General features: G+C 47.9%; 1 protein-coding gene across 1 annotated transcript; it reads right to left on the reverse strand.

The window, feature by feature from the left end:
• Positions 1-3,536: 3,536 nt before the first annotated feature.
• On the reverse strand, positions 3,537-66,895 carry LOC146863520 (uncharacterized). Its single transcript, XM_085642962.1, has 4 exons — positions 66,744-66,895; positions 62,650-62,794; positions 43,049-43,129; positions 3,537-5,314 (listed from the first exon to the last, which is right to left on the reverse strand). The coding sequence occupies exons 2-4, from the start codon at positions 62,675-62,677 to the stop codon at positions 3,762-3,764; spliced, it is 1,662 nt and encodes a 553-aa protein (XP_085499088.1). The 5' UTR covers positions 62,678-62,794; positions 66,744-66,895; the 3' UTR covers positions 3,537-3,761.
• Between the last annotated feature and the right edge of the window lie 77,284 nt (positions 66,896-144,179).

Genomic DNA, 144,179 nt, shown 5'->3' on the forward strand with positions numbered 1-144,179 from the left:
AGTTCCCATAGTCCAATCTGGCGAGAACAGATGATTGGATAATGGACTGCCGCACCGATGGGGGAAAGAACCCAAGCAGTGGTCTGAGGCTCCGCAGGAGACCGAAACATACCCCCGCAACAAACTTGGTTTGTTTTTCGAAGGTCAGACCGCGGACAAACCAAAAGCCAAGGTTCTTTACAGAGTCCTTGGGGACTGGGACAGGCTTCAGACGTTCCGGCCAAAGAAGGTCTGTCCATAACTCCCTATCCTTACCGAAAAGCAGAATTCCGGATTTCCCGGAGTTCAGCTGAAGGCAGTTTGCTGCCATCCAGTCGGAAATAGCCAATAGATCAGCCCTGAAGTTGTTTAGGTTGGCGGAGCTTTTTTTTTTAGAGAAGCTGATCATTAATTGGGTATCATCGGCGTATGAGACCAGTGAAAGCCCCCTTCTCTTGGCAAATGCCGCCAACGGGCTGACATACAGGTTAAATAGAAGTGGGCTTAGTATAGAACCCTGTGGTACTCCCTGGTGCAATGTACACTTTTGTGAGAAAAAGGGGGGAGCCAGGACCTGAAAAGATCTCTCTCACAAGAAAGATGTAATCTAGGCCAAGGCCGAGTCCCTGACCCCAATGTCCTGTAGGCGTCTCAGAAGTATTTTGTGCGATACAGTGTCAAATGCGGCACTTAAGTCCAATAGGATCAAGGCCGCGGAGTCACCTGCATCTAGATGACTTTTAATGGTTTGAGATACCACCAGGAGCGCGGATTCAGTGCTATGCCGAGGGCAGAAGCCATGTTGAGTGGGGTCAAATAAAGCGTGTTGCTCGACAAAGCCTGCCAGGATAGAGTTCACGTGTGCCTCCATCACTTTGGCCAAAAAAGACAGTTGCGAGATCGGACGGTAATTACTTGGGTCAGATGCGGCTAAGGAGGGTTTTTTCAAAAGGGGGATAACTTTGGCATGCTTCCAAGCTCGAGGGACTGATGCCGTGAGTAGTGACCGATTGACCACTTCAAGGCATAGTTCGGAGATAGAGGGATACAAAAGACGAAAACAGGTGGGAGTCACTGGGTCCGCCGGAGAGCCTGACTTGATTTTGGAGCTAAAAGCCGCAAACACCAGAGCCGTGATGGGAGGAAATACCCCCAAGCTATGGTCATTCAAAATCTCACCCTCAGAGGGGGCCAACTCTTCAGACAGGGAAAAAGTTTGTGGAAGTCCCTGGTAGATCAGTTCCACTTTATTAATAAAATATGTGGCTAACGCACTACACTGGTTATTAGAGATGATTGGAGAACCCTCATTACCACCGGAATTCTTCATATTGCCCAATAAGGAAAAGATTGTCTTAGTAGGGTTGGAGCTCACCATAATTTTATTGGCCACAAAGTCAGCCCGCGCTCTGCGGATCTCTTTATGGTAAGACTTAAGGGCTGCTTGATATTCAAGTTTAGCAGTCATATCATATGAGCGCCTCCAAGCGCGCTCCAACGTTTTACAGCCCTTTTTGGCCAAAGAAAGGGCATCATTGAACCATGGGTTAGATGGCCCACGCCCGATCTTACCCCATTTTGCAGGGATATGAGTGTCCAGGCCCGCCGTCAGCCAGTCCTGATAACACTGGTTTGCTTCGTCAGCGCATGCGGGTAGTTGCGGTTGGTGGCTAGATAGCCAGGCAGACAGAATCTCAGGATTGAGCTTATGCCAGGCGCGCTTTAAGATCTTCATGGGGCAACTAGAGTCAACTTTGATCGGAAATTGTAGGGAGAAGGTGACCAAGAAATGGTCTGTCCAGACCTGAGGGACGGGGGAGTGGATAATGATTTGGGGGAGGTTAGAAATGACTGGGTCCAAAACATGACCGGCTACGTGGGTAGCTTCAAGCACACACTGCTTTAATTGAAAGGCTTCCAGATCAGCCAAGAAACTGCCACTCTCCACCTGTTCAGTGCTTTCAAGGTGGAGGTTGAGATCACCCAGAATGGTGAAATTGGCAGTCTTGCTAGCAAGATGCCCCACTTTATCAAGAAGATCCTTTTTAAAACTGGCCGCTGACCCGGGGGGCCTGTAAATCAAAAGACCGGCTAAAGAGATATTATGGGTTAGCCCAATTTTAAACGACGCGCACTCGCAACCTACTATGGGTTCACACCCTAAATTGGCTTTATATAATTCTTTAACTATCATTGCCACCCCACCACCTCTTCCCAATTCTCTGTTGACAGATTTCAGTGTGTAGCCAGGCGGGAGAGCCAGCCATGGTATTACAATAGTGTCCTGGTGAAGCCAGGTTTCCGTGAGAAAGAGAGCGTCAGGAGATTCATCAGTTAGAAGGTCAAGGATCTCAGCGTGATGTTTTATCAGCGAGTGGCAGTTGAGGCTAAGAAATTTAAATTGCTTAAACCCAGAAGGGCATGGAGTCTGTTGTGCTGGAGATAATTCAAACGGGCAGGACTTGCAGTGAAAGGATAGCTCAAGGGGGGACCATGGGGATGATGGGCAGGAAGTGCGCGCCAGGGCCAAGAGATCTTCTCGTGACTACATGATAGGGTCAGACCTACCACCACCTATAACCCCTGCGCCCCGCGCCGTCCCAGCGCAGACGGGCTTGCCTTTGGCACGCCAGCGGCACGCCCGCTGCGCGCGTCCGCTGCGCGGTCGCGGCTGTGAGTTCATTTATGTGCGAATGGGAGGGTCCGGCCAGGCAGCTGTACCGCCGACTTCCCCCCTATCCAAGATGGCGGAACTATTCCAGCCGTCTCGGGGAAGTCAGCACAGGAGCCCGGTCTCTCCCACCACCAAGAACCAACCAGACAGACAACAGGTAAAATTACACAGAGGGGATTGCTAAGGACCCTGTATTTTGTTTAAAACCAATAACACAGTAAAAGAGGGGTTAACCCTGGCAAATTAAAACATGTGCAAAATGTGCAAGATCGCAAATAGTAAAAATAGTAAAATGACACGCAATCGCCAATACCGGATTAGCGCTTCGCTTCGCTTGCTCCCGGCTCAAGTTCGATAATAGAGCAGGGACCCATAGCTCAGAGATGTGTGACACCGACTTAAAATGACAGGCTTTAGGACCTTTTAGTGGTCTACCCCAGGCTATGGAAAATCCTCCCTGATTTATTTATTAACAATTTCCCTTTCCAGAGTTTAGTAAGAAATTGAAGACCATTACTTTTCAGCCGCAACCTTTACCTCTACTGCTGTGTGAATTATGTTATGTAGATAACCAACATCTTAAAGACCACCCTTTTTAGTATTTGGAGACACAAACTATATTTGCTCACTTTAACCCCTTCAGCGCAGAGCGGATTACCGCGCTGTGCTGAAGGGTTCTTGCGCAGGCGGGGCCGTGACGGAGTGGTTCCGTCACCCGCACAGCGCGACCGACGCGCGTGACGGAACCACTCCGTCACGCGCATCGAAGGGGTTAAAAGTGGCAGTAGCGGTCACTGTGCTTGGCAGGTGAACAGAACGGAATGTGATCATAACATCTGTAAGCAATTTAGAGAGTGTTATCGCATAGTGAATATAAGGCAGTAGAGAAGGAAATATGTATATTGAAATGCATGGTTAGGAGTAGCATGGGAGTAAAAATGAACTAGTTACTCAAGAATGACAACAGGTAATGGCATTAGAAAGAGAGGCAAGTGTGCGAGACAATCTGCAATGTACATATAGTTGCGTGACAAATTAAGAAAGGGGTGATTTATGAGGCAGAGACTGGAAGGATATGTTCTTCACCCTGTGCCCTTTTATCCAAACTTTAGTGATGCCCATGTAGGGTTTTCTGATGCCTCAAAAGCTGCTGCTTTGCAGAAAAGCTTTCCTCACAAAAAGGACATGTAAAACAAGTCTCTTTGGTATGTATTCTCTGATGTATCACAACACGAGAGTTGGTAGCAAATGTTTTCCCACACACAGAACACAGAAAGGGTCTCTCTCCTCGGTGTCTTTTCAGATGAAGAACAAGATGCTGCTTTTCAGTAAAACGCTTATCACACTCGGTACAATTAAACCTTTTTTCTCCAGTGTGGATTATTTGGTGCACCACAAGTGTTTTCTTCTCAGCAAATCTTTTCCCACACTCAGTGCAAATAAAAGGCTTCTCTCCTGTGTGCACCTTCTGATGACTTAGAAGATTTGCTTTTAAAACAAAGCTTTTTTCACACTGCAAACAAGAGAAGCGTCTTTCTCCTGTGTGAATTCTCTGGTGATACATGAGATTTCCCTTAATGGTGAAGCTTTTATCACATTCAGTGCATGGAAATGGCCTGTCTCCTGTATGGCTTCTCTGGTGGACTTCAAGTCTTGACTTACTAACAAAACTCTTACCACACTCCGAACATGTCAGAAGACCCTCTCCTGTGTGGAATTTCTGGTGCTGTAAGAAGCCTGCCTGAGAGGTGAAGTTTTTTCCACAGTCAGTGCATGAAAAGAGCTCCTCTCCTGTGTGGACTTTCTCATGGTATCGAAGACTTATCTTTTTACGAAAGTTCTTCCCACACTGGGAGCAGCTAAATGATTTTTCACCTCTATGGCATGTCAGATGATATTCAAGATTTCCTTTTTGGATAAAAGTCTTGGCACAAACAGTGCATGCAAAGGGTCTCTCTCCTGTGTGGATTTTCTGATGAGTTAAAAGATTTCCCTTAAGACTAAAGGTTTTGCCACACTCGCTGCAGGCAAAGGATGGCACTGCAGTATGGGTTTTCTGATGCTGTGAAAATTGCTTTCTCAGAGTAAAACTCTTTCCACATTCGGCACATGTAAAAAGTGACCCACTGCGGTGTATCTTCTGATGCTGTTGAACTCTTGTTTGAGATGTAAAGTTCTCACCACACTCACTGCATGCAAACGTTTGCTCTTTTGAATGTTTTTCCATGTGGCTCTGAAGATGTATTTTTTTAGTAAAGGTTTTTCCACACTCAGTGCAGGTAAATCGCTTCTCTCCTGTGTGAACTTTCTGGTGTGTCAAAAGATTTCCCTTCTGAGTAAAGCTCTTACCACACTGATTGCAGGTGAAAGGTTTCTCTCCTGTGTGGATTTTCTGATGAGTTAAAAGATTTCCTCTAAGCTTAAAACTCTTGCCACACTGCGTGCATGTAAAGGAGGGTTCAGGTGTGTGGCTCTTCTTATGTTGTATCAGATGTGCTCGAAGCATAAAACTCTCTCCGCACTCGCTACATGTTAAAGGAACTGGACCTGTGTGAATTTTCTGGTGACGCTGTAGGCTTGTCTTATAACAGAAGGTTTTTTCACATTCTGTGCATGCATAGGGTTCTTTCTCCTTCATTTTCTCCGTCTCCACTTCGTCACCTGGTGAATTAAAAAATGAATACAATTATGTGATAATATGCTGAAGAAATAAAAAGATTTAAGAAGAGATCCAAAAGAGAGAATGGCAAAAATGTTCATGTTAACCATAAATATGACTAAAAAATTACTCTGCAATAAATTCAGTTATATTTGCATCTTTAATATAGATTTGAAACATTCATGAACAGAGGTAGGTTAAGAAGCATTTCTCTTGACTTACTATCACCCGTCACAAACTGGGTCTAGTTGATCCAAGGACTAATGTATCCATTGCAGAGCTCTGCGTTTTACTCAATGGACTAAGCGGATCCACTCAAAGTGAGCCAGATGCAATGGTCGGGGGCAGGCAACATATTTAAGCAGGATAGGGAGTTATGTTATAAATGAGTTAATATTTGGTCTTTAATGGCAAATTCTATAAGGAAAGTAAGTATGGCATCATTCACTGTAACCTCATCTGCGGTGGTTAATTTGAACATTTTATACAAAAAACGCATGTTGTGGTCAGCGCAGAGATGATCTTTTGCAAGGCACTTCATTTCGGCTGTGTCAGATGTCTGCTTCTTAAATTAGTATTCTGGAACAACCAAGATAATCAGCTATAATTGTCTTATCAATACAAACATTGCTTTCTCAGCTGCACTAGCTGACTGGAGGTAGAGGAGGAGTGTAACTGTGTATATTTCTAAGGGCACGCGGTTCCATTAGTTTAATTCTTGCAGCTGCCGTCTGTTGGCAATGAGTCTAAATCCCAAGAAGCCATTCTAAGCTTTCCATTCTTCTGAGTGTATACATTAAGGACCATTAAAGAGGGTGACACTAACACTTACTTTTTACAGTGTTTGAAACACAAAAGTTCAGAATGATGGGCTACATAATAATGTCATTTTTATTGTTAATATTTTCTGAGTCCCCTGGCCTCCAATGAAAACTCAGTTGTGGGGCACATTAGTACCTGCATATATATGGCTTTTTTATTAGACACATGGAGTTTTACTCACAACTTCTAAGTGATTAAAACAAGATTTGCAAAAAGCCACATAATGCTGCAACTGGTTTGTGTTGATTCTGGAGCTGTCCTTTAAAGAGGAGCATCAGATGCATGCGCCATGTAGGCTGCAGCGCACATAAAAGCCTGTAAAATATGTTTGGGTTAACCAAAGATTTGAAAGCCTTTTGGTGATGTTTCGACAATGCTTGTGTACAGGTTTTGGAAAAGTGCACAGAAATGATCTGCGTTTCACAGGTTTCTGTGTACGTAAATCAAGTAAACGTTAAGGCTGTAAGTGATTGCAGCAATTTGTTTATTGAAAATACAACATACACTATTTGATAAATGCCATTAAAAAAAACCAATATATTATGGGGGTTGGAATATGCTCAGGAATATCCTACACCTGCTGCTAGATACTGAAACAATTATGATCTAAATAAATTACCTCATGTCCTGGAGTGACCACTTTCTCATACCGGTCAGATGACATCACCTCAAAAACCACCCTCTACTATATGACGACTATGGAAAAACAAAAAATAAAAGAACTGTTGACAGACTCTGAAATAATGTAAAAATAACTGATCTCCCTCATAACTTCGTATCAACCAAAAGGAAAATGGAAGATGCTGCTGATCAAAGATGAAATTAACAAAAATAAAACACTTCTGTTTATTCTTATTGAAAACGGAAGATATTGAGAAACCCACTGGACAAATCATGCATCCAAAAACTCAGCAAGAGTGACATATCCACCATAAGAAAAAAAAACAGAAAGGGTAGCTACTCAGCCAAGATCTCGAGGGCCAGAAATCTTACCAAAGACCTCCACAAAATATTCAGATTTCTGCAATTCTTAAACGTGAGAACTTCTAAATTACAAGGCATTGTGGAACTTCATGTCTGACCGCATTACTGCCGATGCTAAAACACTGCAATCCTGTCCCTGCAAACCATCAAGCTCTCAGTCTGAACCCAAGGCAAGAGAAAATCTAAAACAAAACCACCCCAAAAACAAATACCTCTACACTTTTCAAGTAGTTGTCACTTTCAGCACACCGTAAGGCTCACCATCAGATCGAGGCAAGCAACAAAATCTCAAACAAAATTGTATTGTAATCAGTTGCAATATTTGCAATGAACATTATTCTCAATTCCTTAACTATAGGGACGTTTACAACAAAGCTCAAGTTCTCTCACGTATGTACAGTAATAAAGAACAAGCACTGGCAAATACAACAGGTCTTGCATTTCACGCCTAATGGCTTTGCCAGTTGCTTATAGCCACACCGCACAGCGTCTCTAAAGCGTCCGCATCATTTTGTAGGCGAATGTAGCACACACGCATACACCTACAAAAGGACTTGTTTTTGTTTGTTTTGAATTACTGATCAGAGTTGGATCGGTAACTAAAATAGAAAATGACATCGCAAAAGCGTTTTATTTTTTAAGTGAGTGGAGGAGCAGAAGCATTGCCTGGCAGGGAAGCAACACAGGGGAGTTAGGAGGAGCATGGAAGCAACACTGGGGAGTTAGGAGGAGCAGGGAAGCAACACAGGTGAGTTAGGAGGAGCAGGGAAGCAAAACAGGTGAGTTAGGAGGAGCATGGAAGCAACACAGGGGAGTTAGGAGGAGCAGGGAAACAACACAGGGGAGTTAGGAGGAGCAGGGAAGCAACACAGGGGAGTTAGGAGGAGCAGGGAAACAACACAGGGGAGTTAGGAGGAGCATGGAAACAACACAGGGGAGTTAGGAGGAGCAGGGAAACAACACAGGGGAGTTAGGAGGAGCATGGAAACACAGGGAGTTAGGAGGAGCATGGAAACAACACAGGGAGTTAGGAGGAACAGGGAAACAACACAGGGGAGTTAGGAGGAGCAGGGAAGCAACACAGGGGAGTTAGGAGGAGCAGGGAAGCAACACTGGGGAGTTAGGAGGAGCAGGGAAGCAACACAGGGGAGTTAGGAGGAGCAGGGAAGCAACACTGGGGAGTTAGGAGGAGCAGGGAAGCAACACAGGGGAGTTAGGAGGAGCAGGGAAGCAACACAGGGGAGTTAGGAGGAGCAGGGAAACAACACAGGGGAGTTAGGAGGAGCATGGAAACAACACAGGGGAGTTAGGAGGAGCAGGGAAACAACACAGGGGAGTTAGGAGGAGCATGGAAACACAGGGAGTTAGGAGGAGCATGGAAACAACACAGGGAGTTAGGAGGAACAGGGAAGCAACACAGGGGAGTTAGGAGGAGCAGGGAAGCAACACAGGGGAGTTAGGAGGAGCAGGGAAGCAACACAGGGGAGTTAGGAGGAGCAGGGAAGCAACACAGGGGAGTTAGGAGGAGCAGGGAAGCAAAACAGGTGAGTTAGGAGGAGCATGGAAGCAACACAGGGGAGTTAGGAGGAGCAGGGAAACAACACAGGGGAGTTAGGAGGAGCAGGGAAGCAACACAGGGGAGTTAGGAGGAGCAGGGAAGCAACACAGGGGAGTTAGGAGGAGCAGGGAAACAACACAGGGGAGTTAGGAGGAGCAGGGAAGCAACACAGGGGAGTTAGGAGGAGCATGGAAGCAACACAGGGGAGTTAGGAGGAGCAGGGAAACAACACAGGGGAGTTAGGAGGAGCATGGAAACAACACAGGGGAGTTAGGAGGAGCATGGAAACAACACAGGGGAGTTAGGAGGAGCATGGAAACAACACAGGGGAGTTAGGAGGAGCATGGAAACAACACAGGGAGTTAGGAGGAGCATGGAAACAACACAGGGAGTTAGGAGGAGCATGGAAACAACACAGGGAGTTAGGAGGAACAGGGAAACAACACAGGGGAGTTAGGAGGAGCAGGGAAGCAACACAGGGGAGTTAGGAGGAGCAGGGAAGCAACACTGGGGAGTTAGGAGGAGCAGGGAAGCAACACAGGGGAGTTAGGAGGAGCATGGAAACAACACAGGGGAGTTAGGAGGAGCAGGGAAGCAACACAGGGGAGTTAGGAGGAGCAGGGAAACAACACAGGGGAGTTAGGAGGAGCAGGGAAACAACACAGGGGAGTTAGGAGGAGCAGGGAAGCAACACAGGGGAGTTAGGAGGAGCATGGAAACACAGGGAGTTAGGAGGAACAGGGAAACAACACAGGGGAGTTAGGAGGAGCAGGGAAGCAACACAGGGGAGTTAGGAGGAGCATGGAAACAACACAGGGGAGTTAGGAGGAGCAGGGAAGCAACACAGGGGAGTTAGGAGGAGCAGGGAAGCAACACAGGGGAGTTAGGAGGAGCATGGAAACACAGGGAGTTAGGAGGAGCATGGAAACAACACAGGGAGTTAGGAGGAACAGGGAAACACAGGGAGTTAGGAGGAACAGGGAAACAACACAGGGGAGTTAGGAGGAGCAGGGAAGCAACACAGGGGAGTTAGGAGGAGCATGGAAACAACACAGGGGAGTTAGGAGGAGCAGGGAAGCAACACAGGGGAGTTAGGAGGAGCAGGGAAGCAACACAGGGGAGTTAGGAGGAGCATGGAAACACAGGGAGTTAGGAGGAGCATGGAAACAACACAGGGAGTTAGGAGGAACAGGGAAACAACACAGGGGAGTTAGGAGGAGCAGGGAAGCAACACAGGGGAGTTAGGAGGAGCAGGCACAAGCAGACCCAAATTACTAAAGTCCAATATCAAATACCTCTTTCCTTCGAAACCTGCTAGAAAGAGGAGCCTTCATCAACATCCTCCTCAAAAACAATAAACTACCATGCCAACAAACAGGCTTAAGCTTAGAGAAAAACACAAAATATGCCCTGATCTCTATTTGTGACCATCTAAAAACCACTGTGAATGGGGCGCCGGCATAACTGTTACTGGACCTGCCTGCTGCATTTGACAGAGTATCACCACTCTCTACTGAACAAAGTAAGAGGCATCAAGATCAAAGGAAGCATCTCGGACTACACAGACTCCCACTGTACTGACTGGTGAAGCATAATCTCTGTACCGCCATTCACTTCACACAGCATGAAGGCAGGTGTGCCTCGAGGCCTGATACTACAAGCTATTTTGATAGCTCAAGACAAGGTGATTGGCCTCCAGTACCTACATTGAATGCTAGCAAACCACTTTAAGAACAATGCAGCCAATACAGAGATTCTCAAATGTGGAACCTGTCAAATCTGGGATCCTTTAAGAAACTGGCCCCATGGCCCTGGGATCCTTCCAACAACTTTAAGAGAAGTGTAACATTTAGGAGTTGTCAGACTCCGTCCTCTCCAAAGGCCCTCGAGTTAAGCAAGTGACAAAGAGTGCATTTCACACTATGTGTAAGATACGAGGTATCAGCCCACATTTGTAAAGCAGCTCAGAGATCAAGCAACTACGTCCCTCCTTATATTACGACTGCATTAAGCAAAATAACTAAATTAAGGACCCTCTCCTTCAGTTATGATATAGCTACAAAGAATACGAATGTAGCAGCAAGAGAACTTCTTCACCCCATCAATGGGATCACACCCCCCTTGCCTTTAAAGCCCTTCTATGGCTCCCTGTCACCAGAACACCTATGCTGAAGAACCTCTGGATTCAGATCAGGCCAAAATGTCAAGGCTACAGTATTCCTAGGAGGAAAACTCAAAAGATACTTGCTGAAAAGGACACTGCAGCCAAGAGTGGCACCACAGCTAATCGTACTGCCTTCCAAAGAAGGCTTTAAGTGGCATCATTTTATCAGTGCAATCGTCAAAACTTGAAACACGTTTTGGGCAAGGATAAAAGCCACTGACAACCACCTGAAATTCAGGATGATGGTGAAGGCCTGACTCTTTGCAGAAATGGAAAGACCAAACCTATTCATACTACTAAATACAGCTCTGCACGATCGCTGCAATACTGCCCTACATCAGTACTGGCGAACATTATGCAACACATGCTTCGACCCCACTAAGATCATCTAACCCACGAGGCCACTAAGAATGATCCAGCTGAAATTCCAGCCAAGAGTCACTTGATGAGCAGCACCAGAGATGAATGAAATAGTCAAGATGAGATGGGGTTGGCAGCTACCAAACAAAATGAGTAATGGATACTTCATTACGAGAATACAATTTTATTACCATCGTGTAGTTCCTAGGAATCCCTCAGGACCTGTGCGTTTTGGATGACCTAAACTGAGGGCTTGGTGTCCCAACAGTTTCCGGACACCCCCACAGGATATGTCAACCGTTAGACCAGCTAGCTCTACAGTGCCACTACCACTCCCCTGTATTCTACAGTGGTGAAGGTAGTCTCTGGCAACCACTGAACATGACAACCCCGATTACTCAGGAATCGTGGAAAACAGTACAGTATATTTCGCTCAGACACTCGTGCTTGCTTACTCGAAAATACACAGGATGGCGATTAGGACGTTTCAATAAGTATTTATGGGTCCAGCGACAGCCTTGTGTAAAACATATTTGTTGCGACAATCAGGAGACAGAAGCATACGAAAAAGATTGCAAGTAGCAATATAGTGAATAGTAGATACATGTCTACAATAGTGCTAATAAGATGCACATAAGCAGTTCAGATAAAAACAGTAGCACTTGCATTCTCCCAAAATGCACGCTCTAAGTAATTTGCCTAAATGTTGAAGCAAGCAGGGGTGCGCCAGTTAATGAAGTCCAAAACACTGCTGTAGTTTCAAAACCTTTATTATGGTATGTATGCTGCCTCCACCGTTCTTTGTGCTACATCCAGTACAGGGGGTGGTTGTCCATCGCCGACAATGAAGGTACGCTTACTGTGCCCCTTCAGATCACAAGACAAGTCTAGGACCTCCAATGATCAGGCCTAGGCCTCTGCACACATATTTACATCAGTGTGACGCCACAGCTCAGATGAAAGCCTGTTAAGAGAACGGAGGTTAAAGTGAGTGTTTGGGCGCTGATCAATAAGCAGTAAAGGAAGGGGGTGCAGGAATATCAAAACCCTGAGAGTTGTCAAGCTTTTTACCAACCCAATCAAGAGAGAGGACAGGTTAGGCGTGAACCTGACAACTGTGACCCGACTGACAAGCATAACACACCCACCTCTGTCAGGAGATCCAACAAGAAAATTGAGCCCCAGCTTATTTAAGAGGTTTTATAAAGTATCAGTATTCTGTAACATTTTGTGGGTTTTTAAGCTGTAAATATTGTCTATTTGTGAATGTTTTATCTTTCTTTGAAATGTCTGTGGATTGCAACTTATAACGTTGACATTTGGAGGGGGGTGTGATATCCATGTCTACTCTGTTAAAGACTGTCCCATCAAGGTGTGAGAAGGCATTGCACTCCCTGTGGAATGTGATGAAGTCCTCTGGAATGTGGGGCGTGGACTTGACAGGGAGACGCTTAGCAGCGGCTGACGAGAGTGGGTGGGACCTTCTCTACCCAATAAACTGACTTCTACATTCAACCTCCTGCTCTTGGAATAACTGAAGTGACCCCTTGCCACAGTTTCACAATTAGAGATTTCCCAAACTAGACATGACCTCACATGTAGCAAGCAAGGCAGATGCCAATCACTGGCTTAGTCCCAAAAAAACCCAATAAGATAAATAGTTGACATCCAGATGAAGTCAACTGCCTATTTATGGAGACCAAACAAAATAAGCAATGGATTGCACAAAAACTTATCACTTAACTTAACATAAACATGCTCTGACCCTCACACCAGAAAAATCTGAATTGTTCTAAAAGCATGTTTAACAAACGCACATCCCCAAAAAGAAACACCCCCAGAGCTATTTACATTGCAAAACAGAGTCACTGAAATGTGGTTATTTTATGTACTGTGAGTAAACACATGACAAGCAAATTACAGTACCAATGAAAATTCAAAGGATCACACCAGCCACAGGAGCATCAGGCCCATAAACAAAAACACATTCAACACCACATTCCTTACTTATGGAGCCATGTGTACATGTACACCAAAAGACACACACACACAAACCACCACTATCACTCACCACAAGCCCATGGTCAAGAACAACACCATGAAGGCCACAGATGATGAGATGCGGCGAGTGGAGCACATGGGGAAAAAAGGCTCAAGCAAACACTCCTGGGTTACACCAAGCACACATTCAAGGGAGACCTCAAGACAAAGAGGAAAGCACATGGGGAAAAAAGGTTCAAGCAAACACTCCTGGGTTACACCAAGCACACATTCAAGGGAGACCTCAGGACAAACAGGAAAGCACCTGGCAAAAGAAGGTTCAAGCAAACACTCCTGGGTTACACCAATCACACATTCAAGGGAAACCGCAGGACAAAGAGGAAAGCACATAGGAAAAGAAGGTTCAAGCAAACAAACACTCCTGGGTTATACATACCACACATCCAAGGGAGACCGCAGCACAAACAGGAAAGCACCTGGCAAAAGAAGGTTCAAGCAAACACTCCTGGGTTACACCAAGCACACATTCAAGGGAGACCTCAGGACAAACAGGAAAGCACCTGGCAAAAGAAGGTTCAAGCAAACACTCCTGGGTTACACCAATCACACATTCAAGGGAAACCGCAGGACAAAGAGGAAAGCACATAGGAAAAGAAGGTTCAAGCAAACAAACACTCCTGGGTTATACATACCACACATCCAAGGGAGACCGCAGCACAAACAGGAAAGCACCTGGCAAAAGAAGGTTCAAGCAAACACTCCTGGGTTACACCAATCACACATTCAAGGGAGACCTCAGGACAAAGAGGAAAGCACCTGGGAAAAGAAGGTGCAAGCAAACATACACTCCTGGGTTACACCACCCGCACATTCAAGGGAGACCGCAGGACAAACAGGAAAGCACCTGGCAAAAGAAGGTTCAAGCAAACACTCATGGGTTACACCAATCACACATTCAAGGGAGATCGAAGGACAAACAAGAAAGCACCTGGCAAAAGAAGGTTCAACAAACACTCCTAGTTACACCAAGCACACATCCAAGGGAGACCGCTGAACAAAGAGGAAAGCACCTGGAAAAGAAGGTTCAAGCAAACACACACTCCTGGGTTACACCAAGCACACATTCAAGGGAGACCCAAGGACAAAGAGGATAGCACCTGGGAAAAGAAGGTTCAAGCAAACACTCCTAGTTACACCAAGCACACATCCAAGGGAGACCGCTGGACAAAGAGGAAAGCACCTGGGAAAAGAAGGTTCAAGCAAACAAACACTCCTGGGTTACACGACCACACATTCAAGGGAGCAAACAAGGGGGGGTATTATTTTACACTGCCAGGTTATTGATGAGCGCTCTCTTATGAACGTACTTATCTCAAGCTGCAAATGAATCAGACACGGTGCAACAGAAGAGGGAAAAACAACCCCTAAACCCTCTACAAGTGGGCCTGAGCCCGCTATACAAACGTAAAACAAGACTGTGCACACGTTAAGTAGATTCAGTTCAGGACGAACAAGTAGATTCAGTTTCCGTTTTTATGGTAAAATTCAGAACAATCCAGCCAGCCAACACGTAATTGGCTGGCTGGATTGTTCTGAATTTTACCATAAAAACGGAATCTACTTGTTCGTCCTGCGATCCCTCATTATCCGAGAAATTATATTGCATGAATAGTGTTTGATACATATTGGTAACACACCTAAATACTGTGAAATTAACGTGTGCACAGTCTTGTTTTACACATTCAAGGGAGACCTCAGGACAAACAGGAAAGCACCTGGCAAAAGAAGGTTCAAGCAAACACTCATGGGTTACACCAATCACACATTCAAGGGAGATCGAAGGACAAACAAGAAAGCACCTGGCAAAAGAAGGTTCAAGAAAACACTCCTGGGTTACACCAATCACACATTCAAGGGAGACCGCGGGACAAAGAGGAAAGCACCTGGCAAACACTCCTGGGTTATACCAACCACACATTCAAGGGAGACCGCAGGACAAAGAGGAAAGCACATGGGAACAGAAGGCTCAAGCAAACAAACACTCCTGGATTACACCAACCACACATCCAAGAGAGACTGCAAGACAAAGAGGAAAGCACCTGGGAAAAGAAGGTTCAAGCAAACACTCCTGGGTTACACCAAGCACACATCCAATGGAGACCGCAGGACAGAGAGGAAGGCACCTGGGAAAAGAAGGTTCAAGCAAACAAACACTCCTGGGTTACACCAACCACACAGCCAAGGGAGACCTCAGGACAGAGAGGAAAGCACCTGGAAAAAGAAGGTTCAAGCAAACACTCCTGGGTTACACCAACCACACATTCAAAGGAGACCGCAGGACAAAGAGGAAAGCACCTGGGAAAAGAAGGTTCAAGCAACCAACTAAAGATCATGCTGGCTCGACCGCTCAGCGTCCGCGCGCCAAAGGCAAGCCTGTCTGCGCCCGTCAGCGCGCGGAGCGTGCCCAGCGCCAGAACCCCTGGTCAATTTTTTGCTCATAGTTATAGTCAATTACAACTTTACGATATTCGGAATAGAGAGTGCCTTGCATGTAATCGTTGGCAGGGGAGGACAATACCTGAAACCTATATATGTTTGAGCTGTAGCTTCTGTTTTATCCTATCAATGGGGATTGAGGGGAAGAATCCTTACACACTATACATGGGGAGTAAGGGCCTGTTAAAATGCAATAAAGGCCAAGACTTCAGACAAGCTCCTCTATATAAAACAGATGAAAATAGTGGTCAGAAAAACAAAACCAAGATACAAGTCCAGACTTTAACATGTATAAAAATATAAACATGCGATCACTTGTAAAACACAAATATGAATTTGAATGCCTCCTACAACTGGACAAACCAGAAATTGTCTTTCTAACCGAGACCTGGACTGATGCCAGCTCTGACCCTGATTGGAATGTGGCCCTTCCTCTAGGATATGCAGTGGTGCAACAGGACAGAGGGTATAGGTGGGTGTATAGCTTTGCTCTACCGAGATGATTTAAAATTGCAACATGAGGTTTCGACGTTGCTCCCACCAGAGGCACTATGGTTCCCATTTAGAATAAATAATCACTTCACGTTTCAAGGTCTACTTGTCTATAGGCCCCCCGGGCCTAGAACCGCTTTTTCGGGGGCCCTATTGAATTTTTTAGAACTAAGCTAGGAGTCAGATTTCTTTACCATTTTAGGGGATTTCAACTACCACCTCGAACTAGAGAATAATCGAGATACAATAAGACTTGCAGATAATTTAGCAGCATATGTGCTCTCCCAGATGGTTCGGGAACCCACTCATCTAGCAGGTCACACCTTGGACATATTTTTACAAATCAACCGGACATAATTGTAACAAAGACCTTACCATTACCCTGGACTGACCACAGAGCTATTTATTTTGAAGCGACTAATAAAACGCCTAGCTTACCACGTCCTACTCTCATTATAAAGGAGAGCGTCCAAAAAATAGAATAAGATAAAAAAGGAAGACCTTGAACAGGCCCTAAATCTTGGGCCGCCCCTTTTAGACAGTGACAATGATACAGCAGCAAACCAGTTTGACGACTGGGTGAGAGCAGCTGTGCATGGCATTGACCCGGAAACAATTAAAGTAGTTAAAAGAGCATCAACAACCGCACCTTGGTATAGCCCGGATTTACAAATCATAAAAATGGAATGCAGAAGGAGGGAACGGACCTGGAGGACAGACTATAGCACTAAGCGTAAATTAGCCTATAACTGTAGCCTCGATGCTTACAAAAAAGCAATCATTGAAGCCAAACATGCCTATTTCACGGCTAAAATAGGAGAGGCGGAACATTCCTCTAAGGAACTTCTTAAAACAGTGTATACACTAGTCAAACCCCAGCATACGGCCCAGTTCAGACCAGATCAAGTTCTACGTAACGAAATGGCCAAATCTTTCCAGAGTAAAGTACAGTTGATCTATAATGATCTTTTAAATCTGGCTACTACTACACCAGTAAATATCCCCTCAAATATAAAAGTGTGGACAACAACTGGGAGGTTTTCACATTTTAGGGTACCGACTATGGAGGAGGTTCTTGATCTCCTGACATCAACAAAATCTGGCTCCCCAATTGACCCATGGCCACCAGCCACGTTCCAACTAGTAGCAAAGACTATTAGCACATATCTCACCCCTCTTTTGAAACAAGTCATAGGAACAGGTAAATATCCCAGCGCAAGGAAAAAGGCCTGCATAAGGTCCACCCTTAAAGAGCCAACCCTGGACCCCCTAGAGCCTAAAAACTATTGGCCAATTTCCAGGCTACCTCTGGCAACAAAAATACTGGAAAAAGCCATGAATAAAGAGCTGATACATTATGTAGAAGAGAATCTCTTGCTGGGCCACACTCAACATGGGTTCAGGCCCTGTCATTCTACGGAGACAGCTCTGGTGCTAGGCACGGAGGGGATTCGGAGGATAGTTGATGGGGGAGGGGGGGGCAGAACGATCCCGATTCCACTAGATCTCTCGGCAGCATTCGATACCGTGAATCATACGGTATTGGTACAGCGGCTGAGAGATGTGGGGGTGGAGGACACCGCTCTGACCCTCCTCCCCTCCTTCCTAGAAAACAGAGAACAAAGTATACACAGAGAATTTACAGTCCGGAACCTTTCAGCTCCCCTGTGGTGTCCTGCAAGGATCTGCCTTGTCACCAACTCTCTTCAACATTTACGTGTCTTCATTGGCCACCCTAGTCAGGAAGCATGGTTTTTCCCTGATTATGTATGCCGATGATTCGCAGCTCACAATCTCGGTTTCCAAACCATCAGAAGTAGTGGCTAACAGTTTTCATGCATGTCTGAAGGACATCATGAACTGGATGAGCCTGAATTTCCTGAAAATAAACACGGACAAAACTGAGGTCCTTGAATTTGGTAAGGGACCTCTGCTATGGAACAACAACTGGTGGCTATGGAGGCGGGAGTCTGTCCTAGTCCAGGTACTAAGGTTAAGAACCTGGGGGTGATTCTGGATGAGCAGCTTAATCTGTCAACCCAAGTTAACCAGCTAACTTCCTACCGGTATCTTTCTCCTAAAAACATTGAGGAAAACGTTCCCGTTCATTGCATATAAACTTCAAAAGACCGTTGTAGTGTCACTTTTTCTATCCAAACTGGACTACTGCAACGCGCTCTTTGTGGGAATTGACAAGCCACATGAGAGGAAGTTGCAATCACTGCAAAACGCTGCTGCCAGACTGCTCATGAACATCCCTAAGGGACGCCCCACATCAGAGGCTATCAGAGCTTTACACTGGCTTCCCGTTCAGCAAAGAGCTAACTTTAAGGCTCTTTGTATAGTACACAAGGCCCTCTATGGAGGAATATCTGGGGTGGTGTGGAAACTTTTTACAATGTGCTCTCCAAACAGAACTCTCAGATCCTCTACAAAGGGCCTCGGGGGCATTCCAAAAATACGCAAGGCAAGATGGGGTGGCCGCATGCTGTCATTCTGTGCGGCCAAACTCTGGAATCAGATGCCATCCACATTGCGACTTCAACCGAACCGGATGACGTTTAGGAAGGGGCTGAAAACCTGGTTGTTCTCTCAAACCTAAAGCTTTAGAGTCTCATGCTAGTTATCCATGTGTCACAGTCAGCGCCAAGACGCCACAGCATTCGCGCGCTTAATAAGTAATATTTCAAATCAAAATCAAATCAGACCAAAGACTCCTGGGTTACACCAAGCACACATCCAAGGGAGACCTCAGGACAAAGAGGAAAGCACCTGGGAAAAGAAGGTTCAAGCAAACAAACACTCCTGGGTTACACCAAGCACACATCCAAGGGAGACCCCAGGACAAAGAGGAAGAGAAAAGCACCTGGGAAAAGAAGGTTCAAGCAAACAAACACCCCTGGGTTACATCAACCACACATTCAAGGGAAACCTCAAGACAAAGAGGAAAGCACCTGGGAAAAGAAGGTTCAAGCAAACTGTAGGAGAGTAGGATCTGCTTCTTATGGTTACTGTGAGAAGTTGGCCTGGCATATGCTGGTCACTAGCTATAGTGGCCACCTTGCACCAGTCCAATTCGACTCTTATGGTAGATAGGTTTAAGACAGCCTTTTAAAGAAAGCTATCCTAGTGGTAGCTGTGGAGAGCAGCCTTAAGGCTAAGTCTCTGAGGAATGTAAAGTAGCTTGTTTTACCTTATAATCTCTTGAATTAAGGACACCACACAGGTATATATATCAAATATATATGTATTTATTTCTAGATACACTCTACTAATCTCTTTATGAGATTAGAACCCAGATACACATTCAAATGTCAACAGTTCTCAATAAATTAAGCACAAATATGGCTGTAGCCCTAGGGGCGTACCAGACCATATACTAAGAAAAGGGTTTAACAAACTCGACTTGCAAAATGACAAAGCCTAGGGCCTTGAGAATTGCTGGGGCTTCACTACTGCAGTGTTAGCAGGTAAGTAACAAGCCCACGGGAGACGCGTGCAGTGTCTAAACACAGCCGCGGGTTTCCTATAGGTTACAATGGAGCAAGTCGCGGTTTGTATTTTAAAGTTTTAGGGCACTTCGAAGAAGTCAACAAGCAAGCCACTTACAGGGTAAGTATTTCGAGGGCCAACACACACTTGGGCACCGGAGTGCACGAGTTACCTCACCCACGGAAGCCGGGTGCATAGGTGTCTTTTGGTGTCGGGTCGCGCTGCTGTTTTCAATGGAGACCAATGAAGACTTGCTGCTTGAGACGACTGAAGAGGTGTCCGCTGGAATCCGAAGGTGGATTGAAGATGAAGAGGACCTGAAAATTGAGGGGACAGTGTTCAAAGTCACTTGCCAGTGACCGGTGGCCAGCAGGATGGATGACCACTGATGTTGCGTCGTTTCAGGTCGTCGATGGTGATTTGTCTCTTCGCTCACGAGGTCTAGGAGGGATCGACGATGACCAGCAGCTGGATTCGGAGTGTCCCACGACGTCTGCAGCTGATGGCGGTGTCGGCAACCGGATTGGCGCCAACAAGCCTTGGCAACTGCAAGTCTCGTGTGGACTGAAGATTGACGATGATGCAGACCAGCAAGGTCTGATGGACTTACCCAGCGAGGGTAAGTGAGGGCAGGCCCGGAGCAACCAGGAGAGCCCTTGAAGTCGATGAGAAAGTCTTCCAACGGGCAAGTAACCGCGAAGACGCCTTTGCAGGAAAAGTTCCACAGGAGCCCACGGTCACTCGGGACGGGTTAGGCCGCTGATTATTGATACCAGACCTGCTAGGGACTTGGACTACAGATGGTCCAAAGCACAAGTTCGTAGAACGTTGTTTAGGGTTTGCACTCGAAATTGAATATGCTACTTACCAGTATGCATCTGTTCTTGGCATGTAGGGCTGCTGACATTCATATCTGTGCATAGATCGCCGCCTAGTGGAGACTCAAAATGGCCGTCGAGAGGTCAGGAAGTCTTCCAGAGATAGTGGAACGTCGAAGGGCCAGGATTCTTCTTTGTAGAGCGTCGTCCAGGGTAATCTGAATTGCATTGGCAATGCTTGGTATCTTATAGTGAAGATAGGGGAGGGACTAGCTCTATGACCACTCCTCTAGGAGGGTCAGGGGAGTGGGTGGTTACACCCACTTCCCTTTGTCCAGTTCCGCGCCAGAGCAGGGGCAGGTAGCTCCTGAACCAGTTTGAGCTGGCATATGCACAGAGGAGCCTACTGCTCCCTCAGTGCAGGACTTCAAAGCACTCTAAGAGTGCACCCACCCAGCTCCAATACACTAAATCCTGTCTGGGAGGTGGTGACACCTCCCTGTGACAGGATACCTTTTGTTGGGCTTCCTCCACTGCGAGTTTCGGTCAGCAGCAGGAGGGCAGCCCAGTGTCTGGGCTGGTGGCATCCATTTTGTGATGCCAGGGCTCTATGAGATTTCTTCCGTTTAGTACAGTGGGTACATGTCATCCCCTCTAGAAGGGTGGGATTATACTCCCACACCATTTACTGGTGTGGGGTTATGATTCCAAGTTGTTTGACACCAAACACGACATGTTTTGATGCAGTCATTCCAAAGTTAGCATTTACCGCAAGGTTATAATGCACTTAAGAGTATATGGTTTAACCGCATCCACAAACAGCAGCAGAGAATATTCTCTGCCAGCTGCAGAGGTCCTGCTCATGCAGAAGCACCCCCTCACATAGTAAACCAAGCACCCTGCCCTCAGGACCTGCAAGAGGGGTGACTGATAGGTTTATATGTGTGTGTATGGTGAGATATAGGAACCTATACCTCAGTGAGGAGTGCTAACACTACCTCACACAGGCTGCAGTAGCAGGCCTGTGGTGTCAGATTGTGAATGGTTCCCAGGGGTGGCATAATACATGCTGCAGCCCCTGGTAGGCCTGTGAAGTACCAATGCCCTAGGTACCTAAGGTACCATATACTAGGGGCTCATAAGGTACCACAGTATCCAATCACTAGTGCATCTAATATGCACACCAATCATTTAAGGGAGTAAGCAGATAGGCTGGGGTCCTGGATAGCAGGATACCAGTCAGACTAGTCAAAAACCATTCAAACACCAGGAAAAAAGTGGGGGCAACCATATAGTCAGATTCCACCTTCCTACAGTTACCCCCACTTTTTGCTGATGTAATAAAGTTTTTCGACTTTAGTCTGGCTGGGGCCCTGCTATTAAGGACCCCAGCCTAGCTCCTTCCTCTCTAAATGGATTACTTGTACCTTAGGTACACCACAGATTGGATTCTGGGTGCCCTTATAAGTCCCTAGTATATGGTATACTATGTACCCGCGGCATTGGTACCCCAAAGGCCTACCAGGGGCTGCAGCATATATTATGCCACCCCTGGGAAGCACTCCAAAATGACACCACAGGTCTGCTACTGTAGCCTGGGTAAGGTGGTTGATGCACCCCTTACTGAGATATAGGTACACTATATCTCTATACCCTCACCGCCTAGCAGCAGAGCTAATCGCTGCAGCGGGAAACGCCCAAGTAATTGTCGCCAGCAGCGAGTGAGCCGGTCCTGTGGCCACGCCCACTCGCTCGAGGCCACGCCCACTCCACCTACAAAACCGAGCCGATTGAGAGCTCTGGTTGGATTGTACTCCTGAGGCACAGCCGGGAGCATTGTTTTTAAAAAGTTAGCGCTGTAATTTTATCTTGTGTGTAAAAACTTTCACTGGGAAACCTACCTTTTTCACCCAATTGCACGTAGACTGGGGGCTTCATTTCACACCCTCACCGCCTAGCAGCAGAGCTAATCGCTGCAGCGGGAAACGCCCAAGTAATTGTCGCCAGCAACGAGTGAGCCGGTCCTGTGGCCATGCCCACTCGGTCGAGGCCACGCCCACTCCACCTACAAAAACATGTGCACCTCACGTACGCGCAGCGGACGGGCGCAGCGGGCGCGCCTAAGGCAAGCCCGTCTGGGCCCGTCCGGGCCCAGCCGGACCCAGGCCCAGGAACTCTGCCGGATTTGGCGCCTGGGCGTCTGGTGTACACAAGTGACATGCTTCGGGCTCTCCACCTGGAAAAAAATCAGGAATGTCGTTACATCCATGATGAAGGCAAACCATATATCAACTGTGCACGCTGTAACCCAGTCGCCCAGACTCCGGTAAAGCCTGGACTACAGATGGGCCTTCTTAACTGCTGTTCCCTCCCCAAGCATGCGCACGAAACCAACTTGCTGATACAAGATCATGGACTGGACGTATTGTTGCTCACAGAAACCTGGCTTTCTGCCAGCTCAGATTTTGATATTGTCAATACCCTTCCCCCAGGTTATCTTATCCAAACCCTGCATAGACCTAAAGGGAGAGGAGGGGGACTGGCAATAATCCACATAGAACACCTAGTTTGCAGAACCAGCAATGCTAACATTGAAGACTGCGAAAGTTGCCATTTCGCTCTCCAAACCTCCCCGGCACACTCCATAACAGGACTGTTGATCTATCGACCTCCGGGTACACCAGGGAAATTCATTAACGCTTTCACCGAAACGGTGGCACAACTAGCTTCTTCCGCCTCTAACTTCCTCTTAGTGGGCGACCTCAATCTCCACCTCACAGACCCCACAGATTCCATAGCACTTGACCTCTTGTATGACCTGAGGTCATTTAACATTCGGCTGGTCAATAATGGACCCACCCACGACAAGGGACATCTCCTGGACCCCGTCCTGACTAATATCGCGGACATTACTACTGGTTCCCCCCTTCCTCTTCCATGGACAGATCATTTCCTAATCCCTATCTCCTGTCATCTATTCATAGCCCCCTCCCAACCCTCCAAAACTCGGGTCACCGATCGTCGCTGGCACAAGCTTGTTCCAGAGGAATGGGCCACTACCCTTTCAAATTCCAGTCCCACTCTCTCCGCCGATCCTGTCATTGCCGATGAACAGTTTAATTTCTGGGTCACATCTTCATTGGATCAACTTCTCCCCAAAACTACTACTCTTAAACATACCAAACGGGTGACCCCCGCTCCCTGGTATACTACGGAGCTTAAGTCCCTACGACAGGAATGTAAGAAAACGGAACGTTCCTGGAGGAAGGATAAGTCTAAGGAAAAAAAGGACACGTACCACACCGCACTACAAACTTATAAAATTACCCTTCGAAAGACCAAAAGTCTATTCTTCCAAGAAAGAATAGAAAATTCTGCGTGCTCAAGCAAGGAATCTTTTACTATTCTAAAAGAACTCCTTAAAGTCCCTGACCCCGGACCCAGAAATCCACCAGACCCCAAGGCAGACGAGGAAAAATGCCATAAACTAGCTAACTTCTTCAAGGATAAGATCCAGAAAATCCTCGACTCAATTCCAACCACTAACTCGAGCGAGGAAAAAGAGATCAATAACACTCCTATTTTACCCTGTCTCACCTCTTGGGGACAAGTGACTGCCGAGGAGGTCGAAAGCACGCTTAATAACATCAAAAGCGGTTCCCCCATGGACCCCGCACCGCTACGTATCCTCAAGAGAGTAGCACCCACGATCATCCCCCCCCTTACCCAGCTTATCAACGCTTCGCTGCAACAGGGAGTCGTCCCCTCTAGCTGGAAGGCGGCAGTTGTGAAGGCGTTATTGAAAAAACCTTCCCTTGACCCTGCGGATTTGGCCAATTACAGACCAATTTCCCTCCTCCCAGGAACTAGTAAGGTCGCCGAAAAGCTGGTGAACAGAAAACTTTCACAATTTCTGGAAACTAATGATCGGCTGAAAAGCTCGCAGACGGGATTCCGCCCAGGGCAGGGCACCGACATCGCCCTCCTTACGGCGGTGGAGGAGGCCAGAGCACTTCTTGACGCTGGAGGATCAGTGGCAGTGATCCTCCTCGACCTCAGTGCGGCCTTCGACACAGTCAATCACCAACTCCTTATCCACCGACTCAGGAGTGTCGGTGTAGAAGGAAAAGCACTACACTGGCTATTTATCGTCCTTTCTGGGTCATCGGTCCTTTCAGATCTGGGAGAACAACACCCGCTCCTCCGAAATTCCCCTCCAATGTGGTGTACCTCAGGGCTCCTCCCTGAGTCCCACATTGTTTAATATCTACATGTCCCCATTGGAGGAGGTTGGCACCCCGTTCGGAGTGAGTATCGTCAGCTACGCCGACGACACTCAACTAGTGGTATCCCTATCTCACCCAAGCCAACAACCTGCGGACCTTTACAACTGTCTTACGCAGATACAAGGATGGATGAACCGGTCCTATCTGAAACTCAACGGTTCAAAGACTGACATTCTCCTCCTGGGTCAGAAGGGACTCTCCCTGTCACAGAACATCTGGCCACCCTGTTTAGGCCCGCCTCCTGACCCGAAACCCGAGGTTAAGAGCCTGGGCGTTTGGCTCGAAAAAGATCTATCGTTTGCAACACAGGCAAAAAAAGTAGCCGGGACTTGCTTCGGGCTCCTCAAATCAATCCGAAAGATCTTGCCCTTACTTCCTCCTACTGCAAAAAAACTGCTGATCCAAGGCCTAATATTATCCAGGATCGACTACAGTAATTCCATCTATCTGGGCGCTCCTGAGGCAACCCTGAACAGGCTTCAGAGGATCCAAAATGCGGCTGCCCGGATCCTCACCAACACTCCTGCCAGAGCCTCGGCCAAACCAGCTCTGAAGCTCCTCCATTGGCTCCCTGTTAGAGAACGAGTGAAGTTCAAAGCCCTCTGCCTGGCTCACAGACTGTTGCAAAACAAAGGTCCCCCGATCCTAGGAAAATGTATCAATCCTTATAAAGCCCCAAGATCCCTTCGATCCGATCAGGAACACCTCATCATCACTCCCAGAGTCAAGAAGGCACGCACTGGTGGAAGACGCTTCTCGGTTCATACCGCATGCCTCTGGAACGCCTTACCCCGCAACCTGAGAACAGAACCTAACTATCTGCGTTTCAGAAAGCGACTGAAAACCCACCTCTTCCCTTAACTCCTAACCTCCCCCCCTTGCCCCCACTACCCCCAGGTGTACTGATCTTAGCGCTGGGATACTCACGGGTGACTACGCGCTCTATAAAATTTAATAATAATAATAATAATAATATCTCACCCTATCTCTGCACATATAAAACTATCAGTCACCTCTATGGCAGGCCTTATCAATCCTGAAGGCGGGGTGCTTGGTTTTGGGGGAGAGGGTGCCCATGCATGAGCAGAGCCCCTCTGCAGCCTTCGGAATCTCTTCTCCGGGGTTGTCTGTGATGCAGCCTGCATAAACAACAGTTGATGGACAGAATGCAGAACAATGTCATACATTCACCCCAGTACAGATTTTGGGCCTAAATCCATCGTTTTTTGCTCACAATGCCACCCCAGTTTAGCCCTGGCCATATGCAAATCAGGCTTGACCCTGTGCCTCATGGGAACAGTCCAGCCTGAACTGCCGAGCCAGCTGTGATGCAGCCTGACCATATACTCTTAAGTGCATTATAACCAAACGGTAAATGCTAACTTTGGACTGGCTGCACGGAAACATGTCGTGTTTGGTGTCAAACACCTTGGAATCAAACCCCCACACCAGTAACTGGTGTGGGGGTATGATCCCATCCTTCTAGAGGGAGACACATGACAGCACCGATATACCCGGTACCAGCTTAAAAGAGCCCTGGCATCACAAAATGGATGCTACAGCCACAGACACAAGTCTGGCCTCCTGCTGCTGACCGAAACTCCGGCAGGGGAGGCCTGGATAATAGGTTTCCTGTCACAGGGAGGCGTTACCACCTCCCACACAGGCTTTAGTGTATTGGGGCTGGGTGGGTGCACTCCAAGTGTGCTTTGAAGTCCTGCACTGGGGGCACATTTGGTGTCCCTGTGCATAGTCCAGTTCAAACCGGTTGCAGGGGCTACCAGCCCCTGCTCTGGTGCAAAACTGGACAAAGGAAATGGGTGTAGCCACCCCTCTTTCCAAACCCTCACATAGGTGGGTGCCCAGAGTTAGTCCAACCCCTTCCTTGGGTATAAAGAAGGAACCCCTGACTACAGAACTTTAGATATTCCTGGACGAAACTCTGCAACTGAATCCTGGACCTTCGACAATCTGTTCAACGCCAGATGACTGAAGAATCTCCCTTGGGGTAAAGGAGTTACTCCCCTGATTGGCAGGCAATAAAGACGCATCTGTCTGGTCTGCATCTCCGAAGCTCCCGCCGGACGCCGAAGACTTTGCAGTGCCAGGGGTGGATTTCCAGACTTCCCAGAGGCCGAACCGAGCCCCCAGCAAAGCTGAGACCTGTAGCCCTCGTGGGTACCGTGGAACCGGAACCCCTGGACACCGAGCACATTTGCAAGTGCATCAGCTTCCCGAAGACTCTCGAGGCTGCGCATTGGGTTACTTGTAGCCCAGACCCTGAGCACCTTTTGCACCGAAGATTGTGGGCCTACACTCCACGAGTGTTCCGTGAGCCCGCTCTTTGCATTCCCGCTCGAGGTACTTTGTGATCCCTGGTCCGTCGACTAGTGGGTCCCTGTGCCGGTAACTTCCACTTCCATTGGGCTTTCCTGGTTGCTTCAGACGTGCCCCGACTTGGAGAGTCCCCAGAACCTTGCTGGTCCGCACCGAAGCATCTTTTTCCTTTCTGCGTGGGTTGCTGTTGTCAAGGCTTGTTGTGTCCAATCCGGGCACCGACGCTGCAGCACTCGACATCCTTCATGGGACAGCGCAAATCCAGCTCCTGGTCATCCTCGACGCCTCCTGGTCCTCTTGGCTGAAGAGTCAAGCTTCACCTCCTTCACCTGAAACACCCGACATTGGTGGGCATTCGTCTATCGTGCCCCTGGTCACTGGCAAGTGACCCAGACTCTGTCCCCTCTGCTTTCAGGTTCCTCACATCTTCGATCCGGGCTTAGATCTCTTCAGACACTTCGCATCTTCCCGGCAGCAGCACTTCTCTGCAAGCTGCCATCGAAAACGATGACGCAACGGGACACCATTTGACACCTATGCACCCGGCTTCCCTGGGTGAGGTAACTCGAGTACTCCGGTGCTTCCGTGGGTGTTGACCCTAGAACTAAGTCCAAGTGGGTTTGGTCCTAGACCATTTCTAAGTGTCCTTTAACTTTAAAAATATAACCACGACTTTCCCCATAGAAGCTAACGGGAGCTCGCGGCTGTGTTCTCACACTGCACACATCCCCCATGTGTCCCACGTGTCACTACCTTGGGTGGTTCCTTGGGGTCCCAGCAATTCTACAGGCTCTAGGCCTTGTGTCTAGTCAAGTTGTGGTTCTTATACCACTTTCTTAGTATATGGTCTGGCTCGCCCCTAGGGCCTAACGTATATTGTGCTTATTTACTGTGTTATTTGAAGTGTAACTGATGTGCTTTTGCCTCTAGCCTCATAAAGAGACTAGAGGGGTGTGTTTAGTAATAAATACATATATTTTATATATATATACCTGGTGTGGTCTCCTTTCATTTAGCCACTCAAGAGATTATAGACTGGTAAAATAAGCTGCTTTACCTTCCTTCAAGACTTAGCCTGAAGGCTGCTCTCTAGGATAGGATAGCTTTCAATAAAGGTTGTCTTTAACCTGTAACCAATAAGGGGTTGTTTGGACTGGTACAGGGTGCCCACTATAACTAGTGGACAGCATATACCAGGCCAACTTCTCACATTGGTGAGCAGCATGTGGGATTCCAGCTTGCTATTGTTTTACCAGATAATCTCAAGTGGTGACTAACTGAAAACCACTAAAGGTACCTTAGGTACATATAAATCAAGCTTAGAATTACAGTAAGTTCTACTGAACTTAGAGTTGTGTGTCAAGGGCTTAGCACACCCTTTCTACAACTCAAGAGAGTTTACACTAGCACACAACAATGAGGTATGAGGCAATTTTATCTGTACCTATTATTTAGTGGGGTCAGGAAGATTCTGTATTGGCTTCTTAGGGTACTAGGGATCTGAGATTCAATACCTCTAAATCTCCAAAGGAGTCACAAACAAAACACTATGATCCAGCACACCACAAATACTATATGTGATACAATGTTGTACATTCAGAAAACATTAGTCCATTCAGCAGGTCTTATTTCGAAATTCTTTATTCAATTTGCTTCTTTTAAAATCTGCGTAGCCACATGGACTACACGATGGAAGGACTGCTCCTGAAACTTTGAACTTATAAACACTGATCTTAGCCTCTACACAGGATTATTTATACTGAGAATATTACATAAGCTCAAGGAAATCAAACACGATCGTAAATAATCTGGTCTATAAAGGAGCAACAAATATTTGACTTCAGCCTTGAGGGAACACATAAAGAGGATTCCTATAAAAAATCTTTTGCCCTGAAGGAGTCCGTAAGGACGAAACGCGTTGGCTACGCAGATTTTAAAAGAAGAAAATTGAATAAAGAATTTCGAAATAAGACCTGCTGAATGGACTAATGTTTTCTGAATGTACAACATTGTATCACATATAGTATTTGTGGTGTGCTGGATCATAGTGTTTTGTTTGTAACTCAAGAGAGTTTAGTAGGCAACACTAGAGTCGGTGGTGCATACACCACACCTCACTAGTGATGTCTTCAAGGCCAGGGACCAGTGGGTGCCTGCCAGAAGCCAGTGGGCTTCTTCCCTGCAAGTATGATAACCTCCCATTCTTGGAATTGAGAGTATTATGTAGTACTAGGAGACTGAAGACAGGCAAACGTGCAAACACCCAACGCTTCATAGAGGTACTTCTGTTGGATGATCTCAGAAGACCTACAGGGTCTGAAGGGGTAGGCAGAGTGGGTGGGACAGCAGATGAGGATGGGCCAAGGGTTGAAGATAACTATGACCTGACCTCTGAAGCTGACCAGGAAGATGACAATGATCTTAACCTGGGAAATCCATCTCCCCTGGAACAATGAGGAGGATGGCCACAATGGCCACAATGGCCCCCTCTTTACTTCACCAGGGAGAGTTGGTGGTGTGCCTAGAAGATCCAGATCTCCTTCTCAGGAGTCTGTCCATTCTGACATATCTGTAGGGACCTCTGTCTCCTCTCATAGGAGGGAAACCTCCCAGGAGAGGAAAGGGAGACTGCTTAAGTATGAAGAAGCTCAACTTAGGGTCAGAAAAAGCAGTTGGCTTTAGATAGGGAATCCCTAGAGCTTCTTAGGGCTAGAATAAAGATGGGACTAGAGTCCCATGGTGGCAGCAACTTCTCTAGTGTTAGGGAAAGGTCTCATGACCATAGAAACCTAAACAAGATTGTCCCTCCCTACCAGAGTGGGGATGACATCCACAAATGGATTACTGCGCTGGAAAGGGCTTGTAAAGTTCAGAGAATCCCCCAGGAGAAGTGGGCAGCAATCTTGTGGCTCTCCTTTGCAGACAAAGGTAGAGATAAGCTCCTCACTGTAAGAGAAGGGGATGCGGATGATTACCAAAGCTTGAAAAGTGCATTGTTTGAAGGGTTTGGCCTAACCACTGAACAATACAGGATAAAGTTCAGAGATACCCAAAAGGCACATCATCAAGATTGGGTGGACTTTGTATATTGTGCTACTAAGGCTATGGAGGGCTGGTTACAGTATGGTGTGTGATTTCAAAGGATTGTACAACTTAATTATGAGGGAGCAGATCTTTAATTATTGTCAAAATCAGCTGTTGCATCACTACCTGGTGGACTCTGATCTGACCTCTCCCCAAGAATTGGGAAAGAAGGCAGACTAATGGGTCAGAACCAGGGTGAGGCAGAAGGTTCAGAACCAAGGTGGTGACCCAAAGAAGCAAGATTCTAAGAACTCTGACAGGGGTGGGGAAAATGGTAAAGACCAGAAGTCTTCTCAAGGTCCCCAAAAAGCTTAATCGGGGGGAGTGGGGGGGGGGGTCCCAATCTGTAAGCAGAAAACCCATTGGACTAGTGACTGTACAAAGTCTTCAAGCCACCATTGCCCCTAAGGCAACTGTTCCCCCTAGTGCAGCTACTATTGGTGGTACTCGGAATAAGGGTGTAGTAGGGTTAACCCTAGGTTCTGAGATGGACTCTGGCCTAGTCAGAGTTCCAACTCGGGCTGTCCTGATCTGTGATGGAGGCATGGACATACCCTCCTTTGTGAGTCCCAGTAACTTGGGCAAATACAGACAGCAGCGTTTGATAAATGGAAAAGAGGCTTTGGCATTCAGGGACACAGGAGCAAGTGTCACAATGGTGACAAAAGATCTTGTGGATCCTGGGCAGATTGTACCTGGTGAAATGTACCAAGTGACCAATGCTAGCAATGTCAGGACAGACCATTCCTTGGCAGTTGTTAACATCTCCTGGGGAGGGGTAACTGGGCTGTAGAAAGATGTGGTAAGTGCAGACCTCCCTCTGGAATGCTTGCTTGGCAATGATCTAGAAACATCAGCTTCGGCAGAAGTGGAGCTCAGGACACATGCAGAAATGCTAGGGATCCCTGCACATGTATTTGCTGTGACTAGGTCACAGGCCAAAAAGACTAACACTGAACAGGCCCTGGATTCTGGAAGAATGGACCAGGTGTCCCCCAAGAGGAGGAGCAGTAGGGTTAAGGCAGTGCCTTCCCCGTGACTCAGAATACAGATTAGCCTCCTGAGGGAGATGATCTTGGACCTGAAGAAGGAACTGTCCCAGAGGAGCTTGGGCCTGATCAGGTTGAGTTTGTGGGTTCAGGGGGCCCTTCCGGGGCAGATCTGAACCAGGAGCAGCAAAGCTGCCCCTCTCTTGAACCCCTCAGACAGCAAGCTGCTACTGAGGCTGCTGGGAATGCTAGTGGCACCCATAAAATGTATTGGGATGAAGGACTCCTATATTCAGAGAGTAGAGACCCCAAGCCTGGTGCTTCCAGGAGGTTGGTAATACCTCTGAAATTTAGGGGCTTTCTATTGACACTAGCCCAAGATATTCCCCTAGCAGGACACCTGGGCCAAAACAAGACTTGGGACAGAATTGTCCCTCACTTTCATTGGCCCCACATGTCTGAAGACACCAAGGAGTTTTGTCGCTCCTGTGTAACCTGCCAAGCCAGTGGGAAGGCAGGTGGAACCACAAAGGCCCCCCTGATACCATTACCTGTGGTGGGGGTACCCTTTGAGAGGGTAGGGATTGATATAGTTGGTCCCATGGATCCTCAGACAGCATCTGGGCACAGATTTATCCTGGTGGTGGTGGACCATGCCACTAGGTACCCAGAAGCCATTCCCCTTTGGACCACCACAGCACCTATGGTGGCAAGGGCCCTCTTGGGAATATTCTCAAGGGTGGGTTTCCCTAAGGAGGTAGTATCAGACAGGGGTGCAAACTTCATGTCTAGTTACTTGACTGCAATGTGGAAGGAGTGTGGAGTGAATTATAAATTGACCACACCCTATCACCCACAATTAAATGGTTTGGTTGAAAGATTTAACAAAACCTTAAAGGGCATGATCAAAGGTCTCCCAGAAAAGCTTAGGCGCAGATGGGATATCCTTTTGCCCTGCCTTTTATTTGCCTACAGGGAGGTGCCTCAAAAGGGGGTTGGTCACAGCCCTTTTGAACTTTTGTTTGGCCATCCTGTTAGGGGTCCTTTGTGTCTGGTGAAGGAGGGGTGGGAGTTACCTCTCAAACCCCCTAAACAGGACATAGTGGACTATGTACTAGGTCTCCGCTCCAGGATGGCTGAGTATATGAAAAAGGCAACTAAAAACCTTGAGGCTAACCAGGAATTACAAAAAGCCTGGCATGACCAAAAGGCTGTGCTGACTGTTTACCAGCCAGGGCAGAAGGTGTGGGTGTTGGAGCCTGTGGTCCGAGTAGCCCTCCAAGACAAGTGGAGTGGCCCCCATACAATTGTTGAACAGAAGAGAGAGGTTACCTATTTGGTAGACCTTGGAACTCCCAGGAGTCCCCATAGGGTACTCCATGTCAGCAGACGGAAACCATATCTCGACAGGGCAGACATGAGCTTGCTCATGGCTACTGATGAGGGACAGGAGGAAGAGAGTGACCCACTCCCTGACCTGCTCTCTCAGAACCCTGATGATGGGTCAGTAGATGGTGTAGCCTTGGCAGGCAACCTCACTGTCCAGCAATAAACTGACTGCAGAAATGTTCTCAGCCAGTTCAGGCATATGTTCTCACTGACTCCAAGTCAGACTACCTGGTGCACTCATGAAGTGGACACTGGGGACAGCCTGCCTGTTAAAAATAAGATTTACAGGCTACCTGATCATGCCAGGGACTGTATCAGGATAGAAGTCCAAAAGATGTTGGATTTGGGAGTTGTTGAACCCTCAGATAGCCCTTGGGCTAGTCCAGTAGTCCTTGTGCCTAAACCTCACACCAAAGATGGCAAGAGAGAGATGAGTTTTTGTGTGGCCTACAGGGGTCTCAATGCAGTCACTAGTACTGATGCCCATCCCATTCCAAGGGCAGATGAGCTTATAGATACTTTGGCCTCAGCTATGTTTCTGAGCACATTTGACTTGACAGCTGGCTACTGGAAGATCAGACTAGCTGATGATGCAAAGCAAAAGACAGCATTTTCTACCCCTAGTGGGCATTATCAATTTGTGGCGATGCCTTTTGGTTTGAAGAATGCACCTGCCATTTTCCAAAGGTTGGTGAATAAAGTCCTTACAGGCCTGGAAGACTATAGTGCAGCATATCTAGATGATATTGCTGTCTTTAGCTCCACCTGGGAGGATCGCCTGGTCCACCTAAGGAATGTTTTGGAGGCCCTGCAAAAAGCAAACCTAACTATCAAGGCCACTAAGTGCCAGATAGGGCAGAGTCAGGTTGTGTACCTGGGCCACCTTGTAGGTGGAGGCCAGGTTCAACCATTGCAGAGCAAAATCCAGACCATAATGGACTATGTTGTTCCAACCACCTAGACTCAGGTCAGAGCTTTCTTGGGCCTGACTGGGTACTACAGAAGATTTGTAAAAGGTTATGGATCCATAGTGATTCCATTGAATGACCTTACTTCTAAGAAAATGCCCAAGAAAGTTCAGTGGACAGTTAGCTGTCGAAAGGCATTTGATGACCTGAAGCAGGCCATGTACACTGCTCCCATTCTGCATAGTCCTGACTACTCCAAAAAGTTCATTGTTCAAGCTGATGCATCTGAATTGGGGGTTGGGGCTCTACTGTCACAATTGAATGAAGAAGGTCAGGATCAGCCAGTAGCTTTCATAAGCAGAAGGCTGACCCCTAGAGAGAAACGTTGGTCAGCTATTGAGAGGGAGGCCTTTGCTGTGGTTTGGGCTCTGAAGAAGTTGAGGCCATACTTGTTTGGTACTCACTTCATTGTTCAGACAGATCATAAGCCCCTCTTATGGCTAAAACAGATGAAAGGTGAAAACCCCAAACGTTTAAGGTGGTCCATTTCCCTACAGGGGATGGACTATACAGTGGAACATAGACCTGGGAGTAACCATGCCAATGCAGATGGACTCTCCAGATATTTCCACTTAGAACATGAATACTCAACTGGTCAAGGTTAGTTTAATGTCCCTGCGTTTGAGGGGGGGTTGTGTAGGAGAGCAGGATCTGCTTCTTATGGTTACCCCCAGTTTTTGCTGATGTTTCACAGTTTTTTTTTCGAATTTAGTCTGGCTGGGGCCCTGCTATTCAGGACCCCAGCCTAACTGCTTCCTCTCTAAATTGATTCCTTGTACCTTAGGTACACCACAGATTGGATTCTGGGGTGCCATTATAAGTCCCTAGTATATGGTATACTATGAACCCAGGGCATAGGTACCCCAGAAGCCTACCAGGGGCTGCATCATATATTATGCCACCCCTCGGAAGCCCTCCAAAATGACACCACAGGTCTGCTACTGCAGCCTGAGTAAGGTAGTGCATGCACCCCATACTGAGATATGGGTTCACTATATCTCACCCTATCACTGCACATATAAACCTCAGTCACCCCTATGGTAGGCCTTATCAATCCTGAAGGCTGGGTGCTTGGTTTTGTGTGAGAGAGTGCCCATGCATGAGCAAAGCCCCTCTGCAGCCTTCAGAAACTATTTTGCGGGGTTTTCTGGGATGCAGCCTGACCATATACTCTTAAGTGCATTATAACCTCGCGGTAAATGCTAACTTTGGGATGGCTGCACGGAAACATGTCGTGTTTGGTGTCAAACACCTTGGAATCATACCCCCACACCAGTAACTGGTGTGGGAGTATGATCCCACCCTTCTAGAGGGAAAGACATGACAGCACCGGTATACCCAGTACCAGCTAACAGAGCCCTGGCATCACAAAATGGATGCTGCGAGCCACAGACACAAGTCTGGCCTCCTGTAAACCTATCAGTCACCCCTATGGCAGGCCTTATCAATCCTGAAGGCAGGGTGCTTGGTTTTGTGTGAGAGGGTGCCCATTCATAAGCGGAGCCCCTCTGCAGCCTTCAGAATCTATTTTCCGGGGTTGTCTTTGATGCAGCCTGACCATATACTCTTAAGTGCATTATAACCTCGCGGTAAATGCTAACTTTGGGATGGCTGCACGGAAACATGTCGTGTTTGGTGTCAAACACCTTGGAATCATACCCCCACACCAGTAACTGGTGTGGGAGTATGATCCCACCCTTCTAGAGGGAGAGACATGACAGCACCGGTATACCCGGTACCAGCTAACAGAGCCCTGGCATCACAAAATGGATGCTGCAAACCACAGACACAAGTCTCGCCTCCTGCTGCTGACCGAAACTCTGGCAGGGGAGGCCTGGACAATAGGTTTCATGTAACAGGGAGGTGTTATCACCTCCCAGACAGACCTTAGTGGATTAGGGTTGGGTGGGAGCACTCCAGGAGTGCTTTGAAGTCTGCACTGGGGGCACATTTGGTGTCCCTGTGCATAGACCAGCTCAAACCAGTTGCAGTGGCTACCAGCCCCTGCTCTGGCGCGAAACTGGACAAAGGAAATGGGTGTAGCCACCCATCTTTCTTGACCCTCCCATAGGTGGGTCCCCAGAGTGTGTACAACCCTTTCCTTGGGTATCAGAAAGGAACCCCTGGCTACAGGACTTTAGATTACACCTGGATGAAACTCTGATACAGAAATCCTGTAACTTCGATGATCTACATGACTAGATGACTGAAGAATCTCCCTTGGAGTAAAGTAGTTACTCCCCTGGTTGGCAGGCACCAAAGACGCATCTGCCCGCTTTGCATCTCCAAAGCTCCAGCCGGACTCTGAAGTATTTGCAACACAGGAGGTGGGTTTCCAGACTTCCCAGAGGCTGACCCGAGTCCCCAGCAAAGCTGAGACCCGTAGCCCTCGTGGGTACCATGGAACTGGAACCCCTGGACACCGTGCACATTTGCAAGTGCATTAGCTTCTCGACGTTCCTTGAGGCTGTGCATTGGGTTACTTGTAGCCCAGACCCCGAGCACCTTTTCCACCGAAGATTGCTGTGTGTTTCCGCTTGAGGCACCTTCGCGATCCCTGGTCCGTTGATTGGTGGGTCCCCGTGAAGGCAACTTTAACTTTAATTGGGCTTCCCGGTTGCTCCAGACGTGCCCTGACTCTCCATTGCTTGGGGAGTCCCCAGGACCTTGCTGGACCGCACCGAAGCATCTTTCCTCTTCCTGCGTAGGTTGCTGTTACCAAGGCTTGTTGTGTCCAATCCGGTCACCGATGCTGCAGTACTCGACATCCTTCGTGGGACAGCTCGAATCCAGCTCCTGGTCGTCCTCGACGCCTCCTGGTCCTCGTGGCTGAAGAGTCAAGCCTCCACTCCTCGCACCTGAAGCACCCAACATCAGTGGGCATTCAAATATCGTGCCACTGGCAAGTGACCCAGAGTCTGTTCCCTCTGCTTTCAGGTTCTTCACATCTTCGATCCAGGCTTGGATCTCTTCGGACACTTCTCATCTTTCCAGCAGCAGCAATTTCAGCCTCCTGCCATTGAAAACGACGACACGACCTAACACCATTTGACACCCATGCACCTGGCTTCCCTGGGTGAGGTAACACGAGTACTCCGGTGCTCCCGTGGGTGTTGGCCCTAGAACCATCTAAGTCCAAAAGAGTTTGTTCCAAGTCCACTCCTAAGTGTCCTTTAACTTTAAAATTCCAACCGCGACTTTCCCCATAGAAGCTAACGGAGCTCGCGTCTGTATTCTCACACTGCACACGTCCCCGTGGGTCCCCTGTGTCACTACCTTGGGTGGTTGCTTGGGGACCCAGCGATTCTAGAGGCTCTAGGCCTTGTGTGTAGTCAAGTCGTGGTTCTTATACCACTTTCTTAATATATGGTTTGGTTTGCCCCTAGGGCCTATCGTATATTGTGCTAATTTACTGTGATATTTGAAGTGTAACATATGTGCTTTGACCCCTAGCCTCATAAAGAGACTAGTGAGGTGTGTTTAGTAATAAATACATATATTTTATATATATACCTGGTGTGGTTCTCTTTCATTTAGCCATTCAGGAGATTATAGACTGGTAAAACAAGCTGCTTTACACTCCTTCGAGAGTTAGCCTGAAGGCTGCTCTCCATAGCTACTGAAGCAGGGTCTATTTTTTATCATAGGGTACCCCAGGCCCGTTCTGCCCACACCTGAAGTATGAACCCCTACGTAGGCCCTGCCAGCCTAATTTGTAGGCCTTTTGTTAAATTGACCGGAGTTCTGCACCCATTTTACTGAACAGAAGGCTGTAAGCCTGTCTGACTAAAAATCACAGCCAGGTTTTCTCTGCGAGGCCTCCTGCTCCAAACTATAGAGCCCCCACCCTACCCGTGCGCAAAGTTCACTGTCTCTCTATTTTGTCGACAATGTTGGCGAGGGGGGCCATGTAGATGTTGAACAGGGTGGGGCTCAGGGAGTAGCCTTGGGGGACTTCGCAGATGATGTCCGTCGGTTCGGAGAGAAAAGGAGGGAGCCTAACTCTCTGAGTCCTGTTGGAGAGGAAAGAGCGGATCCAGTTGAGGGCGGTTTCCTGGACCCCTGCGTTGTGGAGTCTGGTGGTCAGTATGCCGTGCGATACTGTGTCAAAAGCTGCGGAGAGATCCAGGAGAATGAGGGCCGCGGTGTGGCCCTGGTCGAGCAGCATGCCTATGTCGTCGGTGGCGGCGATTAGGGCTGTCTCGGTGCTGTGGTTGCTCCGGAAGCCGGATTGGGAAGTGTCTAGGATGCAGCTGTCTTTGACGAAAGTGGTCAGTTGGGTGTTGACAAGTCTCTCTGCTACTTTGGCCGCGAAGGGAAGGGGGGAGATGGGCCGGTAGTTCTTTAGGTCAGTCGGGTCCGCCGAAGGTTATTTGAGGAGGGGCTTGACTTCTGCACGTTTCCAATCCGGGGGGTAGGTGCCCGTGGACAGGGAGGAGTTGATGGTGCGGGGTAGCTCTGGAGCGATGGCCGAGGAGGCTCTGTGGAAGATATGGGGGCGAAGGGGGGGCAGGGGTTCGTGGGGTCTCCTGAGTGAGTTTTCTTCATGGTGGTGGTGATGAGATCGATGGAGGCGGGGGACCAAGTGGTGATGGTAGGCGTAGTGGAGCTGGTGGTGGTGAGAGTGGACGCATTCGTAGGTTCGTTGAAGTTGACGTAGAGGGTCATGATCTTATGGTGGAAGAAAGTGCTTAGCTTGTTGCAGAGATCTTGGGAGGGGGTGATGTCTGAGGCTTCGCAGGTGGGTTTGTTGAGATGAGTGATGATCTTGAAGAGTTCGCTGCTGTTCGTTGTGTTGGCGTTGATCTTTTTTCGCAGATGAAAGTTCTTTTGGTGTCTCTTATCAGCTGGTGGTAATTCCTCATGGGGCTTCTATAGTCTGCGTGGGCTGCTGGGGTCTTCTAGTTTCTCCACGATTTCTCGAGGCGTCTACAGGTGCGTCTGGACTCGAGGAGTTCCGTCGTGAACCAGGCAGCTTTCGGAGGGCGTATGGTGGTAGCTTGTCTCAGGGGAGCTAGTTTATCTGCGCAGCTGGTGATCCACCTGTGGAGTTCCGCTGAAGGAGGCGGGGGTCCTGAAGGAGGGTGGAGTTGAGGAGTTCCGCTGAGATCTTGCTCCAGGTTCGTCGAGGATGGCGCAGAGCTATTCTGGGTGCAGCACCGGACGAGAAAGTGAAATGGACACAGTGCTGATCGATCCAGGCGTGCTGGGAGGTATGGGTGACCCGGATGTTAGATCCTGTGGCGAAAATGGGGTCAAGAGTGTGACCCGCCGTGTGAGTGGGGGATTTTACCAGTTGCTTGAGTCCCAGGTTGGAGAGGTTCTCCAGTAGAGCGTTTGAGTCGGGGTCCTGGTGGTTGTCGAGGTGGAAGTTTAGATCTCCGTGTAGGATGTAGTCCGTGGAGGTGATGGCGTGGGATGCGGCAAGTTCAGTGATGGCGGTAGTGGGTTGGGTGCGAGGTCCCGGTGGTCTGTAAATGAGCGAGCCTCGGAGTGTGGTCCTGGGGTTGGTGTGAATCTGGAAATGGAGGTGTTCTATGTTGGGAAGAGTGGTGTTGGTGTTGGGAGTGGAGAGTTTGAGGGCAGTTTTGTGCGTGATGGCGATGCCTCCTCCTGGGCGGTTCGGGCGGTTCAATCTCTTGAATTTGTAGCCTTCAGGTATAGCCGTGGCGATGTCCGAACCGGAGCTTGCGTTTGTCTAAATCTCGGTGAAAAAAGCGACATCGGGAGTGAGAGTGTCCAGTAGGTCCCAAATCTCAGTAGCGTGTCGGTGGAGGGACCGGACGTTGAAGAGGATGCAGTGGATGGTGTTGGTTGCTGAGGCGGCTTGAGGGGTAGTGCGTGTGGCTGGGTCCGCGTTGGTCAAGGAGAAAGTGCTACGGCAGTGCGCGCATGAGAAAGCTCCTTGAGTGTTATTAGGAGCAGCTTGTAAGCAGAGCTGGAGGTATCTGGGTTTGAGAGCGAGGAGAGTGGTGCTGGTGTAGCGGTAGGGGCCTGGAGGGCCAGGGGTCGTGGTGCTGGGTGCGGTTCAGGCACGGACGGGCGCAGACAGGCTTGCCTTTGGCACAACAGCGGCACGGCCGCTGCGCGCGTCCGCTGCGCGACCACGCAGCGGTCGCCGTTATCAAGGGGAGGTGGGTGGGATCAAGGAAGAAGCAGGCGGGAGTCTGGAGGGGGGTGGGGCTAATGGCGAGAGGCGGTAAGGCGCTACGGCGCTGAAATTACTGGAGACCGCAGGACAGAGAGGAAAGCACCTGGGAAAAGAAGGTTCAAGCAAACAAACACTCCTGGGTTACACCAAGCACACATTCCTACCAGGTCCATGATAATATCAAAAACCGCTACCACATAACCTAGGTCAGCAAAAACAAGTTGTAATGCACATTAGGGGGACATGGCACTGGGTTCCATTGGAGGTGCCACTGGTCCAGCTTTTATTATTTAATCGGGGGATTTAAAAGCATGAGTACAGTCCCAGATAGCAGCCGAGCGCAGTATAAAGCAACGTGTAAGACAGAGACATGCAAATACGTTTACAATGAAAGCTCAGGACAATAAGTGTGTACAAATAAAGAAACACATCACAATGGGGAGCAGTGGGGGGAGTGACAATATAGGTGATTGGAAGACTGAAAAGCGATGAGACCTTTATCGTAGTGTAATGCCGAATGAGCAAGTCTGAGGTGCAAACGAAGGTCGTTTCAGAGTCTTGGTCAGTATGTTAAGAAGAGCTGTTCTTGAATCCTTCTGAATCCCAGCCTAGTGAGGATCGGCTCCAAGTAGTACACACAACAGCCACATTGAGTTCAAAGGCAAGATATTTGGCTTTACCCAAATGGAATGAATGCCTTATAAGACACACACCATTGCTGGCAGAGGGTGGAGGCAATCTAGGAGGTGATGTGTGGGTGATGAATCCACTCACTGGGTGAAGAATGGATTTGATTGGTGTCTTTGAATACTTTGAGAGACCAGCAAGAACTGCGTTGCTTCTGTCGATGAGTGATAATAATGCACACGGAAAGAATGAAGGGCTTGATTCCGTGCAGTGATCTAGGGTGCACCCATGCTTCTGGTGCATTTATCCTGATATGGTCCACGAAGCGCAGAGAGGAGTCAACACCTCAGAATTAGCAGAGGATGAAAGGCAAGGGAAACAAGCACAGTCTGCGTACATACTCTTCAGGCACTACTGGACGAGGAGCTTAAGGTTTCCATAGCAGGACAAACTCTTCTCCGTAAGAGTTTCAGATACATTGCAGACATCTAGGTCTGAATATCATCCATGCAGGATGGTGTTTTAAGGACGTTGTTAGCTGACTGCACGTTGACATATTTGGATGCTGTCGGCTTATTGGTATCCAGCAAAGGCTTGCTGGCTAAGCAGTACTTCCAGTATAGGGGGAACATCACACAACATAACCATGTGGAACCCAGCAGGAGACAGGCATTGGTGGGAACGTGGAGTTTCTAGCTGTATACACTGTTTTCTTCCAGACCTAAGAGGTGAATCAATTAAACAATGTCTGTGAGGAGCTGGAGTGAATGGGAGTTTCAGTTAAGACCTGGGTAACAACAATATCATAAACTGCTGATATCTCAATCATCACCAAGGAACACACACCACAATCTTCAACGAGTGATAGAAGGTCATGTCCAGGTGCAGGGTGGCAGTCTTTGTACGACATTGTGGGGAAACCCATACTGGAAGGGTAAGAGGGTAGGGTAAGGGGAACAGGTTGTCTTGATCCTAGTTCGGTTTGAAAACTATTTCATAGGAAAGGAAGTCATGTGATGGGCGGTTGTTGCTGTGCCCATCTGGGTTGAGTTTAGGTTTTTTGAGCATGCACTGGATTTGGCCAGTTTCCGGTTACAGGGGAAGATACCAGCGAGAAGAGATGGGTGTGAGGGCCTCTGGAAGCAGGGATTTAACAACAGAATAAAGTCAATATTATAGGAGTTCATCTGTAAGGCCGCACGGCAAATATAGATAACCTCAAACACTATGGAACCGATTTCGATCTCGCTGGGAGAAGGCTCCGTCCGATACGGATCCGGGGGGGCTATTCACTGACTCGTGCTTCGTGGCTCAGAGCCCCCCCCCCCCCGAGTACGATGCGAATAAGCGCTGACGGGCATGGGTCGCTCGGAGCCCCATTGAAGTCAATGGGAGCCTGTTGCACGATGCGTACGTAGGCTCCCATTGTCTAAAAAGGTACATTGCGCACAAGGGCGTCCCCTGTAGTGGGGACGCTCCTGTGCCACCCGCACCGTATATGCATGTGAAAGGGGGACCCTTGGGTCCCCCCCTGTGATCGACTCGTATGACTACAGGTGAAGGGTGGTCCGGTGCAGACCCCCACAGTCCGCTTCCCGGAGCGTTTACGTGTTGGAGGCTCCAACTCGATCCAGCTGTCTGAATCGTGCATCGTACTGGCTCGGTCGGAAATCGCCTTCATTGCACGGCATGGTTTACTTACGGCCGAGACGTACAAAGCGGTTCGGACCCAGAAACAATTCGGTCGGCGATTTTGCATTTCTCGCATCGTACTTGCGTGCTCGTACAGCTGTACGAGTCGGTCAGAAAACATGCGTACTGCTCGTACTTTTTCCAGCCAGGTCGCGTTCGGAGTCTTTCCGAGCGAGATCGGAATCGCCCCCTTTGTGTTACCTTTACGTCAGTGCTGTACAACAAGCACAGAAGGGCCTATACAAAATGTGGGGTTTCCCTCGCTACAAGAGCCATCACTTGCATGCATACTTCTTGCTTCCCTGCAAAGTCAAAAAAATACTTCCATCTTGAATGCCTGTGGGATTTGAAGATGATCCAGCAAACTATCCTCCTTGTAAAGATAAACACAGTTACAATCCTGCAAGAAGGATCTCTAAACTCATGTCTCCCGAATACTCCCTTAATGGGACCGCTGCAACCCCTTGAAGGAGAACAGACTACTACACCAGCCCCAGCATGGAATCTGTTGAAGCCAAGACAGTCTACTGAAGAAAGGTGCGACTCCTGGGACACAATTTTGTTATAAAAATTACCAGTCTCGGATGGCACGGAGAACCTATGCCTGGGCTGATGCCAACACTCCACCACCACGGACAAACAAATAGCCACTGTTTGGAGCAGTGCTGGAGATGGGTATTCCAGACGTGGGCCCTGTGTGCTCTGGCCTCTGGAACGTAGCTATGCATGACTAATGAGCCCAAATAAGGGAGAACCCACTCTCGGCTTCCAGGACAGGGAGGACCTGGCCTGGCAGTTCAGGTTGGATGGACTGTTCCGATTGGAGCAGGATCAAGAATGATTTGCATATAGCTGGGTGCAAACTGAGATGGCATGGTGTGCAGAATATCAATGGATTGGGATGTGGTGGCGCGAGTGAGTACCAGTGGCTGAGATGAATTCAAGCATTCCATCACCTTTCTTTGTATACTTCAGTCACTCAGTGGAACAGTTACAGGTGGTAAAATAAGAATAACCTGAACATACCTTCTTCTCCTGAGGCTCCATGACCTCCAGTTGTAGCCGGGCCTGGTACTGGTCCTCTGTCCACTTCGCTGGAAGATGTCTCTGCAGGAGAGCATTCAAGCATTTATTAGGGCAAAGAGTGCTACACATCAAAGCAGACGACACATCAGAATGTGATCAGTGTATGCATGCCCCGATCACAAGAACTGCTCGTGGGCCGCCGCACCCTCAACGTGTGGGGGGGAAAGAGGGATGTGCTGCTGCGAGTCAGTAAGGATGGTGCTTTACTATGAAGATATTGAAAAAACATAACATCCACCTCTCTAGCGGAATGTTCAATTCCAGAGAGATTTTTGGGGCCCGATTCACAAGGGTAAACTGAGACGGAAGTCTGACTTTAAGACTCTTGGTATTCACAAAGGGCATTTACGAGTAGTAAAGTTAGACTCTTGTGTCAGTTAAACTTAAGTTTTGGTCTTAAGTTTAATTGAGACCAAAACTGAGACAAACGTCTAACTTTACCACTTGTAAATGCCCCGTGTGAAGACCAAAAGTCTTAAAGTTAGACATTTGTCTCAGTTTTGGTCTGAAAGAAATGTAAGACCAAAACTGAAGTTTAACTGAGACAAAAGTCTAACTTTACTACTCGTAAATGGCCTTTGTGAATACCAAAAGTCGTAAAATTAGACTTTCGTCTCAGTTTACCGCTGTGAATTGGGCCCACTGTGCTTAACGTTCCTCACTAACAGCATGGAATGTCTACTGCTTTTAGACTGTACCGTCACCCCCATCGGTCCCAAGCCATTTTCAGCAAAGACCTGTTTTTTCTAGAGCAGAAGTAAGTGTCTGAGCTCGTGTGTGTCCTCTTTCCTTGGGACAATATGGACATCCAAGTAGATTTTGAAATCAATTTGTTAAATGCCTTGGTGTGGGGGAGCTGTGGGGCTGCCGTACCTGAAGGGACTGAGAGGGGCTCTGATGCAGCGAGGGGTCAACAAGAGTCTACCTGCCTGAAAGGATTCTTTGTAAAGATAACCCAATCTTGGACCAACTAACAGAGGAGTAGTAATGATTCTCGACACCAATTAAAGCTCTTTTGTGTACGTCAGGCTACTTCACTAGCGGAGCATGAATGTTTTAACCTGAAATACTGCCCCATTCAAGTGTACCTGCTCTTGTCGCTGCGGGTTACTACTTCTGCCTCAGTACTGGATATGCGTGTTTATTTTATTATTGTATGTAACCTTTTTGTTCCTTTGTGAAGCACTCTGATGGCCATGGGCCATGTTTGCGCTATGGAAACTTCATGAGCAGTTATTCATTTCTGCCTTCTTAGGTTGGACACTTGGATGCAGCTGAATGATCTCTGAAGCCACCTTCACTAGCAACAGTTTATTGATTTATCTGATTTGAAATTTTATCTCGTGCACACCGGGGAATTGGACCCTCAGCACACTTTACAAGAATATATCATTTATAGTTTTAGTTCCTACATCACATTGGTCAGGGTTATCCTCATAGAGCTGTTCACTAAAAAAGGAGTGGTTCTTCAGATCCTAGCCTGCGGGAATGTAGACAGTACAGCGAGCTCGCTCTACATGGTGGCCCGGAGTGAAACTCTCAGGGAGGTGATAATAGTGAGTAACGAAGCGCATCCATCAGAGTAGCGATGAAAGATCTTAGAGGCTCTCCCCAATACGGATGCAACCCAGAATGCTGCTGTATCTAACAAAAGGATTGTGGGTGAGCAGGACACTAAAGAACACTTGTGAGAATTCGAGGACTCCTACGCAAGTATTGTGAAGGGACTTGATTGAAATGTTTTACCAGACTCTAGTATTAAGGGATGTTGGGTGTGGAGGGGGGGTGGGGGTGGACCATGCGCCTCACTTTAGTTTAAATGGGACATTATGGGTGACAGGCGCACTGCAAATTGGGGTGGTGGGTAGTTGTAAACCTACTGTTGAGTGCTGCAGGGAGGGGGTGTTCGAAAGGGACTTTTGTTATAGTCACTATACGATATGCGCTTTTTATGTTCCAGCTAAAGATGCACGACTGCGAGCAAGCATTGGGGGGCAGCCCCGGGGTGCGGTTGGTTCGGATGGGCACAGAATGAGGTTGGGCAATATATGTTACCGAATGTCATCATGACCAATCAACCTGCGACGCGTTGAAAATCCTATCATGGAACATTAAAGGGTTGGGTGACAAGATCAAGCGAACTACGGTCCTTCAATACCTACGCAGACATGCCCTCGACCTCGTTCTACTTCAGGAGACGCACCTGCTTGGCCACCATTACCTGGCACTGAATAGGTTTGGCTGCACGCTTCGGGCACATGCAGGCTTTACATGAGGCTCCAGGGCGGTGGCTATCCTGGCAAAAAACTCAGTACCTAACAAACACACAATTGGTAGTGATGGTATAAAAGGATTGCACATCAATCTTAAAAATAAATAGCTGTTAGATTTTAAGGTGCTAATTGTATTGGTGCCCCTCAAGGTAGCCAGAAAAAGACACCCCACTACCACTGGTGTCTGTCAACGAGAGCTCGCGGGAGTTCGCATATAAAACTTAAATGCAATGTACCTCGGCACTCTAGATATCTTATAAATTATCTGATAATTAGGACAAAGTAACACATCCAGAGTCAATATGTAAGCTCACAGGAAACCAAACTCTAGGATCAGTGGGGTGTGTTTTTCTGGCTACCTTGAGGGGCACCAATACAATTAGCACCTTAAAATCTAACAGCCATTTATTTTTAAGATTGATGTGCAATCCTTTTATACCATCACTACCAATTGTGTGTTTGTTAAGTTTTGTATGGTAGGGTTGCACTCAGTTCTTCAAAACTGTGGGTATAATTAAATGTTGCTGGACTAGCAGATTCACGAAATGGCCACATTTGATGACGATAGAGATAAGTTCCTTTTGGAGCTTCTCACAGGCACATCAGATCAAACACCTAAGTCGCTACACAATGATGAGCAAGAGGGCCTCAAACAAAAATGTATCAAACTGGAACGTTTGAAAAAACAAGAATTGTCCAGATGGTGGGAAGCCACCTACTTAAGAGATATCTGGACATTAGACAGATACCCAGGGGTCTAAGGATAATTATTTTCCCCTCTTTTGAGGACTTGGACCCAGATCTTTTGAAAGAGTGGGAAGATCTTATACTTACTTCCTCATATAAAATTATGGATGTACTTATCCGCCATGCTGAACGTAAACGAAGCATCCTATTGAATGATATAGAAAGGCTGGAAAATGAGATAAAAGAACTCAATCTACCTGAGGCAACTGAGAAAAACTATAAAATATTAAAAGATATTTTAACTAAACATCAGGCTTATATAAAAGACAAGAAGATGCGAAAGCTAAAATGGGATGACAATGACTATAAGAATGGCCGAGTTTTTACCTTTGCCGAAAGGTTTGATGAGATTAAACCACGACCACCTGTTTCCAGTGGCACCAAAAATCCCTCTGTGATCACTGCTTCAACAAGCGAATCAGACATCTCTAGTGTAAATAGTGAGGCGAGTGGTGGTGCCGCATTAGAATCAAGCAACGCAAAGTCTGTACTTGACCCCACCTTCTCTTCTTTTTTAGAGGAACTAACACGTTTTCGCAAGGGCTCAAGAACCAACTTCAACAGAGCAAATCAAAGAAAACCAGATGGGTGGGCGCCATAGCAAATCAAAGAGAGGGGGCAACAAATACCCGCTCGTCAACCCGCAATGTGAAGAACTGAGTTCAACTTTTAATAATGACAAAACTAATCCTCAAGGCACCAATGTTGTTTCTCCCAATGATGTCAACATAGTAAATTTGTCCAATCTAGTATTGTCTCCAGATGTCAACAATGTTCTGGTCAAAGTTCTAGGGTTTTGTCCAACTACACGACCTGATTTTGTTAATTTATATATTGTTTTATTTAAATTTACTCGTTGTGTTAAATTGGAAAATAAATTTGAAGAAGATCCCATGCCTGCCTTACCTGTCTCTCATTCTGTTCCATTGTGTAATAAAACGATTAATGATGAGCAAAATATACATCTTTTGTAGTCATTAGAAAATGAGACAGAAACTATGTTAGATACGTTATCTGACCTAGGTATCAGAAATAATCTCGATGTGACCAGTGGGTGCAAACCTAAATCTAAATTTGTTCCCATTCTATCTTCAGCCAACTTGATAGACACTTTCTACAGGGCTGTAACAAAGGACTTGTACACCCTAGAAGACAATGTTAACAGCTCAAAAAAGAAACTTTCTTTTAATTTGACCAAAAATGAACATGCTGCCCTCAAAACGTTAGCTGCTAATTCTAACTTAGTAATGAAAGAAGCCGACAAAGGGGGCAACATAGTGGTTATGCAAGATGTTGACTACATAAAGGAGATAGAGAGACAGCTGTGTGGCACAACAGCCTATTCTAAATTGACAGTGAATCCACTAAAAGCCATCACTAGTCACATATAGGAGAGACTAACTTATTGGAAAAATCAAGGACTCATCTCAGACATGGAGTACAGATTTTTATTCACACCATTTCCTAGGGCACCTTGTATATATGTACTCCCTAAGATACATAAGACAGGCACTTCTCCTCCGGGAAGACCGATTGTCTCCGGAATAGGGTCTCCCACAGAACACCTATCGGAGTTTATTGATACATTTTTACAGCCCCTAGTACTAAATCTTCCATCCTATTTAAGAGACACAGGTGATCTTCTTAATGAACTTGAAGACATCGAATGGACAGAGCCTTTGCTACATTAGATGTATGCTCTCTGTATACTAGCATACCTATGGAACAGGGGATACAGGCACTTAGGGACACGTTATATCAAAAGGATGCAACTTTACACAAACATACTGAAATGGAATTAGACTTTACACGACTGATGCTGGAGAACAATGTCTTCTTACATCTTGATACACGATACAAACAACTAGTGGGTGTGGCAATGGGCTCCAAATGTTCCCCTTCGTTTGCGAACCTGTATATGGGCAGTTTTGAAGCCAAACATCTCTGGATTAATGGCCCCTCACATTTGACTGGACGGATTCTTTACTGGGGTCATTACATGGATTATATTTTTATCATATGGGCTGGGACCAAATCGGAATTTAACACCTTGACCGACTTTCTGAATGACAATGTATACAATCTACAATTCACTTCCAACTACAACACTTCTGAAATAGAATTTCTAGACGTTGTAGTCTACGCCAAAAACAAGATTATGCCTCGACTGAAACCCACAGCGTGTAATTCAATACTACATGCCTCAAGCGCACATCCGTCAACACAGATTAAGGCAATTCCGTTGGGTGAAATGACCAGAGTCAGAAGAAACTGTAGTGAAGATACCACTTTCCATCTAGAACTGAACAATTTGCAGGACCGCTTTCGAAATAGGGGATATTCTGCCACTGTTATTAAACAATCAAGGAGCAAGATTTTGGGTACACCAAGAGGTACATTGTTGAGTACCAAAATAAAGGGAAAACAAAGGAAATATGATAAAGAACTTTGCCTAGTGACGGGATACAATACACACAGCAATGTCATATATAAGATCTTTCTTAAACACTGGCATGTATTGACGTTGGATAGATCAGTGGCCAAATGTATCTCCAATAAACCTAGGATAGTACATAGGAGAGGAAAAACTGAGAGATATATTGTGCATGAGCTATCTTCCACCTAAGATACATGGGACTACGTGGCTACCTAGTCAACTTAAAGGCTTTTATAGGTGCACCCAGTGCAATATGTGTCCTTTTGCATGCAACAAAATCAAGGAATTTAAGTACAATACTTTAATATCATACCAGATTCAACAATTCATGAATTGTAATTCTCGATATGTTGTATATTGCATACGTTGCCATTGTGGACTTATTTACATTGGTAGCACAATTCGTCCCCTCAAAGAAAGCATACAGGAGCACATGAGGGCAATACGCAATAATGACAATAATTACCCTCTGGCAGTTCATTTTTTTTTTTTTTAAATTTTATTAATGAAACATTTGTCATGTACATATATCGTGATATACCGTCCATCATGTAAAGGAAAATAGCTCTGAATAAACAACCTTACAACCAGGTATCAAGAATTACAGGAAACTCTGTCGTGTCATTTCGAGTTCCACAGTTGGTGAAGTACATATTTCTCCCCAGTAGGCATTCCAGGCCCCCCACTTCTTATCCCACTTCTTTCGGCAACCTCTGGTTTTGTAGACCTCTTTTTCAGCTACCATACATTTGTCAATTTACGCCACCCATCCGATCAGCAACGGCTTGTCTGGGGCCCCCTCTTTTGACTAGGGTGTACCCCAGGGTGGTGAATTGTTGTTCTATTTCCGTAAGGTCAGTCGGTTCCCAAATGTTCAGGAGTCCTAATGGGGGTTTCAGCACAACTGATTTCCCCAGAGCGTCTTGCATTTTACCAGTAGCCCGTTCCCAGATGTATCGTACGTAGGGGCAGTGCCACAGAATGTAAGAGAAGGTGGCTACACATTTACAGCCACGAAGGCATAGCGCATCCTGTCGAGTCCCTATCATGGCCAATGTCACCCTTGTGAGGTACGTCCTATGTAGGATCTTCAGCTGAATCAGTTTGAAGCGTTGGTTGATAGCCGCGTCCCTGGGGGACATCAGAGCCGTTTGCCAGTCCTCATCGTCAAGTTGCCCTGTGTCTGATTGCCATCTGTCGCTAAGAATAAGGAAGGGGTCCGGCAGGTTATTGCTTAATTTGCGATATGTAAGGGATGGCAGTTCATTTTAATACTTGTCATCCTAAATCAAGCTTGACCCATATCTGCTTTCATGGCATAGCCCAAGTATGCAACTACCCCGGGGGGGGGGATAGAATGCGAGCATTAAGGAGAGCAGAAAGCCAATGGATTTTACGTCTCCGGGCTGTAGAGATGGGTTTGAACATTGATAGGGAAATCCATATTTTCCTTACGGATTAGGAAGTTGTACCAATGCATGTGAACTATGGTATATGTAATATCAAGTCTCTGCACCTTTAAATGGCTGACTAGTGAATATAGATTGAAGTCTATGCCCATCTAATCCTGTACAGCAATAATCGTTGAACGAAATTGACCATGTTCTCTATCGCCGTGATTTCATACTACTTTTGATTAACTTCTGTGAGAAGGTGGCCTGATATATGCTGTCCACTAGTTCTAGTGGGCACCTTGTATCAGTCCAAATAACCCCTTATGGTGATAGGTTAAAGACAACCTTTATTGAAAGCTATCCTAGTGGTAGCTGTGGAGAGCAGCCTTCAGGCTAAGTCTTGAAGGAATGTAAAGCAGCTTGTTTTGCCAGTCTATAATCTCTTGAATGATCAGATGAAAGGACAACTACACCAGGTATATATTCAAAATATATGTATTTAAGATAAAACACACCCCTCTAGTCTCTTTATGAGACTGGAGTTCGAAGTACTTTGTTTACAAGTCAGCAATTATCAGTAATAGCACAAATACACGTTTGGGCCCTAGCGGCGTACCAAACCATATACCAATAAAGTGGAATAAGAACCACGTCTGAGCTAGACACAAGGCCTAGAGCCTGTAGAAGTGCTTGGACCACAAGGAACCACCCAAGGTAGTGACACTGGGAACCCACGGGAGACGCGTGCAGTGTGAGAACACAGCCAAGAATCGCAGTTAACTTCTATGGGGAATGTCGCGGTTGGAAATTAAGAGTTTAAGGACACTTAGGGGATGACTACGAGCAAACCCTTTTGGACTTAGAGGTGTCTAGGGCCAACACCCACAGGAGAACCGGAGTACTCGAGTTACCTCACCCAGGGAAGCCGGGTGTATAGGTGTCTTTTATGTCAGGTCGCGTCGCTGTTTTCAATGGAAGCTGGCAAAGAAGTGCTGCTGCCGTGAAGAGGAGAAGTGTCCGAAGAGATCCAAGCCTGGATCGAGGATGGAAGGAACCTGAAAGCAGAGGGGACAGAGACTGGGTCACTTACCAGTGACCAGGGGCACGATAGTCCAATGCCCACAGGCGAGTTGACGGGTGTCTTGACTCTTCAGCCACGAGGTCCAGGAGGCGTCGACGATGACCAGGAGCTGGATTCGAGCTGTCTCACGAAGTCTGTTGAGTGCTGCGGTGTCGGCGACCAGAATGGACCCAACAAGCCTTGGCAACGGCAAGTCAAGTGGAACTAGAAGAAGGACGTCGGTGCAGGCCAGCATGGTCTGGGGGACTCACCCACTAGAGAGTGCTCTCGCCCAGCCGCAATACACATCTGCCTGTCTGGGGAGGTGGTTACACCTCCCTGGTACAGGAAACATATTGTGCAGGCCTCCCATGCCGGAGTTTCGGTCAGCAATAGGAGGCCAGACCCGTGTCTGTGGCAGTGGCATCCATTTTGTGATGCCAGGGCTGTAGAAAGTCTTTACCGGGTAGACCAGTGTGAACATGTCTCTCCCTCTAGAAGGGTGGAATGCTACCCCCGCCGCCAGAACTGGCGGGAGGGTTGTATTCCAAAGTGTTTGACACCAAACACAACATGTTTCCGTGCAGCCAGTCCAAAGCTAGCATTTACCGCTAGGTTATAATGCACTTAAGAGTATATGGTCAGGCTGCACCACAAACAGCATCAGAGGAGGTACTCCGAACTCTGCAGAGGGGCTCTGCTCATGCAGGGGCACCCTCTCACATAAAAAACAAGCACTCTGCCTTCAGGATTGTTAAGGCCTGCCATAGGAGTGACTTATAGGTTTTATATGTGTGTGCAATGGTAGTGATATAGGTAGCCTATATCACAGTAAGGGGTGCATGCACCACCTTACCCAGGCTGCAGTAGCAGACCTGTGGTGTCATTTTGGTGCGCTTCCCAGGGGTGGCATAATACATGCTTCAGCCCCTGGTAGGCCTCTGAGGTACCTATGCCCTGGGTACATAGTATACCATATAGTAGGGACTTATAAGGAACTCCAAAATCCAATTAGAAATGTACCTAATGTACATGGAAACCATTTTAGAGAGGAAGCAGCTAGGCTGGGGTCCTGATTAGCAGGGCCACAGCCAGACTAAGGTCGAAAAACACCAGCAAAAAGTGGGGGTACCCATGTGAAGCAGATCCTACTCTCCTACATCTTTTTCCCTTATTGATTAGGAAGATGTACTAACACATGAGAACCATGGTACACGTAATATCAATTATCGATTAGCGATTGATGTCCGCGCTCACCCAATATTCTTTAGTAGAAATAGTTGGACGATATTAATTATGTTCTTGATTTCTGTGATTATGTAATACTTGTAAATAACATCCTTTTTTTCATCTATTGATGTTTATGCACACTCAACAATGACATATGAGTGAGTTGCTAGAATTCTATATGTTTTGAGAATGTATACATCCTGACAAACGTCCCTCTCTGCACATGGGGATATGATACACTTCTTTTGGCTTTGTCTTCTTACTCCTACTCTTCTTGTTTTTTTCCCTTTTTTCTTGGTCCTTAATGATTCATCCGAATTTAGCGTTTACCAACACTTTTGAAACACCCTATCGCTTTTCTTCTTGACTTTTAGCCTGATATAACTCAAATTTACAAAATCGAAACAATTCTATTGTGAAATAATTAAGAGGAGCCTCATTTGGCTTCACCCTCAAGATCTCCGTTTTTATTTTCGTGTTGTTCATAGTACTTCAGATATTAAGTTCCGAATTCCAACATGGCCGACCTTTAGACTCGCTCCTTGAGTCCTCTCTTTGTGTCCCCGTTTCCTGGTTTAGACGTTGATTATACCGGAAACCGCCAAGTCAGGAGAAACGCTCACATGGGTCTCCCAATAACGTTAGATATGATTGGTGTTCATCTTTGGCGCCAAAGTTACGATATGATGCCAATTATAACCAATATCCACCCTACATAAACACTGGCCTTTCTTTTCGCCAGTCCCTTGTGTTTGTGGCGGATTAGGACCATGGGACGCGGCAGACGCGCTGCACAAAAGGAGGCTTATCACAGCTCTTCATCTATGTCTTGATGAGTAAGTTTATTGATATTCTTGTCAACTATTAATGAAATTTAATTAATTTTTCATGCATCGTAATAACGATATTCTTTCGCTTTTTTCGGGCCATGAGAATAATATAGATAGAACAATACCGTTATTTTTAGGTCTCGCCTGGCGTAGGCTGCGCGCATGCGCACTCTCGCTGGCGAGATTTAATGAGATGTGATATTTTCTGTAAGGAGCATTAAGCCCCGCCCCTCTTTTCCATTGGCTGGCGTCACCGTTTATGCTAAACGGTGGCCAGCCATTGGAAAAGAGGTGTCGGTGACGTATTTGCTTGGCTTTCTGAGCCGTCCCATTTGGACGGCCTGGCCTGCTTTGCGTTCGTCGCAAAAGGTTTCTTATGTTTATGGGGCCAAACACATGGCCCCATAAAGATAAGAAACCTTTTCGCAGCCAAGGCCGTCCAAGTGGCTCGGCAGAAAAAGCCGAGCAAATACGTCATGGCGTCCACTTGGTTTTTGTTGTTATCGAGTAAAACCTCTGCAGATGGCGCTCGGCCGTTCACCCCTCATACTTTGAGTCACTAGAGAGGGCGTTGCGGTGCAGTCCATTTCCTGCAGATGGCGCCCGCCCTTGGGAGACATCTAGGTGGAGGCACGGCACTGGCATCTTATGGACCCTACAGCACGGCGAGACATCGAGACCCGGTCCGCGGCATGAGGATGGGTAAGAGCCGAGAAGACACCCCCGCACCCTCCCCAACGCTAACTACACAAACCGTGGTGTTAGAGGCCCTCGTTCTAGCTCCCTGAGGCTCCCATCCTTGCAGAGCACCGAGTATTCCACAGATGGGCATGGTAACACCCCCACACCCTTTGCAGTTTTATTAGCACCCTGTACAGACCCATAACTCCCCGTCTTTGGGACACCGTGACTCTAGTGCTGGTATTAAAACGCATCCTTGTGTGTGTTAAGGGGAAAGAAGCCAGTACTACAAGCCCAGAATGCATCAGACCCTCAAAAGTAATCCTATGACGGGTATTATGTAGTGTTGGTCTGGAGGCTGAAGCCAAGTGGACACCCTTCTGCTCCTCTAAACTGACTTCCATGGAGCTCTCTTACACCTTTTCTACACACAGCCCCTCCTCCTTCTTATAGGACAGAGGTTGCATAGCTGCCAAGTTTTCACGATACATGTTTGATTTATTGCATTTTTATATGGCGAATACTAGGCCCAAAGGCATTCGAGTGCTTTACAAGAGAGCAGGAAGGGAGTTCTGGTTAACAAACTTTATAAAACTAGAAAACAAGAAGAAAAAAAACAGTTCATACCATCAAGGACATAACAGGAAAAGTAGTTACCTAACCATCATAGTGAATCAGCAGTAAGTGACCTCAAGAGCAGTGAAAACACATATTTTGTAACAAGAAAAACAGGTCTGTCTGTGGCATATTCATGACGTTTATCTGTTTGCAGCGCGCCAGTGTTTGATGTGCACGACTCCTATATTGGACTTTATTGCAAGCGATTCAACCGCAAGCCTGGCGCAATGCCAAGGTCGCCAGGCTTGAATTATTTTATTTCCCTTCGTATTCAGATCCTTGCAGTACTTTCCATTAAAGAAAGTAGCAGAACTGCAGGTACCCCATTGCAATGGAATGTATAGTATTTGATGGAACTACTTCTGCCTGACATAGTTGAGATCTCTGAAGTTGGTCCTTCACAGGTCACACCATACTTTGTTTATGTTATGTGTACTTAATGAGTGCTTGTAGAAAAAACTTCTTGGTACTATAGAGGGCGATACACAGAGACTAAAAAACAAAATGAATAGAAGATGCACCAGATCAGTCACTGATAAGGAGCATTGGCAAAGCCAGTAGCTCTCACCTGTTGGCTTTGGTAATGATTTTTAGTCATGGCGTACAGCTGGTGTACAGTGTGCATGAAAATGCTAAGTTGTGTCTGTCGCGTCATTTTGTGAGTGCGCTCCAGCATGCATGTGCACACCTTCAAAATGAGCTCATCACTTTTTCTTTTTATTTAATAATCAGGGATGGATTAATAAATAAAAAATGTGTGCAAAATGCGCTTGTTTGATATAGCGCTAATCCGTTTAAAACAAAAAACAAATGGGGAAGTAGGTTGGGGTGGGTAGTGTGCAGGGGACGAAGCAGTGGGAAAGAAGAACAAGCAAGAGACAACAATAGGGAAGCACATGGACAACCGTGAGAGTGGCGGGCGTAGAAGCGTACAGACAAAGGAGAGCTTAGGGAAACACAAGGACAATGTATGGTGGGTTGGCTGGTGAAGCACATGGACAAGGGAGGGGTAAGCACACAAGCAAGAGTTGTTGGGGATGGGAAATTGGACAAATGAGGGTGGGCAGGCTGGATAAGGCAGTAAACGGACAACGGTGGTAATGGGAAAGTGCACGGACAACAGACGGGGTGGGAAAGCAAGAACTGCAATGGAAGGTGGGCGGGTGGGGAGGAAGCTTGAACAGCTAATGAAGGAGGGAAGTCTAGGGGAGAAACACATGGGTGGAAAGAGGAACATGAGAGAGACAGCTTAACAAACAAGCATTTGCAATGCAACAGGTCTCGCATTTACGCGAGTTTAAGCTATAAGCATTGTAAATGATTGTGTTTTATTTTTGTTTCAAAAACCAAAACATACATAAAGACATTGTCATTTACAATGCCAATAGCTCAAACTTTTACAAAGGCGAGACCTATTGCATTGCAAATGCTTGTTTTTCATTGTGTCAGATTTCTCAGTCGGCTTTGGTTAAGTCAATCATTAGTAGAAACCTCTTGTGATTCCCTAGCTTTTTCGAGTACTTTTGTTGCTGGGGTTCATCCAGAAGAGTTTCTTAATGAACCCATTTGTCAGTGACCATTGGTTAGCAGGTTTTATTAATTAAATTAATTTGTGTCTGGACAGTTTTTTAGAACCTGGTGACATTATTCTTACTTGATAGCCTTTTTTTTTGTTTTTGATACTTTTGGCATAGGGTATAGTCTATTCACATTTAACATTGAACTTTTTATCTCTTCTCTGCCTAGGATTACTTGATGACTACACTTTTTGTTTAAATATATGCTCAAGTGAGAGAACGTCACATTGTGGGTTACACTTCCCTTCTATGTAATATTTTATATAACAAAAGAGACATAAGAGACGTTCTTACGAATTTCTTTCTTGCTATTATAGATATGTCTTTTGACTAACAAGGTCATATTTTATACTTGTCTTTACTATGGGATGGCCCTAGAAACCATTTCTAGTCCTCTTTTTACATGATTCTTGGGCCTTTTGTCCGATTCAATTGTAGTGTTTTTCATTACATGCTATTTTTAATATACTTATGAGATTCTTTATTGTTACACATATACAGGTTCATGACGCCTACTGGTGATTCTAACACCAAATGAATTCTGTTTGCATATAATTGTCTGGAGCCACAACGTTTGCGAGAAGATACTTGATGTGCACGTTTTTATTAATTGAGGTATTGTCATGCTGTGTCCCCCTCTCAGTCTTGATTACAGACTGCTTCTTCTCTCTCACTCATCAATTTTATATCATATATTTTTTCTTTAGGGTTGCTTGAATAATTCCAGATATTTAAAAGGAATAGGACATTAATGCGTGGAGACCTTTGGAGCATTCATCTATACTTGCATTTAACATAACGAAAGGTAGTTCTGACAACTGCTTTGTTTAATACACGCTATTCCTAGGGGCCTTGATGGCTTACCTTTTTGGCTCACCTTTTTGTCTTCAACACACATTATTTCCCAGTCTTTCTTTTATTGCCTTATTATATTCTTGACAGCTATAAACATACTAATTTTGATTCTTTGAAATACTCTACAAACTACGAGGAGGCTTTCACTGGAAAATCTCTTTTTTTGCACTTTGGGTACATAAAATCTTTTTTCATCGCACGTCTCTTGATATACACCAGTTTATTGGCTCTCTTTCTCTTTCCCTTCTTTTCACATCCCCTTTTCCTTTCAGGTGTCTTAAGTCTATGGGGCGACTTACAATGGAACCTATTTGGTAGAACTTTTTATTGTGTAAATAGTTTTTTATGTCCACCTACTAAAGGAATTTTTTTGTATTTTGTTTAATGTTCAAACCATCTACAGCCTTGAAGAAGTTACGTTGTAACGAAACACGTGTCGGCTGTCTTTTCATCACTGCCAACAGGAGAGGCAACATGATCTTGACCTCCGTGGAAATTTAGGGATTATGTTGTTGTTTTTGGTTCACATCCCCGTTCTTCTATTGTATTTATTCATGTGATTCCTTGAAACTTGTGACATTAAATATCACTGGGAAGCACTTTGATCCTAGAGTTTGGTTTCCTGTGGGCTTACATATTGACTCTGGATGTGTTACTTTGTCCTAATTATCAGATAATTTATAAAATATCTAGAGTGCCGAGGTACATTGCATTTAAAAAACTCAGTACCGTTCATCCCGGGTCGCGCTTGGCGGGACCCACTGGGGAGGTTTGTGGCCCTGTCAGGGACGTGGGAGGGCTGTCACCTAAACTTATGCTCTGCATACATCCCCCCCAAGACTCCACGCAGATACTTTCCCTAAACTAAACACAACACTATTGGACATGCCATCCGGGGTGATGATATTGGGAGGGGACATAAATGATGTGATGTCCCAGGAATGGGATAGGACAACGCAACAGACCAGGGCTGAGGAGGCAGGGTCACTATGGACCTTTGCCTCCGCAATGGGCCTATCGAACTTATGGAGACTATGGAATGCCTCTTGTAGGCCGCACACACAGATCTGCCGCGCATGGTAGCAGGTCCTGCCTAGACTATTGTTGGACTTGGCCCTTTTTGCAGGGTCATCCCTAAACTTTTTGCCTTCCTCCTGCATTTTTTCTGACCTGTTGTTGGCTGTTTAATGACTCTGGGCACTTTACCACTGCTGATCAATGGTAAAGTGCATATGCTCTCCCCATTGAAAATTGCTATGTTGGTTGGATTCCATAATTGGCTTATTTGGTTTACTGTCAGACCCCAGTAAATCGCACCAGGAGTGCCAGGGCGTGTAAATACAAATACCGCTGGTGGGCTTGCAGCACTGGTTGTGCCACCCACAGAAGCGGCCTGGTAAAATGTGTCTAGGTCTGCCATCGCAGAACCTGCGTGCAGTCTGGTACTGTAATGCTGACTGGCAAGTGCACCCACTTGCCAGTCCCATAACTTCCCTTAACTTCATGTTAGTCACCCCGATGGTAGGCCCAAGGGCAGTGTGCACTGTAGCATAAGGTAGGACAAGCCCTGATGTGTGTGGCATGTCCTAATAGTGAATTACAGCCATTTTCGTTTTTCACTATTGTAAGGCTACCATGTTCTCATAGGCCAGAATGGGCTGTTAAGATTGTTACATCCTATGATCCTAACAGACCAAGGGAACATGGTAGAAAATCGAGTTTAGTATGCCTGAACTCAGAATAATAAGGTACATCTTTTCGTAAGGTTTATTTTAATATTCTGCGTTTGCAAATGCCAATTTTAGAAAGTTGACCTTTGCTTGCCTAACCATTTCAGCCCGCCTCTGCATGATGTGTATCTGCTGTCTGGCTTGTGTGAGTGACAGGGCTGGGGAAACCCAGATGGGCAGGGCTAGGTAGCCTGGAGGTGAATAGAAAGATTGACCTGTAGATGGGTGGGAGGAGTACACCTGGACTCTGAATAGGGCTGTGCTCTGCCACCACAATGCTGGCTCCACCCCCTGTGGAGCGTCTGATGGCTCTGCCCTGCACCCTGAAAGAAGAAGCCTGCATCGCATCAACAAAGTGTTCCAGAACTGGACTGAACTAGGCAAGGGCCCCCCTGGCCTGGAAGAACAAAAGAAATGGTGTATGAAAGAAGGAGCCCTCCTCCTAGGAAATCAGATCCGCTTTGATCCAAGAAGAATCTCTGCCGGAGGAGGAGGCGCCAGGAAAGCTGTACGGAGGAAGACTGTCCCTATCCTGGGGTACTGGCCCACAGTGGTGACCTTGCTGCCAAAGGAGGGAAGAGGAACCCTTTACTAAAGACTTTACTTCATTTGTATTTCAAGAACCTTGTGCTTTCAAAAACGATCTCCAAGGGCCTGGAAGCGAGCTTGCCCCCTGAACTGAGCCCCAGGACCATTGGGCTCATCCTGACCTTCACTCGCCTACCGCTGGACTGAGGTGTTCCTTCCTTCGCCGGAGCCGTGACTCCCGTGCCCCTCAGCCCCTCCTTGAACCGTGACCGGACTGCTTAGCCGCCCCTGCCTTGGGAAGAGCCTCACTCGATCCGAGCCGCTCCCCCTACGCTGTGCTGGGCTGCCCCCGTCACCTCGCTCGCTGGAGTCCCGCTGTGCACCTTCAACCCTCCCGCCGGAATCGGCGTTGTGAGTATCATTTCCTTTGGATTTGCTTTGTTCGCCATAAGTTGGCAGGGTATGCTCAGACGTGAGTCCCTTGCTCACTTTGCCACTGGATTCAAGCAAGCCTGGCTGAAGACAGTTGAAATGCCAGAAACCGGTCCCAAGAAGCTTGTTTCCGGTCCAGGGAGGACATGGTTTGGCAGTTCGGGCTGGACTGTTCCCATGAGGCACAGGGTCTGACTGATTTGCATATGGCCATGTCTGAACTGGGGTGGCAGAGTGGGCTAAAGAACGGTGATGGATCAAACCCAGATCTGTTGACTGGGTGTGAGTGTTTGATTGGTTCTGATGCTCCGTCCATCACCACCCCCTTTTGTACCGCTTTGTTCGCCATAAGTTGGCAGGGTATGCTCAGACGTGAGTCCCTTGCTCACTTTGCCACTGGATTCAAGCAAGCCTGGCTGAAGACGGCTGAAATGCCAGAAACCGGTCCTAGGAAGCTTGTTTCCGGTCCAGGGAAGACATGGCTTGGCAGTTCGGGCTGGACTGTTCCCATGGGGCACAGGGTCAGACTGATTTGCATATGGCCATGTCTGAACTGGGGTGTCAGAGTGGGCTAAAGAACGGTGATGGATTAAACCCAGATCAGTTGACTGGGGGTGAGTGCTTGCAATGTTCAACACTCCGTCCATCATTTCCTTTGGTTTTTGCTTTGTTCGCCATAAGTTGGCAGGGTATGCTCAGACGTGAGTCCCTTGCTCACTTTGCCACTGGATTCAAGCAAGCCTGGCTGAAGACGGCTGAAATGTCAGAAACCGGTCCTAGGAAGCTTGTTTCCGGTCCAGGGAAGACATGGCTTGGCAGTTCGGGCTGGACTGTTCCCATGGGGCACAGGGTCAGACTGATTTGCATATGGCCATGTCTGAACTGGGGTGGCAGAGTGGGCTAAAGAACGGTGATGGATTAAACCCAGATCAGTTAACTGGGGGTGAGTGCTTGCAATGTTCAACACTCCGTCCATCATTTCCTTTGGTTTTTGCCAAACACAACATAGCACGGCTGCGGGGGGCTGGGACCCTCCGAAACTATCCGACTGGATTACGAATGTCGATTGGTGCCACCTAGCAGAGCGGGTGGTGTATGAGAGTAGAGGTTACCCCAAGAAGTGGGAAAAGATATGGAGCCCCTGGGACAAATACAGATCCTAGATATGGGGGAGGCCAGGGTAAAGTGGGCCCAGGTGCTCAAGGTGAATCCATACGCAAGGTGTAAAACTGCCTGAGATATATGCTTCATATTGTATGGACACACCAATACTTCCCGCACAAAAGACTTTGTACACTATATGATTGTCCGATGTATGACTTGTATCTGGCTGAAATTGTTATGTTGTTTAATAAAAAATACTTAAAATAGAAGTTTCCCAGTTAAGAAAACATAAAGCTGCATCTTCTGTAGAAGACAGAAAGGGCCATAAGAATCACTCAAACAAAGCTACCGTAGAAATAGCAACACAATTCTAGAAAACAAGCCATATCAGATTAGATTTTGCGGGAGTTTCATGAGTAAAGCAGGAAATTCTTCTGGCACAGAAAGAAGCACATACATGGATGGCACCCCAGCTGGCAAGGCGGAGCAGCAATAGAAACTATTTTCAAAAGTCCTCGACATTGGCAGGAGCATCTCAGCAACAGGAGCAGCAATATAGGCGCGCTTCAGTCTAATCTGTCGTGCTCTAACAGGCAGAGAAAAGGGTTGGCTTTAACAAAGCTTTCCACTTTTTTTTCACTTGCTGAGCATCTGAAACAGAGTATTGTAAGACATGACAAAATGAGAACCACAACAATGAACTCTATACTTTAGTCTTGGGAGGGATTCATAGCTGCCTCTTTAAGTGCACATTATATGAATTTGCCATTTACGAGACTTTAAGTTATAGTGATTTACAATGGCAAAAGCTCAAACTCTTGTAAATGCAAGACCTATTTCACTTCAAAGAAGCGTCCGCCATTGCCCCGGCTGCTTGAATGTGAAAGCCTGCATGGCGAGGAAAGCACGTCATGCCTGCAGTAGGAGAAACTCATTAAAGAAAATAGTGCTTACAGACTAAATAAGACAAAGTGTCACAGCAGAAGTAAAAGGGGCAGTCCTCATGGGAGGTTACAAATAAAGACAAGGCGGTACCAAGGAGGGACTAACAAATCTAATAATGACCCAGAAGCCAGCATTTACAAAGGACAATGACAAAAGTCAACTAAAGATAAGGGTGAGAGTGAGTGGGGCTTCAAAGTCATACTCCAATACAGCATGCCTCGCAGCAGCGCATGCGCTGCCCAAGCTCGACCTAAAAAATACAAAGACAGGCTAGTACCAGCTCGATCTTCTAAAGAAAGTGAAAGAGACTTCTGGAGAAAGGAAGGAGAATTCAGAAGTGTTGTTCAAGCCCCCATACTCTTGTATTGGGATGAGGGCAACGTCCTGCTACATGGCCTCCAGACAGACTCCTCACTGACACCCCTTTAAGGGCACCCTATATGCCAATCAATTGGCTCCTCATTCCGGCTTGCACCATCTTCAAAACCAGCTGCATCAGTAACAAAGCCATCACTACCAGCAAACCCCCTTATCTTGCGCAAAAGCTCACCATATTGGTGGTTGTTGGCACACCTGCAGCTAGAATCCCATCAGACTGCAGACTAAGAAGTGGAAAAAAGAAACATGAAGGTTACAGGCTTGTTCAATCTATACACAAATGATCTGGAGAAAACTACCCGTATCCATAAGGACTGCTCCAACGCTGCTCCAATTTAGGAAAGAGTTGCAGGCTCATCTCTTCAAAGAATGGTACATCAGCATGCATGAACCATCCACAACTCAGCTTCCTCCCCTATCAGTCATTGACTTTATACTTGTATTTGACTCTCTACAGCACTCCACTAACTTCTGGCTCGGTTTGTGACACAGAAATACATATAGGTCCAGATGTATCAAAGGGTTTTGCCCATTCTATGTCTATGGGAAAATGTGTTCATGCATATGGCCAGTAGACTCTTGCATCATATGAAACATCTTTTGCACATCTGCAATGAAAAGGGCAGTGTTTCCCAAAAACTGTATGAATGTTTGAAACAACTTCTCAAAATAGATATTTTGAATTGGAGCACTGCTGTCTTACGAAAAATACATTTGTTTACCCAATGATTCGGTCAGGACAAGGTCCATTTGGTCAAGATGCCCAGTGCGTTCTCAGCTTCACTTCCTGAATCAGGATTTCCAGTGCGCGTTTAGGGCCACTTCAGGAAAATTACAGAAACTGGATTCTTTGAGAGTCTTCTCCACCTGAAAGAAAAGTAATATTAACTTATTTCTACCAGCTTCAAATTTCTCTGTACTCTCCTCTAAGTTTCAGAACGTTACTTTACTAAGGTTTGAAAATGAATGATATATCATTATTTCTGATTGTTCATACTGTGAGGGGCGGTGTCATTCCCTCAAGGGGATACTCACACCTTTCTTAAGAACCTCTCTCCCACACATTCATATAGAATTATTTGTAGCATCTGATAGTTCAAGAAATTTTTAACACTTTTTAGTTTTCAAGATTAACAAAATCATGTATTCAGATTACCTACTACAGGCGTATGCAAAATCATTCTCACTAGTAAGACACTGCAGTTAGTTGATTCACTCCCTATTGGCCTGTCTGGCTGTAGTCCCAGCTATGTGCAAATTTCTCTCTGCTCTCGCTTTCCAAGGTCTTAATTGTGACAAACTTTGTCGTGCAAAGGGTCCTATCCCCCTTTCTTATACGCAGGTAGGCCCTCCCTTGCTCCCTATCTAGACTCTGAGCTCAGGGTCTCAGCAGAAAGATATTGTCTCAAAAAGTCGCAGCAATCCTTGGGGAGGAGGTGAGCACCAGCAACATGACATGACTATCCATTTTCTGACTGGAAAAGGCCAAAACTGCCAGCCATACTTGGAAGGACGGCAAGCGTCTCTCTTCCAAGTATAGAGATATTTATCTTAAGTTGAACAAAAGCACCAGGGCAAAGCTCTTATTATTAGCAGACATCTCCTTTATCAGAGGCGTTGGCTCCACTATCAGATCCATCATCTTAATCCACGCCAACAAGGCCATCAGAGGCGCCGGCTCCACCATCAGATCAATCATTTTGATCCAACCCAAGGCCATCAGAGGCAACGGTTGCACCATCGGATCAATCATCTTCATCCATCCCAGGAAAGCCATCAGGGGCGTTGGTTGCACCGTCAGATCAATCATCTTCATCCATCCCAGCAAGGGCATCAGAGGCATCGGCTCCACTATAAGATCAATCATCTTGAGCCATCCCAACAAGGCCATCAGAGGCGACGGTTGCACCATCGGATCAATCATTTTGATCCAACCCAAGGCCATCAGAGGCGACGGTTGCACTATCGGATCAATCATCTTCATCCATCCCAGGAAAGCCATTAGAGGCGTTGGTTGCACCGTCAGATCAATCATCTTCATCCATCCCAGCAAGGGCGTCAGAGGCATCCGCTCCACTATAAGATCAATCATCTTGATCCATCCCAACAAGGCCATCAGAGGCGATGTTTGCACCATCGGATCAATCATTTTGATCCAACCCAGGAAGGGCATCAAAGGAGCCGGCTCCACCATCAAATCGATCCATCACAGCAAGGCCATCAGAGGCGTTGGTTCTACCATCAGATCAATCATCTCCATCCATCCCAGCAAGGGCGTCAGATCCACTATAAGATCAATCATCTTGATCCATCCCAAGGCCATCAGAGGCGTTGATTGTACCATCAGATCAAACATCTTCATCCATCCCAGCAAGAGAGTTAGAAGTGTCAGTACCATCATCAAATCAATTATCTTGATCCATCCCAACAAGGCCATCGGCGGCGTCCGCTCCACTATAAGATCAATCATCTTGATTTATCCCAAGGCCATCGGCAGCGTCGGGTGCACCATCAGATCAATCATCTTCATTCATCCCAGCAAAACCATCAGAAGCGTCAGTACCACCATCAGATTGATTATTTTGATGGGAATCGCAAATATTTCCCTCCAATATTTTGCAGGGCTTGGGCACAATCAAGCCAGAGTGATAAAGACCATACCCATTCACACGCATCTGCAACAGTTCTGGTTTTCTCTAAGCCCCATTTTAAATAATACTGGTGTATAACACATCTGACCTAAATATTTCAAATGTACCAGCCTCAGCCTACTGTTTAATAATACACTTATGGCTTGTGAATAGCTGAACAACCATTGTTCTTCGGTGATCTCAATGTTTCTGTCTCTCTGAGGTCTACGGGGGCACAAGGACTTGTATCCCAAAGCCACCAGTGTCTCTGTATAACTCAGAGCACTGTTTTCCTGCTCCAAGTGCCAGCATGACCTTGGCTAATGCATTCAGAGGTTTTGGTTAATCTGGCAACAACTGAGTGTTTCATTTACAGGTACGTGGTACCCTAAAATAAAAGAACATATCCAGGCTTGTCACCTACCAGGTGGATCTGAACTTGTGAAGAGACATGAATCTCCTTTTTTTTTAATATAACTGTCCCAGTTTCGATCTTACGTTTAGTAATTTACAGGCTATTGGAATTTCGGGTAAGTGCCTATTGTCAAAGCCACAGTATCACCCAAACGTAAACTAACCCGCCATCCTACACTTTACTGGGTGCATCTATCCCGTGGTTGTATTGATATTCCCCAATATTCCTGCTTTTGAGACTGGGACTCCTATTTCACTGTCAACGTGTACCTGCGGGAGAATCTTCCCTGCTCCAAACCAACATTTGATGTGCTGAGGTTGTGCTACATAATAATAATATTGAGTGATATGTGGCACTGACTTTCATCCTTATCATAAGACAGTGTTCATATCGAGCACCCTACTCGGGGCTGTTTGCCTGCCCAGGTTAGCATGAACAGGAAAGATCTTATTTGCTTAAACAAAGGAAAACGGCAATTAATTGTACGCTGCACAACAGATAGTGCAACCGAGGAAGGACAATCATTTTTATAATGGGTTTCCGGTCAGCTCCCAACAGTGGCAATTTAATCAATTTCCCAATTTGGTCTAACAGTCTAGTGAACATTGAGCCATAATTTTCTCTATTACAACTATCTCGTGGTTTTGTATGGATTCTAATCCTCAGATAAAACAGTCATCTCTTCCCGAAAGGTTAGTTCTGCTGGAATATTGTGGTGCAGGGTCTCAGCCAGAATATTTCCGACTTGCGCCAATTCATGTAAACACCGGACATAGTGCCAAATCTCAAAACTACTCTGCTTGGGTTGAGAAATATTAATTTCTGGGTGTTTGACAAACAGCAGGATGTCAGCAGCATATAATGAGATGAACGTTTCACTCCCGCCCCTGCATATGCCCCTGTCCAAGTGTAATTCTCTGAAAATGCATGCCAAAGGTTTCACTTCTATGGCAGACAGCAGAGGCGATAATATGCACCCCTGCTGGTACCTCTGGTGATCAGGTAAGGCGTGGAGCATAAAGCATTTACTCTTACCGTGCAGTGGGTTCAGCATAGAGAAGCCTGAAGCACCCTTTGCCCATCACCAGCATCTCCAGAACAGTGAACATATATTCCTATGCCAGAGTGTCAAATGCCTTTTCAGCGTCTAAAACAATTGCTGAAGCAAAGAGTTCTGGGGTCTACTTCTATAATAGTCAGTGCACTCTAGTAAGGGCTGCCAACAGTCACCCTTCCCGTATCTACGAGCCCCTGTATCTGTCTCCAGCTTCTGCACTTTGCACGTAAATCTCTCAAAACCTGCCCCCTGCATGGCAAAGCTCAGCCCCTCACTCTGCCTCCCAGTCATACCCGGGACGCTGGAATAGCAAAGACAGGGACCATGTAAAGTCAATATGGTGTCAACGTGGCCTTCACATAGTATTATTTGTAGCAGCTGAAGGCTGGAAATGCAAGATGGTAGGGCTTTTGGTGTAGCTGGAAATTTCAGCTTTCCATTAAAAAATAATAATGTCATGCCTAAACAGTGCAACCATCCTCCACGGAAACTGAGTGGAAATCGTAAGTAGAGTTTTGGAGTTCACTGGGCATCCCACCTTCAATTCATTCAAGTATTTATTAGTTTTGTTGTGTGTGCAAACATCGGTCAATGTGCCCTTGGACTGAGAATCCACTGATTCAATAGATACAAAAATTACTTTTAGAGTCCAAGTCTCCCACTTTCAAGAAAATACTCAGCTGCAAAGGGATTTATTCCATGGAAATGTGTTACCTCAGGGCCCCTCCCTGCGGACGGCACTCGCCTCTGCCGGAGCGGCCGCCTCACCTGACACCGGGAAGCAGGAATGGGGAATAACACCGGCGGAGGGAGGGCAGCAACTCCTTCCGCCCAGGTGCTAGACTATGGGTGCGCATGCGCCGGATGAATCTCCTTCAAACATGCGCAGTGTTGTTACGCGTACAGCCTCACGGATGCGCATGTGCACGATACTGCACGTGCAGTGATGTATATGTACGCATGCGCTGTAATGGAGGCACACACTCTTCCTGCGTCCGGGATCCTGAACCAGCTGCGCGCATGCAAATCTGCTGAACGGCGCGCCACGGGCAGATGTACGCAGGCGCAATGGAATTGGCACAATGAGAGCGTTTCGACTATGCGCATGCGCCTAGCCTTGGTAGGGCTACTGAGTAGCGTGGCAGAGTGTAAATGCGGAAAGAGAACAGGGGCGGGGAGCACCAAAGTCAGCAGCTGTAGCGTCAAACCACATCCACTCCCAATGCTTCAGGTGCCTTGCTGCTCGCACAGCCTGGCGGTGACGCTTCCAGAGTACTCCTAGATACAGCAGTTTATTTCTCTACCATTGAAAAACAAGCATTGGCATAGCCAATAGGTCTCGCCTTTGGGACCTTGTAAGTGGGTGCCTCTGAGGAACTGAGATGCTTGAAGAACCTTTTTAGATATATAAGGTAATCCTTCTACCTTGAAGGTTGTGAAATGCTATAATTTTTGTTCAGTTACGGATTGGGTATGGCATAAGGAGTTGGCCTTTGGAGTCACTCGACATACAGGACGGTGTAGCGTTTATTTAATGCTAATTTGCATATTAGCGCGCTCGCGCTTAAGAATCACAGGAGCCGGTAATTTAGACTTCACACGCACGCGGCTTGTAATGTAGCTCACTTCACCGCAGGGTAACATGAATGGACACTCAGACGTATGGAAGGAATCACCTTTTATTATATCAAGGTATTGGGAGCGCTGGAGCGGAGCTCCGTACTTGCTTGAATTCGGCGCGCTAATGCCGATACGAAAACATGGCTGCTACCGGATGTCCGCTGACGTCACACGCAGTGTGCGTCGCAGACTAGACCGCTACACCACATCTCCCCCTTCATAAATACTCAAGCTACTACAACCCAACAAAACAACACCAACAACCACAGCTGGAACAGTCTTACTTGTCCATACTGAACTCCTCGAACCTCCTAGGTAACATTATTCTTCTCCCACATCGTGTCCTCGTACTGCCCCCACCTGGGGTCGGGGTGGTCTCGACCCCGTCCAGGCAGGATGTTTCACCTTCTCCTCTGAGTCCTGCACAACTCCCTTCTGTCGCCTCCTGCTCCTCCTGGGTGTCTGGTCCAGGTCCTGTGCTTTCCTCTCTTCTTTGTCGCCCTGTTCCCGACCGGGGACTGCCGTCTTCATCGCCGGATCTCCTCCTTGCTGCGCCCGAGTCCTTCGTGGCACTGGCCGTCCCTTTGTCGCCGGACTCCACCCCGGGTTCCTTCTCGTTGGCGCGAGTGCATCTCGCCATTCGGTCTTGGGACCATATCTTCCCGTCGCTGAGCAGGGCTGACCTGGAGTAGGGCTCTACCACTTGGAACGGGGACGTGAACTTGCTGTCTCCTTTCTTCCCTTGCGTGGGCAATTTGACTCTCACCCACTCACCCTTCTCGAGTGCGACGTCCTTAGTGTTGTGTCTCTTGTCATAGTATTCAGTGTACACTGCCTGCGCTCTCTCCAGGTTCTTGCGTACAACTGCTGGGGACCAGTGGCTTTGTACTGTGAGTCGTTTCCAAGCCACGTTGTCCTTCGTGAAGGGTTCTCTCCCTCTAAGTACACGGAACAGGCTGTAACCCGTGGAGGTGGGTGTTATCCGGTAGGCCCACATCAACCGCTTTAACTCCTTCTCCCAGTTGACTCCTTGGCTGATCGCTGCCTGCACCGACCCCATTATTACTCGGTTGAATCTTTCCACCGCTCCGTTCCGCGCAGGGTGATAAATCGGCATGTGCCGGATGGCGATGCCGTTCCTGTCCATGAATGCTTCCCACTTGGCCGATGTGAATTGCGGGCCGTTGTCACTTAGGATCGCTTTGGTAATTCCTTCCCTGATGAACACGTCTGTGAGGAATTCCAATTTTGTTTCTGTCTCTGCATTGTCATTCACATGGACCTCCGGCCATTTGGAGTAACGGTCAGTGACCACCGTGAGGTACTTCTGGCCACCATTTGAGTCTTGTATGGGGCCCAGTACGTCAATTGAGATCTCTTTCCATGGGTTCTCGGGACAGTCAAAACTCCCTAGGGGCGGACGTAACACTCTTTGGGTCTTATCCGCGTTGCTACACTGCTCGCACGCCCTCACGTTGTAAAAAAAAGGTCAGGCAGTTTCAATCGATAATTTTTAAATATTGCCCGGCGGTAATCGCCTCTAATACCATTCGATAATTATCAAACAAAGAGGCAGGCGCTGGAGACTGGAAGGCAGGAAACAAAGGTTTTATTTCCGACAGAGCAGAACACGTCAGATCGGACAGCAAGGTATCGTTTCGAGGTGCTCTACCAGCATCTCTGAGACCTCGTCTCTTATACACAATTTTATTACTTTATTACAGGTTTATTATACATGGCACATTCCTGACATTGCTTTGATACATGAAAGGACATCCTCGGAGTCCCCGCCTCAGGCCCGTTCCCACACATAGCTACCGCAGAAGTCCCCACCCCACCCACAGTAGGAGATGGCTATCACACAGCTGGACATCCCACTGATTCCCGGAATGTGTGCGACTTGGTCGGGTCTCATGGGGTGGGGGCCTTGATCAACTGTAATTCCTTTGAAGAGGGGTGATTCCTTATGGTGGGAGCAATAAACTGCATCCGCAGGGCTAGGTGATGGCCTGGGATCGGTTCAGACAATCGGGCACAGAGGAAGGGGGTTATCAAAAGGGTGTGTGACCATGTAAGGGATGAAGGGAGGTGTTGGTCAGGCACGGGATGTGGTTCCAAGGCAGAGTCGCGCAGGAGGAGAGGTTTTATGGCCCGTGCATGAGAGAGCGGGGGTGATCAGCGCGGGGGGGTGTTCGCAGCGCCAGAGGGACGCGCTGGTGATCGGTAATGAGCAGGGAGAGAGGCCATGGTGCCTAAAATGGCTGCCGTGTGTTCTTACGGACGGTGCTGGGGAAGAGGCAAGATGGCGCAGATAATGTTCAGTTACGAATTAAATTTCGACAGTCCTCCCTTTTAACATATCTCGCCAGCTTGTTAGTTCGGATCTATCCCCATAATATTACGTACTTCTACCTCATACAGAGCTTTCATACGTTCAGTTTCAAAGTCCAGAGTCTTAGGGCAGATACAGTTTGCAAAAAGTGAACACAGAGGTGGCAAGCATTGAATACCCAGGCAGCATCCACATAGTATCACGATTGGTATTAGGATAAACGTGAACACCCTCCACCCCCAGTTTCTCACAGTGTCCCCGAACCAGCTCCCAAGCGACCATCCTTCTTGTTCCTGATGAACCTCTGAGGAAAGTCTGTGGAGGTGTTCAATTGCTTTGTAGACTGAGGGTGAGTTATCCGGTACGTAGGTACAACAGCTGGATCCAATGATGCGGCACGCTCCTCCACGGTCAGCAAGAACCACGTCTAGAACGAGGTGGTTCTGAAGAGCCACCGGGCGGACGGCCTGAAGCTCGGCGGTGTTGTTGGTGAGGATGCCAGCTGTAATGTTCATTGTTGTCTCAACTGCCTGGGTCAAGTGTCGGATGGCACGGCTGTTCGCCATCGGACCCCAAAGCGGAACAAGTCCCTTTACTGCATCCAGGAACTGTGCTCCGGTGGAGTCGGCTCGCTCAATGTCCCTTGCACGCTTCTGCCGGTGGTGGTTTGCAGGAGCCACATACGTCAGAGGAAGGATAAAAGCGATATAACAGGTGCCCCCCCAGCCTTTTGGAAGCCAGGTGTAGGCCTTAGTACCACAGACGAAGTACATGTTTGGGGAGGTAACAAAAGAGGGTGGATCAACTGAGTCTAATGTTCAAGTGATGTGGCAGGAACTGTGGCCCACCAACTGCGTTCCCAGGCCTTCGATGCATACAAGACCTGAGACGTTGACAACAGACAGGGCCACCGTCAGGATGGCGGCTGTTCGTTTCCGGAGGTAAGAGAAAGTGGGTCTGGCTGGATTGTTGAACACCTGCATTTCAACTCGTTCTTTGGCAGGAATGTCCATAGGAAAAGAGGAGTTTGATGTCAGAGGGCAAAAGGGAGCAGAAGTTCTTCCATTTTTGTCCAACCAGAACCCATGATAGAAGTGTGACACAGTTTTGCTGGAGGTGGCATTATCTTTGTAACTCTCTTGTAAGAGGATCAACCAAGCGAGGCAGGAACCATGGACAGAGAAAGGCGAAGGGATGAAAGGGATAGAGTGTCCCGTGGCATGTGGTAGCAATCCACAGATCCAGCAATTTGTGGCATTAGCGGCAAGATTGTGTTGGTGTAGCAACTGCACAAAAGAGTTATTCCAGAACTCCTTACGCCTTTCTCGGAGTTGAGGTGAAAGTGAGATCAGATGGTGTTCTTTCATGGTGGTAGGCTGAGCAGTGGTTAGCAATGTCTTATGAGCGGGTGCGCTCTCTTCCACAATCCAGAAGGTGGCCATGAGGAGGAGGCAAAAGAGAAGGGCGATGAAAAGTGCAATAGTCTTTGAGCTGTGCATTTTGTCAGTCTTTGGGTTTTTGTAGTGGATCTTCAGACGTCCGATTGCTTCCATCATCTTCGGATCGGGCGCTTCCATCATCTTCAATGGACTCGGTAGCGGGCAGAACCACAGACTTCGTTTAGCTTCTCTTCTGGAGGCCTTTGTTGTGATTAGGCTACCGTTCTGAGATTTAACTTAGTCAGTGGTCTGTTTAGCCGAAATTCCCTCCTTTCGACGCAGATTATACCCTTCTTTGGATGGCACAGTGGGATCGGGAAACTTTGCCAATTCAAGTGTCTCTGTATCAGGGTAACAGTTCAGGGATGGTCGGTCTTTGTCCAGGAGCTCCTCTTGGGTGGTGACGTTTTCAGTTGTCACCAGAGTCGAGGATATCTTCTTGCAGTGGTGTGCATGCAGCCAGTTACGTTTCCCCTCCACTCGAAGAGCTGTTCGGGTGGTGATCAAGACTTGCCAGGGGCCCGTCCACCGGGGATCCAGACTCTTTTCGCGCTGGAAATTTCGCACTAGGACGAAATCGCCGGGTTGGATGTCATGTCCGGAGCCCCTGGAAGCATCGGGGATGGCCTGCAGCACCTGTTGATGGATAACAGACAGCGTTTTAGTCAAATTATACAAATAGTCAGACATGAGGACGTCCGGGACGTCGTGAATGGATATCGGTTTTGGTGCAGTCCAGAGGTTCATGGGTCGCCCGAAGACGACCTCGTAGGGGGTTAAGTGGTGTTTGGTAGGGGTGGAGCGCATGGATAGCAATGCCAGTGGGAGAGCGTCTGGCCATTTCAGTCCTGTGGTGGCTACTATTTTGGCTAGCTTGAGCTTCAGTGTGGCATTGTGTCGCTCAACCAAGCCTGCAGATTGGGGGTGGAAGACCGCATGAAACTTTTGCTTCACACCCAACCCCTTCAAGATGAGTTGGATAACTTCGGCTACGAAGTGGGGGCCGTTGTCGCTCCACAAAATTCGACAAAGGCCGTAACGAGGGAAGAATTCCTTCAGTAGTACCTTTGCAGTAGTCATGGCAGTGTTGTCGCGGGTTGGATAGGCCTCCACCCATTTGCTAAATGCGCACACAACAACAAGCACGTACTTCAGGCCTTGGCACCTTTCTAGTTGGATGTAGTCCATTTGAAGGACTTCAAAGGGATGGTCAGGGACCCCAAACCCTCCCCGGGGTACACCGGTTCCTTTCCCAGGGTTGTGTTGCAGACATATTAGACATTGTTGAACCAGGCGTTTAGCTGAGTCTGGGATCCTGTCATTGTGCCAAACTTTGGAGATGAGTTCGATCATGGGGGCAGATCCTATGTGTGCAGGGAGTGTGCCATGGTTAGTATGGGAATCAGATATGAGTCGGGTAGCAACCATTTGTTCGTGTCTTTAGTCCGCCAGCAGCCTTCATCGTCTTTCAATCCCACCCGTGCCCATTCAGTCAATTCGTGTGGTGAGCTGGCCAATTGGATGTCCCTAATGGTTTCCCTAGCATCCTTCCATTTTTCAGCTTGTGACCTAGTCACGTACATGCGTGTCGTCGTCCTATTCTCGGCTGTGGTTCGGGCAGTGATGTCAGCCAGCGCATTTTCCCGTCCAATAATGTCCGTCACCCTTTTGTGCGCCTGGCATTTGATCACAGCTAGCTGTTTAGGGAGGAGGACTGCTTCGGTCAGAGCGGAGACTAGATCTCCATGCAGGATGGGTGTGCCATGTGAAGTCAGGAATCCCCTCTCCTTCCACAAGAGCCCAAAATGATGAACCACCCCGAAGGCATACTGGCTGTCTGTGTAAATGTTTGCGGTTGTCCCTGCTGCTAGAATGCACGCTCGTGTGAGAGCAATCAGTTCTGCCGCCTGTGCAGATCGCTGTGTAATGCGGGCTGTCTCAATTATCGTTCGGGCCGTGGTGACTGCATAGGCAGCTGAGGTGGTGCCGTCGGGGAGCTTGATGCAAGAGCCATCTACCCAGAGCTCTCCGTCAGGGTCTGGGAAGGCAGTGTCTCGGAGGTCAACCCTACTCCTAGTCTGTTCGTCCGTGAGGGTCACACAGTCATGTATAGGGGATACATTGGGATCAGTGTCAGGGAGAGGTAACAGGGTGGCTGGGTTCAGAGTGGTACATCGTTTCAGTGTGATGTGGGGTGCAAGCAGAGTCAGTTCGTAACCAGTCAGTCGTGCGCTAGTCAGGTGTTGAGTCTTAGTTTGGTTCAGGAGGGTGTCAACCGCATGGGGTACTAACACTGTGAGGGAGTTCGAAAGTACGATCCCCTCACTTTGTCGGATAGAGACAGCAGCTGCGGCTACTGCTCGAAGGCAGGCAGGCAAGGCTCTGGCTACGGGGTCAAGAGTGGCGGAGAAGTAGGCACAAGGGCGTTGCTTGGGGCCTATGGATTGAGTTAGAACAGACAACGCGCATCCCTCCCTTTCGTGGGTGAAGAGGGAAAAAGGCTTAGTGTAGTCTGGGGTTCCTAGGACTGGTGCTGAGCAAAGGGCATCTGGCAATGCTTTGAAGGAGTATTGGCATTCGGGGGTCCAGGGGAGTGGGAAGGGGACATTTTTAGCCAGCAGGGAAAGCAGAGGTTTTACGATAAGGCTGAAGTTTGGCAACCACTGTCGACAGAAGAAGGTGAGGCCTACCAGAGAGCGAACTTGCTTCTGAGTTTTGGGAACAGAGGTTTCCAGAATGGTCTGAATTCGGTCAGGCGTAAGCTTCCTCCCGTCTTTGGACAGGAGGTGGCCTAGGTATGTCACTTGGGGTTGGCAGAATTGCAACTTCTTCCTAGAGACCTTGTGACCATTCTCCGCGAGGAAGTGGAGGAGTTGGATGGTGGCAGTGACTGCAAGCGGAGTGGTGTCGGCCGCCAAAAGAATATCATCAACGTACTGTATTAACACCACTCCATCCGGTAGTTGGACAGCGTCCAGCTGTCTCTTGAGGGCCTGGCTATAGATGCTGGGACTTTCATTGTAGCCTTGGGGTGCTCTACAAAATCTGTACGAACGGGCTTTTAAGGTGAAGCCAAAGAGGTAGCGGCTGTCTGGGTGGATGGGGATGGAGAAGAATGCGTTTTTGAGATCGATGACAGAAAAGGTGGTGGCAGTGGACGGAATCAGGGTCAGAATGGTGGTGATATCTGAGACTACGGGATACTGAGGCACAACTACTTTGTTAACCTCTCGTAGGTCAATGATGAAGCGGTACGCTTTCTCATCTCCCTCGCCTTGTTTCTTTACAATGGGCAGGATAGGGCTGTTACAAACATTACTAACTACTTCTTCTACCACTCCTGCATCAACTAGGGACTGGATAATCCTTACCAATGCATTCTCACCCTCGGACGATATCCGATACTGTGGGAGTTTTGGGAGCGCTACGTCCTGTCGAACAGTTATATGTACAGGGTCGATCATCATGCGTCCTACGTCTGAGTCAGTTTTGGCCCATAGGTACGAGGGTAAGGTGTCGAGTAGGGACAAGTCAGCATCGGTCACGGAGAACATACGTTGTGTAAGGCAAGGCCCAGACAGATTTGGGTTATCATACAGTATGACTCGAACTCCGTCGGGGGAACACCTAATGGTAGCTCGGAAATGTTTTAGCAAGTCAAGACCCATAATGGCGTCGGGGGTGTTGGAGGAGAGCAGAAATGTCGTGTCGGTGATGTTATTTTCCAAATCAAAGGAGATCGGTGTGGACAAGGGATTAGTGGAGGGCGTTCCATCAAAACCTATTGATGTTACATGAGAGCCCGACAAGGGTGCCCTTGGAATCAGTCGTTTAGATAACGCACTACGTGTCGCCCCAGTATCTACCAAAAATGGAGACTTCGTGCCCAGGACCTTAGCGGTGACGTAAGGACCTTGTTGGTCAACACAGAGCTCGACTGGATCCCTCCCTTGCCCCTGGCGGTCCTATGAAAAGTCATGGGTGTTCTCGTAGTTAGACTGTTGGTACTGGTTCTGTCGGGGACGGTCAAATGTGTTCGGTCTTCCTGGCCTGTCGTTGGTGTCATTCGTGTATCCTCGTCCCTGTCCTCTATTTCTGGGGCCATTCGCTACGTCTCTTGCTTCTCTATTTTTGTTCATTTCCAGAAGGGTCGGGCACTGGGATTTCCAATGCCCGAATCCCTTGCAGAACGCACACTGATTCTCATCTAAGTCCTTACGTCCAGCATAGGGTGCGGGTGTATGGTCTCTAGGGGGTAGTTTCCTAGGAGCAGTTGGTTGATAATTTCCCTTGGAAGGTTCCCTTCCTACTGTCACCCCCTGCAACTGTGCGATCATTACTCTTTCCTTCAGGTCCTTTTTCTTTCTCTCGGATGCCCTGTCGTTCTCGTTCTTTTGGTGTTCGTAGTACTTGGCCATCTGAAGGATAGCCGCGGGTTTGGAGGCCGCCCAACTACTCTCAATAGTCTGTAATTTCTGAGAGACTTCCTGCGACAGACCCTTAACGTAATTCTGGACAAAAAGGTGATGTCCGGTTGCAGTGGTCATGTCCTGGCCACTATAATCGGAAAACACTGTCTCAAATCGTGAGAAGTATTCCGATACGTCTTCCTGGGGTTTCTGGCGGCAAGCCGTTACTATCGACCAGTCTACCTTCCTTTCTGGGATCAGGGTCTTTGATTTCTGGACAATCTTGTCTGGGAGTTCTAATATGGCCTTTAAGGGTTTCTGTCCAGGGTCTCGCTGTTTATCTATGGCATCGAGTTCTACCCAGTTATATCCGAACGGCTCAAAGTGGTCGACTCTCCGGATTTGCTTCCACACATCAGCCGGCAGACATAACCCGAAAAACAAATCGATGTCCGCTAGGGTCATTATTGTTGAACCTAAGGCTGTGCCTAGTTCAGTGTAAAAAGCGGTACAAAAGGGGGTGGTGATGGACGGAGCATCAGAACCAATCAAACACTCACACCCAGTCAACAGATCTGGGTTTGATCCACCACCGTTCTTTAGCCCACTCTGCCACCCCAGTTCAGACATGGCCATATGCAAATCAGTCTGACCCTGTGCCTCATGGGAACAGTCCAGCCCGAACTGCCAAGCCATGCCTTCCCTGGACCGGAAACAAGCTTCCTAGGACCGGTTTCTGGCATTTCAGCCGTCTTCAGCCAGGCTTGCTTGAATCCAGTGGCAAAGTGAGCAAGGGACTCACGTCTGAGCATACCCTGCCAACTTATGGCGAACAAAGCGGTACAAAAGGGGGTGGTGATGGACGGAGCATCAGAACCAATCAAACACTCACACCCAGTCAACAGATCTGGGTTTGATCCACCACCGTTCTTTAGCCCACTCTGCCACCCCAGTTCAGACATGGCCATATGCAAATCAGTCTGACCCTGTGCCTCATGGGAACAGTCCAGCCCGAACTGCCAAGCCATGCCTTCCCTGGACCGGAAACAAGCTTCCTAGGACCGGTTTCTGGCACTTTTGTACCGCTTTGTTCGCCATAAGTTGGCAGGGTATGCTTAGATCCACACACAACCTCACCTTCCCGTTGGGCTTCTGCGCCACTACTAGGGGTGCCAACCACTCCGCGTTGTCAATCGCCTCTATCACCCCATTGTCCTCCAGTCTCTGCAGCTCTTCCTGTACAGCTGCCCTGGTCTGGATTGGGATGTTGCGTGCTCTTTGGGACACTGGACGGGCCCCCTCTCTCAGGTGTATCTTGTGTGTGAACTTCGCTAGGCGACCGATGGAGTCCTTGAAGACTTCTGGGAATTCTTCCTTCCACCGCTGCGCCTCCTGGTCTGGACTGTCTTCGGTCATGAGCACTTGCGTGCGTCCGCCTGGGTTCAGTTTTATTCCTAACTCTCCCTGGTCCTTCCAGCCCAGTACTGATGGTCCTTTCTCCGCCACGTATAGTTTTCCCTCGCACGTTCTGCCCTTGAATTCAAAGGTGAGAGGGCAATACCCTACCATAGGTATGGGTTCCCCGGTGAACGTTACCGGATGAATGTCAGTGGGTTTCAGGCGATACATTGTTCGCGTTGCGAAATCTTCCTCCCATACCTTCCTCCTTATGATCGTGTAGGGCGATCCCAAGTCCGCCACCATGCTGACTCGTACTCCTCCTATGCACATGTCGCACTTCGGTTTCTTCTCCACCTCTCTATGCCCAGTATTTGTTCTTCCACTATTAAGATCTCGTCTTCTTCCTCATGGTTCTCATCTTCTTCCCCTCTGCCTGTTTCTTGTGCCACTGTCACGAGGAGAGCAGGGGCGACAGGCTACAAGGGGCGGACTGGTGGGAGGCTCGAGAGATCACGGACAGTGTCTTTTATGATTCACAGGGAGACAAATGGAAATCGCCAACATCGGAGGAAGCACCTACGGACGTCTTCCCCTTTAACTGGAGTACGCTCCCTGGTAATCACGCCCCCTACGATGACGATGGGGTCGATCACCCAATAAGGCCCCAGGAAGAAAGAGTCGTGGTGTGTGGCTACAACGGAGCGGGAGACGAGGAAGTGATTGGAGCATCGGAGCAGGATTACGGAGAATCGAGGAGCGAGGAGACGAGAGCGACTACGTCGAAGGAGGAGAAGTCGGAGACGGGAGGACTCCGCACCCATGCTTCGCCGAGCCGCGCCCATGGAGGAGCGTGGCTGACCCAGGTACGTGAACGCTTCACGGGCTGGGTCGGGAGGCGGGAGAAGGCTGAGAAATAACCTAAGAGCCGCTCGCCGCCTCACTTGTACATATTGATAGCACGTGGCCCCTTTTTCCCCCCCCTCACTTGCACCTCTTTCCCTGTTCACACCGGTCGTGTAGAGTGTTTCGTTTGTTTGACACCTGAGCACCGGAGTGTCTCCTTCACCTCCACGGGCCCTTGACGGTAATTTACCCTGAGCGTCCTACTGACCCCAGCCTCTGTTCTTTTTTTTCTACTTTGTTGGGGTGGCCGCCATCGTGAGTCCTCTGACGTCCACGCCCGGGACCAGAACCATCTCCAGCCCACGCCGAAGAGGAAAAGAGAGCAAGAACCTTTTGGGAATTGAGACCTTACATCCTGGATACTTGGAACTCAAATGTCCCCTTACGAATAAAACCCTCACTTACTAGACGCCGTGTTTTGCCTTGTCCTTCCGACCCGCTCACAGTGGTGGAGAATGCGGGCACTGACCCTCCCATCTGTACAGTGAAGATGGATGCTTTAATTCAGCACATGATAAAAGGACAGGAGAAGCTCGAATGGGCAGTCGAGCGACAAATGGCCTCCGCGAGAACGGACCGTGAAGTGTTCAAGAACACGATCACTGCCCAACTGGAAGGGCTACAGAAAGTGATAGCCGATCCCCAAACCACTACCTTACGTGAACCTAGGGGTCCTAGCCATCACACTCCCTCCGGACTGTCGTTGCAGAAATATATTCCTGGTGAGGACCCAGATGCCTTTCTTACCAACTTCGAGAGGGTGGCCCGGGCATGTAGTTGGCCCCTGGAAAAATGGCCATTTTTTCTGGCTCCTCTCCTGGTAGGGGAAGCCCAGTCCCCCTATCAGGTGGCTAATGCCAACGGAGACACACCATATGGGACCATTAAAGGCATCATTTTGGATCATCTGGGTCTGGATGAGGAGACATATAGGGTACGGTTCAGGAAGGAGAAAGGGGGACCGGGGGAAAACCCTAAAACACTCTTCTTCCGGCTAAAAATGGCGGCCGATAAATGGTTGACTCCCGGCGTAAGCTCCAAGGAGGAGATCATGGAAAAAATCTACCTGGAGCAATATATCGAAGCCTTACCCTATCACACTCAAAGGTGGTTGAGGCAGCATAGTCACCTGACAATACAACAAGCGGTGGAGATGGCTACCACATTTTCCAGAGCCCAACCTAAGGGATTCGGGGGGGAGAAGCTGCGCAGTCTTCCCTACCGAGCCGAAAGGAGAACCAAACCCCCGGAACCGATAAAGCCACAACAGCTAAGGCTCGAAGTACCTGGATTGAAGGGCCCCCAGTGTTTTGAGTGTGGGGAGTGGGGCCATATCGCCTGCGTTTGCCAAAAAAAGAGACCAACGGAAGAACCCATGGAAGTGGGTTACATACCCAAGTCCATTCTATACACAGCAGAGATGGGGACAGCGTTCCATGTGAATGTGCAGGTAAACGGCAAAACCCTAAAAGCCCTATTAGACTCAGGTTGTAAGCAATCGGTGATACAGGGGATGTGGGTGTCTCTTGAACAAATAGTCCCCGAGGCCACCGTGCTCATTAGGTGTGTCCATGGAGACGTGAAGCCTTACACAGTAGCGGTCATCCCACTCGAACACTCAGGGAGGGGGTGGAGGACCCACATAAGAGTAGGGGTCTTAGACAACCTTCCGGAGGACCTCATTATTGGCACAGATAACCCGGACTTTTTGGACATGTTCAAACGGGTACTGCACATGCCAGGGCGGGATAGTCCAACGAGGGAGGGACTGACCCCTCCTTCGTCAGCATTGTTAACCCCCGAACCATGGCTTACGGACCGTAGTTTCAAGTTTGCACAAGCCAACGACGCTACCCTGTACAATGCGTGGGAACAAGCACATAGCTCCGCAGATTCCGATTCCCAGGGGTACCCCAGGTTTCTCATTATATCAGGGCTCTTGTACAGACAGGCGTCCCCGTCTGACCCTCACCAGCTACTGGTACCCAAGTCCTTCAGGGAACAAATAATGTTCTTTTCGCATTCACACATCCTGGCGGGACACACAGGGACAGAAAAAACAACCCAAACAATACTACGGCATTTTTACTGGCCCGGGATATACCAAGACATAAAAACCCATTGTCAGGCTTGTGTAATTTGCCAGAAAAGGAACACCCACCGGCCACCCGGTGTCCCCTTACAGCCCCTACCCGTGATAGGGACTCCCTTTGAGAGGGTCGGGATGGACCTTATAGGGCCTCTGCGCCGGACAAAAAACGGTCACTTATACGTATTGGTGATAGTAGATTATGCCACCCGCTTCCCCGAGGCTTTTCCCCTAAGGACCCCCAACACCCGTAACATAGCTGACTGTTTCTTGGAGCTGTTTTCCCGGGTGGGATTCCCTAAAGAAATACTCACGGATCAGGGAACCCCATTCGTCTCTAGACTCATGAATGAGGTATGTCGCCTCTTGGATCTCCGCCACATCCGTACGTCTGTGTACCATCCCCAAACGGATGGATTGGTGGAGCGGTACAACGGCACACTGAAGAACACGCTCAAGAAGATGCTGGAGGTTGAAGGAACAGAATGGGACAGACTATTACCATTGGCCTTGTATGTTATCCGAAGCCAAGTACAGAGCAGCCTTGGATGTTCAGCCTTTGAGCTATTGTATGGACGCCGACCTCGCAGCCTCTTGGAGATGACCAAGGAAGCGTGGGAGAAGGAAGAAACACTGGAAACCAGAGAGATGTTAGAATACACACAGACGTTAAAAACAAAAATCGGGAAACTTAGAGATCTGGCATATTCCAATCTCGCTAAGAACCAAGAAAAACAGGCCTCTTATTACAACCGAGGAAAAAAATGGAGAACCTTGGCCGTGAATGACTGGGCCCTGGTGTTACTCCCTAACACCACGAACAAGTTCAAGAGTGAATGGAAAGGTCCCTTCCGGGTCATCGCATCTATTGGGAAGACTACATATAAATTACAGCTGTCACCAAGCCGAACCCAAGTGTACCATATAAACATGTTAAAGAAATGGATAGGACCCCCTCCGAAGACCGCCTACCTAACCCTACCCACCAAGGGTAAAGAGGGGGACACCTTGCAACAATTACCGGTCAACCCAGAGATAAGCCAAACCAAGAAGACAGAACTAATGGAGGTCCTACAAGCACACGCTCCCATATTTTCAGACCTACCCGGGAGAACCCACCTCGCCGAACATACCATCGAGACGACCCCGGGAAAAGTTATCAAACAACGCCCTTATAGGATCCCAGAGGCCCGAAGAAAAGCTGTACAACAGGAAATTCAAGACATGCTGAAGCTAGGGGTCATCAGACCATCCCGAAGTGAGTGGTCGTCTCCTATAGTGATGGTAACTAAACCTGATGGGAGCATACGGTTCTGCATGGACTTCAGGGCACTGAATGATATATCGTCCTTCGATGCCTATCCCATTCCCCGCATCGATGAACTTATAGAGAAATTAGGAGACGCCCGTTACATCACTACCATTGACCTAACAAAAGGGTACTGGCAAGTACCCTTGCGAGAGGAAGATCGGAAAAAGACGGCGTTTTCAACTCCCGACGGATTGTTTGAATTCACGGTGCTACCGTTTGGATTGCATGGCGCCCCGGCCTCATTCCAGAGACTCATGAACACCCTCCTACAGACCTATCAATCCTTTTCGTCGGCTTATCTTGACGATATTGTAATCTTCAGCCCGGACTGGAAAACACACCTCCAACATTTGCACACCATTTTTCAGGCGCTAAGAAACGCCGGTTTACACGTGAATGCCAAGAAATCCCGTATGGCGTTCCATAAAGTAAACTATTTGGGGTATGTCCTGGGTCATGGCCTTATAGCCCCACAGACGGAGAAAGTAAAAGCTATCACTGATACCCCTTTTCCTTCCACAAAAAAGGAGATGAGGGCGTTCCTGGGGTTAATCGGGTATTATAGACGCTTTATTCCAAACTTTGCAGAGGTGGCCAACCCTTTGACTGACACCCTTCAGAAGGATGTGAGCCCCCAGGTCCTCCACCATCCCACCGACCATATGTTACAGGCCTTTCACTCTCTAAAAAGTACAATCACCTCTAGTCCAGTGTTATCCTCCCCAGACTTCTCTCGCCCCTTCATATTGCATACTGATGCCTCAGATCACGGGTTGGGGGCAGTTTTGTTGCAAGAGACGGGGGAGGGAGAAGAACATCCCGTAGTTTATCTCAGCAGGAAACTGTTCCCAAGGGAGGTGAGGTACCCGACCATTGAACGCGAATGTCTAGCGATCAAGTGGGCCACCGACAAGTTACGATATTATCTAGAAGGGCGTCACTTTCTCCTCTATACAGACCATGCACCCCTCCAGTGGATGAGCCGGAACCTCTCCAACAATCCTAGGGTTCTCCGTTGGTTTCTCTCCCTCCAACCCTTTTCCTTCACCCTGAAACATCGAAAAGGGAAGGACAATGCTAGCGCGGACTACCTGTCCAGGACATTTCCTCTCCCCGATCGGGAGAAACCGGTGGTGGAGGAGTGTCACGAGGAGAGCAGGGGCGACAGGCTACAAGGGGCGGACTGGTGGGAGGCTCGAGAGATCACGGACAGTGTCTTTTATGATTCACAGGGAGACGAATGGACATCGCTAACATCGGAGGAAGCACCTATGGACGTCTTCCCCTTTAACTGGAGTACGCTCCCTGGTAATCACGCCCCCTACGATGATGATGGGGTCGATCACCCAATAAGGCCCCAGGAAGAAAGAGTCGTGGTGTGTGGCTACACCGGAGCGGGAGACGAGGAAGTGAGAGGAGCATCGGAGCAGGATTACGGAGAATCGAGGAGCGAGGAGACGAGAGCGACTACGTCGAAGGAGGAGAAGTCGGAGATGGGAGGACTCCGCACCCACGCTTCGCCGAGCCGCGCCCACGGAGGAGCGTGGCTGACCCAGGTACGTGAACGCTTCACGGGCTGGGTCGGGAGGCGGGAGAAGGCTGAGAAATAACCTAAGAGCCGCTCGCCGCCTCACTTGTACATATTGATAGCACTTGACCCCTTTTCCCCCCCCCCTCACTTGCACCTCTTACCCTGTTCACACCGGTCGTGTAGAGTGTTTCGTTTGTTTGACACCTGAGCACTGGAGTGTCTCCTTCACCTCCCCGGGCCCTTGACGGTAATTTACCCTGAGCGTCCTACTGAACCCAGCCTCTGTTCTTTTTTTTCTACTTTGTTGGGGTGGCCGCCATCGTGAGTCCTCCGACGTCCACGCCCGGGACCAGAACCATCTCCAGCCCACGCCGAAGAGGAAAAGAGAGCAAGAACCTTTTGGGAATTGAGACCTTACATCCTGGATACTTGGAACTCAAATGTCCCCTTACGAATAAAACCCTCACTTACTAGACGCCGTGTTTTGCCTTGTCCTTCCGACCCGCTCACAGCCACATACTTCACTTGTTGCCTCGGGGATTTCCTCCGGCACACTTTTTCGTAGTGCCCTAGCAACCCGCAGTATGCGCACTTTGCTCCGAACGCCGGTCAGCCCTTGTCGTTGGCGGCGTGAGTGCCACTTCCGCACCTGTAGCAAACATTCGTGCTCCACTGTCGCTGTCCTTGGGGACTCGCGGTACGGGCGTTGAACCGTCTGTAGTTCCGCGTGCCTTGTTGTCCTGTCGACGCTTTGCTGTCCGTGACCTTCCGATCCTCTACTTTGCACACAGCCAGCTCTGGCTGGCGTTCCCGTTTGGCCGCTTCCGCACATCTCCTGGTCAACTCAGCTTTCTTCACCAAGGATACGACCGTCTTCAATGGTGCGTCGCCGTTGGCCCACAATTTCTCTTGGATGGAGGTATTTACCGTGTGCATGATGATCTGGTCTCTGATCAGTTCTTCTTGCAAGGTCCCGAATTTGCATGTCAAGGCCAGTTTTTGTAGAGCCGCCACATACTCATCGACCGTCTCCCCTTTGTTTTGTGCCCTGTGGTAGAAGTTGTACCGGTCAATAGCTGTGCATACCGCCGGACGGTAATGGGCGTTCAGGTCTTCTATTGCATGTTGGAACACATTGTCGTCCGCCGCTGGTCTCACTTCCTTCACCAGGTCTTCATACACCCTTTGTCCAGCCGGGCTCAAATGATAGAGAAGGATCTTCTTCTTCCGCGAGCTCGTGAATGCTGTCTCGCCCTCCTCTTCTAATGCCGATAGATAATTCAGGAAATACCTTTTCCAATCCTCCCATGGCATCTCAGGTTCCCCGACCTTAGTTAGGAAGGGCACTGGATTCGTCAGTGAAAACGTTTGCGAGCTCATCTTCCCGCCGGAACTGTGGCGTCGCCGACTTGTGGCGGAATTTCCAGGTGAACTGGGCGCTTCTGCTCCCCACTTCGTCGTCCAGGCCGGACTCTCCACTGTCCGTGTGGTCAGCACTGGTTTCTGCCAGCTTGTGGAGCCTTCCCCCCCCGTCGGGGTGCGATTAGCGCTGTTATGTCCTCACGTGGCGCGGGCTGTAGGTACGCACCCCCTTACCGGGCTCGAAGCAGGTTGATCTGCCCAGATGGCGCTTTCCCCTCAGCACCGCGCGCTCTCCGCTGCTCTGCCTCGCCCCCAATTGCGTCCTCCGAGGTGTCCAGCCTGTTCTCTGCCTCCACGTGGGTTTGGATGCGTGCGGGGCTCTTACGTTACCACCTCGTCGCCATTGTAATGTAGCTCACTTCACCGCAGGGTAACAAGAATGGACACTCAGACGTATGGAAGGAATCACCTTTTATTATATCAAGGTATTGGGAGCGCCGGAGCGGAGCTCCGTACTTGCTTGAATTCGGCACGCTAATGCCGCTACGAAAACATGGCCGCTACCGGATGTCCGCTGACGTCACACGCAGTGTGCGTCGCAGACTAGACCGCTACACCACACGGCTCCCGACTGCCTCGCCGAGGCCACGCCTCATTTTTTATAACCGCCAGCGTCTGACGTCACGCATCAGCGCTAGCACACCCCGGCAGCGCAGAAGGCTAGAACGCCTCTTCGTGCGCCGGACATTACACTCCTTCCAAACTTTATCAAAACAACAACTAATTAACACAAAATGCAAATGAACGATGGATCTGTTACCAGTCTGCCAGTCCTTGCGGGTTACACCAGATAGTCAGCCAGGTGGGACAATGGTGCGGGATTCTTCCGCAGGCCATAGCGGGATTGGCCGCCTCTGGATGGGGCCACCTCGGGGGTCCTGCGCTTTGGGGTGTTGTGCTCCTCCCTGGACGGGGAGCAGCTGGGCAGGTTGCCCCCAGGAGTGGCTGGCAGGGACTGGGAGTCACAATCTCTGGGATCACCATCTTCATCCGGACCTTCCTCCCCCTCCCGGTCTCCGCTCAGTTGGCGGGGGCTTCGTCCCTCTGGCTCGAGCCCGGGACGTGAGGGCGTCCCAGGATGGACTTTCTTGAAGAAGGACACGTCTCGGGTAACAGTTTCAGCTCCTCTCTGCGCGGTCACCATCGTGCCTATCCGGCGGGTGACGGTCCATGGTCGTGGTTCGAAAGGGAGTCTGAATTTGCTTCCCGGGTATCGGTCCTTGACATACACCTGATCTTGCCATTGGATCATTGACTCCTTGGCTCCTCTCCGTCTGCTGGCTTGATCATTTGAGCGAGTCCGATTGGCCAGAGTCTTCTCGTTACTGGCCTGTACCGGAACCCAGGTCGGGTGGTGGGGAAGCGTGTCACCCACTATCCTTCCCATGGTGGCCGTTCCCGGCGCTGCCTCTGTTGTGACATGGGGGGTCATCCGGTATTCCCTCAGGAAACTATAGATCGCCCTTTCCAATGGAGATCCGTCCGCCATGGCTATACGTATGGTCTTGTTAAGGGTCCGCATAAATCTCTCCACCTCTCCGTTGGCTTGGGGCCAGCGTGGTGTCACCTTGCGATGATGGATCCCCCAACTCCGGAGGTACTCTGCAAACTCCTGCCCTTGGAAGGGGGGTCCGTTGTCAGTCTTGACCACTTCAAATATGCCATGAGTGGCGATGGTTTTCTCGAACTTCGCTATGACCTCGGTGGCTGTCTGGCTCCCCACTATTTCGACCTCTGGATATTTGGTAAAATCATCGATGATGACTAGTGCATAGTGTCCATCTGGGAGGTGTCCGAAGTCGGCACTCACGCACTCCCACGGCCTCTGGGGGTTTGCTTCGGTTACCACTGGGTGAGGACGGTCCGGCTGTCCTGCCGCTTGGCACCAATTGCAGGTTCTCACAGTCTGTTCTACCATAGCGTCCATGCCAGGGAACCATACCTTGGCTCTGAGCCTGCCCTTAGTTTTCACCATTCCTTGGTGCCCTCTGTGGGCTAGGTCTACTGCCTGCTGGGCGAGGCTGGCCGGCATGACCAGTCTGGGGCCTCGTAGAAGACATCCTTATCCGTCGATAGACAGCTCTCCCTTTATTCTCAGGATGGATTCCAGTGTCAGTTTGGCTTGGGGTGTCCTCCGACTTAGCGATTCTTGGATCGCCTTCCAATCCCCTGACTTGACGGCCTCCGCCGCTGCTCGCAAACATTCGTCTCCTCTTGACGCTTCGATGATTGCAGCTAGGCTCATCGGAAGGGGTCGTGACCGCTCCGTCACAAGCCGGACATATTCCTCTGTGTCCTCCGCCTCTTCCTTTTCTTCCTTGGTGGCTTTCCGCGGGGGCCTTGACAGGTAGTCCGCCGGGTTCGTGGCCCCCGGTTTGTACTCCACCCGGTAGGCGTACCCTTGTAATTGGAGTATCCATTTTTCGATTCGGGGTGGTGGTTTCGATGCTGACCCTTGGAAGAGAGGTATGAGGGGCTTGTGATCAGTTGCCACCGTGAAGTGGTGGCCATACACGTATACGTGAAAATGTCTACAGGCCCAGTGGATGGCAATGGCCTCTCGCTCAATTTGCGAGTAGCGCTGTTCTGTCTCGGTCAGGGACCGGCTCGCGTAGGCGATGGTGGCCCACTCTCCATTGCTCTGAAGTTGAGCCAACACCCCTCCCAGACCATAGGGGCTTGCGTCCACCGCCACGTTGGTGGGCTTCGCAGGGTCGAAGTACGATAAGGTGGTGTCTGCCGAAAGGGCGGCTTTCGTTGCTTGAAAAGCTTGCTCTTGTTCGGGGCCCCATTGCCATGTGGTCGATGATTTTGTCAATTCCCTGAGAGGTTTGGTGAGGTTGGAGAGGTCAGGGATGAAGCGTCCGCAGAAGTTTACCATGCCCAGGAAACTCCTGGCTTCTGAGATGTTTGTTGGGGCTGGGGCTTACTGAACGTCCTTCACCTTGTCTGGGTCTGGGGCCACTCCTTGATCCGAGAAGGTGTACCCGAAGAAACTAATCTTGTTTTGCAAGAATTGGCATTTCTCCCGGTGCAGGGTCAGGCCTGACTCCTGGATCCTTTTGAGGACTCCCCTCAACCTCTGGTGGTGTTCCTCTATGGTTGACGCATAGATCAGCAGATCATCGCTCACATTTAGCACTCCAGGGAGGCCGCTGAGGACTTCTCTAATGGTATTTTGGAATACCTCGGCGGCACTCGAGATGCCGAAGTTTAGACGCCGATACCGTCTGAAGCCCACATGTGTGGAGAAGGTGGTTATGTACCTCGAGTCCGGATGGAGTGGCAGCTGGTGGTAGCCTGATCGGAGGTCCATTTTCGAGAACCACCTGGCCCCAATTCAACTCCCCTAAGATGTCATCAATGGTGGGCGTCAGGTGGTGTTCCCTTTTTACGGCGGCGTTGGGGAGGCGCATATCCACACAGATGCGGACATCTCGGAACCCACACGTGCTGGCTAGCTCCTTCAGTCTGCCGTGGAACGCATCTAGGGACTCTTTCGCCTCCTGCTTGGCTTGGCGAAAGATAAACCTTTCATAGTCTCTGTTCGCATTGGGTTTGAAATGGGCGTTTAGAGCATTCAGCAGCGTGAGGTAAGTCTTCGGTGTTGCCTCCACGATGGTCTTGTAGATGCGGTGGATGTCTTTGCCTCCCAGGTGAAGTAGCAATGCTCTGCGTCTTTCCCTCAAGATGCGTGCCCCCTCAAAATATATTTGTAGTCTGTCCAATCCCTCCAGCGCGGGGCAAGGGACGACGGGGCACCATCAACGACGAATGGCTCCAGGGCGGGAATCGACGCCATCTTGGCACGTGCACAGCGTGCTGCGGAGACTGTCTGCTTCACTTCCCCTTGACGGTGAGCAGTCTAAATATCGAGTTTTACATTTCGACCTACAAGTATATCGAGTTGTAAATATCGTAGGTAAAGAATATCGAAGTCAAGAATATCGATGGACAGAATATCGACCCCAAGGTAAGTATTATCGAAGTTGACAATATCGAAGTCATTAATATAGATGTAAGTAATATCGTAATCAAAAATATCGATGTCAAGAATATCGATATTTTATTAGTGTAATGTATTTTAATATGTATTTTATTTGTATGTTAAAGATTATTGTAATGTATTTTAATACATTTAAAAATACATGTTTAGAGATTAATAATTATTTAAAATATAATTTAGCGTTTTAGTATCAGAGCGGGTTGTGGGTTTATAGGGGAATAGGGTGGGAAGTAATTTAATTATAATTAATTAATTAATATGTATTGTTTAATTGGTATTTATGATTAATTAATTGTTAATTAATTACTAATTGTTAATTACATATATTAATTGATTAATTAATTGTTAATTAATTATTAATTGTTAATTAATTTTATTAATTGGTTAATTATATAAGTTATAATTAGTTTAATATTAATATTTATTTATTGGTATTGTTAATTAATTGTTAATTACTAATTAATTGGTGATTTAATTTTATTAAGTGATTAATTGATGATTAAATTAATTATGTGAATTTTTATGTGTAGTGGGTTGTGGGTTTATAGGGGAATAGGGTGGGATGTAATTAAATTCAAATAATTACTGATAATTTTTATTTATTTGTAATTAATAATAATTAATTGTTAATTAATTATTAATTGGTAATTAATTGTTATTAGTACGTTAAATATAGTAAATATAAATAATCTATTATTTCATGTTATTTGTTGTTATTGCTAATTAATGTATTGTTAATTAATAATTAATTTGTGAATAATTGTAATTTGGTAGTTAATATGTATAAATTTGTAAATAATAAGTATATTAATTATAAATAATGTATTATTAATTGTAAATAATAGATAAACTGATATTTAAATGTATTGTGTATTTTGTATGTGTAGTGTGTTGTGTGTTAAAGGGGGAATAGTGTGGGATGTAATTTAAAGTTATTTATATAAATATTTATTTTAAAGAATTGGTATTTAATAATACATGTTGTGTAAATTAATTATTAATATGCTATTTTTTTGTAACTAATTATTTAATTGGTTATTATGTTTATAGAATCCCTATGCTATCCAGTGCTTTCCCAACTGTTTTACTATCTGGAGTTGGAATAGTAATTTTTAACCCTACGCTATCCAGCGCTTTCCCTACTGTTTCACTTACTGGAGTGGGAATAGTAATTTGTACCCCTACGCTATCCAGCGTTTTCACTACTGTTGCACTCTCTGGAGTGGGAATAGTAATTTTTACTCCTACGCTATCCAACGCTTTCCCTTCTGTTGGACTCACTGGAGTGGGAATAGTAATTTTTACCCTTACGCTATCCAATGCTTTCCCTACTATTGCACTGTCTGGAGTTGGAATAGTAATTTTTACTCCTACGCTATCCAACGCTTTCCCTACTGTTGCACTCTTTGGAGTTGGAATAGTAATTTTTACCCCTACGCTATCCAACGCTTTCCCTACTGTTGCACTCTTTGGAGTTGGAATAGTAATTTTTACCCCTACGCGATCCAGCGCTTTACCTACTGTTTCATTTACTGGAGTGGGAATAGTAATTTGTACCCCTACGCTATCCAATGCTTTCCCTACTGTTGCACTCTCTGGAGTTGGAATAGTAATTTTTACCCCTACGCTATCTAGCGCTTTTCCTACTGTTTCACTTACTGGAGTGGGAATAGTAATTTGTACCCCTACGCTATCAAACGCTTTCCCTACTGTTGGACTCACTGGAGTGGGAATAGTAATTTTTACTCCTACGCTATCCAACGTTTTCCCTACTATTGCACTCTCTGGAGTTGGAATAGTAATTCTTTTCCCTACGCTATCCAACACTTTCCCTACTGTTGCACTCTCTGGAGTGGGAATAGTAATTTTTACCCTTACGCTATCCAACGCTTTCCCTACTATTGCACTCTCTGGAGTTGGAATAGTAATTTTTACCCCTACGCTATCCAACGCTTTCCCTACTGTTGCACTCTTTGGATTTGGAATAGTAATTTTTACCCCTACGCTATCCAGCGCTTTCCCTACTGTTTCACTTACTGGAGTGGGAATAGTAATTGTACCCCTACGCTATCCAACGCTTTCCCTACTGTTGCACTCTCTGGAGTTGGAATAGTAATTTTTACCCCTACGCTATCCAGCGCTTTCCCTACTGTTGCACTCTTTGGAGTTGGAATAGTAATTTTTACCCCTACGCTATCCAACGCTTTCCCTACTATTGCACTCTCTGGAGTTGGAATAGTAATTTTAACCCTATGCTATCCAACGCTTTCCCTACTGTTCCATTCTTTGGAGTTGGAATAGTAATTTTTACCCCTACGGTATTCAACATTTTCCTTACTGTTGTTTTTGTTGGAGTTGGACTAGTAGTTTTATTGTGTCTCATATTTCATATGTTTTGTATTATTTTTGCTATTGTAATATATCATTAATAATAAAAATTATTTACATTAAAAATATTGATTATTATTTGCTATATGTAATTATTAAATATTTATTAATGTTAATTTTTTATGTGTATAGATGTATTGGTAATTTTTAAAAACATTTAATAATGTATACGTTACAGAAATTATTAGTAAAATTAATTATTAAGTAAGTATATATATTATATATTATATGTATATGTTTAATTAAAGTTTTATTAAATTATATATATTAATTATACATTTTAAATATTATACAATATATTTAATTATGTTTCTTTAATTTCTAAGTATAATTTGGTTTATTTTACATATATTTTTGAAGTAAAAGAAAAACGATATTTTTAATAACGATATTTTTGACATCGATATTTAATTTTCGATATTTTTGTACTTACCATGTAGTAGATAGGATGTCGATATTCTTGACATCGATATTTTTGTTGCGATATATTTGTAGGTCGATTTTCTGTCTGTCGAAATTATGTCATACAACCCCCTTGACGGCCACAAATGGGGGCGACGCCCTACGCGCTTCCGGTGTGGTCCACCCTTATCCCTCCACCCTGCGGGGGCACGACACTCATGGATCCAGCTGCAGGGTCCTAGGAGTCTTGACGCTGCAACAGGGCATGGGCCTGCTCCGGGTCACTGTACAGGCATGTGCTGGCAAACACCAAGTTCATGAGCAGCCACCAGGAGGTCGGTAGGCAATGTTCCCGGGGCACATGGATGGGGCTCTCACCTCTCCTCCCACGCGCAGCACCAGCCGCCTCTGCAGGCCTCCAGGGGAAGATCACCGAACTCTGGCCACCAGCATGGTGCAGGCACTCAGCCCTGTGGGGACATGGGCACATCTAGCAGGGTCCAAAACACTCCCTCGTCGCCAGTGTAGCGTTTATTTAATGCTAATTTGCATATTAGCGCGCTCGGGCTGTTTTGGCTTCCTGGCAATGACGATCGGGGATACCCATGGGGTTGGCCCGCTGACCTTCTCTATGATGCCTCGTTTTTCCAACGCCTCCAGCTCCTCTTCGACCTTTTGCCTCAGATGGAACGCAATCCGCCTGTGCCTCAGCGCCATCGGTTGGACAGATGGATCAATATGTAAGGACACTTCCTTCCCTTTCAGGCACTCGATCCCTTTGAAAACTTCTCCGAACTCTTCCATGATGGTATCCAGCTCCTCCTCGAGGACCGCCATGGCAAACGATATCAGTCTCAGCTCTTCGGCCGATTGCCCGCTCAGCAGCATCCCGCTGCCTTCTTCCGTGACATAGATGGTGGTGCCTATTTTCGTCTCCCCGTGTTGCAGTTCCGTCTTGAAACACCCGATGAGAGGGATGGGCGTCTTCTGGCCGTATGCAAAAACTCGGATCTTTGCTTCTCGCAGCGGGGGTTTGGTGCGTAACCGGTGATATACGTTGGCGGCCATCAGCTCAATGGACGCCCCTGTATCAATGGTCGCTTTTACTTCCTGTTGGTGGAACAAGATGCGACATTTTGGAAGTCTGCGCTTCTTCCTTTGTGGCTGGTTAATCGCGAACACGTAGTGGACTGGGTACTCCTCGGTGTCATCGTCCATGTCTTCGCTATCCGCCTCCTCTCGCACCGCATGTGCAGCTTCTTTCTTGACTCTGGTGGACCTGCACACCGCTGCGAAGTGGTTCATCCATCTGCATGCGCTGCAGTTTTTCCCTCTTGCCGGACAGTCTTGCATGCGGTGGGGCTGGCCTCCACAATACTCGCATTCTTTCTTTTTCGTGTCCGGTTGTCATTTCCCTCCGGCGGGTCTCACCTTGGGCCGTACCACATTCACCGTTTCCGCCACATGTACTTGTTCGGTCTTCACGGGGCGATGCAGAGCTGCTTCCATGTGCGAGGCCCTCGCCTGCGATAGCTCCTTTGACCGTCCTAGAGTGAGGATGTCTACCAGGGGCATGCCGGTTTCCTGGAGGACCGTGACTCGGAGCTTGGACGAGTAGCACCCTTGTATGATCTGCTCTCGGATCTCCTCCTGCTCATCTCGGAACCCACACGTGCTGGCTAGCTCCTTCAGTCTGCCGTGGAACGCATCTAGGGACTCTTCCGCCTCCTGCTTGGCTTGGCGAAAGATAAACCTTTCATAGTCTCTGTTCGCCATGGGTTTGAAATGGGCGTTTAGAGCATTCAGCAGCGTGAGGTAAGTCTTCGGTGTTGCCTCCACGATGGTCTTGTAGATGCGGTGGATGTCTTTGCCTCCCAGGTGGAGTAGCAATGCTCTGCGTCTTTCCCTCAAGATGCCTGCCCCCTCAAAATATATTTGTAGTCTGTCCAATCCCTCCAGCGCGGGGCAAGGGACGACGGGGCACCATCAACGACAAATGGCTCCAGGGCGGGAATCGACGCCATCTTGGCACGTGCACAGCGTGCTGCGGAGACTGTCTGCTTCACTTCCCTTGACAGCCACAAATGGGGGTGACGCCCTACGCGCTTCCGGTGTGTTCCACCCTAATCCCTCCACCCTGCGGGGGCACGACACTCATGGATCCAGCTGCAGGGTCCTAGGAGTCTTGACGCTGCAACAGGGCATGGGCCTGCTCCGGGTCACTGTACAGGCATGTGCTGGCAAACACCAAGTTCATGAGCAGCCACCAGGAGGTCGGTAGGCAATGTTCCCGGGGCACATGGATGGGGCTCTCACCTCTCCTTCCACGCGCAGCACCAGCCGCCTCTGCAGGCCTCCAGGGGAAGATCACCGAACTCTGGCCACCAGCATGGTGCAGGCACTCAGCCCTGTGGGGACATGGGCACATCTAGCAGGGTCCAAAACACTCCCTCGTCGCCAGTGTAGCGTTTATTTAATGCTAATTTGCATATTAGCGCGCTCGCGCTAAAGAACCACAGTAGCCGGTAATTTAGACTTCACACGCGGCTCCCGACTGCCTCGCCGAGGCCACGCCTCTTTATTCATAACCGCCAGCGTCTGACGTCACGCGTCAGCGCTAGCGCACCCCGGCAGCGCGGAAGGCTAGAACGCCTCGTCGCGTGCCGGACATTACAGACGGCATCACTGGATAAAGAAGTAGCTGTGGGTCAGTACCTGGATCATGTGAGTGCTGTTACCTTCTTCGTGTAAGGATTGTAAAGAAAAAGCATTATGATCGGTAGGCATGTGCTGCCTGCCCGTTTGGAAATTGGGATAAATACATCACAAATACAGAGGTGTAGCGCAAAGGCCAGAGTGGCTGACTGCGGAGCGCGGGGCTCACGGGTCGGTCGGTGGCGACAGCTCCGCTCAGCATCATGTGACTCTGGGTAATAGGGTACTTACTCTCCCTTACAGCGCCCAGCACCTTGGCACCCTTGGGGATGATAAGTTTGCACTTTATAAATGTGGAATTATTATTACTATCCAAATAGAACCAGGTGGAATGGTCAACTAAATTATGCCAACCTCAAAAGAACCGCTGCAGAGCAACTTTGTCGATGGCATAAACTGCTGATGTGACATCACAGGCAAGGCATACACATACAATCCTAGCAGCCAGTAAACGCACTCTAATATAGAAATATTGATTTGTGTGCGCCAAGTTGTTATATGCAACCCACATAGCGGCCATTTTGACGTAGTGTTCCGAAATGCGTAATCAAAACAGGAAGCACACAGAAAAGAACTGGAACAATTCCAAACTCTAAAAGAAAATCAGAATAAGTGATGTATATAAAACCAACCACATTAAAAAAAAAACAGATCAAGACAAGAGCCGTTAGAAACTAAAGTAAAACTCAGAACATGTTAAAGGATAATAACAGGTGCAGAAACGTCGAAGGTTTATTACGAGAGATGTTTTGAGCTATTCGGAACAAAACTAATCACCAGGTATCGCTTGGTGGCATCTTCTATTGGAACCCGGGGATGGAGCTGGCATTCCTCACAGGCCACACTCACGACTTTCTCGTCTATTTTGCAGAAGTTTACCTCCAGGTGACGCTGCTCCCAAACTTCGCCAGAATTTCCAGACGGAAAGGCGAGTGGTTTTGAGTTTGTCGGAGGCATGGTCAGCGGAATTGGGCCTCTCCTTCTTCAAGAAACAGCGATTTATCGGAGCCTCTTAACAGCTGCTGTTCACGATAATGATCATCGCCCTTTCCGGCTCGTTTTTACAATCCGTTTTGCAGTTTCACTTTTGTTATTGGAAAAAAAAAGTTTATAGTCATGCGTTGTGGCTGACCTTTGTATTTCCTGTCAGTGAGTCAGACGTTATAGCGTTATTATCTCCCGCATTGCTACCCCACTTTTGATTCCCCCACCTTAATCCGTCCAAGCATTACGCCACCGTTAGCTGAGCGCCAACTTATTGTCAGCGTTGTAGATGTCTCTTCATGTCTGAACACCTACGTGTTTTTGTTTTTTTCACTCCGGGATGCGCATCTATCAAAACAAGCGCGGCCGCGAAAGTGAAAGCGACCCTTGGAAACATGATACAGAACAGATGGCACCCTGCGCCCCTGCTCGCTCCCGCAAGCTGGAGGCTGCCACACGCACAAGTTTTATGAAACCCGATCCTGGAATGCAGCTGGCACACTAATGCCAGTGCTCGCTCCGCTCGCTTCCAAGACCCTTAGGCCATGGGAGTGAACGTTTTCAGAAAAGGCGGGACATATCCCCGCCTTTGGCAATTTGCGTGCTTTCATTTTTGAAAGCCACACGCAAAGGCCAAAGGAATGTGTGGGAGCAGTCCGACCCACATGGAGAAGTCTCTTGGAAGTCTGGAGTGATTCCAAGACGTCCTCTCCTAGAGAAGCGCATGCGCGCTGCGCTCGGCTTGACCTAACCATATATGCCAACATTGTAAACGAGGAAAGTGGGAGATTGAACAATTTCCTAGTAAGCATGAAGGAACGTTTCATAGTATTAAGGACGCGGAGGCGAGCATTATGCATTACTTTTCTTCACTTTTTATTAACAGCACATTAAAAGATAAAGTAAAACAAGCATTTGCAATGCAATAGATCTTGCATTTAAGCGAGTTTAAGCTATTGGCATTGTAAATGAATGAATGAATCAGCATTTCTTAAGCACGTGGTTACCCATAGGCATCCCAGCGCTGCTAGCAGTGTAATCACAAACTCCGAGCAGTATTAGGGAAACAAATGTTTTAATTTGTTTTCGAAAGGTCAGATAATTAGCCTCAAGACGAATCTGGGGGGGGGGGGGGGGGGGGGGGAAGGCAGTTCCATAATTTGGCATCATTATAAGAAAAGAGACGCCCTCCACTACGTGATTTTCTAATTTTAGGAACTGCCACCAGATGTTTACTATCCGACTATTTGAACAATAGGGCAGAATAATGGAACGGATGATGGGCGTTCCCTTGCCTGATAGTGCCTTGTGTGCAATGCACAGAGCATTAAACTTAATTCTTTCCTGAATAGGTAGCCAGTGGAGAGTAGCAAAGACAGGCTTTGCCAAATGACGATTAGAAATATTCAGGAGCATGCGTGCCGCACAATTTTGCACAGTCTGTAGTTTTTTAGTAGTAAAGCGTGGGGCTCCTAAATATCAATCAATCAATTAGGGGTTTATATGAATTGAAATGAAATAAAAGGTACATTTATAAAGCGCATGGCTACCCGGAGGCCTCCCAGCGCTGGGTTAACTGCACGGACAGGATGGGGAAGATTAGGGGAACAGGAGAGTTTTCAATTGTCTTCGGAAGGCCAGGTGGTTAGGCTCACTTCGCAGCCGGAGAGGCAAGGCATTCCAAAGTTTGGCTGCATTAAAGGAAAAGAGGCGACTTCCGCTGCGGGCCCTTTTAATTTTCGGGATTGAAACCAAGTGAAGATCATTAGAACGGAGATTCCTGTTGGCTTTGTAAGGCCGAATTAAGGGTGCCAGTAGAGGGGGGCCATACCCTTGAAGGGTTTTGTGCACAATGCGGAGGGCTTTGAAGTTTACCCTCTCCTTCACCGGCAGCCAGTGCAGTGAGCGAATAGAAGGTTTGGCAGAAGAACGATTGGGTGCGCCTGAGAGCAGTCTGGCTGCACAGTTTTGAATCTTTTTGAGTTTGGTCATCACTAACGCTGGAGCGCCCAGAAAAAGGGCATTACCATAATCAATCCTAGAAAGTATCAGGGACTGGATCAGGATTTTCTTGGCCAAAGGGGGGAGGAGAGGCAGCACTTTCCTTGTAATTCTGAGCAGGCCAAAACAGGTGGCCACTGTTTTCCTAGCCTGCACTTTGGACGACAGATCCTGGCCGAGCCACATGCCTAAGCTCTTTATTTCAGTTTTGAAAACAGGAAGGGGGCCCATACACGCTGACCATGAGGACTCCAATATAGATGTGGGGGGGGGGGGTTGCCCAGAATCATAATCTCCGTCTTATCCCCATTTATATAGCGCGCTACTCACCCGTGAGGACCTCAAGGCGCCGGGGGAGGGTGGGAGCTCCGGATCAGTTTAAGAGCCAGGTCTTGAGGTCCTTCCTGAAGGTGTGCAGGGTTGGACAGCGTCTGATGTTCACGGGGAGCTCGTTCCAGGTCTTAGCTGCGATGTAGGAGAAGGCTATCCCGCCTGTTCTACTTCTGCGGATCCGGGGGACCTCTGCCAGGACGAGGTTGGTGGAGCGGAGGTTCCTCTTGGGTACTTGGAAGGATAGTCTCTCGTTGAGGTATTTGGGTCTGATGTTGTTGAGGGATTTGTAGGCATGGGTGAGGAGTTTGAAGGTGACTCTCTTCTCGACAGGGAGCCAGTGGAGCTCTTGTAGGTGTTGGGTCATGTGTTCGTGGCGTGGAGTTCCGAGGATGAGTCTGGTTGCAGCATTTTGCATTGTCTGTAGTTTATGTAGGAGAGATCTGTTGATTCCGGCGTATAGGGCGTTGCCGTAGTCCAGTCTGCTGGTTATGAGCGCGTGGGTGACGGTCTTTCTGCAGTCGGGGGGGGGATCCATTTGAAGGTCTTTCGGAGGATGCACAGGCAGTTGAAGCTGGTGGAAGCGACGGCCTTGACCTGGCGGTTCATGGAGAGGGAAGAGTCGAGGATGATGCAGAGGTTGCATGCGTGGTCTGTAGGAGTGGGTGGGTTCCCGAGGGTGGACGGCCACCAGGTGTTGTCCCAGGCGGTGTTGCAGGGTCTGAGGATGAGGACCTCGGTCTTCTCTGAGTTGAGCTTAAGCCAGCTGTTGTTCATCCAGGTTGCCACGTTCTTCATACCCTCTTGGAAGCAGAGTCTGGTGTCTGAGGGATCCTTCGTGAGTGAGAGGATGAGCTGGATGTCGTCTGCATAGGATACGATGCTGAGCCCATGCTGTCTGACGATAGCGGCGAGGTGGGCCATGTAGATGTTGAAGAGCATGGGGCTTAGTGATGAGCCTTGGGGCACTCCGCAGTAGATGTTGGTGGGTTCGGAGAGGAAGGGAGGGAGTCTGATTCTCTGGGTTCTGCCGGAGAGAAAGGATCGGATCCAGTCAAGAGCGGCTCCTTGAATCCCGGCGTTGTGAAGTCTGGCTGCAAGGGTGCGATGGGAGACGGTGTTGATGTCTGAGGAGAGGTCCAGAAGGATGAGAGCCTCGTTGTGTCCCTGGTCGAGTAGCAGGCGGATGTCATCTGTGGCGGCGAGGAGAGCAGTCTCTGTTCTGTGGTTGCCTCGGAATCCGGACTGGGAGGCATCTAGGATGGAGTTCTCTTCGATGAAGGTTGTCAGCTGAGTGTTCACAAGTCTCTCGGTGATATTGGCTGCGAACAGGAGGAGAGAGATGGGCCGGTAGTTTTTCATGTCCGTTGGGTCGGCCGTGGGCTTCTTGAGGAGAGGTTTGACCTTCGCCCGCTTCCAGTCGTCTGGGAAGATGCCGGATGTGAAGGAGGCGTTGATGGTCCATCCAAGTTTGGGTGCGATGGCTGCGGCGGCCTTGTGGAATATGTGCAGTGGGCATGGGTCCGTGGGGGCTCCTGCATGGATTTTATGCATGGTCGCGGTGATGTGGCTTCCAGGTCGAGATCGTTGGCTGCTCGGCCGCGCCAGGGGAGGGGGGTGATGTCCTGCGTCGGTTCGCCGACATTGTCGTAGAGGTCCTTGATCTTACGGTGGAAGTATGTGATGAGCTTGTGGCAGAATTGCTGGGAAGGTGTGACGTCCATGGCTTCGCTGGGTGGCTTTGTGAGCTGCTTTATGACGCTGAACAGTTCCTTGGCGTTTGTTGCGTTGTTCTGGATTTTGTCCTTCAAGAAGGTCCGTTTGGTGTCTCTTATGCACTGGTAGTATTCCTTCATGGCGCTCCTATGGTTGTTCCGTGCTTCCGTGGTTTTCTGGTTTTGTCAGGCTTTCTATAGGCGTCTGCACGAGCGTCTGGCTTCCTGTAGTTCTGTGGTGAACCAGGTGGCCTTCAGCAGGCGTTGCTTGGCGGGGTGCCAGAGGGGTGCGAGTATTTCGGCGCAGCAGGTGATCCAGTGGTGCAGTTCTGTGGCAGTGGAGTTGGTATCGTTCGTGGCGCTGGGGCGGTTTTGGCGAAGGGTGAAGTTTAGGAGTTCCTCTGTGACCTTGCTCCAGTTTCTTTGGGGCGGTCTCAGGACGGGCTTGGGTGCGCTGGTGGAGTTGAAGGTGAAGTGGACGCAGTGGTGGTCTGTCCAGTACGGCTGGGTGGTGTGGCTGAACGGATGTTAGTTCCTCCCGCGAAGATAGGGTCCAGAGTGTGTCCCTCTCTGTGTGTGGGTGTGTTGACCAGCTGCTTCAGTCCGATGTTGGAGAGGCTGTCGAGGAGGGTGATGGAGTGGGGGTCTTTGTGGTTGTCGAGGTGGAAATTCAGTTCCCCGAGGAGGATGTAGTCCGTGGAGGTGATAGTGTGGGGTGCGGCGAGCTCGGCGATGGTGGTTGCGGGCTGGGTGCGAGGGCCCGGTGGTCTATAGATGAGCGTGCCGCGTAGCGTGGTCCTGGGGCTGGTCTGGATCTGGAAGTGGAAGTGTTCTATGTCGGAGTGGGGGTCGCTTGTGCTGGATGTGGAGGGTCGGAGGGGGGTCTTGTGTGTGATGGCGAGTCCTCCTCCTGAGCCGTGAGGGCGGTCTTTTCTCTGGACCTTGTAGCCCTCAGGGATGGCCGTAGCGATATCGGGGCCGAAGGTGGCACTGATCCAGGTTTCTGTGAGGAAGGCGACGTCGGGCAAGAGGGTGTCAAGCAGGTCCCAGATCTCTACGGCGTGTCGGTGCGGGAAGCGCACGTTGAGGAGGATGCAGGTCAGGATGTAGGTCAGGATGTTGGTGGTGTGTGCGTCGGGCGGGCCTACGGTGGTGGTTGGGGTGTTGTCGACGGTGAAGGATCTGTGGCAGGGTCTGCACGAGAACTCTCCCTGGGTGGTGTTCGGTGTGGTTTTTACGCAGCCGGTGTGTCTACCGGGATTGAGTGCGTTGAGGGTGGTCGAGTCGTAGCGGAGGGTACTGGGAGGGGCATTGGCATAATCAAGCCGCGAGAGAATCAATGCCTGAACCATCAGTCTTCTGGCAGGGTGAGGCAGCAAAGGGAGAATTTTTCGCATCATCCTCAAAATCCCATAGCAACTAGCTGCAACCTTCCATTCCTGCTCCTTAAAATCTAGATTGCGGTCAAGCCAGATGCCCAGGCTCTTAATCTTGTCTTTGGGTGGGAGGGGGGGGGGGTGGGGAACAGGGCCAAAACAACTAGGCCAAAACGATCCTACATTCAAAGTAGGAGACTTTCCAAGGAGCATCAACTCCATCTTTGCCCCATTAAGCTCCAGGTATGAGTATTCCATCCAGATTGCTACTTTTTCCAGACACAAGACTAAACCAGGCCCAGTATTGTCCCTCTTGTTGAGGAAGACAACCAGCTGAGTATCATCAGCATAGGTAACAATCTGGACTCCAAAGGGTGTAAGTACTCCTGCCAAAGGGCTCATGTAAACATTGAATAGAGTGGGACTCAGGGAAGATCCCTGAGGAACACCACATCTAAGGGGCAAACGTTCGGAGGTGATTTCATCTTCGAAAACTTGAAAGGACGTGTCCTCCAGAAAAGATTGCAGCCACTTCAAAGCACTCCCATTCACTACCACATCCCCGAGTCTCTGAATCAGCAGCTGATGATTGACCTTGTCAAAGACTTCGCTGAGATCTAAAAGAATAATAGCAGCACAGCCTCCACCATCTAAGATTTTCTGGATTCTTCTACTACTGCCAGAAGGGCGGTCTCAGTGCCTTGTTGAGGTCTAAATCCAGTTTGTGACGGATGTAGACAGTTGTAACTCTCCAAGAATGCAGAGAGAGCAGAATTAACATGCTTCTCAGCAACTTTACTAATACCTGGCAGTAATGAAATCTGACAGTAGTTCCCCAACACCTCTGGATCCAAATAATTTTTTTAGAAGTGCTTTAACCATTGCCCGTTTCCAGGGGGTGGGGGGGACAAGTCCCGTCATGAAAGAGGCATTAATCAGTTCCAGCATAGATAGGGACATGGTATCAATAACTTGATTCAGAATGATCAGAGGGGCAGGGTCTGTGGGGGAGCCATATTTTAATAGGTTGAAAATACCTCGCAGTGATATCAGGTTCAAAGGAGGAATTTCCTCCAAAGAGCATTCTCTAATTTCAGAACCCTTATCCACAGGAGGTGCATTTTGTTGGGCTGTGACCTGTGGAAAAGATGTATATATCTCTTGTATTTTGTTAAAGAAAAACTCTACCATTCGATTGCAGCGAGATGAAATATCATCAGATACGATAGGGGAGGGAGGTTTGAGGAGGGATTTTGCAATGCGAAATATTTCGCGCAGAGAATTGGATGCCGATTAAATTCTCTCTTCTTAATAGAGAGCCTGAGCAGACTTAATTTCCTCTTTGTAGACTTTTATGGCCTCCCTGTGTTTAACTTTATTGGCCGCTGAGAAGTCCTTTCTCCAACTTCTCTCAAGTCTTTTGCAGGATTGCTTAAGCTCACGAAGCTTGGGGGAAAACCAAGCATTTCGATTAGCTCCTACCTTACTAGAGATCCATTTTTTTGGGAGACCAGTGTCTAATGATGATTCGAGCCACTCGTTAAACTTATGATTAGCAATGGTGGGATTTAAATCAGGTAATGGTCTCGTGTTCTCAAGAATTGACACCCAGGACTCTGTTAGAAGTTTAGACCATGTGCAAACCTGTCTTCTGGTTTTCACAGCCGGCGTGATAGCAGCCTGCAAAACCCAGGTGAATGGAATCAGGAAATGGCCTGACCATGGCACCGGAATAGGATCTCCGACCAAACTATTCATGATATTTGAACAAATGGGGTGAAGTAAATGGCCTTTAGAGTGAGTGGGACCTCCAACTTTTTTTTGATTAAGTTGAAAAGCCTCCAGGCCATCAACCAGCTCACACATGGCTGGGTGTAAGATGTCATCATAATGGAGGTTAAAGTTCCCGAATAAAGTAAAATTGGCGAGGGGACCAGCAAGATTGACTGTCATATCAGGGAGATCCCTACAAAATTGACCAAGGGCGCCTGGGGGGCGGTAGATTAAAATCCCAGCGAGAGTACAAACATGGGATAAACCAATTGTAAAGGAAAGACTCTCGCAATCGGGTAAGGGGCTTCCAGAGATGTGGCAATTAAAATCACTAAATTAAATAATGGCCATGCCGCCTCCTCTCCCTGACTCCTGGTCAAGCCTCTGAATAGCAAACCCAGGGCAAGAGCCTGAACAATGGCAGGATCAGTCTCTCTGTGCAGCCATGTTTTTGTTAAATACAGAACGTCAGAGCCCTCTTCTTCCAGAAGTAGCCGGATTACTGTTGAGTGCTTAGAAATGGATCGACAATTGAGTAAAAACATTTTACGAACAGTCGGGGGGGGGGGTATAACAGTGGGGATTTGAATAGCGGGACAAAGTTTAAAAGAACAGTGGGGGCAGTGGATGACATTGTTGTCAGGCACAATAGAATGAGCACACATACTCATAGATACACCTCCAAGAAGGTTAAGCTGCTCTACAGTATATGAATACTTTTCCCTTAGGAAACCGACTGGGGTTGTGGCCCCTGGTACCGGTCGGGCGCAGACGGGCTTGCCTTAGGCGCGCCTTCGGTCGCCAGCGGCGTGGCCGCGTCATCCACCCCTTTTGAAGTTAGGCGTGCACAACAGCGTTGGTGAATAGAACGCTGACCTGAGCCTCGGTTCCCGTGAAAAATGCAAATTACACCCCCCCGAGCTATAACACAGCTCCCAATAGTGCAAACCAAACTTAAAGTGTGGTAATAATGATTTTTTTTTTAAAACATCAGACACATAAATTTTAAAAGAAGTTAAAACGCTCTTGAACCGCACACCACTCGTGTTCAGTGATCTGCAAGCCGCGTCATCCGCCCCTTTTGAAGTCGTGCTTCTCTTTCTTTACTGAAAAATACAGCAGCCAATGAAAAACATTTTAACATATCAATATAAACCACATTTCCCACAATGCAATGGCTCGAAAACCTAACTATAGAATCTTTGTGAGGGGACCTGTCATGTCCAAAAGCTTGTCCTGGCATGATCTCCATGCCTGGTCTATGCCCTTTTTAGGGTCCTTGGAGTACTCCTTAAGGTACGTGAGCATAGAGGGGTCTACCTCCGGCATCGCCGCCACTTTACCTGCCAGGTCAGGCCTAGGGCACTCTGATCTTAGCCGTGCCCTCACATCTTTGTCAAAAGCCTGCCGAAGGTGAGATTGGACATAATCGGCCACTTCTTGAGGTGGAGGCCAGGCCGTAGAGTTGTGGTGCACTATCTCCACCGGTTCGAAAGTAAGGAGCTTAGGTTGGGAAGGTGGTTCTACATGACGCTCCTTCTTTGATTTCTTGGAGGGCCTAGGCGCCTCTTCCTGGTCAGACGCATGGTCCGAGGAGATATTGTTGTCCTCCTCCTGCGCTATCTCAGTGATTGTTGCCTCCTTATTGTGGGTACCATAATCATGATCATTAGCCATTGTCTTGGCCAGCTTCGCGAAGTCCGCCCCGTGGGGGTTCCTGGTCCCCTGCCCACTGGCTCCAGGGCGGCTGCCCGAGCTGGGGAGCCAGCCTTGCTGCTGGGCATAGCTGCATAAATGGCGCTTCAATGGCTCTATGGCCCTCACCAAGGCCTTATTCACAGAGTGCTGCACTCCTGCGTCTGGTGCCTCAACGAGGTCCTGCTCCATGGAGCCCGATGGATCCTCCTCAAAATATTCCTTCTCCTAGTAAAATTCTGACATAGTGGTACACAGTAGAGTGTTAATGAACCCACTGGAGGACTGCCTGTCTCCCACACTAAGGGTTAAAACACGGATGAGGCTTATAATGAGTGTAAGCTTATCCAAAATTCAGGGGGAGTGGAGCAACCCCAGGCTAGCCAAGTAAAGTATCACCAGGAATAACTGAGTTTGAAAGTGGAGGGAGGGCTTGCCAGGTCCACTCTAGGCAGAGCCTATGCAACATTCTACAGCTCCTACACAAATGTTAATGCAGGGTGTCACCGGGAGCAAGTACCGAGTCAAATACAGGTTAAGAGCATTAAACGCTGCTCTCCTCGCGTTCATATCAGCCAGAAGGATTAATCAAAATGGGCAAAATGGCCGCCGCTCATGCGCGATGCTGGCCGCTTGTGTGTACTGAAAGAGGACTGCACGTCAGTCTGACACGCATCCTCGCTCCCTATTTCTCCCACTCCACAGAAAAACTAGGCGGGCGGGGGCGCCTGGTCTGGGAGGCAGAGCTCTCCCGACACGCGCTCTGGTGGGTTCGCGCTCGGGGAAGCAGTGAAATTCCCACCGATCGGGTGAATGCGAGTGAACTTAAAGCTACCACAAGGGAAGGGGAAAACAGCAAATGTGAAATCCTTCAACCCGCAATGCTACATCAAGTAAATACTGTCACAAAGAATCCATAAGCAAATAAATTTACAATCGCAATAAAATCACAACCTACAATTAAAGTCAGTGGCAATCACACTAATCAGAAACAGTGGGTAAGCACTTAACTGGCTGTGGAGCAGCAAAGAAAGAGGACACGGTCACTGTGACTGGAGCTTATATAGGGGACACTCTATGGTTGGGCATGTGATGTATTCATAGGTACTGTAGGGGTTTTGTTACTTTTCTTTTATTGGCTGCTGAGAAAATGTCAGTAAAGAAATGAGAAGCCTAATCAGAGCCTCCAGTCCTGACATAGAATCCAGATCATGCCGCGGTCCTTCCTTTTCTTCACTGAAGGAAGTTAAGCATGCTGGACCTCATTCCGTCTTTGAATAAACAATTTGCTAGCATTCGCACCAAGAATTTTCAATTCTATTAAGGACACGGAGGCGAGGATTATGCTTCCTCTTTCTTTACTGAAAAATACAGCAGCCAATTAAAAAATGTTTCATATCAATATAAACCACATTTTCCATAAGGCAATGGCAAATTACCAATAACCATAGAGACTATAGCCGTATATAAGCGGTCTCAACATGAGCACTTCCTCTTTCTTTGCTTCAAACGAGCATTGTCCATGTATTTGTAACTTGTCCAATGATGACAGAATATTGTAGAACTGCAAACCAATTCAACCACAGACTCGAGAGAAGTCTATGTAGACAAAGTATGTGGTGCAGTTCGGGTTATTCAATTACCCCTTGCCTCCACGGAAAGAATGATTTCTCAGTCACACGCACATACACACATTACACGCTGGTGGGGCCCATAACACCAACATTCATTCTCTCAAACTCTCCGTGCCTACAAAGGGACATCAATTCCGAACCACAACTGTTCTCTTTGATAGAGGAAAACCACTTCTCCTGAATCACCCTAACAATTCCTCCATCAGGAGGTCGATTGAATCATTTAGTTGTTATTTAGTTTAATGACACTTTAACTCTCAAACTAATCAATAAACATTTCAATGAAATAATCACCCGACACAGTAATTCAAATAATGATTTTCTTTTATCTAATTTAAATGCAGGTTAAATCTTAATAATGCAATATTATCTTTTGTCATATTTACCTATTCTGGCTAAATGTCGTTCTCTAAGTCAGAACTGGTCCTCATTAAATTCGTCAGGGCTCTTGGTTATCATATAGAGTTACCGTCCTCTCCGTCAGCATAAGGATCTCTGATCATCGATTCTCCGTCAGTAGCTTCTAGCTAATGCTCTCTCTAGTCTACTAATATTTATACTAAAATTTACATATCAATGATACATTTTCTCATTTTACCGAGATCCGATTGGCTGAATTCAAATATATCTCAGTCCATTAGGAAACATTTTCAAATTCTCTCATGCGGGAAAAGTCTCAAAGCATATGTATGGGAACGAATGTCCGTGGTCCTAAATGTAACAGTTCGTTGAAACAGGCTGGGTTCGATAGTTCATTTTTCCCACTTGTAACATTTGCTTCACGTTCAGGGGCATTGGCACCTCGCCCAGAGTAGTCTTCATGGGCATGGTCTGACAGGTCACACAAAGGACACAAATGAAGTCAGTGCAGGCGCCTTCCTCCATTGTTCAAATGATGAAGTAATGTACTTTAGTTAGGTTTCAGTCGGCGGCCATCTTTTGGTAGGCCAGAATAGTCAACTTTAAGCAAAGAAACACAAAATCGTAATTAATACATAGAAATGATTAAAACAGTGTTATTCCCTTACTAATACCCTTATGTGTATGCCTTTATCTAGCCATATGCAACATCCAAAGCCGTTAATGCTAGTTTATTAAAGCGCAAATCACAATAACATTACTCAAGCAACATTTATGGTTTTAATATGCATACAAACTTAGTTCACTTATTATTTTAGCCATGCAAATGCATTCCCACGTGTATTCTTCCTGTTAATAAGGTTGGTTTAATACTTTCACATCACACTATTAATTATTGTAATTATTCATTAGTTATTTTAATATATACATATAGAAATGGATTGGGTATAATAAAAGAAAACATTTTACCCGCTCCATCATATGCACAGCACGCCTTCCAAGGAATTCAAATAAGCGATTGCTTATTCACCCTTTTGCTTAGCTCCTGAAACAGAAAAATCAACATGTAATAACCATGATAAATATTCATCTCAGGGTGGGTTATAATAGCAATCCTAAACTTGACTTGCACAATGGACAGGATAATCCTCGTCTACGTGTCCTTAATAGAATTGAAAATTCTTGGCGCGAATGCTAGCGCATTTTTTATTCTATTACAGGACCTGAGGCTTCGGATTATGCTAGTTTAACATTTATCTAAAACAACAGAAGCAATATTGCCCACAGGTTTATAGTAACACTGCTTAAACTTAGAGTCAGAGGACCAATCAGCTGCTCTCATTATGTCTTGTATACTGGTGCCCAACATAAAGGATTTTGAAGCCATAGCTCCCCTTACTGAATGCGCTACAAACACTTGAGTGTCAATGCCAGCCTCTGACATTACATATCTGAGCCATCTGGCGATAGTAGCAGAGGTGACTGGTTTGAAAGGCTTTTGTAATGTAATTAAAATTCTTGAACAACCAACGGGTCTAACCGGTCCGGTACCCTCCTCATAAACCTTAAGACATCTTACCACACACAATTTATCATTAGCCGTAAATGCATAGTAGTCAATAGACCGTGAAAACGTCTTTGTCCTTGCAGAAATCTCAAATGACATTCCTTCAGAGGAAAAAAATCCTACCGGTTAAGTCTAGAACTCTAACATCAGAAACTCGTCGACAGGCAGACAAACAAAGAAGCATAGCCATTTTACCAGACAGTTGTTTCCTAGATAACTGAGCATTAAGAGGCCAACTATCGAATAAAGCTAAAACTTTATACACATCCCATAAAGCAGAATACTTAGCCTTAGGTGGATTAGCCACAAGTATTCCATTGAGTAGTTTACACACCACCAGATGCATACCTACCGGTCTCCCGTCTATCTGCTCATGTCCAGCCGAGATAGCGGATTGGAAGTTGTTAACTGACCTGTAAGACAGCCCTTCGGAAGCTTTTTTGGACAGAAAGTTCAATACTTGTGAGAGCTCCGCCTCCACGGGATCCACGTGTTTCTCCAAGCACCAATTAACCATTCTCGCCATGCTGAATAATATCGCTTCCTAGTAAAGGCTGGATGAAACCTGAAGCCTCATTCGAAATTCCTGGCAACGACCACTGTTGCCTGAAAGCCTCCAGGCCATCAAAGACAACTGCCCCAAGTGTACTAGTGGATGCATTTCTCCCCGAGGGCCCTGGAGCATCATCTGAGACCACGGATGGAGAAGAGAGAAATCGCACATCAGTTCCAGCAGTACCGTAAACTAAGGTTGGGCTTTCCACACTGGTGTGACCAGAAGGATCACCGCCTTCTGGTGGGCTATTTGGTTCGCTACTCTGGGTGTGAGGACAAAGGAAGGAAACGCATAGTTCAACGTCTTCAACCAGTCCTGTGTGAAGGCATCCATGGCCCTTGCCAGAGGATCTGGTCTCCATCTGCAAAATGTCTCTAGTTGACGATTGAGTCTGGAAGCAAAGAGATCTATCCTGCAAGGGCCCCAAATTGCATTAATCATTTGAAATAGCGAAGGATGGAGCTTCCAGTCACTGTAATCCTTCAAGTGATGGGAATTCCAGTCCGCTATTGTGTTGTCCTGCCCCGGAAGACATTCCGCTATCACCCTTATTTGGTGAGCCAGGCAATTATGGCAAAAGTCTTTGGCAATCTCCGCCAACATCGGGGATCTTGTCCCCCTAGCTTGTTTATATATCTCACCGCCGAGATGTTGTCCATCCTCAGGAGGATGCAACAAGATACCTGCCTGGATGATAGAGTTCTAATCGCAAAGGATCCCACCAGGAGGTCGAGGCAACTGATATGTAATGACAACTCCTAGAGGGAGCATCTGCCCCCTGTGGATATCTTGCCACATCGTGCCCCCCAGCCTGACCGGGTGAAATTGGATTCTATCACCACCTCTTGGCGAGAGCCAAAGTTAGCTCGGCCTTTCCAAGCATCCACGTGGGCTAGCCACCACTTGAAGTCCTCCCGTACTTCGTCTGTGAGGGGAGCTTGGTCTGAGTATGAAAGCCCTTTCTGTGGGTGTTGTATTTTCAGATGTTGAAGGGCCCGGTAGTGCAATGGGAACTGGAAAGATTGTATTGAGGACTCTAGAAGCCCCACCAGGCGAGCGGTAGCTCTCAGAGACATGACCGGCTTTGTTAGTGTCACCTTCAATTCCTTCTTCAAATCTCTCAATGTGGATTTAGGCAATTGGAGTTGAGCTGACTGAGAATTGATCACAAAGGCAAGAAACTTTACCGACTGAGGGGCATATTATCAAGCACGGCGTTAACATTATCGCCGCTTTAGCGGCAAAAAACTGCCGCTAAAGCGGCGATAATGGGCTTGATAATATGCACTAGAGAATTCCAATAGAAGCCCATGTTGACACCAGAACATGGGCTTCTATTAGAATTCTCTGCGGCATATTATCAAGCCCATTATCGCTGCTTTAGCTGCAGTTTTCTGCCGCTAAAGCAGCAATATTTTAACGCCCTTTCTTGATAATATGCCCCCAAGTCGGGCAAAGAACTGATTTGGAAGTGTTGTTCACAAAACCCAGATTTTCTAAAAGCTGCATCGTCATCTGAAGATGTTGAGATGCCAGGGAGACGGACGGTGCCATTATGAGTATGTCGTCCAGTTAAATTATTAGTCAAATACCTTGCTCCCTGAGATGAGCAGTCACTTGTTTCATCAACTTGGTGAAACACCAAGGAGCTTAGGAAAGACTGAAACGCAGGACCAAGTATTCCAGCCATCTGTCTTGCCACCGGAACTGTAAGAAACGTCAGTGAGGGGGAAAAATCGGGACGGTTAGGTATGCATCTTTGAGATCCAGGCAGACCATCCAATCTCCCTGCCTCAAAATATGTATCACCAAGTTGGTCGCACACTGCTCCACCCACTAGCGTGTTACCCCGAAGAATTGTGGTCCCTGTAGTCAGCGTCGGCGTGTACGCCTATGCTCAGTGGTGCGTGCAAGTCAGAGTAGCGTTAGCCATCCCTGGACACGTGTTTCGCGGTAGTTGCCGCTCATCAGCAGGGAGTAGGAAGAGTGCAGGGTTGCTTGTGTAGGCTGCTAAAATCATATCAGGTCTGTACCTCTTGTAGCAAACGCAGGTGCGTAACCATGAGCCCGTCGACTCCGGGGCTCAGAGAGCCACTAAATATGTATCACCAAGTTGGTCGCACACTGCTCCACCCACTAGCGTGTTACCCCGAAGAATTGTGGTCCCTGTAGTCAGCGTCGGCGGGTACGCCTATCATCAGTGGTGCGTGCAAGTCAGAGTAGCGTTAGCCATCCCTGGACACGTGTTTCGCGGTAGTTGCCGCTCGTCAGCAGGGAGTAGGAAGAGTGCAGGGTTGCTTGTGTAGGCTGCTAAAATCATATCAGGTCTGTACCTCTCGTAGCAAACGCAGGTGCGTAACCATGAGCCCGTCGACTCCGGGGCTCAGAGAGCCACTAAATATGTATCACCAAGTTGGTCGCACACTGCTCCACCCACTAGCGTGTTACCCCGAAGAATTGTGGTCCCTGTAGTCAGCGTCGGCGGGTACGCCTATGCTCAGTGGTGCGTGCAAGTCAGAGTAGCGTTAGCCAGCCCTGGACACGTGTTTCGCGGTAGTTGCCGCTCGTCAGCAGGGAGTAGGAAGAGTGCAGGGTTGCTTGTGTAGGCTGCTAAAATCATATCAGGTCTGTACCTCTCGTAGCAAACGCAGGTGCGTAACCATGAGCCCGTCGACTCCGGGGCTCAGAGAGCCACTAAATATGTATCACCAAGTTGGTCGCACACTGCTCCACCCACTAGCGTGTTACCCCGAAGAATTGTGGTCCCTGTAGTCAGCGTCGGCGGGTACGCCTATGCTCAGTGGTGCGTGCAAGTCAGAGTAGCGTTAGCCATCCCTGGACACGTGTTTCGCGGTAGTTGCCGCTCGTCAGCAGGGAGTAGGAAGAGTGCAGGGTTGCTTGTGTAGGCTGCTAAAATCATATCAGGTCTGTACCTCTCGTAGCAAACGCAGGTGCGTAACCATGAGCCCGTCGACTCCGGGGCTCAGAGAGCCACTAAATATGTATCACCAAGTTGGTCGCACACTGCTCCACCCACTAGCGTGTTAACCCGAAGAATTGTGGTCCCTGTAGTCAGCGTCGGCGGGTACGCCTATGCTCAGTGGTGCGTGCAAGTCAGAGTAGCGTTAGCCATCCCTGGACACGTGTTTCGCGGTAGTTGCCGCTCGTCAGCAGGGAGTAGGAAGAGTGCAGGGTTGCTTGTGTAGGCTGCTAAAATCATATCAGGTCTGTACCTCTCGTAGCAAACGCAGGTGCGTAACCATGAGCCCGTCGACTCCGGGGCTCAGAGAGCCACTAAATATGTATCACCAAGTTGGTCGCACACTGCTCCACCCACTAGCGTGTTACCCCGAAGAATTGTGGTCCCTGTAGTCAGCGTCGGCGGGTACGCCTATGCTCAGTGGTGCGTGCAAGTCAGAGTAGCGTTAGCCATCCCTGGACACGTGTTTCGCGGTAGTTGCCGCTCGTCAGCAGGGAGTAGGAAGAGTGCAGGGTTGCTTGTGTAGGCTGCTAAAATCATATCAGGTCTGTACCTCTCGTAGCAAACGCAGGTGCGTAACCATGAGCCCGTCGACTCCGGGGCTCAGAGAGCCACTAAATATGTATCACCAAGTTGGTCGCACACTGCTCCACCCACTAGCGTGTTACCCCGAAGAATTGTGGTCCCTGTAGTCAGCGTCGGCGGGTACGCCTATGCTCAGTGGTGCGTGCAAGTCAGAGTAGCGTTAGCCATCCCTGGACACGTGTTTCGCGGTAGTTGCCGCTCGTCAGCAGGGAGTAGGAAGAGTGCAGGGTTGCTTGTGTAGGCTGCTAAAATCATATCAGGTCTGTACCTCTCGTAGCAAACGCAGGTGCGTAACCATGAGCCCGTCGACTCCGGGGCTCAGAGAGCCACTAAATATGTATCACCAAGTTGGTCGCACACTGCTCCACCCACTAGCGTGTTACCCCGAAGAATTGTGGTCCCTGTAGTCAGCGTCGGCGGGTACGCCTATGCTCAGTGGTGCGTGCAAGTCAGAGTAGCGTTAGCCATCCCTGGACACGTGTTTCGCGGTAGTTGCCGCTCGTCAGCAGGGAGTAGGAAGAGTGCAGGGTTGCTTGTGTAGGCTGCTAAAATCATATCAGGTCTGTACCTCTCGTAGCAAACGCAGGTGCGTAACCATGAGCCCGTCGACTCCGGGGCTCAGAGAGCCACTAAATATGTATCACCAAGTTGGTCGCACACTGCTCCACCCACTAGCGTGTTACCCCGAAGAATTGTGGTCCCTGTAGTCAGCGTCGGCGGGTACGCCTATGCTCAGTGGTGCGTGCAAGTCAGAGTAGCGTTAGCCATCCCTGGACACGTGTTTCGCGGTAGTTGCCGCTCGTCAGCAGGGAGTAGGAAGAGTGCAGGGTTGCTTGTGTAGGCTGCTAAAATCATATCAGGTCTGTACCTCTCGTAGCAAACGCAGGTGCGTAACCATGAGCCCGTCGACTCCGGGGCTCAGAGAGCCACTAAATATGTATCACCAAGTTGGTCGCACACTGCTCCACCCACTAGCGTGTTACCCCGAAGAATTGTGGTCCCTGTAGTCAGCGTCGGCGGGTACGCCTATGCTCAGTGGTGCGTGCAAGTCAGAGTAGCGTTATCCATCCCTGGACACGTGTTTCGCGGTAGTTGCCGCTCGTCAGCAGGGAGTAGGAAGAGTGCAGGGTTGCTTGTGTAGGCTGCTAAAATCATATCAGGTCTGTACCTCTCGTAGCAAACGCAGGTGCGTAACCATGAGCCCGTCGACTCCGGGGCTCAGAGAGCCACTAAATATGTATCACCAAGTTGGTCGCACACTGCTCCACCCACTAGCGTGTTACCCCGAAGAATTGTGGTCCCTGTAGTCAGCGTCGGCGGGTACGCCTATGCTCAGTGGTGCGTGCAAGTCAGAGTAGCGTTAGCCATCCCTGGACACGTGTTTCGCGGTAGTTGCCGCTCGTCAGCAGGGAGTAGGAAGAGTGCAGGGTTGCTTGTGTAGGCTGCTAAAATCATATCAGGTCTGTACCTCTCGTAGCAAACGCAGGTGCGTAACCATGAGCCCGTCGACTCCGGGGCTCAGAGAGCCACTAAATATGTATCACCAAGTTGGTCGCACACTGCTCCACCCACTAGCGTGTTACCCCGAAGAATTGTGGTCCCTGTAGTCAGCGTCGGCGGGTACGCCTATGCTCAGTGGTGCGTGCAAGTCAGAGTAGCGTTAGCCATCCCTGGACACGTGTTTCGCGGTAGTTGCCGCTCGTCAGCAGGGAGTAGGAAGAGTGCAGGGTTGCTTGTGTAGGCTTCTAAAATCATATCAGGTCTGTACCTCTCGTAGCAAACGCAGGTGCGTAACCATGAGCCCGTCGACTCCGGGGCTCAGAGAGCCACTAAATATGTATCACCAAGTTGGTCGCACACTGCTCCACCCACTAGCGTGTTACCCCGAAGAATTGTGGTCCCTGTAGTCAGCGTCGGCGGGTACGCCTATGCTCAGTGGTGCGTGCAAGTCAGAGTAGCGTTAGCCATCCCTGGACACGTGTTTCGCGGTAGTTGCCGCTCGTCAGCAGGGAGTAGGAAGAGTGCAGGGTTGCTTGTGTAGGCTGCTAAAATCATGTCAGGTCTGTACCTCTCGTAGCAAACGCAGGTGCGTAACCATGAGCCCGTCGACTCCGGGGCTCAGAGAGCCACTAAATATGTATCACCAAGTTGGTCGCACACTGCTCCACCCACTAGCGTGTTACCCCGAAGAATTGTGGTCCCTGTAGTCAGCGTCGGCGGGTACGCCTATGCTCAGTGGTACGTGCAAGTCAGAGTAGCGTTATCTTTGGGGTAACACGCAGGTAGGTCAGCAGTGTGCGACCATTTTGTTGTCCCTGCCACAAAATGTTCGACAATAAATGGATCCCCTCTATTTTGAAATGACTGTATAGGACGAATTGGTAGAACGCTTTTAGGTTTAAAACTAGTTTGTGACCACCGCCTCTCTTTTGCTCTAGGAAGACATTGCTGCAGAAACCCTCGGGTTTGTTGTCGCAGTAAGCTACCGCGTGTTTCTCCAGCAAGTCTCCATTTCGCGCTCTATAAAAATGTTGTCTTGTTTGGAAAAAACCAACGGAGGTAGAATAACATCTTGCATTGGGGTCTGAAAGGAATATATGTGAAAACCCTGAAACATTTGTAAGACCCAGCCATCTTGTGTAATTGTTGACCAATTGTGTAGAAAATGTCGAGTGCCCCCCCCCAAGGGAAGCAATGGTAAGTTTAGTGTTCTTACCTGATGTAATTTGGGGTTGGACATTTCCCCTCTGTCCACCTTGGTGGTACCGGCGACGTGTAAATCTTCTTGTTGAGTAGAAGGTACCGCCTCTTGTGCTGTCTTTTCAGTCCCCTCTACCATGACCATATCCTCCTCTGGGAGGGCCTTGATAGTATTGGCGGCCTGGCGAGCGGCCCCTGCCTCGCCCAGCCCACCCAAAAATGTCCGCTTGGAGAACCCTCTTTAAATTTGTTTGGGCTTCCAAGGAAATGATGGTCCAGACGTATTTTGAAACGTCCTTGGAGAATCTATCGCCAAGTAAGAGCCCTTTTGCCAGAGGGCCTGCTTCTGCAGAAGCTAGATCCGTGAGGTTAATGTCCATTCTCATCAGTAGGGATTTTCTATGCTCTGTTGAAATGGCACAATTTGCGTTGCCCAGGAAGCAAATGGCGCGTTGTGTCCATCCCGCCAGTATGTCAGGGTCAACTGGGGAACCTGTGTCCTTGTCTATTAGGGCCATCTCCAGGATCTTTGCTAAGAGACCAGTGACATCTAGGAGATTGTACTGACAGGCACGGTCAATGCCCTTTTTGGGGTCCTTGGCAAACTTTCTCAGAAACGCCAACATGTTAGAGTTGATATCCGGGGTGTCTGCTACCTTGTCCAGAATACCAGGATGTGGGCATTCTGATTTTAATCTATTACAGACTTGTTAGTCAAAATTTCTTCACAGGTTCTGATGGATATAATCAGCTACCTCTGGGGGCGGAGCCCAGGCCAAGGATCTCGGGTGGACAATGTCCTGTGGGTAAAAATAACAGGGGGTTGTGATATGGAAAGAGGCCGGAGCCGGCGAGTTCAGATGCGCCCTCTTTGCTTTCTTCTTCCTAGGAGTTGAGTTGTGATGTGTGGAATCGGTGTTGGGCCTGTATCAGTATCCTGGGCCTGGTGGGTGCTGATATTGGATCTGACGGGGCAGAATATTGATGATTCCCAGAAGAAGCCAGGGGCAACTTCATTAGGGCCTAAGCATGCGGCCAACTGGATGACTCGTCCTCCTCAAACATGGCCCAGTCTTGCATTGTTAGGTATGCAAAGGGTTTATATCTAGATAAAAAATGAGCCAAGTCACAATTCCCTGGGAGTTACTCAAGGGGGAGCCACCCTTAGTGTACTATTAAATGGACAAAAATGCTCCTCAGCCCTGCTGTAATCAGTAATTATTCCAGCCCCGGAGGGCGTCAAAGAGCAAAATTAACATGAATAAGCCTGCACCTGGCTTAGGCTTTCCCAATTTTTCCAGTCTGGGAAAAAGCGTTGCTCCACACAGCCAGGGAAAACTCTCTGTGTGGTGTTCCGCTTTTAAAAACAGTGCGGAACGAGGAGGAAACACTCATCGGGGGTTGCGTAGCCCAAAAGAAGCCCAATTGAACTATGCAACGTCAGGCTCTGAAATAGTATGCGGGCTCGATCAGGGAGGGCACCGTGGTACAGCTGTGAAGACGTGGTGACTAGGGGTTACACAAAACCATGCGGAAGGGAAAAACATGAATAATCTGGTGAGGACGGGCCAAAACGCGAGCACCGTGTTGATCGCGCTCGCCACCACACAATCACCTGACAGAACAACTTGCTGGAATGTCTGCGCTGACGCGTGTTTGCGGGCGTACCCGGCCAAAGCTGGGAGGGAGGCATAGAGATAGCATGCCAGTGGGGGATACTCCTTGCCTCCACGTCCTTAATAGAATTGAAACTTTCCTTCGTGCTAACGAGGACATTTTTCATTCTATGTCAGGACCGGAGGCGAGGATTATGCATTTTTAAAGCTTACTTACCACCAGTGTGGCTGCATCATAGATTGGCTTAAAGTAGAACCTTTTGAAAGTGGAATCAGAGGACCAATCTGCCGCATTCATGATATCTTCAAGTCTACCACATACCTGGACAGCCTTGGAAGCCATAGTCCCCTAGTCGAATGAGCCCCAAACTCACTGGTATTGATGCCGGCCTCTGCCATGACCCATCTCACCCCCCTGGCAATGGTCGGCGAGGTGACTGCCTTGAAAGGTTTTTTAACGGCAATCAACAACTGCGGTCGGACAACTATTGTCATGTCTTCGTAGGCCTTCAGGCACCTGACCACACACAACTTAGGGGCCTTGGAAAAGCTGGGTTGGATACCGACCTGGTACTTGTCTTCGTTCTTTTTGAAATGATGTATGTAAACCCCTCCGGGGTAAACAATTCTAGCCGACAGGTCTAATGCCCGCACATCAGAAGCTCTCTTGCAAGAGATGAGACAGAGTAACATTGCCAGTTTTGCTGATATTTCCTTCCCAGAAAGGTATTGATTGTCCTGCCAGGATGTCAGTAAACCCAGGACCAGATTGGCGTCCCACAGGCCCACGCATGGGGGCTCTGGGGGACCAGACCTCCTGATACCCTTGAGGAGTTCACTTACCCATGGGTGCTCATCCACTGGAACATTGCTCACTGGAAAATGGCCAGCTGAGATAGCCAACCTGAAGGAGTTAACGGTGCAGTATGCAGGAAGTTTACCACGTGAGAAGGCTGGTGCCCACGGGATCCAGGTGTTTTTCCACACACCAGCGCACCCATCTTCTCCAAGCCGATGTGTACCTCTTGGTAGTTCCTGCGACCCATGCCTGTTGGATGAGGAATTCATCTCCTTGCTAAAGCCTGACGTCTTGCCAGCATCGCCTGAAATCCGTAATGCTACGAGATGAAGGACCAGATGATGTGGATGGCCCAGAGGATCAGTCAAGATCTCGCCAAATGATAGTAGACATACCGGCACGGCCCATGCAAGCTCCAGGAGAGAAGGGAACCATGCTTGTGGATGTCAGATCGGAGTGATCAACACCAGAGAGGCCCCCTGACGCCTGACCTGAGCCACCACTCACTGGATAGTTATGACGGGAGGCAAGGCATAGGCTTGAGCTGTCGACTAATCATAGTGCGGCAGTTGGGTGTTCCATCTGGAGGCAAAGAGGTCCCCCTGGCATGGATCCCAGAGCAACATGAGAGCCTGAAATACTCCCGGGCAGAGTCTCCAGTCACTGGCATCCCTGAGGTACCTGGAGTTCCAATCTGCCACCAAATTCATCGCTCCTGGAAGGTATTCTGCTGTCACCAAAATCTGTCATTGGAGGCAGCAATGCCAGGAGTCCTTGGCTAGTGCCGCCAGAGCAAGTGAGCGGGTACCACCTAGCCGATTAATACACTGCACTGCCGTCGTGTTGTCCATCCTCAAGAGTACGCAGCATGATATCTTGTCCCTCATGAGGGATTGAATAGCAAATGAGCATGCCAGTAGCTCGAGACAATTGATGTGGAGGGTCAGTTCTTCCTCCGTCCACCTGCCTCCCATGGAGATCGAGCCACACGTGGCTCCCCAAACCAGACGGCTGGCATCCGTTTCTATCACCAGGTCTGGACGGGAATCGAATACTGTCCAGCCAAGCCTCCATGTGATCTATCCACAACTTCATCTCCATCCTGGCCTCTGATGTCAAGGTCACCAGTTCCGAATAAGTAAGGTCCATCCGAAGGTGAGCTGCCTTCAACCTCTGGAGGGCACTGTAGTGTAGAGGTCCCAGGAAGATGGCTTGAATCAAGGATGATAATAAGCCAGCCAGTTGTCGCAGAGAAATCCTGTCCCTCCGGAGAGCCATCTTCAGCTCCTTCTTCATCTTGATTATTTTCTGGCCCGGCAAGCTCAGAGTCGCCACCCTGGAGTCTATGCGGAACCACAGAAAGGGCATGGTCTGTTGAAGCTTCAGATCCGACTTCTGTTCGTTTCTGACAAACCCAAGGTCTTAAAGGAGAAAAATGGTGGTGTTCGTTAGGGCCACTAGGAGGTCTCGTAATTGGTCCAGCAGCAGGATGTCATCCAGGTAGATGATTAACCTGATGCCCAGAGTCTGGAGGTATTCCACCACTGGTCTGAGGAGCTTTGTGAAGCACCAGGGTGCCGAAGATAGGCCGAACGGGAGAGTCCGGAACTCGAAGTTCTGCCCTCTCCATTCGAATTAGATAGGCACCTGCAATGTGGCGGGAAGATGGTGAGCGTCAGATAGGCGTCCTTGAGATCTAGACGCGCTAATCAGTCATCCTGGAGAAGCAGATCCCTGAGGAGGTGAATACCCTCCATCTTGAAGTGGCGGTAAAACAGCAACTTGTTGAAGTACCAGAGGTTGATCACCGGGTGGAATCCACGGTCCCTCTTCTCGAACAGAAACAGATTGCTGAGGAAACCTCTGTGGTGAAGGTCTGAGAAGCATATCTCATTCTTGGCTAGAAGATCCTGCCCCTCTTGGTCTACCAGGGATATTTCTTGGGTGAAGACGGAGGGTGTGGTCTAACTATCTGTGCCAGTGTTCTTTAGAACTCTATGTGGTACCCTTGGACGGTCTCCAGTACCCACTGGTCTCCCGTTATCTCTGCCCATTTGTGTGCGACTAGGTGTAGCCTCCCCCCAGATGGAGAGTTGAGGATAGAACGGGTCTTCCCATTGTATCCATTGCATGGGCTCGGTTATGTTTCCCTCTACCGCCGCCACAGGAAGGTTAGAAGGTTCCCTGACGGCCATTGTGCCATCCATTGTTCCTCTTCGCTTGGGCTCTGTTAGGGCCTTGGTAGTACTGGCGTCCGGAGGAGCAACCCCTGCCTCTTCCGGCCCCTCCAGAAACCTTCCCCGGGAAGATCTTCTTCATTTAGGACTGAGCCTTGTCGAGAGTCGAGAATGTGGAGATGAACTTTCCTAGTTCTTTGATGAAAGGTTCACCAATCAGGGTACCCTGCGCTATCAGACCTGCCTCCGAGGATGAAAGCTTCCCCAGCTTGGGGTTGATCTTGATCAGCAGGGAACAGCAACGTTCCATAGAGAGGATGCAGTTGGTGTTGCCTAGAAGGCAGATCGCCCTCTGCTCCCATCTTGCTGTGCCGTCTGTGGGGAGGGGTCTTTCTGAGTGTTTAGCCTGTTCTGTCAGTTCAATAATCTTAGTTAGGGGCCCCACTACGTCCACAAGTTTGTCGTGGCAAGGCTGCCAGGACCTGCATATCCCCTTCTTGGGGTCCCTCATGTATTTGGCGAAGAAAGTGCATAATTTGGGGTCAATATCTGGGGTCGCTGTGACCTTCTCGATGGTCTGGAGCACTCCGCCCGGAGGTGGGCCCTAACCTCTTTACTGAGAGGCTGGTGGATCTTGCTCGCTACATACTCCGCTACCTTTCTCTTGGGGACCGACTCCATGGAGCGCAGTCGCTAAATTCCCTCTGGATCCAACATATCACTAGGGGCAGGGTCTCCCTCATATGAATCTGAGTAGGCTGAATGTGGGTGCCAGAATCTGCCCGAGTCCTGACCCTCGTCGGAAGAAACGTCATTGCCCTCTAAGTCACCCTCCCCAAATTAGGGAACCCCCTCCTCGGGGTTAAAGTCCATTGTGACGTCGTCGCCCATTACCCTGGCTGTTTCTTCCTCCCGGTAGGGCGCAGCCTCCAGCAACCGAGCACTCTATTGGAAGACTTCAGCCGGATGGCTAAAGCCCTCCAGGTGCCCCGCATCACGCTTGCCGGCCTTGCGTGAGGGGACAGAGGTCACCCCACTAGGCGCAAACCCCTCATTCCCCAGTATCCCTTTGCCTTTGTATACTTGGGCCAACCGTTTGGCGACTCTCCTGCAGAGGGCCAAGTGCCTGAGAGATGGCCTCGGTGCTTGTCCACCTCTGCAAGAAGGCATCACTGCGGGAGGGGCACACCTCCTCGGACGTACATGAGGTCAAATAGTTGTGGTCCCTCTGGGACTGCATTTTTTAAGGGTGGGAGCACCGCTAAGCCCTGAGTGTGTTATATAAGGCCAGCACGCTCGCTGGAGCTCTGAGCTGGTGGTTATGGTAGAATTTACCTTTAAGGGGGCAATCCTGCCAGTCGTGCCACACTCGCGGTGTCACCACACAAAATCCAAGTCTGGGCTAAGCCCTTCAGTCCCACCGCCTCTGAGGTGTTAGGTAAGGGTTGGAGGGAAGAGGCACAAAGCAGAAGACGCGCTATACCTCCTTCAGCACTATGCAGCTGCTGGAGCGCTAACAGAGCTGCTCCGTGGCACGAGGAATGCGCAGGGTAGAGCGAAAGAGCACCACCTAGTGCACCCGTGTGGTATAAGAGAAACGCACTCGGGCGGTTTGCATGCCGCGCTGAGAGAATTCAATTGCTGTCAAGCTATCGCTTGAGATAAGGAGCGAGTGCTCGCTGACACTCTAACACTCTAATTACACACTCTAATTAACAACACTACACCAGAAGGCCCCACGATCCCACTAACTATATAGTCAGGAAGGAATGAGAAGGGTGACTTAACTGATGTAGAGCAATGAAGAAAGAGGAAGGACTATGGCATGATCTGATTGGGCTATTGGTGGCCATGGTTACTCCCTGTGGTTCTTGGGACTTGTAGTATTGTTGCAGTGTTCTTACTTTTACCTTTGAACTTACTGTGAATAAAGAGTGAGGAAAGTAATGCATAATCTTCACCTTCGGACATAGAATTGGTAGTCTCCTGCCAGAATCGGGTCTAGTGGCATGTATGAAAATGAGATGTGGGCTTGTTGGTGAGCCATCTAGAAATTCAACCCGTATGATTGGAGCACCGAATTCTATGTCAGGACCCGAGGCGTTGTCAGCTCCGATAGCTTCTAGTAGAGTCCGTTGACCACCTCGGAGTTGGTTCGATGCACAAAGGGTTCCACCTTTTGATCGTTTCCTCTCCGATTGCTATTATAGCACAGGAGATGGATCGGATCAAGTGAGGGAAGGAAAGGATGGGGACAGCGGGGAGGGAGACCTGTGAAAATAGAATCACACAATTAGACCACTGTAACTATGAGTATTCTAACAAGTAAACCTTTACATGGAAAAATACTCTATGGAGGCCTTTAATACCTGTAAAAGAAAATAACACCGGACCTCATTTGAACGTCTTGAATGGTTCTGTCTCCAGTGGTTGTACACGGGTAGGTTTGTACCCTACTTCTACAAACACCAACGATAACAGATAGCGATTTTACCAAAATACTCAATATGTATTAGTATGCCAGTCTTTGTAACTTTTTGGAATGAGCAAACAAGCTCTCATCAATGAACTCCACCGTTTCTCAACACGGCTTCGGCAATGGTACTAATGCACTCTATAGTTGCCGGTTCGAATCCCGGATTCGGCCCTCAGTGCTCCACCCTGTATCCTCTTGCTCCAAATTTCCCTCGGCTCACTCTCAGAGCCTGAAGGGGTATTCCTTTGAAGTTAAATGCCAGAGCCGTTTACTTCACGGCTGCGCTCTCTTTCTCTTTCTCTCACCCACTCATACAGGTTCCAATAGTAAACTCCAGAGACCTTTTTCTAACTCAAGAGTTTTGTGCCAACTTTGTCTCCTCCACACTGTACAAGAAACGCGTGCACTATGAGTATGCACCACCAGGATAATTTCTTTGGCGCCAGCGGTTCACCCGCACTAAACCAAACACTCAAATGACCGTGGAGTCTTTGATGGTGCATGTGCACCCTTACCCGACCACTTCAGCCCACCGTTAGCTTTCCAAGACCGTCTGCCCTCAGGAACACGTAAGGAATATCCGGCACCGGCTTGGCGTTTCTGCGCCTCTCTTCACGGGCGAGCGACACCGGAAAACAGTGTCACGTGCCGGACATGGCGTCATCACGCCACAAACGCGCCGCATTGCCCACCGGGAAATGTAGTTCTTCCCACCGGGCATTCGCCGTATAGGCTGACAACGTTCCTCGATTACTCCCCTAACAGGCGTGGATTATGCTTTTCTTTTCTTTACCACTTTATTACAGCAGCCAATCACAATAAACTTTTGTAAAACACTACATATCCCATGATACTCTACAATCACTTGAACAACCATAGCGCAGGTGCCCTACATAACACCTTCACCACGTCATTGTACCCTCCTTCTTTGCTGCTTCGCAACCATTTAAGTGCATTTCGAATTACTATCTTTTGTTATTACTGGTATTCAGTTCAGGTTTTTTTATGTGTATATGCTAATAGCATTGTGTGTTATTTCATTGAATATGCTTATTGTGCTAATAGCATTTACGGTTATTGCCTTTGATAGGCTTGTGTAGACAATAGCTTGATCGGCATGACCCTCCCACATCTACATATATGTCCGCGGGCCAGTGCAGAGTTACTGGTGAGGGAGCGATTATCCTCCCATTGGGTCTCTTGCAGCCTGCACTTGATTTTGGAGGAGCAGGAGTTTGGGAGCGAAGCAGCACGTCTGCTTGACGCGCGGTCCTATTTTTATTGCTACTCACACTGGGCAGCCCTCACATGCATGGCGGCCATTTTGGATGCCTCCGGGTCTAGGAGGCTTGAAATGAATACACGGAGACATGTATAAACAATCTCCTGGTCCCTGGCCCTCGTGTTGCTCCCTAATGATGCCCTGTGGCTGGATCTGGCTCAGGGTTGGGAAATTGGCTGGGGCATTGCCAAGAGCGGTGTAAGCAGGCCCTCCCTCCACATTTTAATAATTATTTCTTGCCTGCTTTGGGGTAAATTGCTGCTCCCCCTTATTTATCCTACATGGGGCTTGATCGATTCTCCTTTCCTGCTGGGACCTTGTTTTTTTCTGCTTTGCAGAACCATATTTCATGGCAGAATACTATGAGGAGGATGTTTACTATGTGACCCTGCTGAGTCATTGGAGCAAGACCTGGTTGAGGCATTAGATATCAGGGTACAACACTTAATTAACAAGGCCCTTGTTAAAGCCATTGGGCCTCTAAAACACCGCCACTGTGGCTCCACAGAACAACAAGCTTGGCTTCCGGCCCCTCAAGTGAGAGCCAAGTACAGTGGCAAGTCCCTCAAGGGCCCCCACACAGCTGACTTTGCGAGACTGGCCAACCTGCTTACCTTTGAACACGCGTATAGTGTCCGTAGTGAGCCACCTGTATCAGACCCTTTCCAGGAGGATGAGGCTACGTCTTCATTTAGCCAGGGCTCAGACCAGGAGGAGGCTCCTGGACCCAGCAAGCAAAGACGGAAAATGCGTCACGCCGAGCCCCACCCTCAACTGAAACTGCTCAAGTTTGAGCCCACCAACATTGTTCTCCCTAAGTCCATGGCCTGGCTCCTGTCTCAGAAGGTGGCAGACTAAGTGTAGTTCATTTACGCCAGGCGTTCAACATAGAGGTGAGTACAAGGCTTTGCTCCGAATGCCCCAGGCAGGATTTACCAAGGAAAGTCGCAGAGACACCCAAGGTGGACCCGACACTGGTCACATATCTTAAAACGTTTACAAAGGACCCAAAAAAGGTATTGCTAGGGCCTGGCGATCCTGCCAGGACAAGTTGCTGACTAAAATCCTTGAGCTTGGGTTCCGAGCAAAGAAATCAGCCATGGCCCTTGACCTTGACGAACTCATAGGGTTGGTACAACGTGTAGTCGGCCAACTGAGCAATGTCAATTGTGCTATGTCCAGCGAGAGACGAAGGTCTATTCTACTGAAGCTGGGCCCCAAACTTACTGAGCTGGCATCCTCAGAGTCGGGCCCGGTTGAGCAGGGGTTGCTGGTCGGGCAGCCGCTCTTGAAAGAGCTCTCTAGGTTTGTTGTAACCTTCAGCAGGCTGGACAAAGCGCAGGGATCCCTTGGCAAGGTATTCAGACCGGTGTTTGGCAGGGCCGGATGGTTTTAAGGGCATCAGTTCAGCCATGGTTACCAGCAGGGCCCTCAGTGGGGTCACTAGCAGCAACAGCGTGGGGGTATCAGGACCCTACCAACCCTACCTTCTACCTCTCTCGCCGTGTCAACCGAAACCACTTCAGGAAGGGTCACTATGGAGGATCCCAAGGAGCCATTCAGGATTCAGGGACCACAAGAAAACCGATTCTGTGTTCAGATGTACTTTTGGGGGACAAGATTAATTTTTTTCTGCAGGCTTGGGAAGCGATCACACAGGATGCTTGGGTTCTAGAGACAGTGCAGGGTTACAAACTAGAACTTTACAGCTCCCCAAGACAGTTGTCCATCCCCCGTAATGTCTTTTCGCCATAAAGAGCAAGATTTTATCTCCTCTAAAGTTCACGCCCTCCTTATAAAAGGAGCTTTGCTGATCATAGACCCTCATCATCTTGGGGTTTTCAGTTGTGTCTTCTTGGTGGAGAAGAAAGGAGGCAGCTCTCGACTTGTACTAAATCTCAAATAATTCAGTGGCTAGGTGATATACTGTCACTTCAAGATGAAGGGCATCCATCTGTTGTGAGATCTTCCTTGACTAGGAGATTGGATGATCCGACAAATATCTTTCCATCCCCATTTTCCCGCCCCACCGATGCTTTCTGCAATTCATGTGGCAAGACGTCTGCTACGAATACAAAGTCCTCCCCTTCGGCCTTTCCTCCACCCGTGGTGCTTTACAAATCTCCTGCGACCGGTAGTAGAGTCATTGAGGGCTCGGGTGTCCGGCTAATTATTTACCTGGATGACATCATTATCATGGCGCAATGCCCTTGTCTAGTTGTCACTCACCTGGAATGGTCGATCACCCTGCTCCAAGAGTTGGGATTCATTGTGAACTCACAAAAATCAACTCTGATTTCGGCCTAAAGCATAGAGTTTCTGGGGTTTCAGATTGATTCTCTCAGCTGCCAACTGATTCTCTGGCCACAGAAGATCAAGGATATCAAGAAGGAGTTGAGATCGATTCTGAACAGGCAGACTGTATCATTGCGATCGATTGCCTGGGTAGTGGGTTTGCTAGCCTCATCGATACAGGCCATCTTTCCTGGCCCCCTTCACTATCGTGTGCTGCAGAGACTCAAAATTCGGCATCTTCGGAAAGGCCTCAGCAATGCCGAACAGGTATTCCTGTCGGAGGAAGCTAGGTCGGAGATGTTATGGTGATTGGATCACATGGAGGCGTGGAACGGCAGAGCGATCTTTGTCTCAACTCTGGAAATTGTGATCAAGTCAGATGTCAGCCGTTGGAGTTGAAGAGCAAGGTGCTGCCCAGTTTCCACAGGGGGCTGCTGGTCTCAGGACGAACTCTCCCTGCACATCAATTGCTTGGAGCTTCTGGCGGGTTCCTTTGAATTCGCAGTCTCTCACCAGTGAAGGCAGATTGCTGCATCTTGCTGCGCATGGACAATGTCTCAGCGGTTTTCTAGGTAAACAAGCTGGGTGGGACGAAATCTCGCATTCTGGCAGATTGGCAGTCCCGACATCTTCAGGATTTCAGCGACTGGAGGCTCCATCCCAGAGTTGTCCATGTGTTGAATCATGTATGGGGCCCTTGCGTGATAGACCTGTTTGCATCATGTCTCAATCATCAGATTCCAACCTTCTTCAGTTTGCGCCCGGATCCAGAAGCCCTTGCCACGGATGCCATTCTTTTGGACTGGACTCCCAGTCTGTCTTATGCATATCCTCTGTTGTTGATGATTGCCATGGTGCAAGCGCATGTGAGCCAACAACGAGCGAAACTGGTGTTGGTGACACCCTTTTGGAGAGCACAGGCCTGGTTCCCTGTTCTTCTGGAATTGACTTGAGCCAGTCCGATCCTGATTCTATTTTGTTGGAATCTCCTTCTGGATCCAGGGGGATTTCCACATCCATTAATCTTGTCACAACACCTCTCTCTAGTGGCTTGAAAGGTTTCCGGGACAGATGGAGTGGCCCAGGGCTTTCGCAAGAAGCTAACAAATGTATTAGTCAGGCCTGATCTGCCAACACCCACAAATAGTATTCCTCCGCATGGAAACACTGGTGTAGCTTGTGCCATGAACAGGATGCTGATACAGTTGGAGCAGATTACTCTTTATGATTAATTTGCCGTCTTCCCTCGCCTCTGCAGGTATGGCATACAGGACGGTGAGTAACTTTAGGTCGGCCATTTTGGCAGGTCATGTTCCAGGGTAGCATCCCATAGTATGAAAGTTTTTGAGGGGCATCTGTATGGTCCGTCCGCTTCATCCTAAGTACTTGGTGTTGTGGGATGTGTCCATTGTCCTACGGTCTTTAGAGTTGTGGGCAGACAATAAGTATCTGTCGCGGAAGCAACTGTCAGCCAAGCTTACCATGCTGCTGTGCCTCGTTTCATGTAAGAGTGTGACTGACATCCATGCCTTGGATTTGGTGGGACGCACTTTCTCCCCCTGAAGGGATCACTTTCTCCATTTCTAGACGCACCAAATGCAAGACTGATTCAGTTTCTTATCCTGCTTTTCCGGATAATCCCAAACTGTGTGTGGTACAATGTTTGAAGGCGTACAAGGTGAGTACTGCTGAGTTTCATTCTGACATGAAGGGGCAATTGTTGATCGCCTTGCAAAACCCTTTCGCCCGGTGACCTCGGCCACGCTGGCGAGATGGGTGCGTTGGCTTATGGGCGAACCAGGCATTGATGTGTCCATGTTTGGGGCCAATAAAGCGCACAGTGGGATGGCTTCAAAATCATTAGCCTTAGGCATTCTGAAAGCGGCCGATTGGTCGGCAGAGTCTACATTTAAAACATTCTATTGTAAACCCATTGTTGATGTTGCTTCCGTTGTGGGGGCTAAGCTTTAAACAAGCATCATCGGAGCCTCCGTTCCTAAAATAGAATTCAAAATGTGCAAACATTCGTGACAAGAATTTTCAATTTAATTAAGGACACGGAGGCGAGGATTATCCCACCCAAATGATATATGTTTTACAATTCATTTATGTAATGGATCTGTTTTCTTATGTTCCCTCCCTAATTTGAAAGTCTTGGCATTGTTACATGTGTAGTGAGGTCAGTTGTACGGCTTTCTTTTTGCTTTTATCAGGTTCTGATGGCAAATGATCGCTGTAGTGGCTATTGGATCCCTGGTTCGGTGAGGAGTCAGTTCCCCATGGGGATCTTCAGATCGATTGTCGGATGTTCATTGGTTCCCGCTGGACAGATGTTACGAAGCGGACCCAGGTTGGGTCTCAAGTCGGCTGTGACTCAGAAGGGACCCCCTGTCATTGCATGATCCTGATTTTAGATGTTTCTAGCGTTGTCTGGTTTTGAATTGCAGTAACTGTTTCTTTTGAGATCTGTACAGAGAAAGAGGCTACTATGACGTGGTGGAAATGTTATATAGGGCAGTGGCTCTATGGTTGGTCACTTGTTAGTATAGTATCATGAGAAATGTAGTATTTTACAAAAGTTTATAGTGATTGGCTGCTGTTAAAAAGTAGTAAAGAAAAGAAAATCATAATCCTCGCCTCTGTGTCCTTAATAGATTTGAAAATTATTGTCACAAATGTTTGCTAATTTTAAATTTACAGTTAAAATGGATCACAACCACCAGCGTCCATTTTAAGTGGGAAAGAATCAAAGATCAAACCCATGCATTGGCAGATTTTCGAAAAGTTGTTTCAATTTCTTTTCTTTTTCAGGTGGTGCATGTACAAGGTGCAAAGAATGTTAGGATTAATTTTCTTTCCAAATGTGATTCTTGAGGTGCGACTGTTGAGGAAATTGAGGAGTCCACTGAAGAGAGTTGCCTCATCGCCTCAATTGACCTTGATGACTTTTTTGTTGTTTCTGAGGCTAAGCGGAGAGCGGATTTGTCAGTTGAGAAAAATATCAAACAAGTCATGGTTTTTGCGAAGAATGGGGTGCCAAGAGAGAGAAATGTGGTAATTTATTGCCAACTATTTAGGAAGATCAATGAAGAATTGTCATCAAAGATGGCTTGTAAGTAAGGGGAGAAAAATGAGTGCCCCTTGCTGGTATAAGGCACACGACTAATAAAACCTGACATGAAGGACATTTGGGGCAGACAGTCACCAAACGACGGATAAGACGAACATTTTTGTTCCGACACGGGAGGAGAAGGAAGTATACCCGATCGACAGGAGGAAGCGACAAGTGGGGAGTAGGAGGGGGGCCAGGATGATGGGTGGACACATGAGACACGGCTGGACATGGGGGAAAGCCCAAGCTGCCAGAGATAGGTTTGAGTACCCATACATGAATCATAGTAATGGGGGGGTCGCATCAGGGGGAGGATAGGTAGATGGGGGCACACTGACATGGGTTGAGGGAGGGAGAGGGTGGGGGGAGCGCAGGCGGGAAGGGTGACTTTTCTTATGCACAACTAGTTGCAATGTCATGTGTAACACTCTCCGGTGGCGGGCTGGGGCTGTTGTGGAATTGTAGTGGGGTGTTGGTACAAAAATAATAAAAAAATGTTTCAACAAAAAAAAAGACGAACATTTTTGTGGCCGTCCACAGTAGGGAGGTGCATCAGTTTGTTGGTGAGTGTGTGATCTGTGCTTCTGCAGGAAAAAGTTAATTGCGAGAAAACCCCTTTACATCCAATTGAGTGTCTCTTAAAGGCATGGGAAAAATACAAATTGATTTGGTGGGACCTTTGAATGTTTTACCTGGTCATGCACACTTTGCTTTAGTGTTGATGGATTTCTATTCTAAATGTACAGAAGTTAAATTTGTGGCAGAACCTAATCCTAAAACAGTCATTAAGTTCTTGAAGGATGTCTTTCTTCATGAAGGTTTTCCTCAATTCCTAGTGTCTGACAAGCAAGTTCAATTTGTGAACGAAGAGGTCAAGTAATTTTTGAGGTCTGCAAAGGTAAGCATTAAAAAACTTCTTTATATCATCTCCAAACCAATGGTCAAGTTAAGCGCATGAACAGTATTTTGGTTCAATGTATTCGGTGGCCGGTTGCTAATAAGTGCATTGTGAGTAATGTTGTACATAGTATGCTCTGGTTTTATGGCACCAGTCCCCATTCTTCAACCCAGGTGTCTCCTTTTGAATTATTGAGGGGCAGAACTCCAGGACCTAATGTGTGTCCTGGGTGGATGGGAAAATTGGTTAAACAGGGGGTATTATTCAGGGACTGTGACATCGTGGTAAGAGCTAAGGTTGCAGAAGCTAAATTAAGACCGACGGAAGGGTTTGACAAAGGTACTTGTCAAGAAGCGTGCACATGTTAAGAAAGGAGAGGAAAAGTTTGGTGAACCTGTTGTGGTTGATAAAGTGTTTGTCAATGCTGTCAGAGTGAATGGTCGTATTGTTTGAATGCGGGTAGAGCAGTGAAGTGCAAGGTTTTGGCTGAGTCTGAGTCACGATCAGATCATGGTTCTGATGCTGTTACCAGGAGGAACCTGAGCACCAATGGGAATGTGGACAATGGATCTGGCATCAGTTTTCAAACCAAACCCAGTGTGAAGGTTATAACTAAGCCTGGGCAAAGCACTATGCTACGCTCGAGTAGTTTGTGAAGTTTGCGCTACTTCGCACTACGCGAATTGCACGTAGCACAGTGCAAACACGCGTAGCGGTAATTTTTTGCTTGCTCGCGGTCCTCAACGTAAAGTCGGCGACTGCGAGCAAGCAAAATGACATTCCGGCGAGACTTTTTCCTCGTTCGCGATCAGCAACATCAAGTTGCCGATCGCGAGCGTGGAAAATAAACCTCCCGGCGAGCTTCTCAACGCGGGGAGGTCAGGTTTCTCATTGCGAGTGGTCGCGTATGCTCGCGGCCGCTCGCGATGAGAAACTACCAGTCCGCATTGAGAAAGCTGCCGCTTGAGTAGAAATCTACTCGAGCGGCAGAAAACGACCGCTTGCACTGTGCAAGATGCAGTTTGCACTGATTGCACAATGCGGAGAAGCATCCGGCACTGTGCAATCAGTGTGAACAGCATCTTGCACAGTGCACTACGCAGTTTGCGAAGCTACGCGTAGTTCGCGTAGTGCAACTTCGCAAACTACGCCCAGGGTTAGTTATAACGGGTGCTCGCAGGAGTCGTCATGTCAGGCAGTTACCTTTTGGTTTCAGATAATTTGGAATTTTCTGTTAATTTTCCTCTGTGTGTTATATGCTTGTATATTATTGCACTTTGTATTATTTTTTGGGTTGTTGCATAGGGTTTTGTTTGCTATATTATGTTTGGTTTCAAAAATATTTTAAGGGGAAAAGTAATGTGGTGTTCTGAGCAGGTTCATGACGTGCTCTGAATCTACAATGTCATGATGTCAGGGCTCAGACTGAAGAGTGTTGGGAGTTGACAGTTGGCGGAAGGAGCGGAGGAAAAGGACCTGTGGCTGGTGTTGACGCAGCTCTTTACCTGTAACTTCTAAGGAATAAAACTGCTCACCTTACCCTGCTTCAGTTCTTACTTTGGAGATTATTACATTCTCCCATTGACTTCTATTGAAGCAGATGCAATTTCAGGTGGGATACCGTCCAAATAAAGCCATTTTTGGCTTAAAGAATTGTGAGTATCCCGTCTGAATTGCGTCTGTCGTAATGTATACATACATAAACTTGGCCTCCATGGAATCTAGTTGCCTCCATACACCAACTAGCCCATCGGCTCCATGCAGAGTGGTATGTCTCGATGGTGCCAGAGGCCAAGGTGTGTTGAGCGACGTTTGCAGCAACTTCTAAGAGTTCTAAACGTCCAATAAAATCCGCCAGGCCATGAGTCTGAGATGTCCCTGCAGAACCAGAGGATGCAAGCAGCCTTGGCAATCCATTAATGTGCTGGGTTATGTTATGGGAACTTTTAGAGCGCATGATTACCCAGAGGTGTCCTGGCGCTAGTTACTTCTACTTGATGCAGAGCTAGAAAACAAGAGGGTTTATTTATCAAAAAGCCAGGTCTTTAACCCTTTCCTGAAAGCCAGATTGGTGGCATTTCTCAAATGGAATGGCAAGTCGTTCCAGGCCTTTGCTGCACATGAAGAGAAACTTCTGCCACCCCACTGAGCTTTTTTTGTTGGTGGAACTACAACCAGCTTGGCTCCCAGTGATCTGAGAGTTCTTGTCGATATATACCATTGAAACTGGTGCCTTAAATGATCTGGTCCCAAACATTGAAGTGCTTTAAAGACCATGCAAAGAGATTTAAAATGCACCCGGTTCCTCACCGGGAGCCAGTGCAGTTTTTATATCTCTTTAGAAATTGGGGAGAACTTGGATTTGCCCGTAAGTAATCTGGCCGCGGCATTTTGTAGCAGCTGAAGTTTGTACAGAAGTCTTTGTTGTATGTTTAGATAGAGGCTGTTACAGTAGTCCAGCCTCCACATGACCAATGCTGTAACTACTGTTTGCCGGCTCCCCGAAGGTAAAAGCCGCCATACCTTCTTAGCATTTCTCAGGACATGCACTGTTGTTGAAGTTACTGCATTTACTTGGGCCCCAAAGGAGAGTTTCTCATCCAGTATTATTCCCAAATTTTTCACCTTTTTTGAGGTTATAGGGAGTGAGCCCATGGAGGCAGGCCACCAATTAGGAGTCCAAAAATTAAGATTGTTCCCAAACAGCATTACTTCAGTTTTACCTGAGTTAAGTTTTAGGCAATTGTCTGCCATCCATCTCCCAACCGATTCCATACAAACTTTAAACCGTTTATCTATTCCCAGCTCTTGGCCAGGTAACAGAGACACCAAAATTTGTGTATCATCAGCGTAGGAAGTGAGACCAAACCCGAATGCACTGATAACGGGGGCCAATGATGAGACATACACCTTAAAGAGTGTGGGGGTCTCAGTGAAGACCCCTGCGGCACACCACATGGCAGTGCAAAGGGCTTGGACTGAGATTTACCTAGGGATACAATCCGTCCTCTGTCTGATAGAAACGATTTAAGAAGATCCCAAGCTTTCCCCTGGACCCCACATGCCTTGAGACGGTCCATCAGAATATCATGATGGACCTATCAAAGGCCGCAGACAGATCCAATAAGATCAGGGCTGCCCTGCCCCCTCGATCCACGGCTTCCCTGGTCTCCTCAGTGGCCTTAATGAGCGCAGACTTAGTGCTGTGTCCTTCTCTAAAGCCATATTGGTAGGGATCCAGTGCTTGTACTCCCCCCCCCCCCCCAAAAAAATACTGAGTTGACGATTCATGATTTTTTAATCATTTTTGCGGGGAGAGGAAGCCGAGAGATTGGGCGGAAGTTGTTAGGATCCTTAGTGTCCAGGCTTGGCTTTTTCAGAAGGGGGAATATTGAGGCCTCCTTCCAAAGCTTGGGAAACTGTCCTGTTTCAAACTTTACATTAAAAATGGGTGCGAGAGAAAGAGCGATCGGACCGGGGGCCAGTTTTACAACCATCACCGGGCATAGATCAAAAGGCGAGCCCGATTTGGCTCCCATTTGGAGCTCAAGAGTATTGTTTACGGTCCGTGGCGCAAATTTGTCCAGGGCATGGGGGGGCAGTCCTCGCGGGCTTAGATACCTCCCTTGCCATGTTCATCCCAGCATTATTCAGTCCCCTGAAGACCGAGAATATGCTCTCCACTTTATTAAGGAAGAATTTGGCAATCTCCTCACATAGTTCCTGACTAGACTGAACTTTAACTGGGCTCAGGGAAGCCAGGCTGGAGACAGTTCTAAACAACTCTTTGCTGAGTTCTTTGCCAAATCAATTTGGGTTGAGTAGAATTTTTGTTTTGCGGAGAAAATGACTTGTTTATACTTCTGAAGGCTAGATTTATACAATTTCTTCTCTGCTTCCTTGTAGCCTTTCCTCCAGTTAAGTTCAAGGCGTTTACAGATGCGTTTTAGATTTCTCACCACCTCTGTAAACCATGGAGCGGTGGGCTGTGATCTTTTGGGCAAAATAGTTTTTAGTGGTGCTATTTTATCACACGCTTGTGCAAGCCATTTGGTGTAGATGGTGGTCGCCTCCCTGTGGTAAATGACCTGCCGTGGTAGTAAGAAGATCCTGTAAAGCAGTCCCATCAACTCTATTCCAGGTTCTAATCTCTATCTGTCCTTTGGGATAACTACTCTTCGCGTGCTGAGCCGCAATAGTTAGTTCAAATTGAACAGCAGCGTGGTCAGACCACACAAGTGGTAATATGCCTGTAAACGACAGACTGGGATAGTTAGAAAAAATACCATCCAGGGTATGTCCTGCTACATGAGTCGGTCCCCTAACATGTTGCTTGAGATCGGCTCTATCCATCATGTCCATCAGCATTGCCGTGTCAGGTTCAGTAGACGTCTCTAAGTAAAAGTTAATATCTCCCAAAATAGTATAGGTGTTACAACAAAGACCCTCTTCCAACAGATTACCAATAGGAACAGCATACGAGTTTCTAGCTCCTGGTGGCCTGTACAATAAAATACCTTTAAAGGTATGATGGTCGGATAGGGTGAAATTAAAAGACAAAGCCTCCCAGGCTATGGTTGAAACGGGCTGAAATACAGCTTTAATAGAGCTGTGGTAAATAACTGCCAATCCCTCCCTTTCCTAACAGGCCTATTTAATGCATGGCAGAGAAACCCAGGTGGGGTAGCTTTCACAGAATCTGGACCGGAGGCCGCGTCTGTCCAGGCGTCTGTAATGAAAGCCATCTTTATTTAATTTTCCTCTATGAGCCTTGCACACTCCATACTATGTCTAACCAAGGACCTGGTATTCGCCAGAATGCATTTAAAAACTTGAGTGTCATGCCCGGCTACAACTGTCCTTTTATCCTTAATGGACCTAATGGGGTGATATCTGATATCGGGTAGCCTAGGGTTATATTACATTTAGGACAGGACCCTGGGGGAGCTAACGGCATTGAGTCAAACGAAAAACATAAACATATACAATCCCTAGCCCTCTCTACCCTATTCAGTTCCAACAGAGTATTTTTAGAGTATGTGTAGATGGGGGGCTTACCTGGCATCAAACTACAAGGGGTTCTGGCACAGGGCGCGACCCTAGCGTGGATGGGCGCAGACGGGCTTGCCTTAGGCATGACTTTGGCACGCCCGCGTCTCTATTTGTAGCTGTAGTCAGGGAAAGCCTAGTCCGCTACTCCTCGTCCTCCCAAAATGGCTGCCCCCGCCCGACTCAAACACAAGTCAAGCTGTGCCACCGAACCTCAGCCCCCAACAAAGCAGAGTGCAAGGATAGAGAAAGTAAAACGATGTATTTAAAATTCCGATTTTTAAAAGTAAGCGCCGCTTACAGAATGTGCAAATTACGCTGTGCAACCACGCTAAACAACTGAAATATCAACAGTTTAAAAGACATGTTAAAAGGGTATTGTCTCTACATGTGCCAAATATCGCCGTGCAAAGAACAGTGCATCTAGCAGTCATCTAACATTCTCCCGGCTCAAGCCTCAGGAGAGTAACAATGTGATGACAGTAGTTCTGTTGGTAGGTCCCATGATAATTACATGGGAGCTGGGAACCTAGCCTGATTTCACTATGGTGTCACCAGAACAAGAGATGCTTTCTGACATCTGACTGGAGACGCTACTCTGGGTATCATCATAAAAGTGGAAAAGCATACGACTCTCTGTCTAATCCTGTAGGAATGCACCCACCACTTTCTCCCCGGGGTCCGGTTGCCAGCTCACATAGATAGAAAGCTGATTGTTCAGCCTGGATGCGAAAAGATCCAAGTCGAAACGTCCTGATATGGCCATTCGGACTTCACTTTTCTTGTGATCCAATGGCTGTTGTAAGTGATGTATCTGGCGTTCCAGTTCGTAATCGTGTTCTGGGCCCCCAGAAAATATTCTGCTGTTACCGAAATTTGTCTCTCTAGGCAATAGTGCTTGAGCAGTTTATGTATCTCACAGCCGACACATTGTCCATTTCCAGGCGAATGCAGCAGGAGACTTTGTATCTGGTAAAGGGCCTGATAGCAAAAGAGCCTTCTAGGAGTTCCAGGCAGTTGATATGGAGCGACAGTTCGTTTCAAGACCTTGTTGCACCTAGTGCTCCAGGCCCGACGGCTTGCGCCTAGGGTTGCCACCTGACCATTTTCCTACCGGCACCAAAAGCATTTTAATATCCCGGCTAGGACAGGAATAAGCAAAATCACGATTTGCCTTTGTCATTGTAATTTCGCTTGCTTATGGACTCTTCCAAATATTATGTTTATTGTCTCTATTCGTGTGCCTCTCTATCTCTGTGTTGGACCACAGGGAATGCCACTGGAACTGAACTTGATCCAACACGAGGCGCCACAGGCACACCACATGTGGGTCAGTCATAGAAATGGGTTTGCAACATTCCACACAATGTTTAGAGCCTGTCTACTTGGGAGGTGACATTTTCGAGGTTTTACTGTTTTAGGTTTAGAGGCATAATAACTGATAAAACGATGTGGTGCAATGGCTAGAGCTGCTGGCTTTTGAGCTGGGGATCCAGATTCGAGTATCAGCGTTGGCTCAACATCCTGTGATTCTGGTCAAACCCCTTAATCTCCCCCTGCCTATGGGCAGCACCTGGATACCCTCGCAGGTGATTAGCCTCACTCTACAAATCAGAGTATTTATTTATGAAACCCCAATGAAAGGGAAACAGCCCTCGTCGGTGTAAACTGATAAACACCTGCACTACCACAAACTAAACTGCCATTTGAAAAAAGTGAGAGAATGAGTCATTTTTTTACTTCCAACACAGTGTATTATTCAACAAACACACTTCATTATTAAACAAGGTAGCAGCAAGAAAGACTGATCTAAGATTATCGAAGATTATTGTCCTTCATTGGTTTTTGTTTATGGATGTCACTAAAATATTATTTCTTGTTCCTTTTGTTTCTTATTGTTTTGTGTGATTAAGTTTAATCTACAGGGTTTAGAATCATGTTTTAGGTCTGGTTTAATTATCAATCAATCAATAGAGACTTTATTTCGGTTTTGATTCAAACCATAAAAGTATACATTAAAAACATCACAGTTAAAAACAAATGTTTAATAGTGCCATAATACATGTCCAAAAAGAAAAAGCAGGAATTTCCCCAATACCGTACAATGAATTCATAATCAGTAAAGTGCAAATAGCGCAAGCTATAATATAGACCATGTAATAGGTTCCTGAGGTAGATGAGGCAGTCAAACAGTAAAAGGGCAACCTCATTGGTCCATACAGATTCTCAATTTAACAGACAATTTTAGGAATTCAGTTACATGAAGAACACTGTCACTGTACAAAAGTTGTAAATACATTAGTGCTGGTCTGATCTGGTTAAAATTAAGTTTCTTTAAAAGAGCAACCAGATAGCGTTTGCGCGGGTATTCATAAAATTTACATAAAAATATAAAATGCAGCATATCCTGTGGAGACCTCCCGTCGCAGCCACAGGGAGCTGCAACCTTGTTAAAAATATCTGTTTTAGGTCTAATTAACAGATGATGAAAGATATTTAACCTGAACCTTGTCAGCAGGAACTTCTCGTGGGAGCTAATTGAGTCCGTCAAATATGGCTCCATTGTCTCGCAAGTTTTTAACATGACATATTTCCTGATACTGGGCTTCAGGAGCTCCTCGCCTTCTCGTTGAACCTTTCTCCCCATATAAAAGGCACGCTTAATTGCCTCCACATCCCCGTTTACAATCCCGCTTGGATTTTCAAACAACTCCAGACAACCAAGTCGAGAGAAACAGGATTTCAAATATTTTAGCCAGGGGGTGCACATTGCCTTATCAAGGGACAAGAGATCTTTCACGATCAAGTGGGTTAATGGGACATCCTGGTTCAACCACAGTTTTACCCATCAGGTCAAAGGGTGCAAGGAAAAAATGTCACATAAATATTGTGCCCCCAATTCTTCGTGTACTGCCAAATTAGATGTACCCATAGGAACACATAGAAGGCGCTTCATAAAGGCGTTTTCAGCCACCTGTAGCTGTTCTCCAGCCACATAGCCCCATAATTCACTGCCATAAACAGCAGTTGCCACTGATTTTGCATTATAGAGTTTCATCATGGCATTATTGGGCTTCTTCCCCAATTTCGATGCAAAATTAAAAATGGTGGCGTTAACCCTTGCCAGTTCCACTTCCTTTTTAACCAAGTGGGGGCCCCAACTTAGTTTAGTATCAAATAGGACCCCGAGATACGAGAACGATTTTGAAATGGGGATGGATACATCATCTAGTTTAAATACAAAGTTCCTTTTTGGCTGTAGGCCAACTTGCATAATAAATGATTTAGAATTGTTGACCATTAGGTCTCTTTCTGTCATAAACGATTTAAAAGCATTTAATAAGGCTTGGAGACCCTTCTCGGTTCTAGAGATTAAAACCGCATCATCTGCGTACAAAAGAACAGGAATACCCGCCTACCAACTCTGGGACAGTCAGCCTGTACCTTCTGCAAAACGGTATCTAGCTCATTAATATAAAAATTAAAAAGGAAGGGGGCAAGAATACAACCTTGACGCACACCCTTCTTGATGTCGAAATTGCCAGTGGTGCACATCTCCGACGAATACCTAACATTTGCACTAGTGTTACTGTGTAGGTCTACAAGAAAATTAACAATCCCGCTATGCACGCCCTTCTCCCTCATGGACTGCCACAGCCTTCCCCTGTTGACACAGTCGAAGGTTGATGACAGATCCATGAAGGCGAGATGGACAGTGCCCTTCTGAACAACAGTGTATTTGCTTAGTATTAAGAAAAGATTAAGACACTGGGTTATAGTAGAACGACCACTGCAGAAGCCATACTGGGAGATGGACATGATGTTATTTTCCAGCACCCAGTCTGACAGTCTCTGCAGCAGAATTCTCCCCACTACTTTCACCATAGAGTCTATTAATGAAATTGGCCTGTAACAAAGAGGACTGCCCCATCCCCCTTCTTAAAAACAGGGACAATCGTTGAGACTCCCCATGAAGGGGGACAGCCAATTTCAGCAGCAGCATTAAAGACAGACTCTAAAATGGGTGCCCAAAAGCTAGGTTCAGACTTAAATAAGTCTGGTGGGATCCCATCAGGGCCAGGAGCTTTCCTGGCTGAGAGTCCCTCTATGCCCTCCATAACCTCGCCTCTGTCAAACGTAATAATTCCACCACTATTACCATGGAGAAAGTTGACATTTTCAGTCACCACACAATTGTTTAAAATGTGATTCCGATTCTTCCTTTGTTATACAGCATTCTAGGCCATCACCCGGGTCCTGGACCAAAAATGTTTTTTTTACTACTGCCCAGAATCTAGAACTACATTTTAAAGTAGAGGGGTCAAGAATCTCATCCCAGGCCTCCTGTCATGTTTCCTTGCGCCCCTCACCCGTAAACCAGAAGCAGGGCACTCCTCAGTCGACACGGGACTCCTCCCCCTGGGTGGTCCCGGCAGGTTGCAGTCTAGTCTTTCGGCAGCACGTAGTGGACGCCGCCGGCCGGCCGTCACTTCCGGTTACCTGAGCATATCACTACGGAGGACGGCAGGCTCGGCGCTTCGGATTCATTTACTGAGCTTCGCAGGCACGCAGGAGCGTAGCGAAGGCTCTTCCAGCAACCGGACAGTCGGTCCGGACCGCGCAAGGGCGCCCAAAGATCCCGCCTTACTTCATACTTGGCACGGAGCCACCCTATGCACTATTACCTTCCAGAGCGCAGTGGCGCTTTTCCTTGGTTGTTAAAGACGACTCGTGCGACGGCACGGAGTCGCCATCTCTGCCTTATAACCCCAGAGCGCAGTTGCGCTTTTACCTTTGTTGAGACGACTCGTGCGACGGCACGAAGTCGTCAGAACTGCCTACTTATCCCCCCAGAGCGCAGTGGCGCCTTCCCTTGCCTACTTTCACACACGACTTGTGCGACGGCACGAAGTCGCCACACCTGTATTTCCTCCCTCTAGCGCAGTGGCGCTTTCCTGGTACTTGATCCTTCCTAAGAGCGCAGGAGCGCTCGGACCCTGGCATACCTTCGGGGTCTTTTTCTTCACTCTCCGCAAGGACCTCGTTTGATACCAACGCCTGAACTTCATCTGTACAAGAACACTGCGCTCACAGGGATCGTGGACTTCTACACAGCCTAAGGAGCCACGAAGGGTTTCCCCGTCACGTCATCCACAGTCCCACTCGCACCACCCTTCCTGGCAATCTCCCCCGGTTCCCTCCTGCAACTGGCTAGTGTATTCAGTCCTTCCAGTAACAGAAGGGTTCAGGTAGGGGTTGCTCCTGTCGTCCCTGTGGGATTCCTCCGCAAACACGAGGTGAGAATTGTGGGGGTCTGACACCTCCATTCTTAAAAACTCCTTGCGTGTAGCGATGGCAGACTTATATTCTTTGCGACACAACTTTACATTCGCTATTATTCTAGGGTTGGCTGCCAAGGCTATCCTTAGATTACGTGCTGCCTTGGAGCAAACATGATTGAACCATCTCGGTCCCCCATTCTCTATGTTCTTTACTGGGACCATCATCAGCTCTGACACCTTCTCCGTCAAGCTTTGAAAAGCACTAAGAACCTGATTCGGGTCAGCCCCTTCTTGAATGCAGTTCTTAATATCCTCCGTGCAGTTATCCCTAATATTTTTATATAATAGGTCAGGAGTAATGATTGACCATCTAAGGCGCCGTCTCCCGTCGGTTGCGCTCAACCTGCATTTCCGATCTTCCTTAATTATCCAGGGACCCTTCAAATGAACAGTGAGTGGGTTATGATCACTGAATTCACTTTGTTCAATGGTAAAAGAGTCCACAAAGGACTGCATAGGCAAAGAGAGTAACACATAGTCAATGAAGGTACCCCTCCCATGACCTTTAAAAGTTGGGGTATCAAAGCACTTTGTGGGATCCCTCAGTGCCATAGCCAGAGAAAGATCTAAACTGCTCAGTAAATCATTCAAAAGTTCCCCTTCCATCGTACGTTCCAAATGCAAACCGCCGAGGCGGTCGCACTGCAGATCCATTAAACATTTCGACAGGGGGTCACCGCAAGGATGAACATTAAAATCTCCCATAATCATAAGGTTATGGAGGCATTCCCTCAATGAAGAATTAATAAATACATTTAGTGCAGATATTTGGTTAGAACCTGTGTTGACATTGACAGCATTATAAAAGTTAACCAAACCATCCAGACAATTTTCTCCATTCAATACTAAGCCCATAAATCCAGAGTTTGCTGTTAAAATTCTACGAATTTTACAAGAAAGTGTAACGGAAATAAAAGTCACCAGTCCCCCCTTAGGCCTACCTCTACTTGATGCTATTGCAGGAACATAAAAGGCCTTATACCCTTCGAGGAAAAAGTCACATTCCACTGACCAAGTCTCCTGCAAGCATATGATCATAAATTGCTTAATGTACATAATCCAATTGTCGTCCGCCATCTTTGATGCCAGCCCTGCAATGTTCCAAGAAATAACATTATTACAACTTGCTTTAGCCTGTATGATCTTAATAGGTGCCATCTCAGCTGGTATTACATTACCCTGACCCACAGGCGCCTCACGTCAGTCGTACGCCTCCAAGCCAGACAGAACATCATATCTATTCTGTATATCCACATTAAACCCATTACTACAATGGCCAACAAAATTAAATCTATTCAATTCAATTCAATTCAATAGTTCTTTATTCGGTGGTTAAAAACCATCATAAAAGAATACACATATATACAGTTAAAACAGTATTAAATCAGTATACAGAACATTGAATGAATCTATGTACATACAAATAATTCATTAATCACAGACAATCCTTATAGGTAGCTTGCTAAGGCTAACAAGTTGGCGAATCTACAGTATTCATAATTAATGCTGGCCTCTAGTTACTCTGAGTCTGAGTGCAAATTTCAAGAAACTTATCACCGCGCCTAATGTTAACGGGTCACTAGCCCTTTGTAAAAAGGTCAGTGCCTCTTTGGCTCGAGTGAACCTTGCCTTTTTCAGAATATCTTTTAAAAATCTACGTCTTGGGATGGTGTAAATAGGACATAAAAGTACAAAATGAAGGGTGTCCTGCGGAGACCTATTGTCGCAGCCGCAGGCACCCTTCTGCTCAATTGACTTACTAAAACCGGCTGGATCAGCTAATAAATAAGGTAAAAAATTGAGCCTAAAACGTGACATTAAAAACCTCTCTTGGGCATTGTAGAGGACACAAAGGTACGGTTCCATCCCTGCAGTGGTTTCAAGCCTACTGTAAGTACTCACTGTAGGTTTGCTCCCTTCTGATGTAATCCTGCCCGATACTCTTGATTCCATGAAAGTTCTCTTCAGGTTAAGCTTATCCTGAGCAGTGATCAGTGAGGGGTTTAAGTACAGCTCTTGGTAACCCATACTTTCCAGGCTAGTCTTAACATAATTGATCCATGGGATTTTCAGATGTTTATCTCTACCAAGGCAATCTTGTATAATCAACCTGCTCAGTGCAGCTTCAGGGTTCGTCCATATTTTAAGCCAAGCCAGGATTGGTCTAAACTTAATCAGATCCTCTAAGTAGGGTCTTCCTAGTTCTTTGTGGACAATGATAGCTGGTGTGCAATTAGGGACTTTCAATACTGAGCGAAGTATTTTGTTTTCTTCCCTTTGTAGTCCATCAAGATTTATGGATCCCCATACTTCTGAGCCGTACATGGTTTTTGGACAACACATTGAGCCAAAAAGGTTCATTGTTTGTTCCGGGACCAGCGGCCAACTCTCCTCCCGTAACCAGAAATGGCCCCAGATGATGCCACCAATTTACCACACCTTTCCTGCACGAGGGGTGTGAATTTTAGAGACTCATCAAAGAGCACCCCAAGTATGTGGGTGCCAATTCTGTAAGTGGAGCCAGTCCGTGGCTTGTGGCCTGCTGTCATTACATATGATTTTTTTAGATTGACAGACAGGTCTATTGCCTCCATGAATTTGACAAACCCATCAATAAGGATCTGCAGGCTTTTAGGGGTCCGTGCCAGAAGAACCGCATCATCTGCGTACAACAGCACTGGGATGTTACGTGTCCCTACCCTTGGACAATCTGTATTTAGATTATTAAGAGATGGCCAACAAAATTAAATCTATTCTGTGTTTCTACAGAAGGCCCATACCCACCTTGATTAACAACGTTGTACACATATGGTGCATCCAAGGCAGGGTTCTGAGTTGGATTTGCTGGCCTAATTTTCTTTTGAGGACGCGGATCTTTACTCAAGTGTGCATAAAAGTAGCCCAGTGGGCGAGCACATATACTATTCATATTGCACATTAGTGAGGATGCTCTTAGTAAAACTGTTGCCACGTGTTGGGGATGCTTAAAATTGACAACAACACAGTCCCCACTGCTTGTTTTTCTAGACGTACCAACCCAATTCACCCTTCTTACTGCTATTATTTGGTCCGAATATGCAATTGGAAAACCACAATTTTTGCTAAGCCATGCGACTGTTTTATTTTTTAATGAGGCGTGGGATTCCCCATGTGATAAAGCTGAGTGGTCATCACAAGATGGAACATTTGTCAGCACCACCACATATAGGGCCTCATGTAGGTAGCATACCAGTTACCACTTCATAAATACCGAACGTTACCGAATCGGTATTTAAGAAGTGGTAACTCGTATGTAGGTAATGAGTCGGTAATTTTTACCGATTCGTTACAATTCGGTAATTACCGAATCGGTATTTACCGATTCGGTAATGAGGCATATCTTCCCATTGAGGGGAAGGTATGCCTCATTACCGAATCGGTAAATACCGATTCGGTAATGGTGGAGAACATGCAAGGGTGGCAGGGTGTCACATTGACACCCTGTTGCACCCCTGATTCGGCCATGTGTGCACATGTGGCACACATACATGCCCTAAGGGCATGTATGTCTGCCACATTGCACACTGCTAAGCGCTTCAAAATGCTTACACACATCCATTAATTATTTACCACCAACTATTAGTTGGTGGTAAATACCGACTCAAAACATCACCCACACACTCCCCCTACATCTCATTTTTGTATTCGGAATTTACCGAATCGGTAAAATTACCGATTCGGTAATTTTACCGATTCGGTAAATTACCGAATTCAAAAATGATCCCCCTACATACCAAAAGCCAAAATACCGGTCGGTAACGGTATAATTACCGAAAATCGGCCGTTACCGACCGGTATTTGGTGACCTACATGAGGCCCATGGTGCGCAATCAGGTGGAAGATTAAGATAGCGGCTTTTCCTTATGTGCCTGAGATCAGGTCTACCCTCCGGAGCTAGTGTGGGAGCTAGTGTGGGAGCTAGTGTGGGAGCTAGTGTGGGATGTGTAAACAGAGCAGGTATGGCTGGTATCACAGGAGGAACAGATACTGCTACAGCGACTTGCTGAGGAATCTGCTGTGCATTCCCTATCATAGTTTCCTGCCCCTTTTCCACAACCTTAGCTCCGGCCGTGGTAGCGGACGCCAAGTGTGTAGATAACAGACCACCTAGTCTATCTACTTCCAATGCCAAAGTGTCAAGCTTAGTTGTCAAGGGTCTTAACATCTCCTCTAGTTTAGCCTCTATCTTCACTTCCAAAGTGTTAATCAATAGAGCAAATTGCTCAAGATTTAGATTAGCATCACCCTCACTATTTCTGCCGGGTGTAGAGGATCTTGGGCCATTGCAAACTGGCTGAATTGGGTCTAGTCTTTTTTTATTATGCTTCCCACCCAGTTTTATTTGTGCTTTCCTACAAGATCGCACCGGCCTTGGGGCTGGTGGTACCTTCACAATATCCTCAATTGAGGTATCCAGGAGGTCTTCCTGCGACTCTGCATGCACCTGGGCAACAACAGATATCTCAGCCCTATCTCTAGTGTCCAGGTTAGAGCCCCCATCTATGTCAGCCACTGGCAGGGGCATATCTTCCTGTACCACTAATGTGCTCCCCAGTCCCAAGGAGGCCCTACGATCATTATTTATTCGGTTTACTTTTTTCACCAAATAACTATCCAAAGTCCCCAGCACAGGAGCAGTTTTATCAACTTTCGATTTAGACATTATGACAATATGATTAGGTTAATAAACAAAACAAAACAAATAACACTATACACAAATAGCAAAATAAAACAAATAAAGTCTCACTTTACAAATGAAGTCAGGCACTAAGAAACCCAAGTCTATGACCCAGTCCAGTCTCTTCAGGCTTCAGTCCTCTGGGGGCCACAGAGGGCCCGC

Source organism: Triturus cristatus, chromosome 2_2 (assembly GCF_964204655.1).
Source record: "Triturus cristatus chromosome 2_2, aTriCri1.1, whole genome shotgun sequence".
Classification (NCBI taxonomy): Eukaryota; Metazoa; Chordata; class Amphibia; order Caudata; family Salamandridae; genus Triturus; species Triturus cristatus.

What these genes read in the sequence shown, in the direction of transcription:
- LOC146863520 (XM_085642962.1), bottom strand. Translation starts at nt 62,677, where the DNA reads ATGGACCTTGTCCTGACCGAATCATTGG. An exon ending in TGTCCTGACCGAATCATTGG is followed by an intron (nt 43,130 to 62,649) that starts GTAAACAAATGT and finishes GCTCTCCTGCAG; the next exon opens with AGACATCTTCCAGCGAAGTG. An exon ending in TGGAGCCTCAGGAGAAGAAG is followed by an intron (nt 5,315 to 43,048) that starts GTATGTTCAGGT and finishes TTAATTCACCAG; the next exon opens with GTGACGAAGTGGAGACGGAG.